We start from the raw sequence: 144,179 nt of genomic DNA on the forward strand, positions 1-144,179 counted from the left end.
TGCATGAGCTCTGCCTGCTGCTGAGGTCCATGGACATGTCTATGGGCCAAATTGTGGATCTCATGGGCCAGATCGTGGGTTTTCTGAGGGACAGTTGTGTGGCCCAAAGGAAAGCTCAACCCCCCCTCCAGTGGCCCGCAGAATGATACTCCCACCACCTCAGCAGCGGCCACAGAGAGGGGTGAGCTGCAACAGGATGACTCCACAGACACCGCTGAGCCCGCAGCAGTGGCCCACTCTGCAAAATGCAAAAGGGGCCATGCGAGAAACACCACAGGAGGATCACGTGGCAAAGCACCATCCAAACACCAGTCGCCAAGCCAGCCATGATAGCACCTCTGTTCCCCTTGACATTGACTTTGTTGACTATCCTTACCCACACCGCCATGTTGATGGCAGGTGTCTATTAGGCTGTGTCACTACATCAATGTGGTGACTACTCTATTGTCTCATTTCCCATCACTGACAACTCAATAATTCACTAAGCACCATTTTGTAAAACATCACTTTTCTGTCACAAATATTCATTGTAAATAAACACTCTATACACACCTCTATCTTTGTGTCAGCTCCATGTTTATCACAGTCTGTACAATGACAACTCAGATTTCAATGTACCACAAGCCATGATTGTGATGAGGCATTGAGAGGGTGAAGGGACCTAGAAAGACACAAGAGAATGACGTTTACTTGTCAGGTGATGCCATTACAGCTAAAACACACCACTAGTCATCAACGTACAAAACCCAGCACACATAACAATGAGCAACAACATCAACATAGACATTATGTAGCTGCTCATAAATACCCTGTGCCACACACAGCAGCCATTATAATAGAGCCAACAACAGCCAGCAGTCGAAAAGCTCTTCTAAACCTTGTCACTACCATCTAAGACAACAGACAATGTCACTGTTGTACAATGTCACTCACACTCAAGGGAAGTAGTTGTTTATGAGCTGTTGATGCAGGTCGACACCTTCCTCCTCTCCACTATCGTCGTCACTGGACATGTGTGGGATTGCAGGGGGGGCATCTGCTGAGCATCATCATCCATGGGCAGGGGGATCTCTTTACGCAAGACCAAGTTGTGGAGTATGCAGCATGCAACTACAATCCGACACACCTTTTGGGGAGAGTAGAGTAGTGCACTTCCACTCTTGTCCAGACACCGGAATCTAGACTTCAGAAGACCAAAAGTACGCTCCACCACACAACGTGTCCTCCCATATGCATCATTGTAGCGGACTTCACCCAGGGCCCTGGGATTCCTCAGTGGTCTCAGCAACCAACGCAGGTTGGGATATGCAGAGTCACTTAGGTGTGAGATACACAGACCAATTTTGTAATGTAACAGTAGCTGAGGACCACATGTCACACATACAGCATACTACGTGCTGACCCTGTGCCCCATGGTCATGTCTGAACTGGGGTGGCGGAGTGAGCTAAAGAATGATGATGGATTAAACCCAGATCAGTTGACTGGGGGTGAGTGCTTGCATCGTTCAACACTACGTCCATCATCCCCTTTGGTTTGTCTTTGTTCGCCCTAAGTTGGCAGGGTATGCCCAGATGTGGGTTCCTTGCTAACTTTGCCATTGGATTTAAGCTAGCCTGGATGATGACAGCTAATTAGCCAGAAACCGGTCCCAGGATGCTTGTTTCCGGTCCAGGGAAGACATGGCTTGGCAGTTCGGGCTGGACTGTTCCCATGAGGCACAGGGTCAGACTGATTTGCATATGGCCATGTCTGAATTGGGGTGGCGGAGTGAGCTAAAAAATGATGATGGATTAAACCCAGATCAGTTGACTGGGAGTGAGTGCTTGCATTGTTCAACACTCCGCCCATCATGCCCTTTGGTCTTTCTTTGTTTGCCCTAAGTTGGCAGGGTATGCCCAGACGTAGGTCCCTTGATCACTTTGCCACTGGATTCAAGCTAGCCTGGCTGATGACGGCTGATTAGCCAGAAACCGGTCCCAGGATGCTTATTTCCGATCCAGGGAAGACATGGCTTGGCAGTTCGGGCCGGACTGTTCCCATGAGGCACAGGGTCAGATTTATTTGCATATGTCCATGTCTGACCTGGGGTGGCGGAGTGAGCTAATGAATGATGATGGATTAAACCCAGATCAGTTGACTGGGGGTGAGTGCTTGCATTGTTCAACCCTCCTTCATCATCCCCTTTGGTTTTTCTTTGGCCCACACTTCACCTCAGTGTGAGTCCCACTGGCCTGCACGAAAAGTGCCCAATTTGACAAGGACCCATCAGTAAATGGACAGAGTGAAACATATGTGTTGTCTGCCACCCTATTTCTCAATGAACTATCTTAGGCCTGTGGATTGCACAAGACAGGACTACACCTTATGAAAAGAGTGTGAGAATGTAAGATCATGGCCCTAAAAGTGACCTCCATTACACAGGTAGCCATTCACTGGCCAAGGACATTGAGGGGTGTGTAGTGTTGGACGCAGTGAGTCGGCCCCAACACATCATTACAAATGTATTGTAGGTCTTGCTCACTCACATACTGCATCACAGATGAGGGTATTCTTCACATTGCTGTCTGTGCTGGCACTCTGCAAGTGCATGAGATGCCTATGTACTGTGTCTATCCTCATACATGTATACATTTCTATAAAAGTATTTGATGCAAATTATACTACGTGTCATGCTGTATGGCCTCTGCTCAACATTTATGTCTTGGTGTGCTCTGTTTTTTCATGCTCCTGTACTGACACACTGTGGTACACAAAACAGTGTCACTGAAACTTCCTCTTCTTGTTTCCCATGTCTGCAGCTTAAAGTCCACCAGCGTAAAGCCATATGGAGGGCCATTGCATGCAAGGTGCGGGTTCTGGGTGTCTTCAACCGACGGCACACACACTGTCACAAGAGGTGGGATTACATCTGCCGGCTGAGCAAAAACGTGGCAGAGATGATGCTGGGGGTTGTGAGAAGGTGGCCTGATATATGCTGTCCACTAGTTCTAGTGGGCACCTTGTATCGGTCCAAACAACCCCTTATGGTGAATTGGTTAAAGACAACCTCTATTGAAAGCTACCTCTATTGCACTACCTACACTAGTGTGGCCTACTAAACTCTCTTGAGTTGTAGAAAGGGTGTGCTATCCCTTAACACACAACTCTAAGTTCAGTAGAACGTACTGTAGCTAAACTTGATATTATATGTACCTTTGGTACCTTTAGTGGTTTTCAGTTGATCAATTCAATTGAGATCTTCTGGTAAAACAATAGCAAGCTGGAATCCCACACGCTGCACACCAATGTGAGAAGGTGGCCTGATATATGCTGTCCACTAGTTCTAGTGGGCACTTTGTATCAGTCTAAACAACCCCTTATGGTGAATTGGTTAAAGACAACCTTTATTGAAAGCTATCCTAGTGGTAGCTATGGAGAGCAGCCTTCGGACTAAATCTTGAAGGAATGTAAAGCAGCTTGTTTTACCAGTCTATAATCTCTGGAATGATCAAATGAAAAGACAACCACACCAGGTATATATTCAAAATACATGTATTTAAGATAAAACACACCCCTCTAGTCTCTTTATGAGACTGGTGTTTGAAGTACTTTGGTTACAAGTTAGCAATTATCAGTAATAGCACAAATACACGTTTGGGCTCTAGGGGCGTACCAAACCATATACCAAAAAAGGGGTATAAGAACCCCGACTGGAATAGACACAAGGCCTAGAGCAAGTAGAATTGCTGGGACCCCAAGGTAGTGACACAGGGGACCCATGGGGACTGTATGCAGTGTGTAAACACAACTGCGGGTTCCCTTTATCTTCTATGGGCAATGTCGCGGTTGGAAATGTAAAGATTAGGGACACTTAGAATCGAGTCAGGACCAAACCCTTTTGGACTTAAGAAGTTCTAGGGCTAGCACCCACGGAAGCACCAGAGTACTCGAGTTACCTCACCCCGGGAAGCCGGGTGCATAGGTGTCTTTTGGTGTCGGGTCGCGTCGTCGATTGCAATGGAAGCCTGCAAAGAACTGCTGCTGCTGTGAAGAGGAGAAGTGTCCGAAGAGATCCAAGCCTGAATTTAGGATGGAAGGAACCTGAAAGCAGAGGGGACAGAGTCTGGGTCACTAGCCAGTAACTGAGGGCAGGATGGACCAATGCCCACAGATGTCGGGTGCTTCAGGTGAGTTGATGGGTGTCTTGACTTTTCAGCCACGAGGTCCAGGAGGTGCCGACGAAGTTCACAAGCCGGATTCGAGCTGTCCCACAAAATCTGTCAAGTGCTGCGGTGTGCTGCGGTGTGGGCGACCAGAATGGACCCAACAAGCCTTGGCAACGGCAAGGCACAGGAATTCAGAGAAAGGACTGCGGTGCAGACCAGCAAGGTCTGATAGACTCACCCAGCAAGGGTAAGTCAGGGTACATCTGGAGCATCCAGAAAAGCCCAAGTAGAAGAGGAGTTGCCTTCGTTGGGACCTGCTACCCAACAGGCTAGTGATCGCAAAGGAGCCTCGAGCGGTCGCACTTGAAATGGGCCCACGGGTAACTCGTAGAGTGTAGGCCAGCAATCTTCGGTGCAGGAGGTGCTCAAGGCTGGGGCTACTCAGAGCCCAAATCACAACTTCGAGGAGGACCAGTGTGCATTAAACACGAGGAGGCCAGAGAAGGAGAGATAAGCTCAGGCAGTTTTATTAGGTAAACCAGATCCGGCATACAAAACAAATAGTCCTTTCATTCGCTCCTTTTACTTCAGGTGATAGGATTTTGCATCTCAGCTCTTTCCGCCTCCTTTCCTTAGCGTCAGGTAGGCGATGTCAGTCAGTCAAAAGCTCAAAATGAACAAAAAGAATAAAAAGAGAGAAAAAAAAAAAAGAATATTTTAGCACGGATCCTCTTCTCTAAACTGGTTCTTTAATGGGGAGGGGGTGAGGGATATGCACCCGTACCGTCACCACGTGTTCCCGAAAATAAAACAGCCCAGGAGTTAGCGGTATCCTCCCTCTCCACCAAGTCAAGCGTTTTTATTAGACCAGCCCCGTACCCTTGCACATATCGCAGGAAGCCACGCACCTCCAGGTACGTGGCTGGCATCTTCGCGGTATCGGAATGGGTCTGGCTCCCTCTCTTGTGGTTGGTCCGGTTTCTCCGGGTCCCTCTGAGGGTCTCTTTCGCGGCGGTGCCTCCGGTCCCTTGGAGATTCTTCGGAGTCTCCTTCTTCTGCCTCAGTTGGTCCATGGAATGAGCAGGTTGGCGCCGCCAAGTAAACGTCAGGTTCCTGCTCGCCTTCTTCTTCTTCTTCTCTGAGGCGTCTCCCCGGCACAGTAGCGCGTTCTTCAATTTCCTCCGTAGGCTCAAATACTGCCGCGATTGGGTAGACCTCCCTGGTGAAAGCATGTGACGAGGTCACATGGGATGTGATGTCATACGGAGTACAGTCGAACTTAAAGGGAACGTCTGGTTCTACGTTTCATGCTCCTCTAGTGGACTGAAAATAAAGAACAGGAGAGAGATAAGGGGGAAAATGTACATCGTCCTCTTCAGGTGTCTGACTGTGTAAAGACATTTCCTGACAACCAGGAAGATAGTGTTGCTGCAAAAGTTCACGCTGTCCAGGGGGTCACGGTTCCACGTCACCCACGATAGCCATGGGCCTCAGCTTTGCTGTGGACTGAGGGTAAACTCGGGGAAGTCTGGAAATCCACCTCTGGTGATGCAAAGACTTCGGCGTCCGGCGGGAGCTTCAGCGATGCAGACCAGTCAGTTGCTTCTTTGGTGCCTTCCAAGCAGGGGTGTCACTCCTTGACACCAAGGGAGATTTCTTCCATCTTCTAGTCGTGCTAGAAAGTCGAAGGTCCAGGATATATATTGCAGAGTTTCATCCAGGGTAATCTAAAGTCACAAGGACTGGGTTCCCATACTTATACTAAGTTTGGGGGTTGGACATACTCTAGGGACCCACCTATGGGAGGGATTGGAAAGAGGGGTGGTTACACCCATTTCCTTTGTCCAGTTTCGCACCAGAGCAGGGGCAGGTAGCCCCTGCAACCGGTTTGAACTGGACTATGCACAGTGACACCAAGTGTGCCCCCAGTGCAGGACTTCAAAGCACCAGAGAGTGCTCCCGCCCAGCCCCAATACACATCTGCCTCTCTGGGGAGCTGGTTACACCTCCCTTCGGCAGGAAACCTATTGTCCAGGCCTTCCCTACCGGAGTTTCGGTCAGCAGCAGGAGGCCAGACCCGTGTCTGTGGCAGAGGCATCCATTTTGTGATGCCAGGGCTCAGGAAAGTCCTACCGGGTTAGACCAGTGTGAACATGTCTCTCCCTCTAGAAGGGTGGAATGCTACCCCCGCCGCCAGAACTGGCAGGGGGGTAGTATTCCAAAGTGTTTGACACCAAACATGACATGTTTTGATGCAGCCATTCCAAAAGTTAGCATTTACCACGAGGTTATAATGCACTTAAGAGTATATGGTATGGCTGTATCACAGAATAGCCATAAGGAAGTATTTCCGAAAGCTGCAGAGGGGCTCAGCTCATGCTTGGGCACCCTCTCACACAAAACCAAGCACTCTGCCTTCCGGATTGTCAAGGCCTGCCATAGGAGTTGCTTATAGGTTTATATGTGTCTGTATATATGTGGATATAGGTAGCCTATACCACTGTAAGGGGTGCAAGCACACCCTTACAAAGGTTGCAGTAGCAGACCTGTGGTGCCATTTTGGAGTGCTTCCCAGGGGTGGCATAATACATGCTTCAGCCCCTGGTAGGCCTCTGAGGTACCTATGCCCTAGGTACATGGTATACCATATACTAGGGGCTTATAAGGCACTCCAGAATCCAATTAGAAATGTACCTAATGTACATGGAAACCATTTTACAGAGAAAGCAGATAGACTGGGGCCCTGAATAGCAGGATCCAAGTCCAACCAAGTCATAAACCAGCAAAACACCAGGAAAAAAAGTGGCGGCAACCATATAGTCAGATTCTAACTTTCTACATAACCCCCACCCCCCCCCCCCCAAATGAAAGGAGATAAGGCTAACCTTGGCCAGTTGAGCCTTTATTGACTAAGTGGCCACATAAGGAAGCACCTGCACTAGCATGGTTGCCCTCTGTTTTATGGTCCACTGAGCTATTCCTCACCCTAAGGGCATTAGAGGATCTCCACCATGGGGAATTACTACCTGTGGTGTGTTTTGGCAAAGTAGAAGGCTGGTGAGGTGTCTGAGTAGAGAAGTGAGGCCCTAATAAAGTTGGCCCCAGCTTCCTCAGGTCACTAGTCACCATATATGCCTCTCTTTACATGACTGAGTTGAACTTTGCTCTAAGGGTCAATCTTTGGCTGCCTACAGCTGGGAGTTGGATCCCTTTGGGTGGAACACTGGATGGACTGGGCAGGTTTGGAGCCTTTTGGTCCCATGTTTGCTCTTGCCCAACAGAGTTCTGTTGGGGGAGGTCCCTACATAATGGTAATGGGGATCCCTCAGTGGGTTGAGGAATTTTCACCTGGCTAGGGCTACTAGCCTGGGAGCACCTAATCTGCTGATGGGAGGGTTCCTCTGGACAGGGGCCCTTTGGGGGTCCACTGGCCTCCGTGACCTCTACAGCCCTGGGCTGACTGAGGCAGGGTAGAGAGGGGGCAGGTTACCTGCTCCAGACTGGGTACCACCTTGGAAGGTTCCACTGCCATCAGGGGTGTTGCCAGGCCAGGCCTGACTACCTCTGGGGCAGTTCCTTCACAAGGGGTAGGATCAGTTCCCTGAGGAGGCTGACCCTTACGTACTGTCTGGGGAGAAGAAGACTTATCTTCAACCCTCGTGCTCTCTTGTGGAGGAGAGTGGGCCATTATTTCAGGCTCCATCACTCCACACATTTTCTGGGTTTGGGCTGTGGCCATCACAGCCTCACTAACTCTTCCAGGGATAACCAGCATTCTTAGATGAGTTTGGTGTTCAACTCCAGCCCAGGCTGAAATTTCCAGATCATTGCCCATCAGGCAATCTACAGGCAAGTTTGGGGACACTGCCACTCTTTTTGGGCCTGTGACCCCTCCCCAGCTGAGATTGACTATGGCCATGGGGTGATCTGTTCTGACACCATCAATGTTGGTCACCTGGTATTTAAAGTCAGGCAAAAGCTGCTGAGGGGGGACTAGTTTCCCTGTCACCATGGTGACACTAGCCTCTGAAGGCCACAGCTTTCTGACCATTAATCAGTGGCTCCAATCTGTACCTGCCCAATGCATTAGGACCTATGGTAAAAGTGGCAAATCCCATGCCACCATCAGAGTCACAGGAATCAGGTGAGGAGGCCCTTCCTAAACTGGGGCCTACCTCTGTTCCACTTGCAAAAGCGCCTAACTTTTTGGGTGCACTAATCCCAACTGGGGGATTACTACTCGTAGTACCAGGAGGGGTGGTAGTGTTAGCTGGTGGAACATTTTCTTTATTGCCAATCCTGGGGCAACTGGGATCAGTTTTCCAGTGCCCAGGCTTTTTACAGACATGGCAATAGGGTTTCTTTTCAGGAGAGGAAGGAGTTTGGGTCCCACCCCCAGAGGAGGACTTTTGGGGCCCTGTTGTGGACTTATCCTTAGATTTATCCCCACCTTTCTCTTAGGGCTTGGTAGAATCTGTCTTCTGGTCACCCCCCTGATTCTTAGGCCTTACCCTGATTCTGACCCATTTGTCTGCCTTCTTTCCCAATTCTTGGGGAGAGGTCAGATCAGAGTCCGCCAGGTACTGGTGTAAAAGCTGGTTCTGACAATTTCTAAGGATCTGCTCCCTCATAATCAAATTGGACAATCCTGAAAAGCCATGCACTTTGCTGCCATGTACCCAACCTTCCAGAGCCTTAGTAGCACAATCAACAAAGTCTACCCAGTCTTGAGTCTGAGCTTTCTGGGTGTCTCTGAACTTCAACATATACTGTTCAGTGGTTAGGCCAAACCCATCAATCAGAGCACTCTTCAAGACCTTGTAATCATCAGCATCCTCTTCTCTTACAGCGAGGAGCTTGTCTCTACCTTTGTCTGCAAATGAGAGCCATAAGATTGCTGCCCACTGACCTTGAGGGACCTTCTGTACTTTACAGGCCCTCTCCAAGGCAGTTATCCATTTGTGGATGTCATCCCCATTCTGGTAGGGAGGGACAATCTTACTTAGGTTTCTATGGTCATAAGACCTCTCCCTATCTCTAGGGAAATTGCTGCCACCAAGGGACTCTAGTCCCTCCTTTTTACTAGCTCTGTGGAGCTCTAGGGCTTCCCTATCTGAGGACATCTGCTGCTTTCTGAGGTTGAACGTGTCTTGTTCATACTTCAGCAGTTTCTCTCTCCTCTCCTGGGAGGTTTCCCTCCTTCTGTGAGAAGAGACAGAGGTCCCTACAGAGGAGTTAGACTGGATAGATCCCCTTGACAGAGATCTATCCCTTCTAGCCCTATTTTCAGGTCTACCTGGAGGAATAAAGGAAGGAGTATTGTCGTCATCCTCCTCATCCTCATCCTGGAGATCTGTGTTCACCAGAGTCTGGTCATTGTTACCAGTCTGGTCAGCATTAGAGGTAGGGTCAGGGGAGTTTCCACCCCTAGGCCCACCCTCACCTGCTGCCCCACCCACACTGTCTACCTCATCAGGCCCACTAGGTCCTGTGATATCATCCAGCTTCAGTAATTTCATGAGATGCTGGGCGGTTGGGCTTTTGCCTGTCTTCAGCTTCCTAATGGAACATAAGGCCCTAAGATGAGCAAGGGAGAGATCCTCATATTTATAGGGAAGGAGCTCACTGGTTCCTGGTAGGGACCCACTGGTTCCTGGATGGTTAGACATTACTAATGTGGTGTGGTGTATTGCACTACCTACACTAGTGTGGCCTACTAAACTCTCTTGAGTTGTAGAAAGGGTGTGCTATCCCTTAACACACAACTCTAAGTTCAGTAGAACGTACTGTAGCTAAACTTGATATTATATGTACCTTTGGTACCTTTAGTGGTTTTCAGTTGATCAATTCAATTGAGATCTTCTGGTAAAACAATAGCAAGCTGGAATCCCACACGCTGCACACCAATGTGAGAAGGTGGCCTGATATATGCTGTCCACTAGTTCTAGTGGGCACTTTGTATCAGTCTAAACAACCCCTTATGGTGAATTGGTTAAAGACAACCTTTATTGAAAGCTATCCTAGTGGTAGCTATGGAGAGCAGCCTTCAGGCTAAGTCTTGAAGGAATGTAAAGCAGCTTGTTTTACCAGTCTATAATCTCTTGAATGATCAACTGAAAAGACAACCACACCAGGTATATATTCAATATATATGTATTTAATATAAAACTCACCCCTTTAGTCTAGACTGGACTTCGAAGTACTTTGGTTACAAGTTAGCAATTATCAGTAATAGCACAAATACACCTTTGGGCCCTAGGGGCGTACCAAACCATATGCCAAAAAAGTGGTATAAGAAACCCGACTGGAATAGACACAAGGCCTAGAGCCTGTAGAATCGCTGAGACCCCAAGGAACCACCCAAGGTAGTGACACAGAGGACCCATGGGGACTGTTTGCAATGTGTAAACACAACCACGGGTTCCCGTTATCTTCTATGGGCAATGTCGCGGTTGGAAATTTAAAGATTTGGGGCACTTAGAATCAAGTCAGGACCAAGCCCTTTTGGACTTAAGAAGTTCTAGGGCTAGCACCCACGGAAGCACCAGAGTACTCGAGTTACCTCACCCAGGGAAGCCAGGTGCAAAGGTGTCTTTTGGTGTCGGTTTGCGTCGTCGATTGCAATGGAAGCCTGCAAAGAACTGCTGCTGCTGTGAAGAGGAGAAGTGTCCGAAGAGATCCAAGCCTGAATTTAGGATGGAAGGAACCTGAAAGCAGAGGGGACAGAGTCTGGGTCACTAGCCAGTAACTGAGGGCAGGATGGACCAATGCCCACAGATGTCGGGTGCTTCAGGTGAGTTGATGGGTGTCTTGACTTTTCAGCCACGAGGTCCAGGAGGTGCCGACGAAGTCCACAAGCCGGATTCGAGCTGTCCCACAAAGTCTGTCATGTGCTGCGGTGTGGGCGACCAGAATGAACCCAACAATCCTTGGCAACGGCAAGGCACAGGAATTGAGAGAAAGGACTGCGGTGCAGACCAGCAAGGTCTGATAGACTCACCCAGCAAGGGTAAGTCAGGGTACATCTGGAGCATCCAGAAAAGCCCAAGTAGAAGAGGAGTTGCCTTCGTTGGGACCTGCTACCCAACAGGCTAGTGATCGCAAAGGAGCCTCGAGCGGTCGCACTTGAAACGGGCCCACGGGTCACTCGTGGAGTGGAGGCCAGCAATCTTCGGTGCAGGAGGTGCTCAAGGCTAGGGCTATTCGGAGCCCAAAGAACAACTTCGAGGAGGGCCAGGAATATAGTGTTGCTGCAAAGGTTCATGGTGTCCAGGGGTCATGGTTCCACGTCACCCACGATAGCCACGGGCCTCAGATTTGTTGTGGACTCAGGGTAGCCTCGGGGAAGTCTGGAAATCCACCTCTGGTGATGCAAAGACTTCAGCGTCTGGCGGGAGCTTCAGCGATACAGACGAGTCAGTTGCTTCTTTGGTGCCTGCCAAGCAGGGGAGTCACTCCTTGACACCAAGGGAGACTTCTTCCGTCTTCTAGTCGTGATAGAAAGTCGAAGGTCGAGGATATATATTGCAAAGTTTCGTCCAGGGTAATCTAAAGTCACAAGGACTGGGTTCCCATACTTATACTAAGTTTGGGGGTTGGACATACTCTAGGGACCCACCTATGGGAGGGTTTGGAAAGAGGGGTGGTTACACCCATTTCCTTTGTCCAGTTTCACGCCAGAGCAGGGGCAGGTAGCTCCTGCAACCGGTTTGAACTGGACTATGCACAGGGACACTAAGTATGCCCCCAGTGCAGGACTTCAAAGCACCAGAGAGTGCTCTCGCCCAGCCCCAATATACATCTGCCTGTCTGGGGAGGTGGTTACACCTCCCTTCGACAGGAAACCTATTGTCCAGGCCTCCCCTGACAGAGTTTCGGCCACCAGCAGGAGGCCAGACCCGTGTCTGTGGCAGAGGCTCAGAAAATTCCTACCGGGTTAGACCAGTGTGAACATGTCTCTCCCTCTAGAAGGGTGGAATGCTATGCCCGCCACAAGAACTGGCGGGGGGGGTGGGGGGGGGAGTAGTATTCCAAAGCATTTGACACCAAACACGACATGTTTTGATGCAGCCATTCCAAAGTTAGTATTTACTGCGAGGTTATAATGCACTTAAGAGTATATGGTATGGCTGTATCACAGAACTTATAGGTTTATATGTGTCTGTATATCTGTGGATATAGGTAGCCTATACCACTGTAAGGGGTGCAAGCACACCCTTACCCAGGCTGCAGTAGCAGACCTGTGGTGCCATTTTGGAGTGCTTCCCAGGGGTGGCATAATACATGCTTCAGCCCCTGGTAGGCCTCTGAGGTACCTATGCCCTAGGTACATAGTATACCATATACTAGGGGCTTATAAGGCACTCCAGAATCCAATTAGAAATGTACCTAATGTACATGGAAACAATTTTACAGAGAAAGCAGATAGACTGGGGCCCTGAATAGCAGGATCCCAGTCCAACTAAGTCATAAACCAGCAAAACACCAGGAAAAAAGTGGGGGCAACCAAATTGTCAGATTCCACCTTCCTACAGGGGTTCTCCCTCGGATTGGCAGGTTGGTGCGCAGGAGCATGACACCACTAATGGCCCGAATCTTGGCAGTGACACAGCCAGAGCTGGATGGACGTTGGAGGGTCCATCAGCAGCAAATTGGGGGTGAGTATTCTGTGAAGGGTGACTTTGGGGGTGAGTGACTGCATGTATCCCAACCCTGAGCCAGTACGGAGCTCTGTGATGTTTCTAGTGTGATGCAATGGCTTGTAAGTGGCCTCTGTGTTGAGTGCAGCTGTCATGCATTTTCGCTACATGTAGTTTTGCATGTGTTTAATACAATGACCCTTGACATTGCAAGATGAGATGTGGCCTTTTGACATCTGCTGCATTATGGGTGTCATAGATATCCCCTGGCAGTGAACAGCAGTGAGAATCATTTTAGTGTGCTTTTGGAGATATGTGCTGTGTACAACTTGAAAATTGCGAGAACTACACATTTGACACCAATGTGAAACTGTCGTTGTGTTTCAAAGCACAACATGGTGGATATCAGTAGCTTATGGCCATTGCAAAAGGACATTTGGGAGTCAGTATCTGTGTTGTTCCCTTAAAGTGACTTCATATGTGACAGAGACAACATGTTGAGATGTATATCTATCTTACCTACAGGCAAGTATGTATGCTTACAGAGATTAGTATGCTAGGTTACAAGGAGGCACGGGCGAGCTATTTGGCTGTGTCAACGTCACATGGGTCATTCATGTAAACTATGCATGTTTCCATGCATCTTCTGAGGATTGTATACATTTTGCACATGCAGACTGCACATGGTGGTGGGCAACACGGGGATATCATTTTCTAGTTTTGTGCTTTGCTTGCATATGAAGTTTGTGAGTATAGCACTATACTGAACCTATGTCTCTGTCTATTGCAGCATCTACAGAGAGCATGGAAGAACAGGGGACGAGCACCAGTGGTGAAGCTTCTGGCACAACTGCTACACATGAGCTCACTGACACTGATGTGACCAGCACCTCGGAGGGAGACAAGAATGCCCTGAATGAATCACGCCCGGAAACACCAACCTCAACATCATCTGACTCCAGCGATGACTCCTCGATGTTGGCGGGCATAGGGAGTTTAAAGTCTGCCTCATCTTCCACCACACATCGTCCAGTGACCACCCTCCTGCTGCTACCACTAGTACTGTCCATGCCCGCAGCCCTAGGAAGGGTAGAGTGTCCTTCCCCCCCAGGCACCCCTGTCTCCCCTGCGGCCCTCAGTGTGGAGGCGGTGGACCTTTTGTGTCAGCTGTGTGTGGGTCAGGCTGCTCTCCTGAATGCCATCCAGGATCATGACAAGGAGTTGGCACAGGTACTTGCCTTCATGGAGGGCAATAATTCTGACATAGGTGGGCTACACATTACTGTCCAGTCTTTGCCCTCCACAGTGACGGCAGCCCCAGCTGTCATAGGTGCCCAGTCCAGCTTTAGTCCCTTCAGCAACCACCTTGTCAGTGGCACCACCTGACAAGAGGGCCCACACGCCACAGCCCTCAGGCGCCAAGTCCTCCACACGCAGCACACAACAGCAGCACTCCAAGCGGCCCAGAGCAAAGACACCACCGCCAAAACACAAAACAGGCACACAAAAACACAAAGGCAAAAGCCCATCTCGTGACACTCAGGGGCATCAGGCCAAAAAGCAGGCCTCAACATCACATTCATCCAAATCCCCCATCCAAGGGCACTCACATCCCCACACCTGCTCCCACAGACAAACAAACAGTTGCCCTGTCTGCTGTGAACCTGGTGCCTGCAAAGACTCAGCACAAACACTTCTCTAAGGCACATTCACCCACAACCTCAACTCCCACCCACACCCCTGTGAAGCTGGGACAGGAGAGCAAAGTGGCTGGTTCACCTGGATAACAAGGGGTTGGAGGGGAAAAGGCAAGGCCACCCCAAGCGTACCACCAGATCCAGCAAATCCCCACCAGGAGAGCCACCTGCACCTGATACACCTTTGTTGGAGAGGGAGGCTGTTGTGCCCACCCCACTTCTGCCAAGACAATTGTTGGCAACCGAATCCCCAAGAAGTTGAGACCCAGCCCTCAACATTCACACTCACACACTGTGTCACACGGCAGCATGTCTCCGCCTCCTCTTGCCACCATCCCACCCGGTCCAAGCAGCCCTCCGGCTCCCACAGCCACTGATGCCTCTGGCTCAGCTGGTTCTCTCTCTCCCAGTTCCAGTCCTCCAACTGGCCCCGACAATCAGCCACCACCCAGTTCAACTGACAGCCAAATCTGAGGCAAAGTTCCCCTCCCAACATCATCCTCCTCTCCATCTGTATCTCCGGAGCTGTGGTGATTCCCATGGCAGTTGACGGTGTTACCCATTCCCTGTGCAGTTTCCCATGCACACATGTGCAGACCGGAACTATGGACTGGCCAATGGCCTTGCTGTTTTTCACCTTGGATGCCCATTCCCTGTGCAGTTTCTCATGCACACATGTGCACACCGGAACAATGGACTGGCCAATGGCCTTGATGTTTTTCACTTTGGATGCCCATTCTCTGTGCAGTTTCTTATGCATACATGTGCATACTTTGAATTTGTACTGGTCAATGGCCTTGCTGTTTTGTACTTTTGAGGCCTATCTGGGTATTATGGAATAAAGACAGTTACTCCTGTTGTCTGCTTTGTCAATGTCCTTGCTAAATAAAATGTTTTATGTGTGGGTATGGTTTAATGTGACACATCCTCTGTATGCCTCTTTAACATTGCCAATTGCTTGTTTTACTTTTTCAGAGTTTGCCAGAGGTGACAGGCACTTTTTTTCTTGTTGACTCTGAGGCTTGAGGGTGCAATGATGGTTGTTTGTGATGATCTACTCTTATCCTAATCATTCTATGCTTAGCTTTGCTAAATTGTACACATGTCATGTTAGGATGCAATACCACAACAGAGGTGAATTCTATCCACAGGATTACTTGCGGGGTGGCCAGGGTCCATCATATCTGTGTGATCTTTCTTCATGTGTGAACAGCATTGTTGATGTTTAGTCATCTTGTGTAGGCCTGTCTTCATAGTCACATGGGTACATTTGAATATGCGAACTTGAGTAGTCATACAGTGTGAATGAACTGTCATTGTCAGTAGTGTTGGTGTGTATGTACCCCTACAATGCCAACTACACGCATGTATGATCCAGGTAATGAGTGCCTGTTTGTTTAACTCCTTCGCTTCTAGGCCTTTCCCCCCCCCCTGTGCTAAGCCTTTTTTGGGCTATTTGGGGGAGTGCACGCTTATGCCCCTGTAACTTTTTGACCACATACGGTATCCATGCCAAATCTGCGTCCTTTTCTTCCAACATTATGGGGATTCTAAACGTACCCAGGGTTTGTGCATTCCCCTGTTGGGGTCCCAGAAATTAGCCAAAATACAGCAATTTTTTTTTGGGGGGGGGAATGGAAAAAACGGGCTGCAAATGAAAGCGTCTGGGTTTTTCTCTGCAAATGGTATCAAAAAAGGGTTTGTGAGGCTGAAATCACCGTTTCACCAGCTTTTAAGGAATGACAGACTTTTGTCCAACCAACATTTTTTACACAGTTTTGGCATTTTTCTGTGACATAGCCTTTTTTTGCTATTTTTTGTGCTTTCAACCTCCTTCCAGTTTATGGTAGAAATGGGTGTGAAAGCAATAATGGACCCTGGAAAGCTATACATTTTAGAAAAGTAGATAACATTTTGAATTCAGCAAGGGGTCATTTGTGTAGATCCATCAAGGTTTCTTTATAGAAACTAACAGTTAAATATAGGAAAAATTGAAAATTAGTTGAAAAAAACAGCCTTTCGTGTCAACGTTTTTACCTGTAACTTCTTCTAATTATGACAGCTCTTTGAAAGCAATATACCGTTACATCCGCTGGACCTTCCCGGTTGTGGGGATATATAGGACTTGTAGGTTCACCAAGAACCCGACGAACTCAGAGTCAAAAACTGATCAGCAATTTGCAATGTTTTTTTATTATGTTCCGGGTATATAGCAATTATTGTGGGAAAATGTATGCATGGAAAAATCGGTATGAAAGACACCTATGTATTTCTGAAATGGGAACAAATGATAGAGTTTAGAAAAAGTACATATTTGCACATTTTCAAATTTGGGAATACTCATACTAGCATGAGAATTATCGGTCATTTTTCAAAATTAATTTTTTTTTACACAAAGTCTTTCATTTGGAAGAGGGAAATGCATCAAAAATCAATAGGAAATAACAGTTGCTTTACAAATCTGAACTACCCTATGTCTCCCGATAAAAATGGTACCTCACTTGTGTGGGTAGGCATAGTGCCCACGACAGAAAATGGCTCAAAACACAACGTGAACACACCACATTTTCACAATGAAAATTTACCCTTTTTTTTGCGAATTGTCTAGCTGTAGTTTTTGAAAACTAGCTCTGCCGGCACCTAGGGAAACATAGCAAACCTATACATTTTTGAAAAATACACACCCAGGGGAATCCAGGATGGGGTGACTTGACTGCCTACCACCAGGTTCTGTTACCCAGAATCCCTTGCAAACCTAAACAATTGTCAAAAAAACACATTTTCCCCACATTTCTGTGGTGGAAAGTTCTTGAATCTGCGTGGATCCACAATTTTCCACCCACCCCGCGTTCCCCAAAGTCTTACGAGAAAAATGGTACCTCACTTGTGCGGGACGGACTAGTGCCCGCGACAGTAAACGGCGCAAAACGCAACGTGGTCACACCTTAATTTCGCAGTGAAAAATTACCCTCTTTTGGCAAAGTGCCTAGCTATAGTTTTTGAACCCTAGCTCTGCGGGCACCTTGGGAAAACTAGCAAACCTATACATTTTTGAAAACTAGACACCCAGGGGAATCAAGGATGGGGTGACTTGACTGCCTCCCACCAGGGTCTGTTACCCAGAATCCCTTGCAAACCTAAAAAAGTGTAAAAAAAAAACATTTTCCCCACATTTCTGTGGTGGAAAGTTCTGGAATCTGCGTGGATCCACAATTTCCCACCCAGCCCGCGTTCCCCAAAGTCTTACAAAAAAAATGGTACTTCACTTGTGCGGGTCGGCTTGGTGCCCGCGACAGGAAACGGGGCAAAACGCAACGTGGTCACACCTCAATTTCGCAGTGAAAAATGACCCTTTTTTGGTAAAGTGCCTAGCTGTAGTTTTTGAACCCTAGCTCTGCGGGCACCTTGGGAAACCTAGCAAACCTATACATTTTTGAAAACTAGACATGCAGGGGAATCCAGGATAGGGTGACTTGACTGCCTCTCAGCAGGGTCTGTTACCCAGAATCCCTTGCAAACCAAAAAAATTGTACAAAAAAACACATTTTCCACACATTTCTGTGGTAGAAAGTTCTGGAATCTGCGTGGATCCACAATTTTCCACCCACCTCGCGTTTCCCAAAGTCTTACGATAACAATGGTACCATGGGTTTTTGGCCCCGTGCTCGGTGGCCATCCAGGGAAAGCTACCAAACCCACACATTTGTGAAAGCTAGACACCCGGGGGCTTCCAGGGAGGTATGGCTTGCATGTATCCCCCAACGTTTCCTTACCCAGAATCCCTTGCAAACCTCAATTTTAGCTGAAAAAATCACTTTTTTCTCTCATTTTTGTGTGGGAAAGTTGTGGCATCACTGGGCTCACTCAAATTTTCCACCACCCAGCGTTCCCGCAGGTCTCCCGGTAAAAATGGTGTCTCACTTGTGTGGGAGGCCCAAGTACCCGCGACAGGCAAGTGCCCAAAACATTTTTTTAAATGCAATGTTGATGTCGCCTCACTACGTTTTGGGCCCTTGCCTGTCGCGGGTACTTGGGCCTCCCACACAAGTAAGGCACCATTTTTACCGGGAGACCTGGGGGAACGCTGGTTGGTGGGAAATTTGTGGGAGCTCAGTGATGCCACAACTTTCCCACACAAAAATGTGTGAAAAAAGTGATTTTTTCTGCTAAAATTAAGGTTTGCAGGGGATTCTGGGTAAGGAAACGCTGGGGGATCAACTAAGTCATAACTCCCTGAAATCCCCCGGGTATCTAGTTTTCAGAAATGTGTGGATTTGGTAGGTTTCCCTAGATGGCCGCTGAGCACAGGGCTAAAAACCCAGGTGACCCCCCTTGCAAAACCAGGTTGTTTGGTGATAGGCAATTTTGATGTCGCCTCAATACGTTATGGGTCTCTGCCTGTCGCAGGTACTTGGGCCTCCCACACGAGAGAGGCACCGTTTTTATCGGAAGGCTTTGGGGAACGTGGGGTGGGTGGAATTTTGTGGATCCACGCAGATTCCAGAACTTTCCACGATAGAAATGTGAGGAAATGTGTTTTATTGGACACATTTTTAGGTGTACAAGGATTCTGGGTAACAGAACCTGGTGAGAGCCAGTCAAGTCACCCCATCCTGGATTCCCCAGGGTGTCTAGTTTTTAAAAATGTACAGGTTTGCTAGGTTTCCCTATGTGCCGGCTGCGCTAGGGCCCAAAATCGACAGGTAGGCATATTGCTAAAAACAAATCTGTGCCTAGTCTGCTTTCTGCCGCCCTGGGGGCGGATATTGGTGGGTGAGGTTGCCCTGATATGCCCCCAAGGGGGGCAGAAACACTGTGGCTATTTGTGTAGGGGGTGGGAGCATGGGCATGCACGTTTTGGGAAACTCCACTCTAATTCAAATTTGCCCCCCTAAAAAGCCTGGCGTCTAGTGACCTTTTTGCCCCCCCAGGTGGGGCACATTGGGAGCTAATGCCCCCATCTGCCCCCCGGGGGGGCTGAAAGTTCACTAGTCGCCAGGGAGTTTTTGGGTCAAATTTTAATTAGGGTGGGGCTTCCCTAAACAGGCATGCCAATGCCCCCACCCTAATTAACATTTGCCCAAAAAATCCCTGGCGTCTACTGGGCTTTTTGCCCCCCCGGGGGGGGGGGGGGAAATTAGCGGCTAATACCCCCATATGCCCCTAGGGGGGCAGGAAGGCTGTACTTTTTGCAGGGGACGGGGTGGGGGCATGGGCATGCCTGTTTTGGGCAGCCCCCACCCTAATTTAAATTTGCTCCAAAAAATCCCTGGCGACTAGAGGGCTTTTTGGCCCCCCGACGGGGCAGATTGGGGGCTAGTGCCACCATCCGCCCCCAGTGGGGGCAGAAAGCCTAATAGATGCCAGGGATTTTTTTTGAGAAATTTTAATTAGAATAAAAATTCTCCCCAAAAAATCCCTGGCGTCTACTGGAGTTTTTGCCCCCCCCGTGGGGGCAGATTTGTGGCTACTGCCTCATCTGCTCCCCAGGGGGGGACAAGAAGGCTGCAATTTTTGCGGGGAGGGGGTGGGGGCATGGACATGCCTGTTTTGGGCAGCCCCCACCCTAAATCTAATTTGCCCCCAAAAATTCCCAGTTGAGTAGTGGGCTTTTTGCACCCCCTGGGGGTGCAGATTGGGGAAAATGCCCCCATCTGGGGGGGGGGGGAGCAGAAAGCCTACTGGGCACTAGGGATTTTTTTGAGCAAATTTTACTTAGGGGGGTTGCCAAAAATGGGCATGCCAATGCCTCCACCCTAATAAAAATGTGCCCAACAAATCCCTGCTGTCTAGAGGGCTTTTTACCCCTGCAGGGGGGCAGATTGGAGGCTACTGCCCCATCTGCCCCCCGGGGGGTAGGAAGGCTGTAATTTTTGTGGGGGAGGGGTGGGGACATAGGCATGCCTGTTATGGGCAGCCCCCATCCTAATACAAATTTGCCTAAATAAAATCCCCGACTAATGGGCTTTTAGCCCCCCCGGGGGTGCAGATTGGGGGCTAATGCCCCCATCTGCCCCCCAGGGGTAGCAGAAAGCCTACTAGATGCCAGGGATTTTTTGGGGCAAATGTTAATTAGGGTTGGGGTTGGCAAAAACGGGCATGCCAATGCCCCCACCCTAATGAAAATTTGCCAAAAAAAATCCCTGGCGTCTAGAGGGCTTTTTGCCCTCCCCGGCAGGGCAGATTGGGGGCTAATGCCCCCATCTGCCCACCAGGGGGGGCTAAAAGTCCACTAGACGCCAGAGAGTTTTTTGGGCAAATTTTTATTAGGGTGGGGGCTGCCCAAAAAGGGCATGCCATTTCCCCCACCCTAATTAAAATTTACCCAAAAAATCCCTGGCGTCCACTGGGCTTTTTGCCCCCACGGGGGGCATATTGGGGGCTATTGCCCCCATCTGCCCCCCAGGGGGGGCATGAAGGCTGTCATTTTTGTGGGGGAAGGGGGTGGGGGCATGGGCATGCCTGTTTTGGGCAGCCCCCACCCTAATACAAATTTGCCTAAATAAAATCCCCGACTAATGGGCTTTTAGCGCCCCCGGGAGTGCAGATTGGGGGCTAATGCCCCCATCTGCCCTCCAGGGGGAGCAGACAGCCTACTAGATTCCAGTGATTTTTTTGGGCAAATGTTAATTAGGGTGGGGGTTGCCAAAACCGGGCATGCCAATGCCCTCACCCTGATGAAAATTTGCCCAAAAAAATCCCTGGCGTCTAGTGGGCTTTTTGCCCCCCCGGGGGGCAGATTGGGGGCCACTGCCCCACCTGCCCCCCAGGGGGGGGGCAGAAAGGCTGTAATTTTGGCGGGGCATGGGCATGCCCATTTTGGGCTGCCCCACTCTAATTCAAATTTGCCCCAAAAAAAACCCTGGCATCTAGAGGGCGTTATGCCCCCCTGGCAGGGCAGATGGGGGCTAATGCCCCCATCTGCTCCCCAGGGGGGGCAGATAGGCAATAATGGTGGTGGGGAGTGGGGGCATTGGCGTGCCCATTTCAGGCAGCCCCACCCTAAAAAAACAATTGCCCTGGGGGGCAGATTGGGGGCTATTGCCCCATCTGCTCCCCAGGGGAGGCAGAAAGGCTGTATCGGTGGTGGGGGGTGGGGCCATTGGCATGCCTGTTTCGGGCAGCCCCCACCCTAATAAAAAATGGTGCAAAAACAAAATCCCTGGCGCTCAGTGGACTTTCTGCCCCCCACCCGGGGGGCAGATTGGGGGCTACTGCCCCATCTGCCTCCCAGGGGGGGCAGAAAGACTCATTTTGTGGCCGGCGGTGGGGGCATCGGCATGCCCGTTTTGGGCAGCCCCCACTCCTAATTAATACCCCATAAGAAAACCCCTGGTGTCTAGTGGGCTTTCTACCCCCCCGGGGGGGCAGATTGGGGGCTACTTCCCCCATCTACCCCCCGGGGGGGGCAGAAAGGCTGTAATTGTGGGCGGGGTGGGGGCATTGGCATGCCCGTTTCGGGCAGCCCCCATCCCCCCCAAAAATGGGGCAAAAACAAAATCCCTGGCGTTTAGTGGGCTTTCTGCCCAAAGACTAATCCTGTGACTGGGGGGGGGGTGGGGGCATCGGCATGCCCGTTTTGGGCAGCCCCACCCCTAATAAAGTACTTATTAGATAATCCCTGTGGGTGGATCCCCAAGCAGGGATCAACTAGGGAGGGGGCTTCTGTGGATGTTGTTTGTGAGATATGTGTTTGTCTGTTGGTTTTGTGTCAGCATTGGTTCAGGCATCCCTGAGTATGAGTCTGATATTTTTGGATGCACCACAGGGTGTGTGATTGGTTGTCAGTGAACTCACAGGACATCATTTGCACCATTATTTGTGTTTCTCACAGGTGTTGAGTGTTGCAGGTGTGAGTTGGGTAGAGGAGGGGTATGTGTGAAGGTCCTACTTGTGTTTGACCGTCAGGGAGTGTGACAATGAGCCATGTGTGTTGTGCTGATGACATACACATGTCAAGTAAGTTGAGACAGATATGTAGCTGGCCACTGAATGAATTCTGACACTTCCTATCATTCCTGTGCCTTTGCATGGCTTGCCTTGATGTATCCCTGAGTTTTTGCACAGAGGTCACTGTGGTTTAATATCACTCACTGTGCCAACCATGTCTGATTTGAGCTCCTAAGGGTGGTGTGATACATTCCTCCTCTTGCATGTGATGTGAACATGCTATGCAGATGGCTCCATGGCTTTCCAGCACTTTTGGCTTAATCCATTTATTGTCCTCCATTGGTGCTGATCAATGGTATGAGTATGAGGCAGAGTGTCAGTGTGGGGTCTTTCTGAGGGACTTGACTGGCAGTGTGAACAGTTTAGTGGATGTTCATATGCAGTGTGAGTCTTCATTTTTTAATTATACTCAGTTTGATTCACATGAGTGGAAGGTAGGTGTGAGGAGGAGGGTTGTCCAGCCCCTGATCTTCTGTGCAGGGTGTTCCTCTTCACCCCCACCTTCCCAGTCAATGTACCTTGTCCTTTGATGTGTGAGGTGGGAGGTCTGGCTACGCCTGGCTGAATAATTGTCCAGGGGGGCACAGGTGGGGAACACAGCATGTGCCCAAATGGGTGTGTGATGCGTACTGTGGGAAGGGTGAGGGTGGAGCCCTGTGAATCTGGGCGGACTGCCCATGCCTGGCGCCGGTCCTGCCTATTACATTGTGTGCAGGTTTTCCCGTGTCTTCACCGCTGCTGTGACTTTCCCGGGACATTGCAGTGATTTCGCGGTTGATGGGTGACCTGGATGAGGAGGTGTGGGTTTCTATTATGTAGGACATGTGGGAGTACACTGGGGGATATGTTCCTGTCCACATCAGACACTCTGGTGGAACCATATGTCAGCACAAGAGTTGTGTGTTGTGGTTGTATGCGGAGTTGTGTTTTTGTGTAACTGCGGTGTTGTCTGCGGCGATGTCTTATTTGTTGGTAGTGGATGAGGTACAGCAGTGGAAGGGCTTGAAGAGCTGGATCCATGACGGTCGGGACCGCGTGGAGGTGACCTGGATTCTAGTTTCGCTCTCCGCAGTAGTGCTTCCGCCGTCTCCGGGTGGCTGGATTCTCCACTGCGGTGTGATGGGCTGTATGGGGCATCGTGATTTGTACGGCAGATGGGACATCATTCCGCATGGCGGTGTTTCTCTATTGGCTCCCTCTGTGGCCGTTGCAGTCGGAAATTTCTGGCGGTTCACGTAACTCCGCAGCGGACGGAAAATGGACTATGTTGGCCATCGTAATATAGTGGACGCGAGGACCGCCAATGGAGTGCGGAAAAGGACATTTTCCTCCACCGCCAGACCCGCTGATGTGCCTCTGTCCGCCATCGTAATAAGCCCCTCAGTGCGGCGCAGCCAAATGGCTTGTGACACGCACTGAGTCACTTTCCTTGAAAATCTGCCGCGCAGTGATTAATAACGAGGCTGAGCCTTGAACACTGTTGCTCTGGCAGGTGCCATCTTTGTTTCCTCTGTGTTGTGCAAAGGTGCTGCTTATTCTGTGGACCTTGCTATTGCTAGTCAGCACTTTCTAACTCACATAAATTTAGTGAGTCGCCACATACTTCAGCTTTAATTAAGGAATGTCTAGGCCAGCTTGGAAAATGGTTGTGAGGAAATTCTAAAAACAAATCAAATAATCCATGTGTCTTCCCTTGTCTAAGTAATATGACTGTGCAGTTCCCTTTGAGGGATGCAATTGTTTTATGCTTCTGAAGTGCAGAATCCCTCATAGTAGAATTTCTATGTGCAATATCCTGTGACTATCACAACCATACAAAAATTGTCACCATAGAAACACCTCTCTACGTATGTGGGTTTAGTTTTTTGTTTCATTTCAATTTTTGCAAGACAATTAGAAACATTCTTTTGAATACAGTGTGTGGAATCCATTCTCAAGCACAGCATTGAGGGCTGCAGACTCTGAAACGTGTCCTCTCCTTTCGCTAAACAAAGATGGCCACCAAGAGAGTTGCTGATCCATCTGTTTGTGAATACAGCAAATGCTTACGGGTAGCACTGTTTTGTATGTGCTGAACTTTTTTTTAAATATGCCATTAGGCTTGGGTCCAGTTGTGATTAACGAGCCCGTTGTTTTTATGTTTTTATGGTACATTGCACTTTATATACGGCCCTGTCAATTTGTTTGACTGCTATAGTCTGTATGAGTTGTGATTGATTGTGCTAATTTTGTGCGATTATCTTATTTGGTGTTGTTTCTGTGTTAATGGGGTCTTTGTATCATTGGATTTTTAATAGTTCAGTCATTGTCTAATTCGGTTTGCCCTCATGAGGGCTGTTATTTTTATATTGTATTATTTTATTTTAACATGTGCTTTCATGCTGTGTTTAATGCTTGAATACAGCATGTATTTAGGATGCCTTGAAGAAGGTGCCAGTAAGTGAGGTTAGTACTTAGACTGGGAGATGTAAAGGGAGGGGGTGTTCTTCACGTGGTGAGTGCAAGCCAGGGCTCATTCTCAAGGACCTTTCAGAATACTTAATGATTGGCAGAGGGGGTAATTTCAAAAACTGGAGTAAGAACAATTGTCCTTGGAATGCTGGTGGCTTGGTGGTGCAAGGTGTAGTGGGTGAGCGGTATAGTAGCTGGTGTGGGCGGAGCTAGGATGGCGAGGGAAGAGGAGGAGCGGTCACAGGAAGGGGGCAGATAGAGTAGGGACACGGACGGGGTAAGAAGCACGTTAATAAAGAGAGTGTCCACTAAGAAACTGCGTCTGTCGTTAATGTGCCTAGACGCTACAGCTGGCGACGAGGGTGGGATGCTGCAGCCCAGCGCCCCTCTAATCTGAAGAAGACGTGCCCCTGTCCCTTGGTGCGGCCGATAAAAGAAAAAAAAAAGTGCCCATCGTCGAGCGCTGAGTCGCGCCAGTTCCAGTGCCACCAGTGAACGAGAGAGAGAAGGAGCGGGAGCTCACCCCTACAGATGCTGACAGCTCCCAAGGTGACCGGCGGATGTCCTGGAGCGGTAAATCATGTGGCTGGATGAGCGCTGCTACGCGCTAAATGATAATCTCACGCCCGATCCGTGAGAAACGGCACGCGCGCGGAAAAAGAACGTCGGGTGCTCACCCCGAGCTCGTTGTGCCAGGTGACGAATCCAGAAGTGCATGTGAGGCACTAGAAAGGTTCTGTGACTGCAGGAGCACTGGCAAATTGGCTGGCGAGCTGGCTGAGAGTGGCAGGCAAGACCTCGTGGGAGTGAGAAACCCTGTGTGGCGGCCATCTTGGAGTCAGGCAGTCATTAGTGGGACATCCCCATAGAATCAAAGGGGCGGCCATCTTTAAGTCAGGCCAGAATCCAAACAAGCACTTGACAAGCCAAGAGAAAGAATATTCTGTCAGGAGGGCGGTCAGGAATCTGTCACAGCGAACAAGAAGTATAAACACATCTGCCAAAAACGGACATAGAAGGACTGGACGAGTTTGACACGTGCTGCCAGGATGTCACGTCACAACTCACCGCAAAGAGTCGAGGCCACGCCGATCATGACGAGTGTGTCGCACCTTCGCTCACCAGAGCCGCTACCGCTAACGGTCGGGGAGAGTATGGGCCCCAGATGGCAAGAGTGGCTGGAAGACTTTGAGGATTACATCAAAGGGTCGAAGGTGACCGAGGATGAGGACAAAATGATTGCACTGCGCAATCTGGCTGGCAAAGAAATTAGCAAGATCATCAAAGAACTGCCTCGCGCGGACACCGGAACTTACGATAAAGTGCGCGAGGCGCTAAACAGGAAGTTTCTGCCAAAAAGAAATGTGGACTACGAAAGGTATGCCTTTCATCAAGCTCGTCAAGGGAAAGATGAAGTGATGAGTTCGTTCATAACCCGACTGCGTCGATTATCCAGATATTGCGAGTTTGATGCGTTTTCAACAGATGATGCCATCAGGTCGCAGATAATTGATGGGTGTCAGTCTGAGACACTGAGGAGGAGGCTGTTGAGGAAAAGTCACAACCTAGAGGAAATAGAAGAGATGACTCAAGTGTACGACCAAGCGGAGGAGCAAGCCAAAAGCATGGAGGCCGGGCGCCCCGAAAGACGTGAACAGGTATGCCGGGTGCAAGACAGTCACAGACGCAGGCACTCGAAGGAGCGGCGGTACACTGCTAGGCCATCCTCTCGCCAGAGGTACACCGAGCGCAGGTGACACGGATCAAGGAGAAAAGACAAGAAACAAGATGGGGGAAGGAAATGTTACAGGTGTGGGTATGATTTCCCGCACAGAGAGGCGTGTCCGGCTATGGGACAGCAATGTAGGAAGTGTGGACGGACCAATCACTTTGAGGCGACCTGTGGCGAATATCGCAGGGAGAGAAAGAATGAAACGATGAGGACAACTCGCTCGGACACCAGGCGACACCATGCGCAAGCCGTGCAAGATCGGCCGAAATCGTCCTCCAGTTCATCACATTCCAGCCGGCAGTCAAGGAGATCTCACTGGGCGGGAAGGTCACCATCCCCGGACTCTCGTTTAGGGTCGTGTGAATCTGATTACACGGTTGAATATGCCAGCATGGTCGCCGATCCGGATCAATTGAAGACATACCCGAGACTGAACATTAGTGTGGGCAACCATGACACCCAGTTTGTCCTGGACAGTGGGGCATCACTGAATTACATCCCGGTAACGGAGTACAAAAAGATGAAGCCACCACCGCCATTGTGCCCGGCGTACGTCCGGGTCTTCACCTGGATGTCAAAGAAACCACTCCCATGTCTAGGGAAGTTTCCAACCACTCTTCGACATCAGAACAAGTCGGTGTCTGCCGTAATACATGTGATCGATGGCCCGGAAGCTGACTGCCTTCTCAGCTTACCAACGGCAGAGAGACTTCGGCTGGTTGAGATTTTATACCGGGTCAGTGGTGATCAAGACATACTGCACAAATTCCCCAAGTTATTCACTGGGTTGGGAAGAATGAATACATGTCAGATTCGGCTCCACATCAACGAGCAGATTCGACCTGTCGCCCAACATCCGCGGCGGGTGCCATACCACCTTCAGCAGGCTGTGGAGGATGAGCTGCAAGAACTGCTCGCTTCAGATATCATCGAACGGACCGACGGCCCCACTCCATGGGTGTCACACGTAGTTATAGTGCCCAAGAAAGGCACTTCTGGAAAAGTGCGACTGTGTGTAGACATGCGGCTTCCCGACACCGTGATTGAACGGGAGCGACATCCTGGGCCTCATTTAAGTGATATGATTGCTGCCTTAAATGGGGCCAGAGTGTTCTCGAAACTGGACTTAAATAAGGGCTACCACCAGCTGGAATTGCATGAATGATCAAGGTATATAACGACGTTCGCGACACACCTGGGCTTGTTTCGTTATAAACGGTTAAGCTTTGGCATCTCTTCTGCTGCAGAGATCTTTCAGGAGGCAATACGCCAAACTATATGTCATATACCCAATACGCTGAACTATAGCGATGATATCCTTGTGTATGGGTCCAACGTCCAAGAACATGACAAGGCCCTTGATCGAGTATGCCACGCTCTCTTGGATGCTAACTTGACATTGAACAAAGAGAAGTGCGAGTTTCACCGATCCACACTCAAGTTTTTTGGACATGTATTTTCCGGAGCAGGGATGAAGCCTGACCCTGACAAGGTAATGGCCCTAAATGACACCAAGAGCCCTCAAGACGTCAGTGATGTCCGTTCATTTCTGGGTATGGCCAACTATTGTGCCAGATACATCAAAGACTATGCCACAATCAGCCATCCACTTCGCACTCTCACAAAACAGGGGCAACCATTTGACTGGACTCATCAATGCGAGCAGGCCTTCCGGGACATCAAACAGGCCGTTGAGGCAGCTGACAACCTGGCGTACTTTGACCCCAAATGGAAGACGGAGATAACCGTGGATGGTAGCCCAGTGGGTTTAGGAGCAATCCTGGCTCAGTATGACCAAGAGGAGGATCAGCGCCACATCGTAGCGTATGCTAGTCGCAGTTTGTCAGACACTGAAAAAGCGTACTCTCAACCTGAGAAAGAGAGTCTGGCGGTTGTCTGGGCCTGCGAACACTGCCATGTGTTCATTTATGGCAAGCACTTTACAATGGTGACGGATCATCAGGCGCTTGTCACCATATTTGGAAGATGCCACCTAGGATCGAGCGATGGGGCCTGCGCTTGCAAGAGTACACCTACACCATACTGCACAAGCCGGGAAAGTCAGCAAACCCGGCCGACTGCATGTCTCGCCACCCTAGAACCGAGTCGGCGCCAGGGGCATCAATAGCAGAGGAATATATTCACTTTGTCGTGGGCCACGCTCAACCGCCTGCTGTTCCCCTGGAGGCCATTGTGGAAGCGACGAGGCAAGACGTCATTCTTCAGAAGGTATTTCGGCGTCTGCAGACCAATCGGTGGAGGCCTGAAGGTGATGAGGAACAGGACGATCCAGCAAGCCGCCAAGAGCTGCAAGCATTCATACATGTGAGTGAGGAGTTGTCTGCCACCTCGGAAGGGCTTCTGCTAAGGGACCACCGGATCGTCATCCTGACTCAACTACGGCAAGGGATTGTCAATCTAGCTCACGAAGGTCATCGTGGGGTAGTAGCAACGAAGCGGGCTCTGAGAGAGCGAGTGTGGTTCCCGTTATTAGACCAGATGGTAGAGCGCACTCTCAAAGACTGTCTGCAGTGCCAACTTGTCAGTCAAGGAAGTCCCCCGGCTCCTCTGCGAATGACCGAATTGCCCAGCGGTGTGTGGCAGGAACTGGCCATGGACTTCTATGGACCTCTTCAGTCAGGAAAGTATGCTCTTGCAATTATGGACGAGTATTCGCGGTTCCCCATAGCCCAGTTTGTATCATCCACTGGGGCGGCCAGCACTGTCGCGGTGCTGGACGAAGTATTTGCGGCATGGGGTATTCCAAAAGTGCTCAAAACGGACAATGGCCCTCCATTTAACGGACGTGAATTCAGTGAGTTTGCACGACACATGAACTTCACGCATCGAAAAGTCACGCCCTTATGGCCACAGGCCAATGGCACCATTGAACGATTCATGACCACCTAGAAAAGAAAACATTCAAACAAGCGACCAGCGAGAGAAGGAACCTTCAGGTGGCTCTCAATGAGGTCCTCCGGGCCTACAGGACCACTCCACATGCTACCACGGGCAAATGTCCTGCCACTCTAATGTTGGGAAGACCGATCAGGAACAGGATACCCACCTGGGAAGGTGCTCTGCGAGCAGTCTCGCCTGCTCGCATTCATCAAGAGGTTGTGGCCGCAGATCGTCACGGGAAAGAGAGAATGAAATCGTATGCGGACGCCAGAAGAAGAGCAAGATCGCCTTCCATCCGTGAAGGGGATTGTGTTCTTGTCAAGCAGGAGCAGCACCGGAAAACAGACTGCAAGTTCAGAGCTGAGCCATTGACAATCACTCAGAAGAAAGGTACCATGGTGACGGCTGAGTCGGACCACCGAAGAATTACTCGAAATGTGTCTCAATTTCAGAAGTGCACTCCTGGCATGAAGGAATCACTTCAAAGAATGCGGGGGCAGCCGGAAAGTGAAGTCCGAGAGCAGCCGGCTGGCACTGCCGAGAGTCCACAGTCTGGGCTGGACGGAGAACCAGAGGTGGTGAGACCAAGGCAGGACATTCGCAGGCCGAGACGCCTTATTGAAGAACTGTAAACAAGTCCGTCATTTCATTTCATTTTGTTAAAACGGGGAAGATGTAGTGGGTGAGCGGTATAGTAGCTGGTGTGGGCGGAGCTAGGATGGCGAGGGAAGAGGAGGAGCGGTCACAGGAAGGGGGCAGATAGAGTAGGGACACGGACGGGGTAAGAAGCACGTTAATAAAGAGAGTGTCCACTAAGAAACTGCGTCTGTCGTTAATGTGCCTAGACGCTACACAAGGCAGGGACATATCAGCGTACAGAGTTCAGTATAACATAGTATCCTCTTCAGCTTTAGGGCGCTGGCCAGGCATCTGTAAAATTCACCCTCAAAATGTGTTGAATTTGGCAGTCAGAAGAGCCGTCGCCTCTTTCCTTACTCTATCGTGAAATATTTCAACACATGTATCCCTAAAAACAAGCATTTCTTCCCTCTGGATCACTATATCTACAGGTTTCCTCAAAGAATTCATGTGTTTCCCCCAAAAGTCTCAATGTCTTTAGCGACATCATCAGGTGCTTGGTGAAGTAAGTATTGAAACACCATTAGTAAAACTATGCACAGAACTCATATAGGCATCTCCATGTCTTCTTTGCTGACAAGCAACTCAGTTCTCTGCCGCTGGGTGGAGCCCTCCACCACTGAAACATGCGAGTTGTTTCAGGCGGCACTAATTTTGGGGCCAGGCACTTACTGTTCACTTGAACCGAAAGCAAGAGAGAAAAGGACAGAAAGGGGAGAAAGAATGAAGAAGAGAAAGATAGGAAAAATGGGAGAAAACTGGGAATAAAAATAGCCTCCAGGAATGTAATAAAGACAGATAATAGAGTGTGGTGAAGGAAAGATGTTTGACATGGAATCAAAATTAGGCAGTTTTGGTACTCAGGCATACAGCTGTGCAGGCGGCAGACTCCTAAGAAAAACGGGGCTGAATGTATTTATTTTTTTTAAAAGGAAAGAAAAGTCTGCATGGAAGAAAATGGAAGCAACTGTGTCTTACTTAATCTTTATTGGGAACTTGAAATTGCAGCATGTGAATAAACAGTAATTGATAAAATATAAACAACAGGAAAAAGACAAGGCAATTTTTAAAAGATGAATGATTAAGGGGTGCATAAGAAAAGTTTGCAATATTTGCCTTTCACAAAGGTTGCAAAGGTTCCTAGTTTTCCTTCACCAGCTTTAAAAAGTTTCCTCAGCAGAACAAGATACTTCCACACTAACTGAAGGCATCTCAGCCAAAAAAGGTCCTTGGGGTGCAAGTCATGTTATTTGCGCATTTGTGACTTACTGACATTTAGGGAAATGTATGCAATATTTGTCTTTGCACATTTACATTTTACTGGGCCTATCTATGCAGTGGGGCATTTTGGCCGCGAAGAACATGTAACCCCTACTTATGAGTGACATGAAGAGATTGACGTTAATTATTGCCCCTGATTAAATCTGATACCCCAGGGTTCAGTATTTTTTGGGTTTGTTAAATATTACACTTTGGCACCTCGTCCAAGGGTAAGAAGCACTACACAATTGCAAGTCAAATTAACGCCCAAAATGAGTTCGGTCATTCAAAATGGATTATAAGAAGCACATTTTTGTGCTTTCTTTATCACAATTTGCATGTTATATGTTTTACAAGCCCCTTTTCAACATTAAACAAAAAGTGCATACAAAATGAAATTTTTTATAGAAATGAAATTGATAATCAAAGAAAATAAAACTAGGTTAAAACAAGCTTTCAGGCACGCATAGTGATGCTTTTTACATATGGCACTTGAACTGCATTTTAAAGCCTTTCAGCCCCCATTGTAACATATTTACCAAACATAGGGCCTCATTACGATGGCTGTCTGATCACCGTTCCTGCCCACGGTCTGACCACCGTGGGCAGGAACTGTCCGACAATGAGTCGGCGGTCCCGTCCACCCTATTATGATACGACCGCTGTGTAGGCAGCCACAAAATGCTTTTTTATAGTACGGCTTGTGTTGCAGCACAGGAAAAGAATGTGGGCACATCAATGCACTGTGTGTCAGATGTGTAGGGGGCATTACATGTGCCACCCAGGCCACTAAGCAGTGGCCCACGGGGGACGGCCCTGCTTCGGTCCCACAAAGACTCTTTCCGTCTGCCTACAGGCAGCCGTAAAGAGATATTCTAATCCCTATGGTGGTGCCTGCGCAGGCACCATCTCCATTGTAGGGATTAGAGTCTGACCACCACCCGAGGCCTGTCCCCCCGACATAATTGCTCCGACCACAGGTATTGTCATCTGGCAGTTGGACCGATGACCTGGATGCCAGGTGGACCTCCACCAATGGCCTTTCAATGGCGGTCCGCCCAGCATCATAATGAGGGCCTTAAATTCTACATATTTATTGTTCTGTTCCCGACAGGTGTTTGCTGCCAGTAAAGCTTTGTGCAAATGACAGAGAAGTTTTGAAGTAATTTTGGCAGTTAATGACTGCAGTAAAACTGTAACATTGGCCCTTATTACGATGGCAGGAGGTCGGACCGTCGGCTGCCATCACAGTGCCCGACAATGAGTCAGTGGTCCCATCCGCCCAATTAGGAGGAGACCGCTGTGCTGGTGGTCATAAAGTACTTTATTCTACTGTGACTCGTGCTAAAGTCCAGGAAAGGGTCACAGCACATGCAGCTGTAGAAAAAAGTACTTTGTGTACATCCATGAACCGTGTGCCAGGTACCATGTGGTGCCTGTCACATGATGCACAGGTGTGTGGGGGCACTACATGTGCCCCCAGGGACACTTAGTAGTGGCCGACGGGGGACTGTGGCCCTGCTAGGGGCCCCCAAAGTCTGTTTCCCACTGCTTTTTCATGCCGGTCGGACCACCGTGAAAAGGCAGTCAGAAAGAGACATCCTAATCCCTACGGCAATGCCTGCACAGGGACTGCCTCCAATGAAGGGATAGGATTCCGACCGCCGCCCGACGCGATCTTGGATCGTGTCCACGGTGGCTGTTTTTTCCCCTTGTCAGTGGTGGTCCCACCTACATCGTAATTAGGCCCATTGTATGGAAAGCGGGTTCTGGTTCATTCTAAAGAAGGCCTTAGGTCTTCCTTTTCTTTACACTAAGTAATGGTCTCTTTTGCCTCACACTGTCCCTTATGGGGGCGACAACTCGCTGCACTTGGAGCCCCCTAAACCTGGATAACACTCTATCTTGTATTCATAGCGAATGTGCCCACCTTTTGTGACGTAGCATATTCGTGAGATAAATCTAGTAGATGCACTGCCTAGTTTTATTGTACATGATCCAGTGTTACGGGACCAGAACCAGTCCTGGTCATACACCACCAGCGTCATATCCAGATCACTAAAGAGGCTAACCGTACCAAAGTGCATTCTGAAATGCCATCGGGGGTAGTTATTGTCATTAATTGTTGGGGTACGTTTGGAGCCAGATTTACCCTTTACCGATACAACAACATAGGCATCAGAATTACCCGTCGAAAACCAAGTACTGTCTCCACGGAGACCATTCCCCTCTATGACATTCACGGTTAGCTCTCCCACGCCTTTTTTCGATGGACAGCACTCGCTGTTCATGAAGCTGCTGCTTGGACAGCTGCAGGTGCACTGGCTGCCTCGTCGTGTGACACTTCCTCGAGGACAACTGGGGCATTTATCCCTAGTTTGTTTTTCTAGAATGTACTCTGAGATGGCTGCTTTGAGGTTTTCCCTGACTGGACCTTGGGAGCACATCACCAGGTGTAGGGGTGTGAGGGTGTATTCTACCACATCTGGGTTCCTTTTCAAACTGCTGATCCAGCTCTGAATACTTTGCTTCCGGTTGCCGCCATTTTGATTTGGAAACAAGAGGTCCGCGTCCTTATACCCATCACCACCAATCACTTCAGAATACCTCTCCTGGAACTTCAACGAAAATGTGTTCCTGTGAAGCCGACTCCTGGCCAGATACCGGCAGCGTGAAACACTGCTGCTTGTACCAAATTTAATCTTGCCAGCCCTGCTCCCACTGGCCTCAGCATTCAGGCAGTCTTTAACGTCACTTTTTGTGACTCCACTTAAGGCCGCCTCACAAGTCTTGATTGCAGTCACATCCTTGATTCTTCCTCCCAAGGTCACCTGCTTGATGTAATGAGTCCCGTAGAGGTTTATTAGCTGACGGAAGGCAGCCTTTGTGTAAGAGTTGTACCTGCTCGGCAGAGATTTCAGCGTTTTGTTAAATTCATCTGTGACCTCAGGGCAACTTTTTATCCGGTATCTAGAACAAACAAAGAATGGTTTTAATCAGTGCTTAATTTGTAAAAAATGAAGTGCAGGTGCTCAAATGTTTTTCGGAGACCACACCCACTTTCCTGACTCCACCCACTTGTTCTCTTGGCTCCACCCACAAACTCAACTGGCATTGCTGAAAGCCAGATGTAATACTGGATCTGAATTTCAGCAAGAGAGCCTTGCTCAAGTAAGGGTTTGATAGGAGTTTCCCCCGCCCTGCGAAAAAAAAAATCATGTAGTACACTTGAATGAGCCATTTATCACTTCCAGTGGCCAAAGGGGGTTGGATCATAAATAGTTTAGTGTTCTGTGAAATCAAATAATTTACCAATTGTGCTTGCTACTGTTACTCACTCCCGGAGCAATATATGTGCATTTATTAAAATTCAAAATAGTAAAAAACATAGACCTTAACTGGCGTTTCCAAATGTAGTTCTGTATCACAGACAACAGAGATTACAAAAGAGGCACATATTTTCTATATGCACTGTGGTTCTTAAAATTCACTTGGTCATCAAAATACTGGAGGAAACATTTTTGAACCTCGATGTTCCCAATGTTAGACGTCTGGGGGTTTCATTTCTAGATTATGCAGCTCGTCTTTGAATATTTTCCTTAAATGAATGGTAATTCGAATCCGGAATCTGAAATTAAGATGCATTCCAGAATTCATAACCTCAGTTTAAGGGTCCTCGCAACAAAGCACCATCAGCACCAATTATCCAACTGCTTTTTTGCTTATTTCTCACACATGGAATTTAAACCTGCACACATACTACCACTCTAGGACACATTTGAAATGTTCCAACATGCCACAGAGCATGCAAAATGCCTTCCCAACTGGACATTTCGGATCATGCCATATTAGATAAAGCAAATATCTTCACAGCCTTTTCTCTCTGGTAATGTATGCTCTTTGAAAGAGCAAATATTTCCTGGAGTGGCAGATTCATGCATGCTAACAAACAATATGATATAATTATATACTACATAATACATCAATCCCACCCTTTGTATGTTGCATAGCAACATTTTCAAACACACAGACAGTGGTAAGCTTTCTAAGCACCAAACACTGCCACATACAAATCTATAGCCTCAGCCAACCGTTGGTCCCTCTAAAATAACTGAGAGTCAGGTAGGCACACAAATCAAAATATCGTTCTCTGGCCAAATTCCGCTGCCCTAATAGTCATGAATTCTATCACAGCATCATCCAGTGATGAATGTTTACAAACATCCTGTTTCACCACATCTAGGCGAAAGGCATGCTTACTTCCCTTGAGGGATTATATTTTGCACATTGTCACCTATGTTACCCAAAGGTGTCCCACAGCGCAGTGTACTCGGTACTTATAACTGGGCCTGGTCGGTAAAATTGAGTGCCTGAGTCCACCACCACCACCTACTATCATATGAGCAGATTCAGCACTGATCGTACCACAAGTTACCTCCAGCTCGCACAGAAATGTGTTGCTTTAACACTATAGTTAATGCTTGTTACTACAGCAACTCCTGCAAACACCCACCAGAGTTTCTGAAAACACACAGAGCTACTACAGACACCCAACCCAACGGAGCCCCAGCAGACACACAATTGAGCTACTGCAGGCACATGGACTCCTGAAGCAACCCAAAGGAGGTACAGCTGCTTCAGGCATCCGACGGAGCTCCTTTTGACACCGACAGAAGCCACTGGAGGTATCCAACGGAGATCCTGCAGACACTCATTTGACCTACTGCAGACACCTGAACTCCTGCAGAAACACAACAAAGCAACTACATGCACTCAGCAGAGAAGCAACTGCAGATTATCCAATGGAGCTCCTGCAGGCAACGAGCAGGGCCAATGCAGATCTGTACGCACCCCACTTAGCTCTTACAAACACCCAAAGTAGCTCCAGCAGACAGCCATGGAGTTCCTGTGGACATCCAACAGAGCTGGTGAAGTGCCTGAACACCTGCAGTCCCCCAACAGAGCTCCTGCAGACATCCAGTGGCGATACAGCAGACATCCAGTGGCAATCATACAGACACCCAATGGAGCTACTGCAGCCAACTGAGCTCCTGCCGAATTACAGCAGAACTACAGACACATAGTGGACTTTCTACAGACACCAAAGCACAGATACTGTAGACCCCAACAGAGCTACTGCAGACACCTAACCGATACAGAGATTCTGCAGACACCTAACAGATACTGGAGACACCCATCAGATACTGAAAACACCCAACAGAGATACTGTAGACCCCAACAGAGGTACTGGAGACACCCAGCAGAGGTACTGGAGACACCCAGCAGAGGTACTGGAGACACCCAGCAGAGGTACTGGAGACACCCAGCAGAGGTACTGGTACTGGAGACACCCAGCAGAGGTACTGGAGAGACCCAGCAGAGGTACTGGAGACACCCAGCAGAGGTACTGGAGACACCCAGCAGAGGTACTGGAGACACCCAGCAGAGGTACTGGAGACACCCAACAAAGGCACTGGAGACACCCCACAGAGATACTGCCGAACACAACAGAGGTACTGCAGACATCCAGCAGAAACACTGCAAATGATATCGGGAATGCTTTGGAGGAGCCCTGCAGGCTTTGGTCAACCATTTTAGGGTCCACTCATTAACAGGGAATAAAAACAGTTTGTGGGCTGCCGCTGTCACACCACATTCACTCCCAGCATATGCTACTGCACATACATGTGCAATCACACCTGAGCCATGCATGTCCGCATGGACGGAAAGTAGGACCCAACTGAAGGGGCCTGAGCCACCTGACAGACTAATTTAAAACAGGAGCGCACTCCTGGGGAGCACAAATGAAAAGGCCTTACCTGCTACTATAATCTGTGGCTGCGACCACTGCTGGTCCCCCCGGCTCCGTGAGCTGAAGTAGTCACATTCAGTAAGGATTCACGTGGTGTTTCCTTCCAGGTCACAGAGTCCACCTCCGAGTCACATCCCATGGCGCATCGGGCACTGAGCATTCACGCATGATTGTTGCGTCAATGCCAAAAATCAAAAATCTCCACCTGAAGAACGGGGGCAGGTCACGATGCAGGGTCTCCCGACCCATGCAGGGGGGCAATTTCCATCCCTGTAGCACTGCAACATTACCACTACAGAACCCTGAACACATTGCAGTGCTGGCCTGATCCCTAAAGCACTGATTGTCATCTGTTGGCAGCAGTGGTTGAAGTGGGGGAAAAAAAGTAGGGGAACTGTGGGTGGAGAATCAGAGGGTGGGAATAACCCAAGGATTGGATCAGTGGGCGGAGCCAGAGGTGTGGCCAGAATGCGCAAACATCTCAATTTGTAATATCTGTTTGGCATTTCACTGCGCAATTTAATCAACCAATGGATACATATGATTATTTACGGTTATAATGAGTTATTGATATTAAATATCAATAAATCCACAAAGTGGGATATGCTTCTAATCCCAGACTGTCCCAAATACGATATAAAATGTGGAAGCACAAGCCATTTGTCTCCGAGCCATGGAGTTTCTGTCATCAGCACTTCTCCCTTTTTGCACAACAGCAGTTCAAACATGAATGGCAAAATATCCTAGTTAGCAAATGTTTTCTATATAATTATGGCTTTGCCATATTTGCCTTATAATGCAAGATCTGCTGCATGATCTGACCATTTAAACTAATAAATTGTTTGTAGCTCAAACGTACCAAAAGTTAATAAAAAATGTGACTTGTATTGCTGCGGATTAGATGGCCTATTGCAAAGGTTGACTGATCACCTTTCTCACTGCTTCATTTGTATGTTACACTGGTACTAATAAGGCAAAATCTTTCCAGAGACTGTTAGCATGTGTACACATGTCAAAATAATAAAATATCAGAAAATATACTGCATTACGCTGCAGCCTTTTTTTTAATGCATAATTTAGTCAACACTGCTGCATAATTATGTCCTCCTTTGCTGCATAATTAATTCTTGTGACCCACAGCAGGCAGCACATGTTAAAAGTGCTTGAGAATGAAGCAGAGAGACCGTGAAGTTTGCGTACTTAGTTTGTTGTGCGTGCAAATCCTGCATTGCCAGTCCCTGGTGAGTTGCAGCTACTACTGCTGAAACAAGGCCAAGGTACCTATAGGTGAGGCAGACTGGCCTCAGGGGCAGGGCCGGCCTTAGCACTGGTGGCGCCCTGTGCATTAATGTTTGTTAGTGCCCCCCAATGACCTCCTCTGTCATGGTTTCCCTCACTACTACCCTTTAACAGTGCCTCTCAAGTCTCCATAACCGCACTCTCTCTCAGATGCATTTACTTTGATTTACAGCGCCACTCATACCATTGTAGGGTGTCAAAGCACTTTACATCACACACATTACACAGAGACAATCAATATGTGTGTAAATCACTGTATAGAAAATTTTACATAAGACTAAGGACTACAAGGTGTAGGAGTCACATGACAACCATACTAGTAGGCCGCATAGTTTAATAGTGATTGGTCTAGAGAAACACAAACTCAGAATTTAAAACGTAATACCATGGTTTGGGGTTCTCTTTAATAATCAGAATTGATTTCTGTCCAAAAGAACACTTTTTGCAACACTAGGATAATCAAAGACTGGGGAAAGAAACATAACCCTCTAATTTATACCTTGCAGTTTGTATGTGGCTCTTAAATGACAAAAGAATCTCTCTGACAAAAGCAGTAGCCCACTAACCTATTTACATTATGTGCACTTTGTGATCTGCATGGTACATGTTCTTTGCAGCAGGCACATTAACCCTCTGAGCTACCTTTCCATGAGTCAAAACTTCCACTAGACAAAATTCCGATCTCTCTCTCGGAAAAACATTAATCACCAGAGTCATCATGACATTTTTTTTGTTGCCGAAAATTGCTGGAGGCCAGGAAGAAGGCAGCAAACACTTTTAAAACCATAATATACTTGTGAACAGAATGCCTCCACCCAATGTCAGTACCCAGTGCGGTCACACCGGTTGCACCGCCCTAAAGCTGTCCCTTCTCAAGGGTCCTGTGACCTCAGTGACAGAGTCACTGCTGCTCTAGGGTGTGCTGCTTCATAGGCCTGCCCGCAAGACGAGGTGAACTTCAGTATGGATTGTGGTGGACAAACCTTGATGGTTAACCCACCCTTTCCACTGCTAGAGCCTACCTGTTGGTGCTAAGACACCAGGGCTTCTACGGTCTTGCGAAGCATTCTAAGGCCTAGCATGGGAATGTGCTCCCTCATGAGAGTGGTCTGGTGGACTGGTTATTAAGGCTGAACCTGGTTCCCCAGTTCCAAATTCAGCAGCTCTGGCCATAGGGCCACATCCTCTCCCCCAATGAACACCATACTGCCCCACTGAGAGAAACTCGCATTGCCTTCAGCTACAACCCAATTGTTGCCGGCTATAAACACCTGGATGCGGCTCAATTTAAATGACGCACCAGACAAGAGAAATAAGCGGCCTACAAAAAAAAGTAAAAAGATCCTGGAAAAAACAAACACGCATAGGGAATGCAAAATTTAGCAAACCATGTGAAATGCAAGCTGGAACAACATGGTTACCTTATCGCTTTTACACTCACTATTCAGAAATCAGTGAGTGCTTTTGCCTGAAAGGTTAAGGACATGACTACAGGGCCCGAATGGACCATTTTAATGTCCATTGCTTACATCCTTACAAAATGTAAGCAGCATGGTAAAAAGACCACATCCCTGGACGCAGAGCAGCAGTACACATTTTGTTTTCCAATTCACACATTGCAGTACCTCCAGGATTGGTGCACTAGTTGCAAGCCCAGGGAAAACAAAGACAAGAAAACAAAAATAGCGCTTCACTGACGAACTCTGTAAATGCGGCGCTAATATGTTTGGGTGTGAATAAAATCAATCTAGCCAGTTTACTACCACTCTGTCTTACTTTATTTAGTTATTTTTTCATATTTTTAACCTGTTATTACAGATGCTGCACTTTGGAATTAAAATGTCAGAAATATACGACCCTTCCTGCAAAAGTGTTTTCTTTTTTGGATCCATTTCACGGGGAGCAAATAAAAGAAAGGAGAGGAAAGAGAGTGAGAACCCCCGTCTTGAAGTCACAGTTTTATTTAAGAGAACTGCAAGACAGAAAGGGAAGAAGGAAAGAGTGGGGGGCAGCTGAAGCGGCAGAGCAGAAGTGGACACTGTCTTTGTCTTCTCTGGGCAAGAAGGAAAAGAGAGTCCTGCTACTTTTCTGCTGCCCCGCCCGTCACGAACACCGAGTTTTATTTATAGGTGATGGCGGTTTCTTGCGTCCTGGGACGCATTTTCAAAATAAAAAAATAGGGGAACGGAATGCTTGGAATTAAAGAAGTAGGGGCACTCTGTGCCCTGCCGATCCCGCCCACTTCGACCACTGGTTGGCAGAGCCCCGAGTGCTCACCTGTCCAAGTGCCCACTTCTTTTTATTATCGGATTTAAAATGTTACACTGATCACGGAGTATCGTCACTTAACCTTCCCCCTCCTTGCAATGTCGTTGAATGGAAACAAAATAAACACACTTCTTAGAGCTCCGAGTGATACCTACCGAGACCTGGTGCTGCACAATTTCCAACACGATCCTGCAGTTGCCCGTGCATGTGTGCTTCCTGATGATAAGGCGGGCTGGCGGCGTGGAATTTAAAAAAGGTTACGCACTCACGCTGCCGCCCGCCTGTCGCAGGCACACGTGACCAAATCCAGGCCAATCAGAGCCCCCCACCCCAGCAACACAAAATGAATAGGCTTGGATTTATAAGTGGAGTGAGACAGAGTGAGAGACGAGTGCGGATCTTATGAACACTGAACATTTTAATTTATTCATTTTTCGATGCACGCTGTTGTGAGTTGGCAGTGGCAAGCTGGTCTAGACCCGGCCCCGAAAAATAAGTGCCGGTGCTAAGCACCGGAAAGCACCGGCACAAATTAAGCACTGGTTTTAACCTCTTCTGTGCCCATGACGAGATAGTCTCGTCATGGAGCACAGTCGCGCTGTGCCCATGACGAGACTATCTCGTCATGAAACCCACCCGCTAAGGAAACGACAGGCACAGGAGGGGGAAAAGGCCTGGCACCCAAGGGGTTAATATATGTAGAGTTTTTTGGTTTGCAAAACGATGGAAGTTCTTTCGAAACAAAACATGAGTTGGGGCTAGCAATAAGGTATATGAACTCATATTCCAAGACATGGGAAGAATGTTTTGTTTTAATTAAATGCAACCATAAAATACTATAGTATCACAATGCCACGTACACTGCGATTCGAATGTTAGCAACTGGGCTAGAGTGTAGATGGTGCTTAATGTGTGCTGTTGGTGGTGCACACCAGTGCTCATTTTTGGGGACTGGGGCATATTTTATGTCATCATATGCACACGAGAACGAAAGGTAGAAAAGTGAGGAAGAAGAGAAAGAAAGGAAAGCTGACAAAGAGAGAAAGTAAGGTATAGTGAGGTATTGGAAAAAAGATTCTTGAGGTGGAATCAAGACTCGGCATCGCTCTTTTTCAGTAACCCTGGCATCCGCTGGCGGGCTCCTAAGAAGAAAGGTAGGCTTCTGCGCTTACTTATTAGTTTATTTATTTATTTATTCATTCATTCATTCCTTCATTCATATAAATTAAGCACGAGGGCGACATAAAACCAAAATTAGTAATGTCCATAACAATAGTGTGGGGTGATGTGCTGAAAAAGTCATTATTATTTCAAAAGTTGTAATGCACATCTCAACTGCCATTAAAATCATGCGAAATTAATACAGTTAACCTGGACTCAGCTTTTTGTTCTGTCGTTCAGGTAGTTGGACAAAATATTGAGTTGTAAATATCCAGAAACAGAAATATCAGAAAAAATATTATATTATAAAAATATCATGATGCAGAAATATTGTTGTCAGGAATATCATTGTTTTTCAGGTAAGTAATATAGTTGATGATAACATTTTCAAAAATAAAGTTGTACAAAATATAGACTTTTAAAATTATTTTACTGTGTTTTAGTTTGTATATTAATTTGATGTGTTACTATTGTCTGTATAATTATTTTTTGTAAATATAATTTGTAATTTTAAGTGATCTTTAATTTTTAATTTAATTGCTAATAGTTATTGTGTCGCAGCAGGTTGTTAGGTATATGGGGGAATAGGGTGGGAAGATAATGAAGTACAAATTATTTATTAATTAATTAATACTTTTTAAATAAGTATGTGATTGATATTAATTATGTACATTATATAATACTGATTTATTTTACTTATATTTTAGGTGTGGGTTACTATGTTTGTAGGGGTATAGAGTGGGAAGTTAATTAGGTAATAATGTATTACAATTAATTATTTGTTGTCAATTATTTAATTGATTATTAATTATAAAAATTGAGGAATAATCATATAATGCAGTTATAATTTTGGTACGAGCTGCAGGCTTTGTAGGGGTATAGGGTGGGAATTAAGTAAATAATTAATTATTACCTTATTACTAATTATTGAATTAAGTATTAATTATGTACATTTAGGGCCTAATTACGATAAGGTAGGAATGGTCAGATTTCTTTCCAACCCACCCATTTTAATGGAGTCGGTCGGAAAGGAATGCAAACGGTCATTCTGACTGGCTTCCGACGGGCTCGGAGTGCATGCTCCCATTGTCAAGTATACAAGTGCGAACAAACAGTGTTTGTTGCATCCTAATTAGTTGGTCGGGACCGCCGACTGGGTGTCAATCGGTCTCTTGACCGAGACGATGTCAGGCAGAGGAAACTCCACCTGACATCGTAATGAGGCCCTAAGTAAAACTAATTTGTTTTAGCTATATTATATGAAGCTAAACTCAGAGAAGACCGAGGTCCTCATCCTCGGTCCCCGCACCTCTGCCTGGGACAACACCTGGTGGCCCTCCGTCCTTGGGAGTCCACCCACCCCTACAGACCACGCTCGGAACCTCATCATCATCCTTGACTCCTCACTCTCCATGAACTGCCAGATCAACGCCGTCACCTCCACTAGTTTCAACTGTTTTCGCATTCTCTGTGAGACTTTAAAGTGGATCCCCCCGATTGCAGAATGACCGTCACCCACGCACTCATTACCAGCAGACTAGACTACAGCAACGCCCTCTATGCCGGAATCAACAAAACTCTTCGGCACAGACTCCAGACCATTCAGAACGCCGCAGCCAGACTCGTTCTCGGCACACTGCACCATGAGCACATGACCCAACACCTACGAGGCCTCCACTGGCTCTCCGTCGAGAAGAGGGTCACCTTCAAACTCCTCACTCACGTCAACAAATCTTCCACAACATCGGACCCAAATACCTCAACGAGAGAGTATCCTTCCACATACCCAACAGGAACCTCCGCCTCACCGACCTCGCCCTGGCAGAGGTCCCCCTCATGCGCAGAAACAGAACCGGAGGGAGAGCTTTCTCCTACATTGCAGCCAAAACCTGGAACGAGCTCCCGATGAACATCAGACGCTCCCCAACCCTGCACACATTCAGGAAGGACCTTAAGACCTGGCTCTTTGACTGAACTGGAGCCGCCCCCCACCCCCAGCTCCTTGAGACCCTCAAGGGTGAGTAGCACGCTATACAAACCCCTGATTGATTGATTGATTGATTGATTGATTGATTGATTGATTGATTGATTGATTGATTGATATAGTTGAAGCAAAGTTGAAGTAGTACACTACTCCGAAGAAGTGATCTCAATAAGTCATAGAGGCTTGTTTTGTTGTATCAATACATTTTTTATTTTCAAAGTTATCCGACAGTAAAAAGTTCTAGCCAATGCGTTTCGTTCATTGGAAAATTAACTTCTTCAGGGCTGTAAGTTACAAAACAAATAACAATACACTCAGGGGCTGACTGTGGTCTTGTGCGGGGATCCTACCCCTTGAAAAGATAAAGGGAAAGGGGAAGTGATTCAGGTGATGTATATCCTTTGTCGTTTGGGGAGATCCCTCCCTGGTGGAAAAGCCAAACGGGGCACATGGCAATGGTATGCAAAGTACAAAGAGGCAAGCAAAGTGAGTTTGGTCTTTACATAGCAATGAGTGGTGTGTGATCGTTGGGGGGAGATAGTCCTCAGATCCCCAATGGTAGTCTCATGAATGAGGAGCGAGCTTGATCCGGTGTGCTCGTGACGTACCTTGCAAGGAAAGGTTAGGAATAAGCAAACTAATGCGACAGTGAGGGCCTCCCTGATAGGAGCAGCACTGGGTGGTTCTGAGGAAAAGAACGGAATAAAAATGAAAATGAATGAACAAGCAGTGGGAGCGGAACAACAATCAGAAAAGAAGTCAAGGAGAAAAAAGGGGAGAAAGATGGTGTAGGCAAGGAGTAGGTTGAGCAGAAGGTCGCAAAAGGGCAAACAAGGGTGAAAGATGGTGGAAGCAAGGAGAAGGGTGAGCAGAAGGTTGCAAAAGGAAAGAAAACTGACAGGTGGTTCCCAGTGACTGTGCCTGCATGTGTACAGTCATCAGCGTGGAGATGAAAGCGGGCAAGAATCATGAAACCCTAATAAAGGTAAGCAAAGGGTAGTGCTTGAAAACTGTCATAAGCTAAAGGTTACAGTGCGCTCACAAGTAAAGGCATAAAAGTTGACAATGACGGACGGGCCACGGCTGAAAATCCTATGGGGCACAAAAGTAAGATGTGTAAGGGGTCCCAGGTGTGAGCATGGCCCGAAAAGGCAGAAATGGGGCAAGAGCTGCTACATGTGTGTGTGTACACGGTCATGTATGATACACACATCGGTCCACGTGGCAAATAACCACATGTAGAAAATGCGTCTGGCAAGATAATAGTAGCGCCAGACTGGGCTGTGCACCTATGAGGCCAAGTGGCAGGTGACTAAAAAAGAATGCAGCTGGTGGTGAAATAGGAGGCAGGACAGCCAGGGGGTGCCTATGTATGGGCTGCCGAGTAAATGGAAGTGGTAGAGGTACAGTGGCAGGGCTGGATGCCTGTGCCGGCTGCCGGGAAACTACTGGGCAAGAAAAAAGGAGTGGACGCATAGAAATACGGCTGGCAAAATGTTAGTAGTGCCAAACTGGGCTGGGCACCTGTGGGGCCAAGTGACGAGTGACTGAGACAGAATACGGCTGGTGGTAACGTAAAGTAAAGTAGGAGGCAGGAAAGCCAGGGGGCGCCTATGTATGGGCTACCGAGGAAATTAAAGTGGTAGAAATACACTTGCGGGGTCGGAGAGCCTGTGCCGGCCACCGGGGAACTACCGGGCAAGAGAAAATAAGTGGGCACATAGAAAAGAGCCCCACTACGCCCACTACGCCCACCCTTAGTATTGTTATTTTTTTTTACTCAAGCCCTGGTAACGTGCTACAAACACACACCAAGGAGACTGTTTTAGTAACCTTATGTTTGCATGTCCTTTACAGGTACGGCTATATATGTTTTTGACTATGTGCGTTTAGGTCTTGCCACATGCCCTTTGTTTCTATATTGTCATTGTGTCTTATGCCCTTTGCTATTTTGTGCCCTTTTGCATATATTTTTTTATTATTATTTTTTTGTTTAGTCCTGTGTCAAGTGAAATTATATGTTTGTATATATATTTATGTCTTTTTATATTGTAAATACAGCCCTGTAGAAGTTCATTTTCCAATGAACGAAACGCGTTGGCTGGAACTTTTTACTGTCGGATGACTTTAAAAATAAAGAATTTATTGATACAACAAAACAAGCCTACATGACTTATTGAGATCACTTCTTCGGATGTGATTCACGACCGAGCCAGTACGATGCACGCATCGGTCAGACTGTGCGAGCTGGAGTGTCCGGCTCGCAAATCGTCCGGGTTGTTGCCTTTGGGGGTCCGCGTCGGACCCCCTGTCACCCGCAGCCCTATGACTCGGACACAAGGGGAGACCCATGGGTCTCCCCAAAACAGGCATGTACGGTGTGGATGGCACTGACGTGTACTCACTGTAGGGGGCGCACTTGTCCGCAACTTACCCATTCAGTCAATGGGAGCCCATGTACGCCTCGTACGACCGGCTCCCATTGACTTCTATGGGAGTCCGACCGAACCGAGTCCGACAGCATACGGCCGCATCGTACTTGGGAATAGTAAATGTGATCCCTTTCAAAGTGCAACACTGTATGACTGTTGTCCTGGTTACAGTGGGAATAGTAAATCTAATCCCTGTGAAACCCAACACTTTCCTTACTGTTGCACTGTTTGGAGTGGGAATAATATATTTAAACCCTCCGAAGTCCTACACTTTATCTACTGTTGCATAAACTTAAGTTGAAATAGTATATCTATTAATCCCAGACTCCAATTCTTTTTCCTAATATTGGATAAATATATTTATTATTAATATTTCTTTACAATTGAAATGTTATATATTTTTATTTGTTAAAAAAAATTACAATATTTTTTGTTAATGTCTTTTTTTGTTTATGTAATTTGCTTGGCAATTATTCATTTATTTCATGTTTTAAAATTAAATTGTTAATATATTTTAGGTTTGGGCTGCTAGGTTTGTAAGGTTATAGGGTGGGAAGTTTATTAGGTAATAATTCATTCACAAATAAATATTAATTGTTAACTAATTAGGTAAATTATTATCGATTCTGTAATTTGTGTTGTGCTTATCTATTTTAGTTTTATTTTAAGTGTAGGTTACTAGGTTTGTAGGGATATAGGGTAGCAAGTTAACTAAGTAATAATTAAATAACCATTATTTACAAATTGAAAATTAATTAATACATTGTTTATGAAATTTGTAAATTGGTTAATTGCTTTAAAATTTTTTATTTATAAATACATATATATTATATGTTAAGTAATAATGTTTATATTAGGAGTTTTATATTTTTTCTAAATTAATAGGGTTATTCAAATATGTAATGTATTTAAAGGGAAATAGTTTACCTATTGCTGCTTAGACTTGAGTGGGAATACTAAACGTTATCCCTCCGAAGTCCAACGTTTTCCCTACTGTTGCACAGACTGGAGTGGGAATAGTAAATCTTACCCCACCGAAGTTCAACACTTTTCCTAATATTGCGTTGTTTGGAGTGGGAATAGTAAATCTAACCACTGTGTAGTCTAACACTTTCCCTACTGTTGTGCAGTTTGGAGTGGGAATAGTTAATCAAACCCCTCTGAAATCTAATACTTTCCCTACAATTGCACTAAATGGAGTGACAATAGTCAATGTAACTGCTCCAAAATCTAATGCTTTCTCTACTGTTGCTTGCATTTGACTGGAAATAATAAATGTAACCCCTCAGAAGTCCAAAATGTTCCTTACTGTTGCATAGACTGGAATGGGAATAGTAAATCTTATCCCTCCGAAGTCCAGTGCTTACCTTATGTTGCACAGACTGGAGTGGAAATAGTAAATCTTTTCCCTCTAAAGTCCAATGTTTTCCCTACTTCTGAAAATACTGAAATGGAAATAGTAACTATTACCTCTCCGAATCCAACACTTTCCCTACCCTTGCGCTGTTGGAGTGGGAATAGTAAATCTAAAACCTCCAAAGCTCACCCCTTCCCCTACCCTTGCGCTGTTTGGAGTGGGAATAGTAAATCTAAAACGTCCAAAGTTCACCTTTTCCACTACCCTTGCGCTGTTTGGTGTGGGAATGGTAAATCTAAAACCTCGAAAATTCACCCCTTCCCCAACCGTTGTGCTGTTTGGATTGGAAATAATAAATTGAACCCCTTGAAGTCCAACACTTTCACTAATGTTGCCCCGGTTGCAGTGGGAATAGCAAATCCAGTCCCTCCGAAACCCAACACTTTCCCCACTGATGCGCAGTTTGAAGTGGGAATAATGGGCCTGATTTTCAAAGGTAAACTTACACATTTGTGTAAGTGTACGATTGTTTGCTACTCACAAAGGGATTTCTGAATAATATCTTTGCTAGTGCGAAGTCTTTGCACATAAAAAGACCTATTGTTTGATGTGCGGAGACTCCGCACTCGCAAGGATACTACTTGTAAATCCCTTTGTGAATAGCAAACAATCGTAAGCTCCCACAAAAGTGTAAGTATACCTTTGTTAATCAGTCCCAATATATTTAACCCCTTCGAAGTCCTACACTTTCTCTACTGTTGCATAAAGTGGAGTGGGAATAGTAAATCTATTATTCCCAGACTCCAATACTTTTCCTAATATTGGTTAAATGTATTCATTATTAATATTTGTTTATAGTTATAGTTAGCCTCCCACTTCACTCGTACAAAGCCAGAGAAACTTAGCAGTTAGAGCTAGCTGAGCTAACTATAACTCACACCCCTGCAATGCACTGCTTATGACCTCACATATTACATCACTCATGATATGGTTAGTGACATAACTCATGACATCACTGATGACATCTCAAATGGCATCATGTATACAGTTACTGAGACAAGCACTTACAGTATGTGCTTGTCTCAGTAACTGTATACATGAGTGAGTTCATGTGTTACTATATCTATGAGTCAGTGAGTGGATGTGTGAGTAACTGTGTGAGTGACAGTATGGGTAAGTGAGTATCTGTATAGGTGACAGATTCAGCATGAGAATGTCTGTATGGGTGTATGAATGGGTGTGTAAGTGTCTGCATGTGGATGTGTGAATAGCTGTGTTGGTCAGTGAGCAGCTGCATGAGTGGCTATATATGTGAGTTAGTGGTTGTATTTGTGGCTGTATAGGTGAGTTGATGTCCTAGTGGCTCTATGGCTCAGTGAGTAAGTGTATAACTGTTTATATGGGTCTGGGAATGGGAACATCAGGGGTTGTGTGGGAGTGGGTGTATGAGATGTTGTATGGGGTGTAGCTGGGTGTGCGGCAGGTTCTGTGGATGTCATCATTAATGTAATTTGAGATGTCATCAGTGATATCATGAGTGATGGAATATGTGAGGTCATAAGCAGTGCATTGCGGGGGGATGAGTTATAGTTAGCTCAGCTAACTCTAACTGCTGAATTTCTCTGGTTTTGTTCAAGTGAAACGTGAGCCTAACTTTACCGTCCCTGTGACCTTTGTTTTTTTCAGTGAATTTCTAAGGTTTTTTAAACTCTATTTCATAACTATAACGTCCCTGTAACCTTTGTTGTTTTCAGTTCATTTCTATGTTTTTTTAAATTCTATTTCCAATCTAGTGGTGAAAAGGGGACGAGCTTTCCATGACCTCTCTACAATTCCAGTGGGTGGGGCTTACTGGAGGTATCAGGAGGGGTTCTTGGCCCCCAAGGACGGTCAGCATCCAAGGAGGCTTCTTCCCCCAATTAGTAGTGCACCTAGAGGAGCTTTTCAGAGTAGTGGAGAAAAGGGGCAAGGCCTCTGATGAATTCTCAGCAATCCTACTGTGTGGGACTTCCTGGAGGTAACAGAAGGGGCAGTTGGCCTCCAAGGATCCTCAGAAATCAAGGGAACTTCACCCCCCAACCAGTAGTGCGCCGGTAGGCACGTTAGAGTGAAAGGGGCGGGCCTTTTGCAAATTGCTGGGCCAGCTTTAAACATTTTTATTATTTTTATATTAGGGTAGGGGGCCATGTGACCCCCCTTCCCTGGTGTGATTCAAGGCCTTTTTGGAATGGAGAGAGGGCCCGCACGACTCCCCTCCCAAGGCCGATTTCAACTCTGGAGACCCCATTGCCTGGCCTTTTTGTTTTTTCTTTCTTACAGTAGGGGAGGGGGGGCCGCTCTGCCCCGTGGGCCGATTTTAGCCCTGGGGACTCCATCTCCCGTGGCCTGGCTTTTTATTTATCTATTTGTTTACAGTAGGGGAGGGGGGACATGCAGCCCACCTCCCAAGCCGATATTGGACCCGGGGCCCAGCCTCCTGCCCTGGTGTCCATCGAGGGAGCCATGGTCCCATGCAGGGCGGCTTCAGCTTAATGGGCATGGAGCATCCGTAAATCCATCCAACAAGCAAAGAAATGCTGAAGCCAAGTTCAAAGTTCCTAATGTTTTACTTTCAAGAATAAAAGTGGCAGCGTGCAAATCATTCATAATCCTGATGCATTTCAGCTCTAACACGAGCCTTGGTCAGCAGGTCTCTGAATTAGCTATCCACATGCTTTTAAATGCAGGCTGTGGTATGCCTGTAGTCCTGAAATACTACATCAACCAGCATGCACTAGTTCAATACTGAAGGTCATAGCATCAGGATTACGAACAATTTGCATGCTGCCAAAAAACAGTAGGGGACTTTGAAATTGGCTTCAGCATTTCTTTGGTTGATATATGTATGTATGTATATATGTATATGCGTTCATATAAGTATATATATATATCTCTAAAATTAAATATTATTGATATTTATTGAATTAACCCTCTATTAAAGGTATATATTTAAATATTTACGATTTACTACTATAAATTAAGAAACAATATTTTGCATGTTTTTAACAATATTAGCATGAAGCAATATTTGTTCTCTTTATTTTTGTACTTACCATTATACCATTATAAGGATAGAGACACAATATTTTTATAAATGATATTTGTTACACAATATTTGTGTTACACACCATTGTTGATTTTAATATTGTGGCAGTGATTCATCTTTCAAAAACACAGCATGCCCACCTTTACTTCCTTCCCTCAGCCATAACAATTGCACACCACAATATGGATGAACTCTCATCTCACCTGTAATGTGTGCAGGACACTTCCTGGCTGATAAAGCTGTACCTGGCAGAGGTTGATTTCTTCCCTGCAAATTTTGACAAGCGGGAATCAGAACCTGCCATTGTAGTGTAGTACACCGAGAGGCCAATCTTCCAATTATTGTTAATGGTTTCAGTTTGCGATTGTTTTAGGGAGGTGCTGGAATCATGAAGTTTGGATATAGTTTTGATGCTGTGCTTGCTGATGATGCGCCAGTCAACAACTTGCTTGGGTATCTTCTGGTATCTCTTGCCTTGCAGTGGGTTACTGCACAGTTTACAGCCTGCGCTTCTGTTTCCTGTGTCCTCCATTTTGATAACATAGGATCGCTTCCTTTCCAGTTTGGTGACGTCAAACCCTTCTCCACCTAGGTTGTGCCCAGGCACAAAGGGAGCTGCTTCACATTCCTTAGTATTGCCATGACGGCAGCCGGCCTCCACGCCAGACAACTTTGGAGATGTCAGGCAGAGCATCCAGCAACACAACAGCAATCCAAAATGGCTTTTCATGGTGAAAACAGTGCAGAGCGCTGCCTCTCTGGGAGGAGCTTCAAGCTTCAGCAGAGTGCTCTGTATGTCTCCTGTTGGTGTACATAGAAATGTACCATTAGAAATCATGGCTACATTCAAAAAGATATCTATATATTTATAGGCAGCCAAAGACATGTATAATATTCACTACAAGTATCACAAGAATCGGCAAAGTGAGTAGGTCTTGCTTGCATTTTGAGTCCTGACTACAACAAGAAAGAAATATTGCTGCAATGGAAAATGAAGCAACATGTATTGCTTTCTGTGTATGATGCATCTTTAAAATATCATATTCCAAGACAGAAGAAGTGAGAACTGATACAGAGTTCACTCACCTTCACAAACATCTAACCACTCAAAAAATAACAGGAGGGAACCCCTATCGTGCTTAGCCTATCTCTCAGTGCATGCACATGGGCATGACCCTGTGGTGTTAAAAGGACTCTCACCCACTAGGATTCCAAGTGACATGCTTCATCATAGAGTCCTCATCCAGATACTTAGTGCATCTGGACAGGCTCAACTTTGGCATCCAGGGGAGCTCTTTGGTTATTGGATGGGATCCTAGATTTCAAATACTCAAGGGTGTCCTGAGGGTTAATTTTCTCATTAATTATCTCTGTCTCTCTCATACCGACAGAGAGGTGCGCACATAGAGACCAAATATATCGGTATGTAAGGCATGTGTGAGTATAGTGAATGTAAGTTTGACAAATGAATGCACACAAATTAAATACTAATGGGATCCTTGTGAGGTCCTGATGAAAGCCAACTAACCGGGTGTGGCACTGGTCTGATGGCTGAAACATTTTGACCCAGGGATACAGAGGAGACTGATTACCTTAGTGCATACCCACCTGTTTGTAATTCCGTAAGGGTGCCCCTTGAAATAACAATTAACCCTCAGGACACCCTAGACCATTTTTAATCTAGGATCCCTCCCAATGACCATTGAGCTCCCTTGGCAAACAAGGATGAGTCCATCAAGATACACTAAGTATCTGGACAAGGACTCTATGTTGAAGCATGCCACTTGAAATCTAAGTGGGTGAGGGTCCTTTTAACACCATAGGGTGAGACCCTTGGGCGACACAGAGAGATAGGCTAAGCACAAAATAGGGTTCCCGTCTGTTGTTTTTGCATCTTTAAGATAAACATTTTACCATACTTTTGATATGTGCAGTTATCTGTTGTGTATTTTATTGGCAGAACTCCTTGAGATGGAAATTACAGCAAACAGTCAATACAGTGAAATACAAAGGACAAATTCCTCTGGGAGGAAACAATGCTTAGTTTGTAAAAGAATAAGTGCTGGGGCACAAAGTTTTGCACTGAAGCATGTGGCTGGCAGTTCACATTGTAAGGGGTAACAAATACCAAGGCAGAGTAGTACAGGTTCCACCTCATACCTCTTTCATCCACCACTAGACACTGACTCCTCCTTTATCTGACTCTTGCAGGTTCTTTTGCATCGCTGCTGTCTCCCTTTGTAAATGTTTTTCAGTTTTCTTCCTTCTTTTCACCCTTTGTGTTTTTCTTTCTCTTGCTCTCGGTTAAAGTTTGATGTGGAACGATTGGTGGCATTCCCTAGCAATGAGTGCCAGAGGCCCCCACTTGCAACCAATGTCTCAAATTAAGCACTGGAAGCAGAAAAAGCCAACACTATCTATATTCCAGAGTCAGTAATAATAGGTTCTGATGACAGTTGTGCTGTGAAAGCCGCCCTAGAAACAAATTGGTTTTGAATGATCTATGTCTTTGTTTAGTCAAGTCTAGTCTTCACAAAGATGCATAATGGACAACTGAAAACTAGGTAGAGTGGCCAAAGTCAGGATCATTTACAGGGCAATCTGGCTGTGCCAAAAGGGCTGGTCTGATAGGTCAATGTGGACTGCTTATTTTGATTGTTTGTGGGACTGTTTTATGAACTGGTGAATTGATTTGTCCTATTGATTTCCCTGATATTACCACAAACATTGCTTGTAGCAAGCACCAATGATTGCAGCCTACCATACCTTGCAAAACACGTATACAGTGTGTCTTTACAAATTCACAACTATCCTGATTTGTAAATGTGCACCACTTTTTGAGCTATTTGATTTGCTAATGGGGGCCACTTTTATTTTAGTGCTCCGGGCCAATTTTCTGCCCTAGTCTGACCCTGGGACTGGCTACATGAAGAGAGAATACTGGGCTAAGAGTTCCACTGAGATCAATCCGGCATTACCACGTTGTAGCCCTCCTTCCCACACACTAACTGCGACAACCAGTCACAGTCACAGTCACAGTCACAGTCACAGTACCAGTAACGCAGAAGACTTCCCATTAACATGTTGTGTAGCCCAAATCCCACTTGACCCAAATGGAATGAAAAATAAGCTTTTGCAAGAAGCCAACCGAAATTTCCATTAGGGTTATGCAGTCTGCGTGAGGTAGCATGGCAGTTTCTGCAACAAAAAACAATTACATTTGTCATAAACAGTAAAGCATGAGGTGTCTCAGTAACAGCAGAGGGCAATTGTGAGACACTAGAAGTTACTCACCATGTGGAGTTTGGACGATTCTTCGCTAGTCAATGAGGAGAGGACTGCCTGACTATTTTGCTACACTCTCACTGCCAAGCATGACAGTAGAAGTGCAGCGGAGTGTGTGCAGACAGGACAGACTGGCACTGCCAAACGTAGCAGTTTTTCCAAGGCTGCGGGAGATATATTGATTCTCTATGAGCTCAAAAGAGAAATGAGCTCCGGCCCCAGCATCCTGCCCCCTTCTCTCTTTGACCACTCAGTGAGCTAGCCAACGAAAGCAGAAAGCCCTCCAGGGGAAGAGATGCTATGTGTTTTCAAACCTCAATGTTGCCTTCCATCTCCACTTGCGTATCCACTCAGCCTTCCCCTGCAGCCTCCAATCTGTTTGCTTTCAGACCTAGACCTGATCAGCGGCGGTTACTCCTTTAGGGCGGAGGGGCATCTCCCCCCTCCCACTGAAAGTGTAGAAAGCACAAAATATAAAATGATAATGAAGAGATTTTATTTTTCAGCTCAGCCAAGCAGAGTGGCAGTGCTGGGTGGGCCATAGCTGTTGATTGGCAACAGGGAGTAGTTTTGCTGCTTCAGTTTGAACTGTGCATGTCACTTTGTCCGGCTATCTTGTGACGGCCAGCCTGACATGCCCATTTTAAACCTCTCCACTCAGCTTTCTTAGACTACTCGGTGGAGAGCAGGCACAGGCAGCCAGTGCCTGAGGGAGCGTCAAGGCATCCAGCTCCAGCCAATGCTGGTGCTTCCATCATGATGCTAAACATTATCAGCAGCATGACAGCAGCACCAGGATTAGTTAGGAGAGTGGCTCAGAGACTCCTTGCTGCCTTGGAGCTTTGGACTGCAGCAGGACCGAAGAGGAACAAGAGGACAAGCTAGTGGTAAGTCCTCTATTTTATTTTTTAATAAAAGTGCTTTCATTTCCACTTGCAGGTAGTCTGAGAAACTCAGACTGCCTTGGTTCAGACTCAACACCATAGCTCTCAATCATGGTCCATTGTAAACACTGTTCATAACAGAGCACAATTGAGAGATGTGCTGGTTTCTCACAGTGCCTCTAAGTGAGTCAAAAAAGTTTGTCTCACCATTTTATAATGTAAGCAGCCGCTACTGGGCCTGATCATGGCTCAAGAGGTGGAGCTTAGCGATGCACTGGATGTCTCTATATGGAACTCTGCAGTGAACAGTTCTCTATCTCCAGAGCCCCGTGGAGGCCTAAAACCATGTGGCTAAGTGCTGAAGCAAGCAGCTTCCCCTCATCCTGCCACCAGCTGCTGCCTGAGAGGATGATGCCATTGGGAGGAAATGTTAATAGAGCTACCAAGGTTGAATCACTGTCACTGCTCAGGTGGCAAACAGTGGCGATAGAGCAGGGGTCAAAAGGCGAATGCCTTTGTGTGTGTGTGTTTATGTGTGTGTTTAAGGTTAGAAGAGAGCAGGGTTGGCCTTGGGCCTATGCGTGAATTAGCTCAAGACCAATCTGTTTCCAGTCCACAGAGATAGGGTTGAACCTCCCAATGTGGGGGAGATGAGATAGAAACCGCTAGTAGTGTGATATCTGGAGATATTTATCGCTAGCTCCCTGAACTTGAGAAGAGTAAAATAGGGATGGCGGTGACAGCCTTCCGATCGAGTGTTGGAGTCTGGATGACCCAGCCCCTATCGGTGGTAGGCCCCATAGCAGTGGCCAAAATGGTGGCTTTGCCTCACTTCCTCTATTTTGTGGTTCTTCCACTAATGATACCGCAAGTTACATTTCGGGAACTGGACTCAATACTAATTGAACAAGTTCGGGCGATGGGTGGCATTGGCCAAACTGCAACGAGCGTCCTCGGGTGGTGGGCTGAATGTTCCTGACTTCAATTCCTATTACCTAGCGGTGCAGCTACAATTGTGCATGGGCTGGTTTCCAGGGCAGGAGACGCCCGGCATGTTGAGGCTCCCGGATCCCCCTGATGAGACACAGTTGTGGTCCCTTCTACTTCGGCCACAGAGAGCCCCCACGAGGCGCGACATGACCTCTCGTTTCTCAAAATTTGCTGGTAGAGGGTACTCAGACAGGCACGAACATGGGCTCTGTATTTTCTGGATATCCTGATTTGGGTAATTGTTGCTCAGTCAGTGGGAGTGGACGTAGGCTGCCTACAAGACTGGGAGACAGTGGGACTGAACACCGGGGGCACCCTATATACAGATGGTATGTTGCCGCTGTTTAAAGATCTGCGTACAGACTTTGACCTTCTGGCTGGGCAGTTTCTACTCTATGTACCCTGACTGCAGGGGAGAAGAGGGACAAAGTCGCATTTACTCCAGAGCAGTCAATTAATCTGTGCTGCCACAGACAAGCACCAACTGGTTTGAGGGCTATACAGTGCTCTGCATGGGGACCTATGCTCTTTCCTTTCTGTGCTGCTTGAACGCTGGGAAATCGATCTGGGCTCCCCCCTGATGGACGGAGACTGGGCTCAGATGTGGGAGGTTGCGTCTAAGATCTCTAAAAATGCCGGACTTTGACTCATACACTTTTATGTCCTGCATTGAGCCTACTACCTAACACCCGTACAATTCAGCATTTATTTCCTGCTGGTGCTGCCATACTGATCGTGGGGATATACTCCACATGCTTTGCGGCTGCCCTCGCCTGGTCCCATATTGGACAAGGTGGTGTGCCTGTTGGTGGAGGTTTCAGTATGTTCTTTGACCCCATCGCCTATGCTCTGCCTGTTGGGTCTATATCCCTGCCAGGCCAAACATAAAGTTACGAATTGATTTATTGACCTGGCTCTGCTGCTTGATAAACGCTGGATTATGAAGCACTCAAAACATTTCGAGGAGTGGTGGGCAGAGGTACTGTGCTGGGTTGCTTGGGAGGGTGCAGCGCAACTGCAATAGATGCACCAGGGCAGTAGACCCATAGAGTTTGTGAGGATGAGAACGAAGGAGTACTCGCCAACTAAGACACCTGCTGGAAATGGACCCTTTGGAGGCGGGCCTTGTGGCCGAGGATAGGCCCTGCTTTTCACCCCCACTGTCCGCACTGCCTTGATGAGCACCTGGAGGACATTGAGCTGCCTCCCTGCTTGTTACAATTACAGTGCTAGGAAGCACTTGAAAATCTCCAGCAGGCTCCCACAGTGCAGGTCCCGCCATCAACTGCCTTTCTGCCTCCCTGCTTGTTCGTCTTGCGGCTGGAGCTGCACAGCTAATTACAGCGCTAGGAAGTGCTTGAAAATCTCCAGCTGGCTCCCGCAGTGCGGGTCCTGCTGTCAACTGCCTTCCTGCCTCCCTGCTTGTTCGTCTTGCGGCCGGAGCCGCACAGCCCATTACAGCGCTGGGAAGCGCTTGAAAATCTCCAGCGGGCTCCCACAGCGCGGGTCCCGCCGTCAACTGTCTTCCTGCTTGTTCGTCTTGCGGCAGGAGCCGCACAGCCAATTACAGTGCTAGGAAGCGCTTGAAAATCTCCAGCGGGCTCCCGCAGCGCCGGGTCCCGCCGTCAACTGCCTTCCTGCCTCCCTGCTTGTTCGGCTTGTGGCCGGAGCCGCACAACCAATTACAGCGCTAGGAAGCGATTGAAAGTTTCCAGCGGGATCCCGCAGCGCGGGACTCCCGCGGGCGTGCCCGGGCCAAGCCCAGGCCAAGGGCGGGCTTCAGCGGCCGAAAGAGGCTGGGCTGGGCCACTTCCCTGAAATTTGCTGTGCAAATACAGATAGTTGGGGTAAAAAAATACCGATTCGGTAAGTGTCGGTATTTTAGAATCGGTATTTACCGATTCGGTAATGGTAACCTGTATCTCATTGATTCCTATGGGCCAGGAGGCCCATAGGAATCAATGGGAAGCCAGTTACCATTACCGAATCGGTAAATACCGAATCGGTAATGGGGGGAGCTCAATCAAGGGTGGCAGGGTGTCACATTGACACCCTGTTGCACCCCTGATTCCTGCATGTGTGCACATGTGGCACACATACATGCCCTGAGGGCATGTGTGTCTGCCACATTGCACACATCTAAGGGCCAAAAAATGCATTTACTGAGTCATTCGTCATTTACCACCAACTTTCAGTTGGTGGTAAATAACGAATCCCCACACCCACCACACACTCCCCCTACATCTCATTTCTGTATTCAGTATTTACCGAATCGGTAAAATTACCGATTCGGTAAATTACCGAATACAGAAATGATCCCCCTACATATCAAAAGCCTAAATACCGGTCGGTAACGGTATAATTATCGAAAATCGGCCGTTACCGACCGGTATTGGGCTACCTACATATGGCCCCAAGACTTTAAACACTTTTTTTGTACAAATACCCCAATTAATGTAGTGGAAAGGTGGTGCCATTTTGAAAACTTAAGGACACATCACAAGACATGAGGAAACGTAAACTCGTGGGTGCTGCCGCCAGTAGCAAGAACAAAACGGCTAGATTGAGTGCTCCTATAACCAACTACCTTAATAATGCAATGAGTTTAATCTATAGTGAAATTGAAATTGTTGAAGAATGCTTAGCCGCCACGAAGAATGCATTAACCACTGTGATAGATGAGACTTAGGAATGCATTAGAAGCAACTCCGACCCACAATGCCAAAATGAAAATAGTAACAGCCCTTGTGCATAACACCTGTGGGGCACCTTGTGTATCATCTGACCCATTGGGAATACTGACTTTCCCAGAGGACATAAGTAATTCTATCCCATCAGTAGCCAAAAATAAAGAGGAAGTGAAAGGAAAAGATGATGATGCAACTAAAAAATTGCATCCAATGCTCCTTAAACATAATGGAGGGATAAAGGCCAGTACTAAGAATGAGTTTACAACTAAACTGTATCTAGCCTCAAACAATTATTAGGAAAGAACGACACGGTCGAAAAAAATCTCCTAAAGGAAATTGGGAAAACTAAGGATTATGTAGCGCAGATCCTGAAAATCATTACAGATTTGTCATCTCACAGGAAAGTACTATCGGACAAAAATCCATCAGAAACAGTGGGAAAGGATAAAATGAAAGATATTGTTAGTAATAAGACTGTATGTGGCCCTGTGAAACCTGTATTAAGGTATAATGAGAAAAATAGGGGAGAATTTGTAGAGAATTTAGTTAAGGAAACTACAGAAAGAGATTTGTATGTACCATCAGTATCCCGAAAATGTGATAAAAACAACAAGTCCTACATGCCCTATAATTAGAAGTTATGATGAAACAATGGAAAGATCTGAACTTAGATATAACTACAGAGGTTCACTTCATCTACCACCCGAGGCTACACCTTACACTATTATCCTTAGAGATGTCCTAGTACTGGAGGATGGTGTCAATGAGGGTTGAGTAGATTTGAAGAATACAGTCCTGCACTGGTTTACGAAACACTCTCTCCATAACCCAAATAATTTGGCAAGGAACATTATTATGGTGAGAAGAGTACCCTGGGTAGGGAGATCTCAGAAAAATAGAGAGGGAGACTTTGTGGTTGTTTCTTTTCGATACCCGGCAATGGTTGAAGTTTTGCTTGAAGAAATATCTAATGATGGAGAAATGTCAGCTAATAATGGGAAAAGCGATATTACCAGGGTTCTTTATATTTCTCTAGACCAATTGCAAGAAACCCAAAAGAGTATGACAGTGGTCCATTGACAGCTGATAGGTATAGACCTCTGAACCAGTCTAATAGATTTTCAGCTCTTAGACGACGCAGTGATATAGATTGACTGCACCAGGGTGCTTATTAATGTTTTACACAAACCTCTCGTCTTGTTGAAAAAGGTTTATTGTTAACACTTGATATGCAGGCCTATAATCTGATTATAGTTTCATGGAACATTGCAGGAATCAATTCAAAATTGGATACTAAGGTATGGCCTGAATTTCTGGAAAAGTGTCAAATAATTTGTGTACAAGAGACCTGGCACACAGAACCCTTCTTTGTTGATGGCTACTCAACAATTAGTACACAAGCAACCCCCTCACGAAGTGGAAGGGCAAAGGGAGGCTTAGCTGTTTTACTTTTGGTTACATTCCGCTGACATTGAAACATGATTATATTGATTCACCTTATTTCCAGTTTTTGTGGTTAAATACTATTGATCATCAGTGTTTTGTGATAATTAACTCTTATAATAATGTCTTCGACAGTAATAGAAATCAAGTAATTTTATCCCTTGAGAAGGAGCTTGATCTGTTTTTAAAACAGATCAAGGGTGACTACTTTTTGATTTGGGTTGAAGATTTTAATAGTAGGAAATGTGACATTCTCAAAGGGAAAGTACTGTGGATATGAGAATGAGTCCGGAGAAAGCTACACTCATTTCCCAAATAACACGTATTTGGAATCAATTAACTGGGTTTTGTGCAAATATAATTTGGAAGTAGTGGATAAGATGCTACAGGAGGGAAAAGTGGAGTTACCAACTTTTGAAGGGCATGGCCAGTGTTCAACAATCGATCAGATATTAATCTCGGTACATGGGCAAAATCAGATAGTAAAAATGGAGGTGGAAAAAAGCTGTTTAAGCGACCACAACCCAGTCAGATTAAATGATATCCCTTGTGATTGGCACAAAGTATAAAAACCCAGGGAGAAAATGGCATTTCGATCAAATTGTCCGGGATAAATCAGATAGATTTTGTAGAAAGATTATTGGGTGATTGTAAAAATGAAATCGAGTTATGTAAAAGCGGGGATTCAACAAGTAAAAATATTATTGGGGCTTTTAGTAAAATAACCGCAGCAATTTCTCAGGGCTTAAAAGTTAAGAATAAGATCAAAAAGAAAAAGATAGTCAGCTGGTTTGACTCAGAATGTACGGAAAATTAGACCAAAAGACAACGAACAGATAAATAATCAGAGGACGATATATACATTGAAAGGGGCAAAAAGAAAGAGGGAAATTCAAAGTGAAGCATGGTAGAAGCTTACACAGGCAGCTGATACTAGGGATTCTTCTCTTTTTAGGAAAACGATAAATCACCCCTATTTTAAAGACAATGGTGCTGTAAAAATTGAAAGCTTAGTAGTGGATTAACCACTTTACGAAGGTTTTTAACTCAGATAATGAAATGCCTGTTTCAACAGTTCGTAGTGACCCAATATATATTTCTGAATCAGACGATAATATCATCTTCATAAATTTTGATACCTTCTATTTAGACCCCATTACTGTAAATGAAGTCACATCGGTCTTAGAACAATGTGCTAATGGAAAGGCACCTGGCGTTGATGGTGTCCCTATAGACATCTTCAAACAGAATGTGGGCTTATGGGGTCAGTTGTTACAAAATGTGTTTGACACTATTGCTCAAGGTTTGATTCCAAGAACATGGACAGAAAGTATATTGTCCCAATCTTCAAAAAGGGAAATAGGAACGACCCCAAATGTTACCGCCCAATCTCCCTTCTCAACACAACATCTAAAGTAATGGGCAGGATATTGCTGGAGAGACTGGAATTGTGGGCAGGGCAGAACAAAATCCTTACTGAAACACAATATGGCTTCAGAAGGGAGATTGGGACAATAGAACGGTGCATACATTTGCACCTTTTTATTTCTAAATATACAATTGTGAAAAAGGGCCACTTACACCTTTGTTTTATTGACCCCACAAGTGCCTTTGACTGAGTAAATCATTCAAAATTATGGCAAATGTTGATTAACATGGGGGCACCAAATGACATTGTGAATTATCTTTCACAATTGTATAGTCGTCTGAGTACTAGAGTGCGTTATGGGGTTGGAGGAGAGTGTACATCAAGTTTTAGGGTAAACCCGGGGAATTGGACAGGTCTGTGTCCTTGCCCCCCTTTTATTTTCCTTATATGTAAATGAAGTGGATGCAGAGTTACAAAATTTAAATGCTGACACCCCTAGAGTAGGCAAACGCTCCGTTCCAATTCTACTCTATGCAGACGACGCAGTTCTTTTATCAAGAACTGCGAATGGATTACAGTCCCTGATTGAGAAATCTGCTGAATTTATGCAGGATAGGGACCTTGTATTAAATTTGAATAAAACTTTTTCGATGGTGTGTGGACAAGGGAAACCAAAAACAAAGATTCACCATGTAAATAGTGATCCTATTAAAGCAACAAATTCATTTATATATCCGGGATTAGTTTACAATGCACAGGGACACTGGAGAACCCAGATTGAACAATGTAAATTAAAACTTGTCAGGTCGACAGAGGCAGTCGTTAGGTGTTCAAAAAATATTGGTAATAAACCTATTACGGAAATCATGACTTTATATAGTAGTAAATGCTTAAATGGAACTTGTTATGGAGCAGCACTTTGGGGGGGGCGGCACATTGTTCATCCCTCCAAACCCAAGAAAATAATTTCTTACGAAGATTACTTGCTGCACCAAACTCCACCCCTACATATAGTGTACATAAAGAACTTGGGGCACCGTATAGTAGTGATTTTATAAGTACCATAATTTTAAATTCTTGGTATGGGATATGGAGCACAGAGGGTGCAAGGTTTACACAAGAGGTAATCAGAGATTGTATTGCCCTTGACCATGGGAGTAAAATCCCGTGGCCGATATATATGAGAAATCTTTTAAAGGAATGTGTTGAGGATGTTGATCTAGAAAATCCCTCTCAAATACTTGAATACGACAAAAATGAATTAAAAAAAAGTTTGGTGGACTCACGTAACTGGTTGAGGGAAGTAGATGCCAATACGAAACCCTTGACAAAGGATTATTGTGAGAGAACTTTTGGGACTGGGACACAAAACTATTTATTGCAGGTCACAAACTCAACGCACAGATTTTACCTAATAAGACTGCGGATGGGTTTGGCTAATTTTTTAATAGCCGTTCCAAAAATGGGCATGTGGAGCCAAAATTTGCCAAAGTGTCCCTGTGACGGTAAATCAAATCAGACAACGTTACATTTTATTTTGTTCTTTAACTTTTATAGGGAACTTAGGAAGTGTTTTTTACGGCCTTTGTTCTAAAAAGAGAGGTTATTTTTATACAGACCTGCTTTTGAATATATCTGTAGCCTAGGTAATATTAAAGTCTGTAACGCTGTGGCGATCTTCATCCAGAAGGCAATTATACCCTCGTTGGTGAAAGTGCTCTTTACAAATACACATAACATCAGGGAGTACTAAGATATTTTATTTTCTTGAACAGAGTTAGTGCATGGGTCATGGCATTCCACCATCCCAGGGTAAGGTGAGGGGGTAAAACAATTCTGTAAGAACCAGGATAGGTGACACTTAGCCTGGAACCCAGTTTAATATTGAAAACAGGGTGGTAGTTTTTCCAACAACTTTCACATCCCTCTTCCATCCTCATTCCATGGTCACACAATGGTGTGAGCCATGGAAACAAAGCTATTAGAAACAGGGTGCAGAGGCAGCTGTCTGGAGATCCAGGGCTCCTTCAAACCTATTGTTTCATTATGTCAAAGACACCTGGAACAGGTGACAGCTGACCTGGTGCCCTGCTTGCAATAATGAATGGGGCACAGGTAGCTGCCCCAGTTATCCATGACCCAGAGCATTTTTAGGCCAAATGCCCAGTGTAACTGATAGCTCTCCCAGTGGTATCATGGCAATTGAAGAGAGAGCTATGTACCTACCCTGGTGCCATCTTTGCAAATGCAAATATGAGGTTAGGGTACCTGTCAAAAGCCATGGTGTTTTAAAAAACAAGTTTTTAATTATTGCCAGTCCTTGGCCACAGCAGGGGGTGCAAGCAACCTCTCCTCTCCTTTAGGCAAGGCAAAGGGTCCAATACACAACCTTCTCTTGGGGAATATTTCAGGTGAAGGACAATAAGTGCGCCATGCCATTAGGCAAGGCAGGGAGAGGATAACAAATAGCCCACAACCGCGCCCCCCCCCCCTTCCCAACATTCAAACTGTTTTTTCAGTCTCTCTCAACGTTTCTCAAACACTGGTAGCCTTTAAAAAGAATCTGCCTTGGTACAATATATTGCAAAATATAACAAGTTATGTTAAAAACGTTTACTCCTTCACCCTATGTTGTGCCACACACCATGCACAAGGGTGGGGGTATTTCCAGATCCCGCCCCACTGCAAGTAATTGTCATAGAGGTTATTTCATGCATCTCATCTTGCCCAGGAGGGGTGGTCCTTGGTGATCTAATTCTTCCACCATAAACTAAACAGCCCCTGATCCTTCTCACACAGGAGCTATACATATATGTTTCTCAAAAGGCAACCCCTGTCATTTTTTTGAGTGTTGGGGGGGGTCCTACTCTAACATATATTTAGAGACAAACCCAGTGTGATACTTGCCAGGCCCAGTGACAAAGAACTTCCACGACCGTACAGTTTCTAAAGGTAACGAATAAAAATATATAGGAAGTGCCTCACGTAAGCGACCACCAAGAGCCTGTTGGCAGTTACTCACCAGCTGGCTTGCTTTCTCATCATTGGCAAATTTCCTATTAAAATCGGAGGAACCAACACCAAGAGTGAATCAAATAGTGCTGTTTGTGTGCACCCCTATCTAGTCAACTACACACATCAGCCTCCCTAGGTTCTCATTGAGGAAGAGATTACTTGTTTTATTCCATGCCCATACTCATAATTAAAACCAAGTCACATGTTTTGACTATTATGGTAGAAACGGCCACACATTAACTTACGGGCAAATTAATCAGGGCATGAGGACCAATAGCCACCCAACGCCCTGGACCAATAGCCACCCAATGCCCTGGACCTGTAATAACAAGAAGTGGACAGACAACAGAAAAATTAGCTATATGCAGATTATCCCCCTCACATTTTCTGAAAAGTGAAATGAAAACCAATTCTGCTGTGAAATTATGACACTTAAAATAATTACCACTTGGCCTTGGGTGAATGTCTACCAGTGGGCAATAGGCAGAGCATATCTGGAATGGTGTTCCACTTAAAAAAAAAAACATCTGTGATCAGGTACTCACCTTTACCCAACAGTAGGATGGCATGAAAAATAATAAAGTGCACACAATTACATTGTGGATCAACAGAAATCATGCATTCAAGAGTAGGCCTGTAATCCTCAATTGGGGTCAACCCCGAAGTTTGTGCCACTCAACCAACTCATTTCAGGTCGGTATTGTCTGTCTGTTCGGAAAAAGTCCAGTGCACCTCCTTTCTAAATAAAGCCTCTTCTGCTCCCGCATAACTCTGATCCATTTTTTCAAGGATAGTCCATTTAAAGTCCTCTGGATCATACTCCTGTTCCTGAAATGTTTCTCTAAGCAAGTTGTGAGTTTTCCTCATCTAAGGATACTGATGTGCTCTTGTATCCTAACTCTAACTTTTCAGGTGATGAGACCGATAAAAGCGCTGGTGGCACCCGGTGCGACAATCTTTTCTGGCGCCCCCAGACCCCATGACTGCCTCCTCTGATTCTCTCACTACCACCTGTATAAGTGACCCTAATCTCTCCAAGTTATTGATAAACACAGCCCCCTCCTACCCCCCGCTAAGATCGGGGCTCCCTCCACAGGTCAGCACCCAGTGCTGCTGCACCAGTCGCACTGTCCTAAAGCCGGCCCAGTTTCAGGTCAGTCTGTATATAAAAAAACTGGAGTTAAAGTTACTAAACTTGTTGTGGTAGCACGCATTGCTCAACACAATACTGTGAATTTACAAATGTTGCATCCCCCACATGGGAAGTGCCCAGATGGTAGATTCGAGGAATTTCCTTTTTGATCTTTGGGGCGGGAATGTACAAGTCTATCCCTTAATTTGGGTGCCCGAATGAACTCAAACCATGGTTTCAGGATTTCCATATTGCCCACAATTAGTAGGTGCCAATTTGTTTCGAATTTGGTGAATGCGAGTTGACAGTAGGTCCAATGTGGAGACCACTGGTGTGCAAGCATTGTTGTTTTTTATGTTTTTCCCTATGAGGGCCGAGCAAGGAGTAGTCAATTCTCTTTTGTGGGCCTGGTTGACAACCTTGTTTGGGTAGGCCTGTTGAATTCTCAAACTTGCCACGCCTTTTTCTCCAGCAGCCCCAGACACCAATGTGACCTTATGTTTCAAGCATGTGGACAATGTCGTAGATTGATTGACGAAGGTTTTCACCTCTATGGAATTCCTTCGGTATCTAAAAAATAGGCCCACGGGCATTCCTCCACAACAGAAGTAAGGTTGTGCAGAAAATAATGCCCCAGCTTTATTTTTTCAGTTGCAAATATAACAATGGAGCAACTGTCAGATTTCACAGTTCTCTATATGCCAAAAATGTTTAGTATTGCAAAGAAGGAGCAGCGGCTGTCTAGGGCCTACCTTAGGGCTGACTAATATGCATTAAAACGGAAGTTTTGGAACTGACCAGATGTGTATTTGGTCAGGTCGAACTGGCAGTTTATAACTGCCCACCCGCGGTGCAATGTCAGGCCTGAGACATGTAAAAACAACTACTTAAATGTGTGGCACCATAAGTGCTGCAGGTCCACTTGTAGCATTTAGTTTACAGGCCATGGGTACATGTAGTACCACTTCACTGTGGACTTATAGGTAAATTAAATATGTCAATTGGGGCTAAGCCAAAGTTAACGTTTTAAGGAGTGAGCTCATGCACTTAGCATTGGCTAGCAGTGGCAAAGAGTCCTAAGGCCAGCAAAAACCATATCAGCAGAAATGGGGGAGGAAAGCAAAAGGTTTTGGGGGAACACCACCCTAATGCTGACAGGTCTAACACGCAGTTTTCCAGGGCAATTGAAGGAAGGAATGTGATGATTTTATGTCTGGGTAAAGGAGGCAGTGCCAACTTGGGCACAATAAAAAAGGATAGTGGGGATGAGGCACTAAAATGTGCATCTAGTGAAAAAGAACATATTAAGTGACCTAAAATGGGAACTTAATGGAATGGTTTTAGTGAGGTACAAAGGGAGACCAACCAGGGTGGCCACAAAGGGACCAATTGGTGATGGAGAGCATGTAAGGCACAGAGGGCAGCCAAAGTAGCCAGTTTGTGATGGGGCAGATCACCCTGATGGAAGCTATAGGGAGATCTTTGCATGGGGAACATGTTATAGGGGGTTGTATGTCGCAACAACGACTTCCTCTACCCCGCCTACCTTTACAACGCAGCGTCTACAAGTACTGAGTCTTAACCACAAATTTCTTTACCACGTATTCTTTTACCACAACTTTTTGTGGTAAAGGCATGCATGGTAAACAGCTATCCGTGGCTAAGGTTACCACCCCCCTCCCTATCCCCCTGAGCCCTAAATGCACCCCGGACCTCCTAAAAACTACCGTGTACCCGAACCACCACCTAAAAACTACCCTAATCCCCTCCAAACCCCTAAAACTACTTCGAACCCCCACCCCCTAAAAACTACTCTGAGCCCCTACCCCCTAAAAACTACTGTGAACACCCCGCCCCCTAAAAACTACCTGAACCCCCACCCACTAAAAATTACCCTTAACCCTCCCACCCCCTAAAAACGACCTGACCCCCTAAAAACTACCCCAGACCCCCCACCCTTTAAAATCTACCCCGAACCACTCCACCCCCTAATAAATACCCCAAACCCCCCAGTAAAACTACCCCAGACACCCCCACAAAAACTACTCCGAACCCCATCACCCCCTGAAAATTACACTGAAACCCCTCTAACCTGTTTTGTTCGCTTTCCGATGCACCTCTTTCCCCGCCCATCTCAAACACCAGACCGACTTTGCCTTAACCACGTACTTCCGTGGTTAATTTAACGTCGTTGCTCGGGCAAGTCGTTGTTCGGCTTGCGGGCTTCCGGAACTCGTGGCTCTGGCCTCGTTGTTCCGGATGTTTCCCAGTATAGGGTTATCAGATGACACTTATTGAGGGCATTTGTTGGTGAATGCCTTCAAGGACTCAAAGAGAGGGTGCATCTGGGGCATTTGGAGATTATATGGGGCTATCAGGGGCCCAATGAGGAACACAGTGAGGCAGAAACATGTGGGACACAGATAAGGGGTGCATATGGGACTGTAGACAGGGCTATTGTGAATGTGGGCACAGTGACTGTGCTCTGGTGGACAAATTGAATGGCACCTGACGAAATTAGGAAAACAGAGTTGATGATCGAGGCGAGAAGAATTCACATTTGGGAAAAAGAAGGCATGAGAGACTACAGCACTTAGAATGTACATTTGGGCAGGGTGAATGGAGAAAAGGGCTCTATAGCACAGACTGAGGAGTTGGGATGCCTGAGGTGCATGAAAGAGGCATGGGGAACCCTTGTCTGGGTCTCTGAAATAGGGTCACATAGCGAGGCAGTTGGTGTTGAAGCATGAGGATGAGAATGTGAGAAGCACCCTGGGGCATTCTGCAAGAGCAGCTGGTGGCAAGAATTGAAAAGATGGCATATGAAGCACAGATGAAGAGGGGAACCAGGGGAAACTGGTTGAGGCTTCTGGGTTGCAACAAGCGAAAGGAAAATGCTACTTATCAGTATGCATCTGTTCTTGGCATGTAGAGCTGCAGAGTCGTACACTGTGCATAGATCGCCATCTCGTGTTGGGCTCGAATGCTTGCACCTTGTTGTTGTCTTGGAAGAGTCTTTTGTAGTCACGAGATAGGTGACTCCTCTCTTGGGCGATAGTGCGCATGGGCTTCGACTCCATCCTCAGATTGTTTTTCGCCATGATGGGAAATGATGGAGTTAGTAAGAAATAAAAGAGATGTCCATGTGAATGTATCTAATTAAGATAACACTGGAACAGATACAGGTTCCGGGGAGGCGGGTGGTCGTGTTCGACTCTGCAGCTCTACATGCCAAGAACAGATGTATACTGGTAAGTAGCATTTTCCGTTCGAGGCATATGAGCTGCAGATCGTACACTGTGCATAGACTGTACAGCAGTGTCTTCCCTAGTGGTGGTCACCTGTATCTGTTGCAGTGGTTTGAAAAAGTGTCTCAAGAACAGCCTGGCCTACAGAAGCTTGTTGCTTAGCCTGCACGTCAACACAATAGTGTTTGGTGAAGGTGTGTGGTGTAGACCATGTTTCTGTTTTACAGATGTCATCTAAGGGAATGTTCCCTAAGAATGCCATGGAAGCCTCTAGTTTGCGTGTTGAGTGCGCCCTAGGGGTAATTGTTAATGTGCGTTTAGCCTTTTGGTAGCATATTTGAATGCATTTGACTATCCACCTAGCAATCCCAGCTTTGGAGATGGGGTTACCTTTATGAGGTGGTGAGAAGGCTACAAAGAGTTGTTTTGTCTTTCTAAATGGCTTAGTCCTGTCAATGTAGTAAAGTAGGGCTCTTTTGACGTCCAGTGTGTGAAGAGCTCTCTTTGCTACTGAGTCCGGGTTTTGTAAAAACACTGGTAACTCAACTGATTGATTAAGATAAAAAGCAGAGACTACTTTGGGAAGGAATTTTGGATTTGTTCTAAGAACCACCTTGTTACGATGTATTTGTAAGAATGGTTCTTGTATGGTTAGAGCCTGGATCTCACTTACCCTCCTGAGAGAGGTAATTGCGACAAGGAAAGCTACTTTCAAGTGAGGAACTGCAGCTCACATTTGTGTAGAGGTTCAAATGGGGGACCCATGAGCCTGATAAGAATGATGTTTAAATTCCATACCGGAGAAGGTGGCAGTCTGGGGGGAATTATACTTTTAAGGCCCTCCATAAAGGCTTTAACCCGTTCTGTGCCCATGACGAGCTGAACTCGTCATGGAGCACAGTCGCGATGTGCCCATGACGAGTCCAGCTCGTCATGACACCCACCCACGGGGGAAGCGCTGGCGCTCCCCCCATGAGTGGTCGATCCTTCTTTTTTTACTGGGAAGGCAGGGGAAGACCTTCCCCTGCCTCCCCCCGCCCCCCACCCCGCGTCATCAATGACGTCAGCGCTCGAGCCGCGCTGACGTCATGGAGGTTTCCCCTTTGTTCTCCGTCGTGCAGGAAGCCATTTGCTTCCTGCGCAACGGAGAAGAAAGGTGAGTTTTGGGGCTGGGGAGGGGGGATTTCCTTTTCTTTTTTGTGCTGACAGCTGTCCCCCCCTCTCTTCCTATTATCCTCTTTCGGTCTTGCTCCTCATTCACTGAAAATCGTAACTTGAAACGGTTAACAACCTATTTCATTTAGTTGCTTCCCTGTGAAATGGATCCAAAAAAGACTTGTGGGAAATGCCCTTTTTCTGACATTTTTCTATTCCAAAGTGCAGCAGGATGGAGAGAAATAGAAGGTTTTAAATATGAAATATAAATACATAACTAAATAAAGCAAGACAGAGGGGTTGCAAAGTGGCCAGATTGGTTTTATTTACATCCACATACATCAGCCTCACTTTACAGACTTTGCCAGTGAAGCGCTACTTTCGTTTTCTCGTCTTTCTTTGAACAGCATTGTTGTTCCCAGGTGGGAAAGTGTACCATTCCTGGAGGTACTGCAATACCTGGTTGATGGGTGGATTGGAAAACACAATGTGTACCATGGCTCTGTGTTTATGGATGTGGTCTATTTATAACATACTGCTTACGTTTTGTAAGGATATAAGCAATGGACACTGAAACGGTTCCCTTCAGGGCCCTCTAGTCATGTTCATAACTTTTCAGGTAAAACCACTCGCTGATTTCTGAATAGTGAGTGAGAGATCGTTAAGGTAACCATGTTGTTTCTGCTTACATTTCACATGAATTGCATTCCCTATGAGTGGTTGCTTTTGCTTTTTTTTTCAGGCAGCATATTACTCTTATCAAGTGCATAATTTGAATTGAGCCACATCCAAGTGTTTATAGCGGGCACAATTAGGTTATAGCTGAAGGCAGTGCAAGTTTCTCTCAGTGGGCAACTATGGTGTTCAGTGGGGGAGAGGATGTGGCACTATGGCCAGAGCTGTCGAATTTGGAACTGGGGAACTGGGTTCAGCCTTCATGACCAGTCCACCAGACCACTGTACTGAGGGAGCACATTCCCATGCTGGACCTTATAAGGCCCCACTAGACCTTAGAAGGCTTGATGACTTAGCACAAGCAGGTGTACCCTAGTGGTGTCAATTGTGGGTTAACCTTAAAGGCCTGTCCACCACAATCCATACTGAAGTTCATCTCCAGTCTTGCAGGCAGGCCTACGAAGCAGCACACCCTAGAGCAAAAGTGATCCAGTCGCTGTGACTCTGTCACTGAGGTCACATGAACCTTGAGCAGGTTAGAGCGATGCGAACGGTGTGACCTCACTGGGTACCTATTTCGGGTGGGTGCCTAGTGTTTGCAAGTATATTATGGTTTGAAAAAAACTTGCTGCCTCCTTCCTGGCCTCCAGCAATTTTCAGAAACAATAAAAATGTCATGATAACTTTGGTGATTAATGTTCTTCCTAGAGAGAGATGGAGTTTTGTCTAGTGGAAGGGTTGACTCCTGGAAAGGTAGCACAGAGGGTTAATGTGCCTGCTGCAAAGAACATGTACCATGCAGATCACAAAGTGCACTGCTTTAATGGGGGGACCATGATGAATGGTCATTTAATGTCAGCTGTAGATGATGGATCCCTGAACAGTGTCATGTATGTGCATGTTTGCATTGTGCGGAGGGGATTACCAGGTAATTATTCACGCAGCTATCTGATGGATGTCACATGCGGTTTTTCTGAGTCCCCAGATAGATCATGCAGTCTGTGTGTTCTCTTTTGCACTGCCAGTCACCGGTGTATTCAACTGTGTAGCCTTGGACCGTGTCATGTATGTTTGTGGGAGCGGCCCCATAGGCAAGGGTCGCACCCCTTATGGCCACATTATTTTTTAAATATTTTAAAGTGCAAACAAAATCAAAGAGGTAGCAGATGATACGTTACAAGAGGAAAAAGTGATGTGTGCATGTTACAAAAGAGTACAAAATACAAGTAGAGGTAAAATACTGCAATAAATGGCAGACACTCAGAAAACAAGAGCAAACGTCACGTTACATGAGGCAATGGTGGTAATTGTGCATGTATCAAAAGCAAACAAAATACAAGAGGTAGCAAACAATACGTTACAAGAGGAAAAGTGACATGTGTGCAAGTTACAAAAGAGTACAAAGTACAAGTAGAGGTATAAAAGTGCAATAAATGGCAGACACTCAAAACACAGGAACACACTGGGAAGGTACTTCTATAGGCATGGAGAACAGAATTTCCTATAATGTAAAGACTTCCTTCAGACAATAGAGAGGGTGTGAATTAAGTTTGGAAGTGTCTTTGCAGGAGGAGAACTTTGAGGTCAGTTTTGAAGGACTGGGAAGAGGGGGTGGTCCGGAGCTGAGGCTGAGTTCCAGATTCTCGCCGCGTTGCCTGTAAAGGATTGGGCCATCAATCTTTCCTTCTTGAAAGTGGGAGGTTCAAGCAATACATTTTGCGCAGTACGTGATGGTCTAGAGCATTATATGCATATGTGACATTAATGTTTTTTTCTCCTTTTTATTCTAGTCTAAAGCTTTTGATTCCTGTTTCCGGTTTCGACAGTGGTTGTTCTGCAGTTTTGTGTAGTTGCATTTTTTTGGTAAGAATTTTTTTTTTTTGTATTTACTCCAAATGAGTAATATTGTAAGGTTTGAATGAATATTTTTGTAAGTGATGTCATATTTAGTTAGTGGTTTGAGCATGAAATTCTTTGCGATGTGTTTTGCATAGTCTTATGTGTAATTTCTTTTCTCTTTCTTTTTTAGTGGGATATTGTTGATCCATACTGTGTCTGTGCAGAGTAGGTGGTGGTGAGTAGTTTAGCTGCCTCTGGCAAGTGAGTGGTATTGTTTTGGAGTATATATGTGTTTTTGAAAAAGGTACTTTTTGTTTATTACTTATTTTACAAAGTGTTTGTTGTTGTTGACTTGTTTGACAAGTTACCTTTATTAATAAGCATTATGGCTAGCCATAGAATGACTGATCAAAAGGTGGTTGGTATGCTTCTTGAATCTTCCTCTGAGCATGATTATGAGACTGACAGTGCGTCTGAGGGAGAGGAGGGAGGGGAAGATTCTGGCAGTGAGTTTTCTCTACACATGGAATCATCGGATGATGAAGGTACTCTCAGTGCAGATGAAGGTACTCTTGGTGTGGATGAAGCAACTCTCAGTGCGGATGAAGTGCCTGTCTTAGAGGAGGAAACTGCTGTACCGATGGTGCAAGAGGCATCTGGATTGCAGTCTGAGGCTGCTAGGCTTCCTACTGGAAGTGCTGGACTTTGAGGGTTGATCCAAACATGGTGCAGCCGGTGTTGCCTGCCTTTAGCGGTGATGCAGGGTGTAGAGTGGATTGTGAACACTTTTTGCCTATACAGTTTTTTCAGTTGTTTATGGATGATGTATTTTTGGGTGAGATTGTTGAGCAGACGAATTTGTATGCTGAACAGTTTTTGAGGGACAACAGTGACAAACTTAGGCCCCAGTCTAGAGCTACCCGGTGGTCTCCCACATATCTGGAAGAGATTAAGAAGTTTTTGGGTTTGACTTTATTGATGGCTGTGGTAAGGAAGCTAACCTTGGCTTCATATTGGTCTACTAGCCCCTTGTTGGCAACTGCCATATTTCCTGCAGTTCTGACTCGTAATTGGTATTTACTTTTGCTACGTATGCTGCATTTTGTTGATAATTCTATGGCGTTGCCACGAGATCACCCTGACTGTGACCGTCTTTTTAAGATTCAGCCCGTTCTTGATCACTTTGTAGATCGATTTTCTGAGATCTATACTCCAGGGAAAGAAGTATCTATTGATGAGTCTTTGGTCTTGTTCAAGGGTCGTTTGTTTTTTAGGCAGTACATCGCTAGCAAGAGGGCACGCTATGGAATTAAGCTGTATATGTTGTCTCAGAGTAGGATAGGATATGTTTTTAATTTTCGTGTGTACACTGGTAGAGATTCTACTATTGACCCCCCAGGTTTTTCCGTCCACTTTTGGAGTTTCAGAGAAAATTGTGTGGGATCTTGCTAGAAGACTGTTGAACAGAGGCCACCATTTGTACCTTGATAACTTCTATACTGCTGTGCAATTATTTAAGGAATTGTATAAAGTGGACACTTTTGCATGTGGCACAATCCGCTCTAACCGTAAAGGTAATCCGAAAGAGCTTGTTTGCAAAAAACTTCAGAGGGGGCAGTGCAGTTCCTTGCGTAGTGATGAACTACTAGCTGTAAAATGTTTGTACAGGAGGGATGTGTACATGCTGACTACCATCCATGATGAGAGTACTTCACCTGTGGCTGTTTGGGGTCAGGTTGCTGAAGTGCGCAAACCTGTGTGCATTCTAGACTACAATAAGCACATGGGTGGTGTTGACAGAGTAGATCAGAGGTTGGTACCTTACTCTGCTATTCGGAAGGCTTATGTTTGGTATAAGAAGTTGGCCATCCATTTCTTCGAATTAGCAAATTTCAATGCTTTTATTGTGTTCAAGGAGTGTTCTCCTAGTTTAGTTTAGTTTGCCATTTGTAGAGCGCATGGTTACACCACCGGTGTGTCCCCGCACTAAACGGTTCTTAGTAGGTCTTTAGTAATTTGCGAAATCTGGATTTGCATTGTTCTGTTCTTACATCCATTGGTAGTGAGTTCCAGGCTTTTGCCGCAAGGTATCTAAAAGACCGTGCACCCATTTTGGCCTTAAAAATTCTGGGCACTGTCACTAGTGCCCTACCCTGTGATCTTGGAACTCGGCCTGGCGTATATTGTCCTAACAGTGGTTGCATGTACCGTGGGCCTTTCTTTAATAAAATGCGGTGGCTATGACACATTGCCTTGAAAACAACTCTTTTTCTTACTGTTAGCCAGTGTAATTTATCCAGAGCTTTCTTGCCAGAGGCTCTTCTAGGGAGGCTTAATACCAGGCGAGCTGCCGCATTCTGAACCGTTTGTAGTTTGGACAGACCTTTTTTGGAAGCTCCTAAGTATAGCACATTGCCATAGTCCATTTGCGAGGTCACCACTGCGTGCACTATGGTTTTCCTTGCATTAGATGGCAAGAGGTCAAGAATCTTTCTTAGTATTTTCATAATCCCATAACATTTGCCTGCTATCTTACGAATTTGGTTGTCGAAAGTCAAATTGGAGTCAAACCAAACTCCAAGGTTTTTGACTTCTGCTTTAGGAGTTGGTATGTGTCCCAGTGTCGCCGGCCACCAGGCTGATGACCATATAGTGGGAGCTTTTCCCACAATCATCACCTCCATTTTGTCACCATTCAATTTAAGACAGTGGTTTGACATCCATATAGCGACATCTTCAAGACACTTAGAGAAACGGGATGCTGCCTGTTCCTTATCCTGCGATAGCAGCACAATTAGCTGTGTGTCATCGGCATATGACACAATAGATACCTTATGTTCATCCACTCGCTCAGCCAGTGGTCCCACATATAAATTAAAAAGGGTCGGACTCAAAATTGACCCTTGTGGTACACCTTGGGGCAGGGGGATGCTCATGGATTGATATGATTCTTGAGCAACTTGAAAGCTACGATCGGATAGGAAAGATCTCATCCATTTCAATGCGTTTCCCCTAATACTACAGTCCTCTATTCTTTGGAGATGTATCTTATGGGAGACGGTGTCAAACGCCGCGCTGAGGTCTAGCATGATCAGCGCGACCGTTTGCCCCTCGTCAACATATTGTCTCATAGTTTCAGTAGACATGAGAAGTGCTGTCTCAGTCGAGTGTGCTGTTCTAAAGCATGACTGAGAGGGATGTAAAAAATCATTCTTATCAATATGGTCTACTAATTGTTTATTTACTATCTTCTCCGCGATCTTTGCCACGAATGGTAGTAATGAGATAGGGCGCAGATTTTCTAGTACAACCTGATCGATTAGCTGCTTTTTTTTTAATGGTTGGACGATTGCTTGCTTCCATTTAATTGGAACCTCTCCTGATTGGAAGGAGAGTTTAATAAGCTCTGAAATTTGTGGCATAATGAGATTCTCTCCCTGCATTAGTCTCTCCGGACGAGCTGGATCTAGTGGGGAGCCTGACATGATCCCTTTAGCTGTCAGTATGAGATCTTCTAGCTCCTTGATTTTAAATTCATCCAGAGTCTCCACTCCACATATGGTGACCTGCCTGTTGATTGTGTACAGCCCTGACCGTACTTCCATAGGGAAGGTGTCATAAATTTTGGATACTTTATCCGCAAAGAAATTGACCATATTATTGCAGCTTTCAGTGGAGGCCGCTGTATCATGATTGGTGTTATCGTGGGTTTTAAGAGACTTTAATATGGCGGACATTTCTTTTGAAGAATTACTTGCCCTTTCAATTTTTTTCTGTGTAAAAGTTGCCTCGTATTTTCTTTATTTACGTATGGTATTTTTTAAATTCCTTTTTGTAGTTTTCTTTAGCCTTATTACAATAATCTTTACGTCATACTCGTTCATATTGTTTGCATTCCTTTTTTGCTTTCCGCAATGTCTCATTAAACCAAGGAGCTGATGCTTTCTGCCTCTTAGGGGCTTGTGTGCACCATGGAGCTACTTCGTCTAAGGCCGTTGTTATCCATCTCTCGAGTTGACTATTGGCTACATTAACCTCATTCTCCAGTAAATATTATTCTTCATTAATGCTTGTAGCAGAGCGCTGGAGTTGAAATTATTCCATTTCATGTTGATAACTTTCTGTGCCATTTTCTTCATCCTCTGTCTATTAGATGGCAGAGTAAAAGGCACTAGGAAATGGTCTGACCAAGGGATAGGCCATGGTGTCTCTACCTCCATCTCACTCACATTCGAGAAGATAGCATCTAAGATGTGTCCCCCTTGGTGTGTTGGTGTTTCAACTTTGAGCTCTAGATTCAGAGTTCCTAAGTCCATACATAGAGATTGTGCTTCTCGGTTCTGTTTGTTGTCAAAGTGGATATTCATATCGCCTAGGATAAGAAACTTATTATGCCTAATAGCTGGATGAGCAACTTTCTCCTCCAAGCTTATCATGAAATTGGCTACTGGTCCTGGTGGACGGTATATTAAGAAGCCTGCTATAGTGTTGTCTTCCACCACTGACAGCGTAAATAAAAACACCTCAGAGCTATCTAAATTAGCCTCCTTGATGTTACATTTAACTGTAATTTTATGAATTATTGCTATTCCGCCTCTTATTTGACCCTCTCGGTCCTGTCTAACTATCGAGTAATCATCGGGAAGTGCATGTAGAACGTCTGGGGTAGAACTCTCATTCAGCCAAGTCTCAGTTAGGAACAGGGCGTCGAGAGATCTTTCCCTCAGTAGATCATGGATCTCATGTCTATGTTTAGTTAATGATCTACAGTTTAGTAGAGCCATTTGCAATTTGCCCCCAGTTTTTTCAGTGTTTGTATTATATATTATGTTCTTACAGCAATGCTCGCAGTTCGATAGCTTACGCTCTATATTGAACCTATGTTTACATGGCTCATCAATAGGCTGTGCTAGTTTTAATAGCTCTTCTGTTGTGTAGGTGATTCTCCTTTGGGACCTTGATCTAACAGGGGTTCTGGCCCCTGGGCCTGGTCGGGTGTGGACGGGCGCAGACGTGCTTGCCTTTGGCGCGCCTTCAGCGTGTCGGGGTGCGCGCGCTGCGCGCGTCCGCTGCGCGTCCACGACCGGGTTTTCATTTTAAATCGTCCCTCCACCAACAACTAGCCCGCCAACCTCCCCCAAAATGGCGGCCGTGTGGCGTCCGAACGGCAAAGTTGACATTTCTTCAGTTTCAGCACTCTGTGATAGCTAGCCTTGTTGTTGTGGAACAGGCAAGTGTTCCTAGATTTGGAGTGGCGGAGGATGTGGCTCGATTGAAAGATTGCCACTTTCCTGATTACATCCCTCCCACACCTTCAAAAGATTTTCCCACTAGGAGATGTAGAGTCTGTTGGCGAAGAGATAAGTGGAAGGAGTCTCGTTATTTCTGTCCCGGGTGTCCTTCTAACCCTGGGCTGTGTATGCCTGCTTGTTTTAGAGCGTACCACACGCTAAAGAAATTTTGGGAGCTTCCATGAGTGGTAAAGTGACCTGCCTGGTCTGTATTGTTTAAAAAAATTATTCTGTTTCAAGGTTGGCATTAGTGCAATGTATTTAGTTTCAGATTTTGTGTTGGAATATTTGTATCTATTTGCAATTTGTTTGTGTTTTTTTGTATATAAAATCCTAAATGTGATGGTGGTGTGTGTAGGTTGGTGCTTGGCTGGAGGTGTGCGTGGACTGGCGCTTGGCTGGCGGTGTGTGTGTTCTGGCGCTTGGCTGGCGGTGTGTGTGTTCTGGCGCTTGGCTGGCGGTGTGCATGGACTGGCGCTTGGCTGGTGGTGTGCATGGAGTGGCGCTTGGCTGGCGGTGTGCGTGGAGTGGCGCTTGGCTGGAAGTGGGCATGGACTGGTGCTTGGCTGGCGGTGTGTGTGGACTGACGCTCGGCTGGCGGTGTGTGAGTAGTTACTTGGTGCTGGTCACTACACACACTGCTAGCTGAGCGCCACTCCATGCAATCCATCAGTTTGTGAAGTTGCTGTGTCAGGAATGTGGGCGTGTGGAAGTGATGGGCCCTTGAATGGCGCTGTCTGCTGGTGTGAGTGTTGTAATGTGATGGACCCGCGGCTGGCGGCGTGAATGTTTTGTATGTGTCACGTGTATGAAAGGTGTATGAATGGCCTGTAAAGAGGTTGGTGCCTTGTCGTGGCTTTACAGCTCACGAGCTGTGAGTCAATGGTTCAGTTTCTCGTCCTTTCAATTATTAATAGTGCATTTCATTTTTGTGAAATCACTTGCTAATACAATTGTATATAGGGAACCATTAGTCACCCTCGTGCCAAATCCAACCAGTATGTGTGTGCTTTCGGATTAGATTGCTGTGCAGTAATATTTGTCTTTTTTGTCTTCCTGAAGCAGGGTGTACCTTGTCCCTTTTTGTGAATGTTGTGATGTGTTGGTTTTGTGCCTGGTGGTGTGAATGGTATTGTGTGTATCACGTATGAAAGGTGTGTGAATGGCCTGTAAAGTGGTTGGTGTCTTGCCATGGCTTTACAGCTCACGAGCTGCGAGTCATTGGTTCAGTTTTTTGTCCATTTAAATATTGACAGTGCATTTCATTTTTGTGAAATCTCTTGTTAATAAAATTTATTATACTGAACCATCACTCGCCCTCGTGCCAAATCCAACCAGGTGTATGTTCTATGTAAGAATAACCCACCAACTGAAGATATTGTCGTAAACCCATGGGAGTTCATGGTGATGTCTCTCTTGTGAATTCCAAAAAGTTATTTTATCCACAATGTCCTGAAAACCTCAAAATGTCTGTCACATTTTCCTTGCAATATTGTGCTGAAATTTTCACGCTGTAGAAACAAACGACTAATTATGTCAAAACGATCTGGTTTTGCATGGGGTCAACTGTCTTTTTGGCCCGTGCTTGGCGGCCATCTAGGGAAACCTACCAAACCCATACATTTCTGAAAAGTAGACACCGGGGGCTTCCAGGGAGGTATGGCTTGCATGGATCCCCCAAAGTTTCCTTACCCAGAATCCCCTGCAAACCTCAATTTTAGCTGAAAAAAATCACTTTTTCACACATTTTTGTGTGGGAAAGTTGTGGCATCACTGGGCTCACTCAAATTTCCCACCACCCAGTGTTCCCCCGGGTCTCCCGGTAAAAATGGTGCCTCACTTGTGTGGGAGGCCCAAGTACCCGCGACAGGCAAGGGCCCAAAATGTAGTGAGGCGATATCAAAATTGCCTATCTCAAAACTACCTGGTTTTGCAAGGGCGGTCATCTGGGTTTTTGGCCCGGTGCTCGGCGGCCATCTAGGGAAACCTACCAAACCCATACATTTATGAAAACTAGACACCTGGGGGCTTCCAGGGAGGTATGGCTTGCATGGATCCCCCAACGTTTCCTTACCCAGAATCCCCTGCAAACCTCAATTTTAGCTGAAAAAATCACTTTTTTTCACACATTTTTGTGTGGGAAAGTTGTGGCATCACCGGGCTCACTCAAATTTCCCACCACCCAGCGTTCCCCCGGGTCTCCCGGTAAAAATGGTGCCTCGCTTGTGTGGGAGGCCCAAGTACCCGCGACAGGCAAGGGCCCAAAACGTAGTGAGGCGACATCAAAATTGCCTATCTCAAAACCACCTGGTTTTGCAAGGGGGGTCACTTGGGTTTTTGGCCCGGTGCTCGGCGGCCATCTAGGGAAACCTACCAAACCCATACATTTCTGAAAAATAGACACCCGGGGGCTTCCAGGGAGGTATGGCTTGCATGGATCCCTCAACGTTTCCTTACCCAGAATCCCCTGCAAAGCTCAATTTTAGCTGAAAAAATCACTTTTTTCACATATTTTTGTGTGGGAAAGTTGTGGCATCACTGGGCTCACTCAAATTTCCCACCACCCAGCGTTCCCCCGGGTCTCCCGGTAAAAATGGTACCTCACTTGTGTGGGAGGCCCAAGTACACGCGACAGGCAAGGGACCAAAACGTAGTGAGGCGACATCAAAATTGCCTATCTCAAAACCACCTGGTTTTGCAAGGGGGGTCACCTGGGTTTTTGGCCCGGTGCTCGGCGGCCATCTATGGAAACCTACCAAACCCATACATTTCTGAAAAATAGACACCCGGGGGCTTCCAGGGAGGTATGGCTTGCATGGATCCCCCAACGTTTCCTTACCCAGAATCCCCTGCAAACCTCAATTTTAGCTGAAGAAATCACTTTTTTCACACATTTTTGTGTGGGAAAGTTGTGGCATCACCGGGCTCACTCAAATTTCCCACCACCCAGCGTTCCCCCGGGTCTCCCGGTAAAAATGGTGCCTCACTTGTGTGGGAGGCCCAAGTACCCGCGACAGGCAAGGGCCCAAAACATAGTGAGGCGCCATCAAAATTGCCTATCTCAAAACCACCTGGTTTTGCATGGGGGGTCACTTGGGTTTTTCGCCCGGTGCTCGGCGGCCATCTAGGGAAACCTACCAAACCCATACATTTCTGAAAAATAGACACCCGGGGGCTTCCAGGGAGGTATGGCTTGCATGGATCCCCCAACGTTTCCTTACCCAGAATCCCCTGCAAACCTCAATTTTAGCTGAAAAAAACACTTTTTTCACATATTTTTGTGTGGGAAAGTTGTGGCATCACTGGGCTCACTCAAATTTCCCACCACCCAGCGTTCCCCCGGGTCTCCCGGTAAAAATGGTACCTCACTTGTGTGGGAGGCCCAAGTACCCGCGACAGGCAAGGGACCAAAACGTAGTGAGGCGACATCAAAATTGTCTATCTCAAAACCACCTGGTTTTGCAAGGGGGGTCACCTGGGTTTTTGGCCCGGTGCTCGGCGGCCATCTATGGAAACCTACCAAACCCATACATTTCTGAAAACTAGACACCCGGGGGCTTCCAGGGAGGTATGTCTTGCATGGATCCCCCAACGTTTCCTTACCCAGAATCCCCTGCAAACCTCAATTGTAGCTGAAAAAATCACTTTTTTCACATATTTTTGTGTGGGAAAGTTGTGGCATCACTGGGCTCACTCAAATTTCCCACCACCCAGAGTTCCCCCGGGTCTCCCGGTAAAAATGGTACCTCACTTGTGTGGGAGGCCCAAGTACCCGCGACAGGCAAGGGACCAAAACGTAGTGAGGCGACATCAAAATTGCCTATCTCAAAACCACCTGGTTTTGCAAGGGGGGTCACCTGGGTTTTTGGCCCGGTGCTCGGCGGCCATCTATGGAAACCTACCAAACCTATACATTTCTGAAAACTAGACACCCGGGGGCTTCCAGGGAGGTATGGCTTCCATGGATCCCCCAACGTTTCCTTACCCAGAATCCCCTGCAAACCTCAATTTTAGCTGAAAAAATCACTTTTTTCACACATTTTTGTGTGGGAAAGTTGTGGCATCACTGGGCTCACTCAAATTTCCCACCACCCAGCATTCCCCCGGGTCCAGGGGAATCCAAAAACCCTGAGTACCTTTAGAATCCCCATGATGTTGGAAGAAAAGGACGCAAATTTGGCGTGGATACCTTTTGTGGTCAAAAAGTTACAGGGGCCTCATCGCGCACTACCCCAAATAGCCAAAAAAAGGCTTGGCACAGGAGGGGGAAAAGGCCTGGCAGCGAAGGGGTTAATTGCAGGTACTCTAAATAGTGAAAAGTGTTGTCTGTTTTGTAAATAAGCAGCAAGCGCCCCTAGATGTAATCTTATGGATCAGTATGTTAGATTACACCTTTGTAAGTGTAGAAAATAGCAAATGATGTCCTTGATTGAAGCATCCAGCGGTTCGATTTTATTGTTATTGCAGTAGATGACAAATCTTTTCCATTTTGCTGCGTAGCAAGCTCTAGTAGTAGGGTGTCTGGCTTCTCTAAATATGTTCATACAGTCTGGTGGAAGGTTAAGGTAACCAAACTCTAGGACTTCAGGAGCCAGATCGCTTAATTCAGTTGTCCTGGATCGGGGTGCCTTATCTCTCCATGGTTCTGCGCTAGCAACGTTGGGGAGAGACATTGTTTTTAGTGTGGAACTACTGAAAGTTCCAGGTGTGTTGTGAACCATGGTTGCCGTGCCCATGTGGGTGCTACCAGGATCATCTTGAGAGAATGTTGTCTGAGCTTGCGTACTACTAGGGGAATCAGTGGGAATGGCGGAAAGGCGTAGGCAAATCTGCCTGACCAGTTCATCCATATCGCATTGCCTTTGGACAACGGGTGTGGAAACCTGGCAGCGAAGGTTGGGCATTTTGCATTTGTGTGTTTGGTGAACAGATCTATATCTGGGTGACCCCACATTTGGAAAAAAGGTTGAAGAACTTGAGGACGAGGTTCCCATTTGTGTATCTGCTGTGTCTGTCGACTCCTGGAAGGATTTCTGCCAGAAGGTACATGTTTTGTGGACTGGCCCATCTCTAAATGCTTTGCGCAAGTTGGCACAGCTGCAAAGAATGTGTGCCTCCTTGTTTTTGTATGTAATACATGGCTGTCATATTGTCCATCCGGACTAGGACAGTCTTGTGGTGTAGATGCACTTGGAACGATTTTAATGCTAGAAATATTGCCAGAAATTCTAGGTGATTGATGGGGAGCACTTTTAGTTGAGTGGGTCACTTGCCTTGAATTGTGTGGCTTAGGAGATGGGCTCCCCAGCCGGTGAGTGATGCGTCTGCTGTTAGCACTATCTGTGGAACCGGCTCTGGGAACAGCCGCCCTTTGGAAAGGTTTTGTGTGTTCCACCACTGCAGTGAGCGATGTGTGCGGTTATCCACCAACACCAGATCTGTAAGTTGACCTTGAGCCTGGCTCCACTGACGTGCTAGACATTCTTGTAAGGGGCGCATCTGGAGTCTTGCGTGAGGTACGATGAAAATGCAAGAGGCCATCATTCCTGTGAGTTGCATGAATACTCTCGCTGGGAGGAAATGCTGTGGCTGAAATTTGATGATGAGGGTTTGTATACTGGCTGTCCTGGCTGGATTGAGAAATGCCAGAGCTTTGGAGGTGTCTAATGTGGCCCCTAGATACTGATGTATATGGGAGGGCTGAAGATGTGACTTGGTGTAGTTTACTGTGAATCCCAAGTTGTGTAGTAGCTGGATGGTTTGATGAGTGTGATGAACACACTGGTTGGTTGACTTGACTTTTATCAGCCAGTCGTCGAGGTTAACCTTGGGCGTAGTTTGCGTAGTAGCGCTACGCGTAGCTACGTGAAGTGCACTTCGCACTACGCATGCTACGCATAGCTATGCGAACTACGTAGTGCGGTAGGGAAATGCTGTTTGCTCTGATTGCACAGGGCCGGATGCTTGTCCGCACTGTACAATCATTGCAAATGGCATCTTGCACACTGCAAGCGGTCGTTTTCTGCCGCTCGAGTAGATTTGTACTCGAGCAGCAGCTTTCTCAACGCGGACTGGTAGTTTCTCATCGCGAGCGGACGCGAGCATACGTGGCCACTCGCAATGAGAAACCTGACCTCCCCGCGTTGAGAATCTCGCCGGGAGGTTTATTTTCCACGCTCGCGATCAGCAACTTGATGTTGCTGATCGCGAACGAGGAAAAAGTCTCTCCGGGATGTTGATTTTGCTCGATCGCTTTCGCCAACTTGACATTGAGGACTGCGAGCAAAGAAAAAATCCCCGCTACGCTACGCATTTTTGCACAGTGCCACGTGCAATTTGAGTAGTAGCGCAAACTACACACGCTCCGCGAGTGTAGCGTAGTACTACGCCCAGGGTTAGTCGAGGTATGGAAAGACATGGATTTGTTGTCTTCTCAGGTGTGCTGCTACTACTGCAAGGCACTTTATGAACACCCTGGGTGCGGTGGTCACCCCAAATGAAGGACTTTGAACTGATAGTGTTGTCCGTCCTTCATGAATCTTAGGTATTTCCTGTGAGCAGGGTGTATGGGAATGTGGAAATAGGCATCTTTGAAATCTAGTGTGGCAAGAAAGTTGCCTTGTTGAAGTAGTGGGAGGACCTGTTGAAGAGTGATCATGTGAAAATGATCTTACTGTATGTAGAGATTTAGAGGTCTGAGGTAGAGTATTGGCCTTAGGGTGCCGTCCTTTTTGGGGATTAGGAAATACAGCGAGTAAACCCCTGTTCCTTGATGCTGTAAGGGAACTAGTTCTATTGCCAGCTTTTGGAGCAGTGAGAGAACTTCCTGTTTTAAGAGTGTGAGATGTTCCCTGGACATTGAACGCTGTTTGGGTGGTATGGTGGGTGGGGTTGCTGTAAGTTCCAGGCAGTAACCATACTGGATAATTTGTCTTACCCACTTGCCTGTGGAGATGGAAGTCCAGACAGGTAGGCACTGTGATAGTCTCCCTCTGACCGTGGTGGAATGGTCTGTAGGGAGTAGAGGGAAGTCACTGCTTATTAGTGGGGGAGATACGAGTGTTGTTGTTACCTCGGCCTCTCCCTTTGTTGGTATTTCCCCTGTATCCGCATGTAAAATATCCCCTGTTGGGGGATGTTTGTGTGGTGTCCTTGTAGGAAGAAGAGGCAGTGCCTGCCCGATGTTTTTGGATGCTCCCCTATAGAAGGAGCGACAAAAGGAACCACGTGTGGATGGAGACTGTAATGCCCCCATGGATTTAGCAGTCTCCGTGTCCTTTTTCATTTTTTCTAGAGTGGTATCTACAGCCGGTCCATAAAGTTGTTCTTGATTGAACGGCTGATTGAGGATAGTTGTTTGTACCTCGTGTTTGAAGCCAGAGATGCAAAACCAGGCATGTCGTCTGTGTAACACGCTAGTGTTAATAGACCTAGAGGCGTTGTCAGCTGCATCAAGGGCACACTTGATTGATGCATTAGATATTAATTTGCCCTCTTGAATTAAATCATTGGCCTTGGTCTTCTGTTGATCAGGTACATTTTGCAATACGGTTTCCAGTTGGTCATAGTGAGCCCTATCATACCTAGCAAGTAATGCCTGTGTGTTGGCTATCTGCCAGTGATTAGCTGCTTGGGCAGCAACTCTCTTGCCTGAAGCATCGAACAATTTAGACTCTTTATCCGGAGGTGATGCATCACCGGAGGTCTGAGAGTTAGCACGTTTCCTAGCATTAGTCACCACTAGTGAATCTAAAGGAAGTTGACCCTTGATGTAGGTGGGATCATTGGGAGCGGGTTTATATTTTTTGTCAATCCTGGGATTGATAATACTAGGCCTAACAGGGTCCTTGAATATGTCGGGGGCATGTTTAATGACACCTTTTAACATTGGCAGGGTTTGTACAGTGTTTTGTGACTGTTCAAAGGTGTCTAGTAGAAAGTCCTTGTCTGCGGGATCAGAATGCATCTGAACACCATGGTACACAGCAGCTATATTTACAAGTTGGCCAAAGCCAATATTGTCATCTGGGGGAGGTGGCTTTGTTGGATATGCGTGGGGATCAGGGAGGTCTGGAGGATCTACTGGATCATCATAATCATCCCAATTGTTCTATGGTACATCTGTGTCCTCATCAGGGTCAGTGAAAGGGTCATTGTTGCCTCCCCCATCCCCTATATCATCCTCAATCTGTGGTAGTGGTGAGTTTGGTGGAAGTATAGGAGAATGTGGAGGAGAGACAGGCTTAGGAGGAAGAACAGGAGAAGAGGGTCGTATAGGTGAAGTGGCACAGTCTTTTCTCTTCACAGGCACTACAGGAATGCCTGGGGTGTCCAATTTCCTCTTCTTGTGTGGAACAGTAGCCACATGTCCTGTTTTGGGGTCTATGTGGAGAGTTATTTGTTTCAGATCGATGAAATCCGGTCGAAAAAGTTCTTCCTCTTCGGTAACCGCTTTCGGCGCTGATTTCTTTGGGTCCGAGCGAGGTTTGGATTTCTGCTCCAGGGCCTTCGGAGGTGGTTTGGGGTCCTTCGGGTTGGATGTGGAGGCGGAATTTTTTTTCGGTTCCGAATGCTTTGGTTTCAGATCCGATGCCTTTTCTTTTGGCGCCGAGGTATTCGGTGCCGACGTCTTTTTGGGAGTAGGCTGCATGCCCGGCTTCGGTGCCTATGGTGCCTGCAGAACACTGACATGCGGCTTGCTCGGTCCCGAGCTGCCGGAAGGCTTGTCCCTTAACTTCGGAATCGGGCCCGGGGGCGGGGCTTCTGAAGCTTGTTTTCAGTCGCGACTGGGGCCAGCAGGCGAAGTCTTGACCAGGGCCTTCTTTTTTTCGGGTGGGGTAGGGGTAGGAGCAATTGTACTTACTCGTTGACCAGGAGTGATGTGATCGTCTGAGTTTGAGTCTAAGTCGTCTGCTTCGGATATGATTTCCAGGTCCTCATAATCTTCCTCCGGGACATCGGGCCTTCATCGAAGATGTCCGCTGGTACCAGAGCTGCTTGCTGGGCCATGATGTGTCGTCAGGCCCGGCGATCACGGATGGTCTTTTTGGATCGAAAAGAGGCGCCAGGCCTGGCAATTATTCTTGGCGTGCCCGGGCGAGAGACACAGGTTGCAGACCTTGTGGTGGTCACTGTGTGGGAATTTAGCTCCACACTGGGGGCATTTTTTAAATGGAGTCCTTTCCATGAGCCGTAGGCCCGAACGGCATCGATAGGCCCAGCGGCCTGTGTGGACGACCGGAATCAAGTAGTTGAGGTGCGTGTCGAAGATCACGTGATCAAAAACAATACCGTCGAGTTTAAGATAGTTTGCGCATCGAAAAGGTTTGAAGAATATGGTGCCGAACCGGAGGGCAGAAGTTACATCCTAACACGATGGCGGAAAAAAACAATCGGAGGATGGAGTCGATACCCATGCGCACTATTGCCCAAGGGAAGAGTCACCTACCTCGTGACTACAAAAGACTCTTCCAAGACAACAACAAGGTGCAAGCATCCAAGCCCAACACCAGATGGCGATCTATGCACACTGTACGATCTGCAGCTCATCTGCCTCGAATGCTGACTTTTTCGGGACACAGTTGAAGGGATCCACAGATGTTGACATAAAGAGAGGCCACAGAATCTAACAAGAGTAAAAGAAGTCGCTTCTGGGGAAGAACGTTGTAGGGTTGCCTGGGATCACGTAGGAGGGGTGATGATTCTGGGGGCATAACAATACTTGTGGGGAGTGCCTAACAGGCCATACCACTTTCTTGTATTTGATGGGTGAATTAGGACACAGGCACAGTGTCTGATAGTACTTGCAGTTTGTGGTCGCGGCTGGGACTCAATGGGAGTGTCGCATTGAAGGTCACATTGGTGTGTGGGGCTACTGGAGAAAAAAAGTGGCAGGTTGGAGAATTCAACTGGTGTGGGCCTCTGGGGCCACTAAAATGAGACAACTGGGTCTGGCTGCTCCATACCAAAGGAACTTAGAGAGGGCTGTTTGGGCTGGAGGCACATGGGGTTAAACAAATTCATGTGATTAAAAATTGTGTATTTCACCACACAAGCAGGGGATGTCTATCACATTGAGGGGCTACACGAGGATTATGGAGAGGTGGCATTCAGGGCTCAACGGAAGGAGGGGTATTCCAAGGTGAATTAAGAGTTAATCATTTATTTCGGGGGCAACACCTGCGGATATTTTGAGGCATATTGATATTGGAGGTTGGTGGAAAACAATTTTGAGTGAAAGCATTAATGGGGACAGTTGGTGTTGGCAGGAAGTAAAGAGAATTGTAATGGATTTTCACTAGAAAGTAAAGAGAGAGAGGAGGTGTCCTGTCCGGCTGTGGAGCTGAGGCATGGAGAGGAGCAATTAGTGGCAGATGTCTGGGAGCTCTTAGAGTGGACAGTTGATATTGTTCACAGCATCCTGTGGTACTTGGATAAGGCCATGCAAACACAGCAGCTAGAGACACTTGAAGGGGCAATGGGCAGGGTGTGACAAAGGGAGAGGCACATTGGAAGGCATTTAGTAGTGTTAATTGGTGGTGGGAAGTTTGCAGGTGTGGTTGTTGTCAATTTAAGACAATTGTGGCTGGTAGTGCAGGTAAGTTTGAGATGTGCATGTTTACAGAAGTTGGCTACTTGTTATTAATTTCTTTTTGTGTTTCGATTGATTTGGGTTACATTTTTTCCACCCTGTTTTGCCTGTGGTGATGCCTATGAAAATATAAACATAAAATATTGGCATATTAAGGGTACTTTTGGGACAAAGAAAGGGAAGATCAGTGGGCACTGAGAGGCGCCACTGGGTGATATCCCATTGTTGCTGGCAATCCTGAACATGTAAAAGAATGAGTGCTGGTTCACAATGCTCTGCTCAGCGGCCGGCACTATAAAATGTTAGCACGCTGAATACCTTGGCTTCACAGCCTTAAATCCACCCCGTGGCTTCATTAATCAGGCCCAGACACCTCCTTTCCCTATATCTCAATCTTACCGGATCCTGCTCCCTTCCCTTGTGGTGGTTTTAAAGTTTTTCTCTTCCTCAATTTTTCCCCTTTGCGAGTTTTTCTCTTTCTTGCCCTTGGGAAATGTCTGAAGAGAAAAAATAAGCGCTGGTCCCACAAATGAATGCCGGTGACCCCCACCGTCAACCGCCGGCTCAAATTAAGCACTGGACTATAAGGTTCCACAGTGTGGAAATGTACTTGGTACAGCTCCTGGGGCACATTGAGATGCCAATTGGAGCCGGTATTCTAAGGGAGTAGTGCTTTGGGAGGTCACAGGCAGGAAGTGGGGGCAGTCTGGAAGCACTTAGCAGTAGTAATAGGAAAGAAGGTGTACGTCATGCAAAGCTGGTCATTAGTGGTATGGAGCATCTGAGGCAGATAGGGAAGGGGCTCCTAGAGACAGTTGGAGATTGGGGATTTGAGAGGAGCCATTGGGGACACTGATACAAAGCACAACTTAGGGTCCCAAGAGGGGAAATCAGGATTGAAGGCTCAGTACCCGATGGTTGCTGTATGGGGTATCAGAACATTGATCATGGATAACAATAGAGTGTGCAATATGAGAGGAAAGTGAACATGGGGTAACCAGGAGAACTTACAGTGGTATATTGGCCATGTGGGGGTATTACTAGAGAGGAAGCCATGGAGAGATGGCATCTGTGGTGCAAAGGGAAGGGGTTCAATGGAGGCAATCAATGGTAGAGCTACAGAGATATACCCTAAGGTACAGAAATAGAAGAGTCAATCAGCAATGGCCATTTGGGGCAGGAGTATGTGACATAGAGGGAGATGTGATGGGGCAGTTGCTGATGAGATATGGAGAGAGTATACCTGTTGCACTCAATGAAGTAATACTTGGAAGTAGTTAGGGGAATTTTTAGGGCGGAGTACCTAAGTGGAGTGTCTGCGGCATAGAAAGTAATAGCCTAGGGAACTTTGACTTGCATTGGGGAAAAGCGCACATAATCTCAGGGGCACTGAGAGATGCAAGAGGGGAACAAAGAGGTTTTGTGTAAATTGAGGAAGCTAGAGCTAATTGAAAGGGCAATTGGGGGCTGGGTTAATTGGGGTTGAGCCACACAAGAAGAGTGGCACCCTGGGTCAATCAGACGTTTAAGATAGGGGTTATCAATGGTGAGAGAGCAGAGGCACATAGGTCTCATAAGAGAATGAGTAGGGGTGAGGTCAGAGAGAGAGAAAGAAAGAGAGACAGAGAGCATAACATTTGGGGTTACCTAAAGGGATGGATTAAGAGGCATGGGGCACGGAGGTGTATAGAATGGGCATAGAAGTTGGGCATTTCTTGGGGTCGCTGTTGTGATTGAATGGAGATGGAATATAGAGTTAGCACCACACTGGTGAATCTGGAATACTTAAAAGTTTAGACGGGGAACATTTGAGGTGCAATGGGAGAGAGTGCCTGAGGCAAATGGTTGTTGGGTACACAGAATCTGGGTTTTATTGTGGATGGGGCAGAAAATAGTGGGTACAGCAAGACACTGGGGGCGGGAGAGTCCACAGAGAGTGTGTCAGTGAGACTGCATTATGTGGTACAGCAGTGTAAATATGGGAGTGCAGTTAGGGCCAGAACTGGTCTCTTTCTTGAGAATACTGTGTCCTCACTTACTCCAAGAGGCCTTGGGGTCCCTTAACAGTATTTTTACATTGGCATGTTAGCAAGAGATCTTAAAGATATTTGTAAGGGTTTCAGTGCACCTTTGAGGTGATGGGTTTTTGGGTGAGGTGTTTAAAACAAATTTATTTGGCAGAATCTCTTCTGCCAACACTGAGCTTGTAGTACCATTTCAATTGATCACAGGGTTATCGAGATAACTTGGGTAAGGGCCATTCCATTCATTGATTGGCAATAGTACTCAGAACCGTAGTGCATCAAGCCCACCAGGAAGACAGAAGACCATTATGGATCCTGCCTTCATGAGATTTCCATTGTCCGTAAAAGATTTGTAGGTATCTCATGGGCCAAGGTTCAAGGAAGAAAATGCCCCTAGCAAACTGTTTGAACTTTGAAATACAGTGGTAATCAGGATTCAGTAGGCTCCAGTGTTACTCCACCTGCTGCACCAATGAAAGCTTCTTTCCTGGTCCACAAGACAATTGTCTAGCAACATAAATTCTAGAAAACATTTTCAACTCATACTTTGGGCCTGAAAGTTGCAGACAGCTGTCCAATCTGTGATATGTTAGGGAGGACCAGGGGGGTAAAATCCTATGCTCTTGTATTTATGGGTGCTGGAGGCAGTATGGGAGTAGGGGGTGTATGAAATCTGTGTAATTTGTATCTGTGTAGTTATGTGAAATTTCAGAAAAATTACGCAAAACTAGAATTTAGCTCTGTATTTTAGTGGTTATGCCTACTCATTTCCATTTGGGTTGCAAGGGCAAAAAGCATAAAACATCCCAAGCTCAAAGAACAACAACCACTCACATTCTGTCGTTCATGTTGTTTCTGTGTGCTTTTGGTAAATGTTTTCGACGAACGACGCATATTTATGCAACGTGGTGCAACAGTGTTTTTCAGGAATTTCTTGAAACAAGAGCAACATGAAATATTGAGAGATTATGCCTGTGAATTGTAAATTTTGCCAGGGCCTTTGTAGGAGGAATGTAGAGCTGCATATTCTCTTAGAATGCAATTTTACATTGCTGTCTACCAGCTGTCATTCTCATGCAATCTTTGATTTCAACCGAAGATAGAACACCGCTAATATTGCTACATCTGCAGCAATCATTCATAAAGGATACAAAATGTTAATTAACAGTCCGCCAAACTAGATCTAAATTCCCAGTACTTACTGCTTGAATATGATGTGCTGTCACTGTTAGGTGCACACTAACTGCATGGCATCTTCAAACACCTATGCTTGCATGAAAATAAAAGTCATGAAATACTACTAGATGGTTGTAGTCCGAACTATTGAGTAGGAAATATTATTATACCTACATCACTTCAGTGAGGCCGTCAGTAAAAGTGAAAGTAAGACGAGCAGATGGGCTCTTTTTGCTTTCAAAGAATCAGTGCTCGGAGGTATGTCAGCCCAGAGCACTAATTCTCTTGGGAGGGGTTTTGTTGGATACAGGAGAATTTCCCCTTTCCAATGGTACCTCTGCCAAGTGGATCCCTGCTTGGGGGTTGCCACAGAAGAGCGATCTCTGCCCACTAGCCACCAAGAATAGGGGAGCGGCCCCTTAGGCAAAGGCTTGTGCTCCCACGTGGCAATTTTTATATTTCAGTCTTTTTGCATCCCTGGTGGTGGCAGATGGGGGCAATTGACCCCGAGGTGGGGGCAGATTTGGGCTATTACCCCCGATCTGCCCCTGGGGAGGAGCAGAAAGCCCACTAGACACCAGGGACTTTTTAAAATAAAAATATAGGGGTAGGGCTGCCCACCATGGCCATGCTCCTACCGCACGTAAATGGGGCAACAATCTTTCTGTCCTGCTGGGAAGGGGTATGGGAGTATTTACCCCCAATCTGCCCTCAAGGGGCTGAAAACACAGGGGACACCAAGGAAATATATATTTTTTAAAAATATAGGGGTGTGGTCTGTCCCAGCATGGATGTGGCCATGCCTCTAACCCAAGTAAATGGGGCAGCAGTCTTTCTACCTCCTCCAGGAGGCAGATGGGGTAATTACCAGAAAGCCCACTAGACACAAGGGAACATTTCTATGGACATGAATGGAACACACCGAGGTCAATGGAACTCCCCTTGCAAGGGTTCACATTGACCATGGTTTGATCTGTTCCTGTCATGGTCATTAGATGCTGGGTGGTAGAATTTTTGTGGATTTCTGTGGCTTCTGGAAGTTTTCATCACAGAAATGTAAAGAAAGTGCGTGGTTTTAGGCAAACCTTAAGATTTTCAGGGTCTTGTGGGTAAGAGAATCTCATGGATCCCACGCAAGGCACACCACCTTGGACTCCCCTAGTTGTCTAGTTTTAAAAAATGTGCAGGTTTGCTTGGTTTCTTTAGGTGCCATTGAGCTATGGTCAAAAATCCACAGCCAACAATCTTGGCAGAAAAGGGTAAGTTTTCAGTGGAAAAATGTGATGTATCCATGTTGCGCTTTGGGCCATTTCCACAGAAATGAGGTACCATCTTTATAAAGTTGACTTAGGGGAATGCAGGATGGAAGGAAATGTGTTACTCCCTCTGGATTTCAGAACTTTTCATCACAGAAATATTAGGAAAATGTCTTTTTTTAGTCAAAGTTAGAGGTTTGCAAGGGACTCTAGGTAAAATAACATGGTGAGAGCCACACAAGTCACCCTTCCTGGATACCCCCATGTATTTAGTTTAAAAAAATGGGCAGGCTTACTAGGTTTCCCTGGGTGCGGGCTGAGCTAGGGCCCAAAATCCACAGCCACCAACATTGGAAGAAAAGGGTCCTTTTTCAGTGGAGAAATGTGATATATCCATATTGCGTTTTGGGCCATTTCCTGCTGCGGGCACTAGGCCTCTCACACAAGTGAGGTACCACTTTTATCAGAAGACTTAAGGGAATTCTGGTTGGAAATAAGTTTGTGGCTCTCTGCAGATTCCAGAACTTTCCATCTCAGAAATGTGAGGAAAATATTTTTTTAGCCAATGTTTGAGGTTTGCAAGGGATTCTGGGTAACACAATTTCATACGAGCCACACAAGTCACCCTACCTTGGATTCTCCCAGGTTTCTAGTTTATAAAAATATTCAGGTTCGCTTGGTTCCCCCATGTGCCACCTGAGTTAACCCCAAAATTCACAGTTACCCACTTTGCAAAAAACAGGTCAGTTTTGAGTGGAAAAATGTGAAGTATCCATGTTGCGTTTTGGGCCTTTTCCTGTCACAGGCACTATGCCTACCCATACGAGTGAGGTACCATTTTTATCGGAAGACTTAGGGAAATGCTGGGTTGAAGGAAATGTGTGGTTTCCCACATATTCTAGAACTTTCTGTCACAGAAATTTGTTTTTTTAGTCAAAGTTTGATGTTTGCAAGAGATTATGGGTAAACCAACCTGGTAACAGCCACAATAGTCACCCTATCCTGAATTGCCTTAGGTGTTTAGTTTTCAAAAATGTACAGTTTTGCTAGGTTTTCCTAGGTTCTGGCTGGGCCAAAAATCCACAGCTACCCTCTTTACAAATAAATGGTAATATTTCAGAGGAAAAAGGTTATTTATTTATGTTGCGCAGTTTGGCCCGTTTCTTGATGCTGGCATTAGGTCTACCAACAAAAATGAGGCACCATTTTTATCTAAAGACATGTGGAAGCATAGAGTATTAGAATGTATCTCTAAATCATATGCTCGTACGGGTACCCACAAATTTAGAAATGGACAAACTCCATATCTTGTACCCATTTCGAATTACATAGGTTTCCTTGATTCCCAATTTTCACTGTACATATTTCACCATATGAATTGGTCTATACTCTATACACAATGAAAAAGCATTACATGGTTCCGCTCAGTTGTTGGCTCTGGGTACTTCAGGTCCTTGGAGAACTTAAAAATCCTATATATCCCTGCAACCAAGAGGGTCCAGCAAATGTAATTGTACATTGCTTTTGTAAATCAGTCATTGTGACAAGAAGTTACAGATGAAAACATTGTCACTAATGACTTTTTACCGTACTCCTTTTCAATATTTCTTTATTTCAATAGGTAGTTTATTTGGGAAAGCCTTGAGGGATCTATACTTATGACCCCTTGCTGAATTTGTTTACTTTTCAGAAATATGTAGCTTTCCTGGCTCACGCATGGGTGTCACACTGGTTTCCACCACAAACTGGAAGTGTGGTGGAAAGCACAAAAAAATAGGAAAAATTGACTATTGCTTGGAAAAATGCTAAAACTGTGGTAAAAAACTTAGGTTTTTTGATTCCGCCGGGAAGATGGTGACTTTAGCCCAGCAAACTGTTGATGCCATTATTAGGAAAGAAATAGATACTTTTATCCAGAGCACTTTTTTACAATTTTCTCAAAAATGCTCAAAACCTACCTATATTTTGGCTATTATCTCAGTTTCCTCCAGGGGAATACACAAACCTTGGGTACCTTTAGAATCTCCAGGTTGCAGGAAAAAATGACACACGTTTGGCATGGATACCTTATGTGGACAAAACGTTATGGAGGCCTAAACTTAACTACACCCAAACAGCCAAAAAGTGCTCAGCACTAAGGGGGGAAGCCCAACAGTCAATAGGTTAATATCATAGCCAAAATATTGAAGACAAAATATCAAAAAGTGAGTGGATATAAAGAAGTACATATTCACTATTCTTAACTCCAAATCCATGTACCTTGCTACACATATATCATTAAGGTACATGTAGGTGGAGTTGGGTATAAAAAATCCATACATACTTACCTGTTGATATTTTTTACCTCTATATTTTGTCTATAATATTAAGGTATAACAATATCCTTACTTGATATTCAACACCCTACTAGACCAAGGGGCAAGTGTACCACAGGCATTATAGAGTTTGAATGGGAAATCTTTGTTAGTCTGACCTTTATCTATATCATCGGAAGTGATTGCTACTCACCCGTAATTCCTCCACCCTGGAGCCCCCACAAAGGTGGAATAAGCTCCTCTCATTGATACTTGGAGGCTATCAGTGCAGCTTCTGGCACTTCTTTTGAGGAAGTAGGAGAAAAGGAAGGTCTCGACAGCACCCAGTGTTTGGACAAGGGTTATGCTTGACATCATTGTGCACCACTAGAAAGAGGGACAGTGACTTGGAATAAAATATAATATTACCAGTGTGCTGCCAGACCCTGAATGCTGCCATCACCTTCAAAGGGAGAACATACTTAGTTGCTCAACGTAGCAGTGGTTTACCCACAAGAATTCTTTTTTAAACATTTTCTTCAGAAACATTGCAGAGGAGAAACTTTACCTTTCACCTCTGGGCAACATTTTCCATCACTGGCTTATTTCTGTGTCACTTCTACCATTTCATTCTACTCTTGTAATGCACAATTCCCCAAATTACTCCAATACGCCACATTGAATAGTTTTGAGTATGTTTGGGTAAAATCTGTCATGGGAGCATGGGAACAACATAAATAAAAAAAATGTGAGTGGCTATTGTTCACAACAACTGTGTTTTATGAGCTTCTTTTAGTGAGAAATGCATCCTCAAATCCAAAATGGACGCAATCACGTATTTCATGCTAAAATATAGTGAAAAATGCCTAATTTTCATTTTTGCTTAATTTCACATTAATTTCACATTTCACATATTTCTGATTTTTTTTCATAATTATGCAAAAGGAACTTACATGAGCTTCACACACCCTTTGTTTTACCTTATAGCAGCTTAAATAACCACCACCATTAATCTTACCGTTCTTGTGTCTCTCTCGCTGGTGCTTCTCTCCGTTTGTCTTGGACTCTCCAGATCTTCAAGCCAAGCTGTGGTCTGCTCTTTGTGAGGTGCTGTGAGTGAACTAAGCAGCTGTTGATGACCATTCGTCATAAGCCTGAAAATCAAGTGTCACGTGTCGGGTGTATTTCGTCCTAAAAGTACTTCCTCGAATAGAACCCAACACATCAACCACTCATTAATAGTGAGCAGATAAGGCCATCGGACTCACATTTCCTTATCTGCTGCTACACCCTGCCCTCAGCTGACGTCTCTCTTAAAATGTATGTAGACATTTTGAGAGCACCTACACCGAAGTACAAATAACAGTTGTTCTATTACTTGGGTTATAGTTGAGCCACATTTACACATGAGCGCAAATAAATTGCGAAAAGGGTGCACCTATTTGCACAATTACTACCTATGATGAGCTGTTTTACTTGAGTAATTACCGAATGATAGAACCTAGTTGAAGTGTCAGCACAAACGCAGGAGTAGATGCTCTCGGTAAACATCTTCTATGAGACGCAAGTACTAATACGGACTCAAAGAGAATTTCCTTCTAATATTTATCATCACTTGCGCCTCAGTTTATGGTCTTTCATACTGCGCTACAAATATTTTACGATTTCTTTCTGTCTTTTGTTAGGTCCACTATATTTCTTCATGTGCTCCAAATGTTGTCTAATGTGATCACATTCGAGGAGCAACACATAATTAAAACTGCCATGTTTAATTGCGGTCTACCCTAATTTTGAAAGTCACCCACAGTAGACCTTAAGCGGGCAGGGACCATAGCAATATTCCCGATTCACAAAGGTAAAGTTAGACCAAAAATCTAACTTAGACCAAAAGTCTAACTTTACTACTTTTAGGTATTCACAAAGGTAAGTTACTACTAGTAACTTTACTACTAGTAAAATTATTAGTGGTAAAATTACTAGTGGTAACTTACCTTTGTGAATACCAAAAAGTAGTAAAGTTAGACTTTTGGTCTAAGACCTTTGATCTAACTTTACCTATGTGAATAAGGCCCTAAGTTCACTACATTTTGGCTTTCACAAAGGTAAGTTACTACTAGTCACTTTCCTATTAGTAATTGTACTAGTAGTAAAAGTATTACGAGTAACTTTACTACTAGTATGTTTACTAGCAGTAAGGTTACTAGTAGTAATGTAACTTTGTGAATACCGAAAAGTAGTAAAGTTAGACTTGTGGTCTAAGTTAAACTTTTGATCTGACTTTATCTTTGTGTATCGGGCCCAGTATCTGTTTCAAGTGTTTGGTAAATTCAACATTGGAAGGATTATGATGAAATGGATGGCATTGTTATATGCAGGGTACACACAGGCAGAGCTATCTCTGCCTCATATACGATAAATAGAGGTGGCACAGCTGCCTGATGCACTCTATTGTTTGCCCTGGCAATGGAGCCCTTTGCTGTCAGGTTGACGGTAGAAGGGATGTATTGGGGGATCCTGCTGAAGTGGTTAGGTGGTAACACTCAGTGTTATCCTTTGCGTATTACATGGTTTTTTTCATTAGAGATGTGAGGGTAAATCTGAAACAGATAGCTAAGTACTCGAAGGAATTTTGAAACTGTGCTCGGTTTAGGCATCAACTGGATCAGGACCTGTCTAAATCCCATCTGCCCGGCCTGTCCCAGTGCTGTGTGCTTCTGGGGGGGTGAGGGGGGTTGTGTGATTACATGGGGATCCAGAACCTTCTGATACTTAGGGGTGAACGTAATGCCATTAGGACTTTGATATGCTAGATGGAAATGCAAGGAAAGGTATAAGAGCATTAAGAGCTGCCACTGTCGTTAAAAGGGTCAATTGGGTTGGCTAAGATGGTAATGCTTCCCCATATCCTTTACTGTTTAACTAACTTTCGACTAATACTTCCAAAAGTAATCTTCCAAAAGTTAGATGTTCTCTAGTAGGCATAATTTATTATTCAGGCAGGCAGAGGGTGATACTGGTGACTTTGATGACTCAAGGTGAGTTAGGAATGCCATATCTTGGATTCCTATTACCTGGCAGCCCAGCTGTAATGTGCAGTGAGATGGCTGTGTGGTAGTGTAGTGTTTGGGAATGATGCCATGAGTACTTGAAGTGATCAATTAATTCACTGGGAAATTCTGACATCCCAGCACCAACAAACTGGGTACCATTGTCCAAAATAATGTTCCAGGAAAACCCTGTCTTGTACAACATTTTCACAAAAATCTGCAGTTTTTGAAGTTGCTTCACTGCCAAACATGAGCAAAGGCCATTGACTATAAAAATCTACCTTCACCAGTGAAAACCATGAGTCCTTATAAGTAGATTGAACTGTCCAACCAGATCAATCCCCACTTTTTCCCACAGCGAGGATTGGAGCATTATGGGATGAGGAGGTTGAGAAGGTATTATTCAAAGTATAGTCACGATTACCGCACATAAAACACTCTTTGATTGCCAGATCAAGTTCTCTATCCATACCGTTTGGTCATTGTACAACCTAAATCTTCCTCATGTGACTTGGATAATATGGCTGCTCTCAAATTGATTGGAGGTACAAACTCATCATTTCTCATTACAGGACCATCTTCTAGAGTTCATTCCTCAGCAGTTTCAACAAATGATTGAAATCTTAGATCAACATTTCTCTCTTTTGGTCACCCAGACTGGGTGAACCAAATTACGCTTTTTAAGAATCAGATCTTCACCCAATGCCATACACCAGTCTTTTTCGGAGAATGCACTCACTTGCACAATATCCTTATCTGTCACAATGCACCCTCTAAATTTTCTTCTTTACTACACTCTATAGGTTCTGAAGAAACCTCCTTGAGTGGAAATCTTGACAAATTATCAGCACAAATGTTCCTACCTCTAGGAGTATATTCTGGTATGAATTCAAACTGTAAGAGTTTAGTGGATAACCTAGCAATGTTGAGAGTAAACCCTTTCACATGTTGACAACTTAGAATACAAATTAAAGGTTTATGGTCTGTCTGAATCACGATTTCATTCTCCAGAGATAGTTGTGAAACTTGGTAATGACCCACCAATATGCCAGCAATTCTTTTTCCATTACTGAGTAATACACTTCTGTATATTTCATCACTCAAGATTAATATCCCGTCGTCAACATCTCCCCCTTCCCACCTAGAAAGAGCCCAGCTTCTAGTCCTACATCACTTTCAACCACTGTTAAAATGAAATGCACAGTAACACAAGGTCATGATGCCTCAATGCCTTAGGACTAAGTAACTGATTTGTAATCCACCTAAAGATGCACTGACATTCAGAATTGCAGCTGAAGGGCATACATATTTGACAGCAGTCATAATTTAGATGCATATTCTGGGATAAAGCACACATAAGATTTGCTAAGCCTAAGGAAATATTTTAGACAAGCCTTGTCCTGGGGAGGTACAGCTTTTACAATACTCTTTAGAAAAAAAGATCTTTATTAATTTTACACAAGTGAACTTTCACAGTGCACACAAGTTATCATTGTTTACAGTGTCCTTTACAAACACTAATGCAGGTAACTTGAAAACATTTCCAAAATTGCATATATTAATTCAAAGCGTGATGTACATCCTGGGAAGGGGCACCAAGGGACCGCCATCCATCCAGCAGACCTTCAGGCCACATTCAGCACTCCCCACTTCCGGGTGGGAGCAGATGAGTCTTGTCTGCCAGCACAACCATTAGTACATCCCAACCCGTGATCTGTCAGTGAACTAATGTTTCAAATATTGGAAGGAGTCGTGGAACACAATACAAAATGAATGTGCTGACCAAAAATCCTAAAGGATCACAGATTTGAGTGTTTCTAACTGTGGCAGTCATGTTTCAGACCAAAAAAAAGCCACCAATGTTTCAACGGTTTGGGCATTTATTTATAAGCAGCAGCTGAATGCAAGAACCAACCAGACAGCAAGGCTCAAACACTTTGGCTTTAAATGAATCTTAACAATAGAATGAGGCAACAATGGCACAAAGCAAGGCTCTTACTAGGATGTTCCAAATGGTAGAAATTGCTTATAGCTCCGAAGTTGAATTCTAAGCAAAGCATGCTCAGCTTGATGGTCTTCTACCTAAGTATACTTCACATGAATCCCCTGTAACTATATCCAGACATGAAAGCAAGGCTTCATACTATGTGCATATTTCTTACATATGAACCCAGGCCTGCCTTTTAATGTCTCACTGGAAGGTTTGAAGAAGTGGTAGAACACAGAGATTACTGTACTTTGGGACAATATGCCTTAGATTGGCTCAACAAATCATACTTTGAGATGGACTATCAACTTTGGCCCCATTGAGGAATTGTGATTTTAATTATACTAAATGTTTCTTTTCTTTGACAATACATTCCTCTTTATCCTGAGAAGGGTAGTACATCCTGATATTAGATCTACTATGCTTGGTTGTATGCTGGAAACGGCAGCTATGACTTTTAAGAAAATGTTTGCTCTTCTGTGGATGAATCTGAATGGGTTTCAAAAAGCATTAGCCTTCGAAAAAAACATTATGGGGCCTATTTACGAGAAAATAAAGCAGTGCGGTGTCGCAAGACAATTTGCTGTGATGCATTGGTTTCGAAGCACAGGGATGCAACATATTTACAACAGTATGTAGCATCTCTGTACTTTTCCTTGCGCTGGCACATAAACTGCTGCCATGCGTCGGCACAGGCACCCTGCCACCATGGTGCAAGGATGCCTGCATCGTAGGGAGATTGTTTTTGTGCAGGAAGGGGCACCTTCCTGCACAAAAACAATCAATTGAGGTGATTTCTTCTTCCGATGTATGCTGTAGAACCCAGCACACATTGAAAGAGGAAAAAAACGAGGAGAAATTAAAACATGTCTCCTTGTTGCACATCACTACGACACCCCTATGGTGGCGTAGCATTCTGGCGCATTTCCAGGTTTACGAATGCTCATTAATCTGAAAATGCATCAGTGGACATGAGTATTGTGGGGGAGCACCCACAGCAACACCTATGTAATTCCCTAACAAACAAATTGTTGCGTGAAAAGGGGTGATATTTAAGCACACGTAATTCACACAGGGTGGTTTTAAGTGTGCTTGTATATATCACGCAGAAGGTTGCGCCGCCGGTGCGTCACGCAACTTGATGCACCGGTGGCGCAAAGGGCTTGTAAATAAGCCCCTATATACTTAAAGCATAGAGCTTTTAAATGAATATTATAATTATAATAAGATTTAGGTTACATTGAAAATATGATTGCAAACCAAATGCTTTCTAGTGCACGTTGGCAAAGTACCATGCGTGGTCTCACATACTGAGAACACTTTTGTAGCTGATTTTCGTAATGCATATTGACTAAGATATTTGATCAGGGCCGGACTGACTACCAGGCATTTTGGAATGCTGCTGAGCTGGGGGCTGATTTCGTTGATGGGGACCTGCGTGTACTGAACAAAATTAGTTTTGCTTTAATTATTTCGAAGTACACGCAGGTCTCCATGAACGAAATCAGCCCCCACCGCAGTGAAATCAGCCCCCTGCTCGGCAGAATTTCAAAACGCCCAGTAGTCAGTCCGGCCCTGTATTTAATTATCGTGTCTCAGAATTTAAAATATCATGAGAAAACAATTCCTTGGATTACACCTTCTTCTGAGCACGGAGTATAGGCACCTGAGACGGGAACATGGCGTTTTGACAAGAAACCCCCGGCTGATCTGGTCACAGAACTCCTGTTTCCATGTACTTGGCCATGATTTTAAATACTTATTAGTAATTGTTTTTTGGGGACGCACGTTTTGGCAGCAGCAGGGGGAAAGACACATTTCGCCGCCGTGAGGGCAACGGCCAGCTTTCCAACTTCCCCCAGACGCCCTAGCTGGACGCCCGCAGCGACGCGGCCAAGCGCGCCCGGAGGCGCTTAATACACCCTGTTGCCTCCCGCAGCGCGGGACGCACGTTTTTGCAGCAGCAGGGGGGAAAGATGCATTTCACCGCCGTGAGGGCAACGGCCAGCTTTCCTACATCCTCCAGACGCCCTAGCTGGATGCCCGTAGCGACGCTGCCAAGCGCGCCCGGAGGCGCTTAAAACACCCTGTTGCCTCCCGCAGCGCAGGACGCGCACGGGCAGCACCCGGGCGAAGCCCGGGCCAAGGGCGGTCCTGTCCTTGCCCGTCATCACCAGGAGGAGCCAGGGCAGGGCCCCCCCCCCCCAACATTTGGCACTCTTTTCTGGAACCCAAACACGTCTACTCCAAGGGAAGGTACAGTACTGAAACAGACCTGTGTACACCCCGATTTATGAGGGAACAGTTTGCCATCTATGGTACCCATTTAATATTACTTGGAACTGGTACCTTTTATCCAGATATTCTTCTTTTCGCTGCTCCCATTTGCTGCTACGCTTCTGGATTATTTTCGGTTGAGACAGTGGGGTTTGAAACGATTGGAAACCTTTTAATCATTTACGTGATATTTTTGTATCCTAGTACTGTATTCTTTGTTAGCACGTGTCACTTTACCTTGGGCCTATTTTTTCTGCATTTGCACTTTATATTCAAGAGGCTGCCTAATGTTTAATACCCCAAGTTTATGCACACTGATTTCAGAGTGGTAGACTATTTTCTTTTATCTTGTATTTGTATTGTGTAATTTGGACTGTATTCTGGCATTTGTATAGTTTCCCCTGCAGTAAGATTATGGCTAGGAGGAAAATAGTGAAGCCCCCTATCGATCGATCATGTACAACGATCGATTCGTTTTTGGTTAAAGCAGTTAACATTCTCTCAGAAGAAATTAACCGAACTGAGAGACGTCTTTCTATGAGTCCAAGCTCTATGGGGGTCGATCAGGGTAACGAGGTTAGTACTCCCCCTAGCCCACCTGGTGAGACCGAGATTGAGATCAATGTGTCGACTAATAACTCACCGGTTACAGGGGAGCTGGCCCCGGATACCATTGGTATAAGAGGGAGTAGAGGGCACTGTTCTCGAATTTTACTGACCCCTAATTTGATTCCCCCCGAGAGCCCCCTGCCATTGGGAAAAACTAGGGGAGGTAGAAAGAACATTTCGGAACGGGGGAATTTAAATTCTAACCCCAAGCCAAAAAAGGTTAATAAGAATACTCGTGCTGCGAAACTAGGTTTGCTAGTTGATCAGCCGAACAGAACAGATCCTATACCCCAGCATTTAACATTGGCTATTATATCCGATAAAATGATAGAGCTATTAAGGCCACTATACGATAAATTGGATACTTTGGCCAGGGAAATTCATAAAATTACTGGAGCGTTGGATAAAGTTAATGACAAACTTACAAAGGAGCCAAGTAGAACCCAACAGAAAGATGCTACTATAGGCCCAATTAACTAGATCTCCCCACAGGATAGAGAATCTCTTGATAGTTTAAAGGAGCAGATTCTTGACTTAGATGTGAGGAACAAGGGTAACGAAAGAATCTTAGTATCAGGCAATTCAGTTAATAATTATGGACTTAAACCACCCCAGAAGGACAGAATAGTGACCAAGCCGGATAAACTTATTTTACCTAATTCTGTAAAACCGGTTGACCTAAGAGTGCCAGTCCACGAGGAAAGGAAGATGACCCTGGTTACAAATCTGCCCCCCGAATGCAGCGCATATGTTGCTATCCTGGCCAACGTACCTAAACTTGAATTCGGCCAAGCAGAATATCATGAGTCTCTTACAAATAAAGTAGTGTTCTGGTTAACTAACAATTGTAATTATCCAATGGAAGGGATAAACCAGATCCTGACAACACGCAGAGTAGGTTGGATTGGACCTTTAAGAAAATGTTTTGGTGGCGATTGTATAATTATTAATTTTAGGTCCCCGAGGTGGGCGTTTAACACACTTAATAATGCGCCATTACCCTCTACTCGGGAATTTAACACTACTCTCCTTCCTCTTGGATATTTTTATAGACATTTAACGGGAACATTCGGTGACGGGAATTCAGGTCGACCCAGAAATGGACCCCCGTCGACCTCTCTTCTGTACCCTTCCGTTTCTAACTTTGCTGTCCCAGGAACTAACAAATACCAGGTGTTGGGTAATTTGGACAGCAACGATTGACGTAAGGGACCCTTACGGATTAGCCAGGCAACAAGGGTAAGAACCGTATCCAAAGGCCCCAAAACAGGGAATTTAAATGCTAAGAATATAATCAGAAAGGCCAATCTATGTCTACCGGAACAGGGCGGGATTTTATCTAATAATGCAATATATCCATCCATTGCTTCTGGTGAATGTATCTCTCCAGAAGCAATTACTACTAGGAAAGAGGTGGGATATGATAAATCTCTTCAGCAATCTGATGTAACGAATATGGCCATAGGGTACCAGGTCACTACTTGGAATATTGCTGGTTTCAGTAGGAAAAAAGGTACACCATCACAGGTAGATTTTCTATCAGCCCAACACGATATTATTTGTCTTCAGGAGACGTGGTGTATCGATCCAATTTATGTAGAGGGCTTTACCTCCCATTGGCTCCCGGCCCAGGCTTCCTCTTCCGGTAGGGCCAAGGGAGGTCTTTTGATCCTGATCTCTACTAGCCTAAACAAAAGTAAAATTAATAGATGTATTAATGTGGGTATTCATGCTCAGATTATGTGGTTGGTCTCCCTTATAGGTAAAGATGTTATCCTGATCAATTTTTATAATAATGTGTTTAGCTCCTCACGTGGTCTTATTATGAATGATCTGGAAAGAGAACTTTAGAAGCTGACCAGTATTATCAGGAAGCCAAATGCTATTGTTTGGGTGGGTGATTTTAATGTTCAAATATGTCCATTATCCTTAACTAAAGTTGGTGGCCCTAGGAGGGGGGAATATGAACTTGACGATGATTGCTATATGCATTTCCCTCACTGTGAATATGGTCTGGCCCTAAATGGTGCTATGGCCAAATGGGACCTAGAATTGTTATATTGTGCTACTGATAAACATAACGAGAAATGCCCTACATTCACAGGCAGAAATGCAATGTCTATTATTGATCACATCATCATTTCCTGTAACAGTGCACATTTATTTTCCCTACCGTGGATGACGGTTCAACCCACTAGTGATCATAATAGCATCTCTGTGTATTTACTTTGTTGGGGACCAAAACATATTTTTAATGTACCTCAAAGTTCATGCATCGTCCCCATTAGACCAAATGGTGTCCGGATAAAATGGGCCGGTGTGGACCCATCTGGAATTTTGCATGATGTTGTTACTCAATGCCAGAATGAAATTGAAGTTTGTCTAGGGGATGAGGTTGATTCCGCATTGATGTTAGAGAATTTTAATAAGATAATTAACACAGTGGAGAAGCTGTTGACAAAACCAGTCTGCAAAAATAAAAAACCCATGGTGGGCTGGTTCGATACTAGATGCACGAAGGCCCTGAGTAATCTCAAACAAGTTTTGAGATGTAATCCCAGAAATTCGGATATAATCAAGGCCTCGCGTGCTGAATATGCTATAGCTTTAAAAAATAGAAAAACGGAACTTCAAGAAATAGCTTGGGAAGATTTAAGTCTGGCAGCCGATACTAAAAACAGCAAATTGTTCTGGGATACTGTAAATAGTGCCTTTTTGAAGGACGACCCTATCCCCGAAATTAATTCCCATATCAACTGTAATGATTGGGTAACCCATTTTTCTAATATTTTTAATCCTATTAATACAGCTGTACTACCTACCCAATCTAACCAGTACTCTGTTGAATGGCCTATTATTCCTTTATCAATCAGCCTAGAAGAGGTTATCGATGGTATAATCAGTAGTAAGGGGGGCAAGTCACAAGGACCCGATGGGGTCCACACAGATTTTTATAAGAATGAACTTGTTCTATGGTCCCCTTTTTTAACAAGAGTTTTTAATGCTGCCGTTTAGACCCAACTCTCTTTGTCATGGGTCAATCCATCATAATACCCATACATAAGAAAGGAGTTAAAACTGAAGTTTGTAATTACCGCCCAATATCTCTACTTGACTCGTCTATTAAGATCATGAGTAGGGTCATGTTATCGAGATTAGAAGCTTGGGTCCAGGAGAAGGAAGTACTTACTCCAGTACAATATGGATTTAGAAAGGGAGTTGGCACACTAGAGCAGTGTGTCAATTTGGACCTCTTGATTGGAAAGTATACCCTAGCCAGGGAAGGAAATTTATATTTATGTTTTGCCGACCTTAGCAGCGCCTTTGATTTGGTAGACCATTCAATTTTATGGCCATTATTGCTAGATATGGGCGCGCCTAAGGAGATAATTTATCTCCTAGTGACATTATATAGTAACCTGTCAAGCAAGGTGCGGTATGGACTTTTAGGTGAATATACTCCCTCCTTCAAAGTTAAAAGAGGCATCCGACAGGGCTGCGTGCTGGCTCCACTGCTTTTTTCCTTGTTTATTAATGAAGCAGACGCAGCCATGAAACTGACTGAGTCGGATGCCCCTAGGGTCGACGGTTTGCCCGTCCCAATTCTTTTATATGCGGACGACGCGGTTTTACTCTCCCGCACTCCCATTGGTTTACAACGTCTTATGGATAATTTTACTGTTTTTATTGCTAAAAGGAAACTTTTAATCAACAAATCGAAAGCTTTTGTAATGGCCTGTGGCAGGAACCCTATAACATCTAGTACTTATTACATCGAAGGCTCTAAGGTCCAGACAGTTAAAACCTTCAGTTACCTAGGCATTACGTTCGCAGGAAATCGGTCATGGGTTCAGGAACAGGATAATGCCTGCTCCAAGATGCTGAGAAACATTAATGGCATTTTTAGATTTGCTGCCAAACTAGGTAACCGACGCATCAGAGACATGTTGACCATTTATGAGATACGATGCGTTACTGCAGCCCTCTATGGGGCAGGTGTCTGGGGCCACTGTCAAGGCAATAAATTACAACAAGTTGAAAATTCTTTTTTAAAACGCCTACTGTGTGCCCCTTTATCCGCCTCTACTGAATTGATCCATAGGGAGGTGGGCATAAAATATATTTCAGACTTGGCTCTAATACGCCCCCTCCTGTTATGGAAATCTATATGGTCAAAAGAGGAGACACTGTTCACGCAATCCATAATACGGGACTGCCTTAGTTTGGAAAACTATCTAAAAATACCCTGGCTTAATTATAATATCCATTGGTTTAAACTCTTATTTAACTGTGATATCCGATTGGATCCAGAGTGTTCAGTTTCTATCAATAGAACTGAGATAAAAAACAGTTATGATGGCTAACAAATTAGAGGCAAGATCCCACGCCATCAAGACTCAACCAACTTTCGTATTTTATTTACAAATGGATCTTAAAAAGGGTTTCCAAAGCTATTTGTCATTTGTGACCAGAGCATCTCATCGTTTCGTGCTGACACGATTAAGACTAGGTACCATACACCATCTTGTTAATTTTCCAGTCACGAAACAGAATTCCACTTACCCATGCCCATGTGATGGAGTATCCCACCAAAGCTGTCGCCACATGCTACTTTTTTGTCATTTTTATACTCATCTTAGGAAATGTTATTTAAAACCTTTCTTTTTATATTATAATACTAGATCTTCTAAAAATGCCATGGAGTTGCTTTTTAGATTAAATGATCCGCAATTGTGTTTTTATTTAGCTACAGTTCTTATGAAAGCTATTAGCACTAGGAAATCTTTGATTATCTATAATTGATTGTACGGTTCTTTTGGTATATTTTGCACCTGCACTTTGAATTAGGCTTGCTTATGTTCAAGTAATATGTTAGGGGATCTTTGCGATCTATGCACTTGCACTTTTGTATTTTTGCACTTTGTACTTGACATATCATCTTTATGAATTTTGATACTCTTACTTTTCATCCCCACTGTTTTTAGATTTTATTGTTTTCTTTTAACCAGATTGTTTTATGGATGTATTGCTTATATGGTTGATTTATTTGACCGAATAAAAGCTTATAAAATTGAAAATTGAATTGTGTATGTACTCCATTTTGTAAGTAGCTGTAAGATCGCAAAAAATACACCAGTGTGCTTTTCATTTTTAGTATGTAAAGGATGTGAGTTGTGTTAACTCTCTCAACTCCTCCGAAAAACACCAGTCTTCTATATTAGAACAGATTGTGCACACAGCCTAAAATATTCTCCGTAAAGTCTACTTTTTGAGAAAAATTGATGTGCTTTAGTTTCTAAATCTGTTCTGGTCCCCTCGTTTGAGCTGAGAGGATGACTGTGTCACTTTTATTTGTGAGGTCGGTTTTAACACTACAGTTTATACACATCACCATCACATATCAGCTTCATGGAGGAAGTTGTGAGTTCATGTGCAAAGCAGAAACAGAGAAACCTAGCACTAAGCTATTTGCGTAGGTGTTTAGACACAACATCGAGTTAAAAATGTTGGTGAACATAAATATTGGAAGTAAAATATCTTGACACATAAATAGGGGGATGCACAAATATAATTGGCAGGAATATCGTTGTTGAGGTAAGTAATATTCTTTTGAAGAATGTTGATGTTTTTAATATTGTTTTCAGTAATACAGTTGCTAAAACATTGTTTATTTATTTAACATATTTTAGTTGAGATATACATTTTATGCGTTACTATTGTTTATTTAAATGTTAAATAAGTAAAAAAAAAATAGTAATTTATTGGGTTGTTGGGTTTGCAGGGGTGTAGGGTGGAAATATAATTAGGCAATGCAATCATGAATTATTGAATACATTTTATTTAAATTTATGATTGATATTTATTATTTAAAATGAATATAACTGATTTATTTTCTTTATATGTTGTCTGCGAGCTGTTGTTTTGTACGACTATAGGGTGGGAAGTTAACTAAGTAATAATTAATTACTAATTCATCAATTATTTTATTGATTTGTAATTATAGAGTTTATGGAATACTTATTTATTTTACTCACATTTTTGTTGCATGCTACTAGTTTTGCCGTGGTCAAGGGTGGGAAGTTAATTAAGTAATAATCAGTTAACAATGTGTTATTAATTGTTAATTCATTATTTCATTGATTTTGAATTATATAAAATATGGAATACTGATTGATTTTACTTATATTTTAGTTGTGGGACACTAGGTTTGTACGGGTTTAGGGTGGGAAGTTAAATACGTGACAACCAATTAACAATTAGTGCCATTAGCATCTTGACCTGCGCCATCAGTTGTCTGTACTGCATACAGAGCCACCTCAGATAACCAGGGTCGAAGTGCGATGTTTCTAAAAGTGCAAATAGGTATCCCTACCCCAGGGTGGATGCGTGTATGTTAAGAGGGGACAAATCTGGCAATTATGTTTGGTATGGGGAGCGCAACAATAGATATAGACTATGGAGAGACAGACAGGCTCGTTTACCCTCCCGTATGGTCCTTTCAATGATGTAACACGTGTGCATGCATCGAAAGAGGCACTTCCTAACCTTCTGGCACAGTTTGTTATTGAAAGGGCATGCCGAGGGATATGAGAAATACGATCTGTTCGTAAACATCCAGTACGGCGCATGCACGCGTTGATCAGTGTTTTGGTGTTCGTGTATGCGGCTGTACTAATGCACTTCGAGGGCAAGGACCAATAGGTATCCCTGATCTTGCACTGTCCGATTTGAGCAGCTCTCGAATATCGGACTGCGCATGCACATTAAGAATAGCGACTCTGCTTCCGCGCATGCGTTTGTTTAACTGCACATCCGGGGCGAGTGCAAATAGCAACACCTGATACTTCGGCGCCCGTTCTGACTAATCAGAGCGGCTATTTAAAGACTCCCTGCCTTGCTGTCGATACCTCCCAGACTGCTCGGAGTCAAGCTCGAGGTCTCGACGGACAGGTAAGCGGAGAGATACTTAGCATTTCTGCCTTGATTGAGGTATCTGCTTTGACTGAACGGTTGAAATATATGACCAGATACAGTTATGAGTTTAACTGTGGGTTAACTAAAGAGTTTTAGATCCCTAGATTTATGTTAGATGGATGATTACTTGGTCTGAATGGAGGGTGGTAACATCACTTTAACATCATTTGAACATCCCGGTTAGGGAACGAAGGGACATATTCCATACTGATGTGACTGCATGGGGCGGCTCAATCTACAACCTCTGCTTTGACCATGCTGCATGAGGTTTTATAGTAGAGCTGGCTAAGAAACAAACCGTTTGCCTGGCACATTTTATCTGCCACTTATTTGGTGCATGTTTGTTAGAGTCAAGGGTTGATTGGTTGATTATGTTGAATTTTATGTAGGGACCTTTTGAGTACTAGTATCCACACACAACGCGGTGCCTCCTACACCGAGCAATCTGCCGGGTGAGGTGAGGCTTTTCTCCCACAGAACGTTGGGTGAGTTACAATCAATTTTTTCAAAGAGAATGTTCTTGAATTATGGACCACTGGTTGGCCATTTTCTAAATAATATAGTGCACGAGAAGGGCACTATTGAACATTAGTCGCTGATGCTGTTTATGTCTGTGCTAACCCTACGAAATTGTTTTGATTCTCATTATCTTCTCTTTTAGGAAAGAAGATAAGGTGATAATACCAAAGCAAAGCAGAAACAATGCTAGTTTGGTAGGGTGGCGATGGCCACATACTCATATCGATAATATCATGATTTTGAGATTCACTGTTTGTATACACTATTTTACCAAATCTATCCTGCAGTAGCCTTTAATACCATCATTATTAGGTCCTGAAGAAAGCCGGGTGAGACAACCAGATCGGCTGAAACATGTCGACCTTAAGAGACCAAGTCAGGAATTAGTCATATTTTTTCAGACTAATTTTGTTTTTTAGACATGACACCTGGTCAATTCACAATAAACATATTTTTTGACCACGTAGTCATTTTTAGAGCACTATCACGTTATAGCACTGCAATTTTTTGAATCCTCTGAAATATTATTGCACACTTTGGCAGGAGATTTTCTCTTTGGGGATCATTGGGACGGGTACCCAGTAGAGCCGGGTGGCTCGAGTGTGTGGGCCCTGACTTTGACCCCCTAGGGTCTCATATGACGAAGCTCCGCCAATAAGGGTGGGCTGATGGACTCTTAATCTCCCTACTTAGTGATGTACTAATTCTTTGAAGAGGTGTACACAGTATATACAGCATCATGCGGCGTTTTGTTTATCTTTGGACTTAAGACCTTCTGTTAGTGTATTTCGGTTGACCAAGACAGTACATGTGTGTAACTCCAGCAACATGTTAACCAATTAAAGAACCCCTAATTCCCACCCACCCTGTCTATGCACAGAGTGATGTCGAGCCATCGTAAAAACATCATAAACACTGCAAACAGATATGAATCAAAGTACTAGTTCTAGTCCAATTTGGTAGACTTGGGGGGGGCAGGAAGCACTATCCTACAGCTCCTGAGCCAGAGGGTCCTCTATACGACCATCAAAGTGATCATCCACCACCCGTCTCCCTCAGCTCCCCCTGATACACTGTCCAAAGCATAGTATGCTCAGTCTTCCCAAACCGCCCTGGGCTTTACCAGACCAATGAGGCAGCGTCCCTAACAGCAGGTCAGCCACAAGAAAAGGTGCAAATCTGATCCAAGCTGCCCCACCCTGTAGTGTCAATCATGTCTGTACTGGTCATGGAAGCGTGTTCCAACTGTAGCACCCCAAATGGCGTCTGCTCCTTGGAAGACTGGTCAGTGGAAGGTTGAATTTGAGACCTTTTGGAGCAACAACGGTTTGCTCTGAGTTAGTCAAACATCAGGCTGTGGGGATTTGGTCGGTGCAGTAGCCAATCCTGTAGCATGTAAGCATGTCCAGGCATTCTCAGAAGATGAGAAGAAGCAGGTATGCTCCCTCTCAATAGACTTGCTGGGAGGAGGAGGAGGAGTGTAAACTGCAGTCCAAGCTTTCGCAGTTGTCGCTTGACCGCTGAGTAGGTGTTGTGATGCCATTGCACCTCAGTGGTGAAGTCCGAGTAGGCGTTGATGGTGGCACCTCTCAAATTTCCAAGGGCCCGGTCTCTAAAGTTCAGGAGTGGCGCTATCACTGGATACGGCAGAGCCCCAGGTGGTGGAGGATGGGCAAAGCAGGTAAAGAACATAGGTACCCTGCCAGGCATCACCCTGGACACCAACCCCTGTTCGAAGAAAAGTTCCACACTCGGACCCTATGCACAGTCCAGTAAGCCCAGAAAGCAAACATTGCTCCTCCGTGAGCAGCCCTCAGCATCCTCTGTCTTACGTTGCAGGGCAGTAATATCCTCATGCATTCCCTCTATTTCAGACTGTAGTTCCTGCACCATGGGGCATATCAAGAACAGAGAGGACCCCGTATCATCCACCCCCCACCAGCTTCCACTGGCCTGCTCTGAGCAAGCCCACGTCCAGGGACACAGCATCAATCTTCAACTCCAGGGTACTTTTTCTGCCTAGGATGGCTTGCAATATCTTTGCAGTCAGGGGTCCCATGGCTCCAGTAAAGATCCACACAACACTGTGTTTTGTCACAGGTCCTCCTGGCGCCTACGACACACAGCGCCTGCTGTCACTGGTCAACAAAGTACCACCCCTGGTGTCTTCAGCCTACACTCTTCGAGCCTGTGCATTCAGAGCCTCTTTGTTGATCATAGGGGGGAAGAGGCAAGGCCCCCATTGTAGAGGTGGTTAGGCCACCAGGGCCACCCAGTGTCACTGTGACACTTCCGGCATATCCAGGGGGTTACCCAATGACTGCCCCCCTGCTCACACAACAACGTCTTTGATGTTTCCCCTTGTTTTTCCCCACACAATCAGCCCAGAAAACAGCACTCCATGGCCTCCATGGGCTGCTCACCTCATTAATACTCTCAAGGGCCTTCTGAGCCAGTTCTGGATCCTGGGTCTTGATCCCCGTGTCAGGAGGGCACCGCTGGGAACATGGGGACTCCCCAAGCACCAACCTTAGAGCCAGGTGTCCCACCTGGGCCCTACAGCGGCTGCTATTTTGACACCTTTGCAGCCTGATTCAAATATGCATCGCTGGCTGCCCGATGTGAGGCATCCTGGTCTGCCTGGAAGCTCTGCAGCCATAGAAGTCATGAGGGGGGCCGTTACAGCCTCGCTACGGGCCACAGGAGGCCAAATGATCCACGATGAGGTAGGATATCTTGTGGGCCTGGCAGGAGCTCACGATCAAGTGACTACTCTGGTTGCAATCTTGGCCATGCCCTATGTGTAAAGCAGTCTTGACCCTGCTCCTTATGGTAACAGTCCAACCCAAACTGCCAAGGCAGGCCCTCCCTAAACCAGAACACAAGCATCCCAGATCCAGTTTCACTCTAGTTATGGGCTCATTAGCTCGGTACAGCTTGGTTCCTGTGACAGAGTGAGCATGGGACCTACATCTGGACATACCCATTTTACCTTGGGTGGTACATGAAACACATAAAAGATGAAGGGAGGATGCTTGCAATAAGTCTAACCACTGGAAATAGCTCTGGTAGTACTCCAAACCATCGTTCTCTTGCTCACTATGCCACCTCAGTTTGAACCCAATGATATGCAAAAAATGATGGATTAATTCAAGCATTCCATCCATCGCCTTGTTGTTTTTGCATCTGCCTCCTTAAGTATGCCTGGTATGCACATACGTGGTTTCCAGGCTCACTGTGGCACTGGAACCAAGCTATAACTGCTATAAGCGACCTAGGTTGCTTGTGTTCCAGTTCAGGGAGGACCTAGCCTGGCATTTCGGGCTGGACTGTTCCCATTGGGAGTAGGGTGAAGGCTGAATTGCATATGGCCGGGTCAAAGGGAGATGGCATGGTGGGCAAAAAATGACGGATTGGGATGCAGCCCGAATGATCACCAGCGGCTGAAATTAATTCAAGCATACTATTCATCCCCTTGTTGTGCTTGCAATAGTTAATTCAACTTCTCATTTTAGTAAATGTGTTTTTTGGGGGTTTACATTTGTAATATTTTATATTGCCTAAATTAATTAATATTTTTTTTGCTATTGAATTGTTTATATTTTTTATGGTTTCATTGTGTATGCATTATATATATTTATTTTTTTTCACTGAAAAAACATAGGTTTCAGGGATGTTATAGTTAGTTGGACATTTCACTCATACAAAACCATAGAATTTCCGCCGTTATATTTAGTTCAGCTAACTCGCACCCCGCAATGCACGTCTGATGACGTCACATATTACATAATTCATGACATGGTCAGTGACATCACTGATGACATCACTGATGAAATCATCCAGTGACTGTGTGTTTCTTTAAAGTTTAAATATGTATTATATATATGTCAAGGTGTATTGAAGAATGAGTGGGTGTATAAGTGTCTGGATGGAGGATTTAGTAGGTGCGTAACTGACTGTTTAAGTGAGTGATTACATGTCTCTCACTGAATGCATGGGTTAGTGGCTATATCTGTATCATTCTGTCTGTTGTTGTATAAGTTGCAGCATGGGTTGGTCAGTAGCTACATGAGTGTCTATATGGGTTATCGATTTGTTTGTATGGGAGCCTGAGTGTGTGTGTGTGTAGGTGTGTGACTCTGTGCATAGATATTTGAGTGGGTGTTTCACTGGTTGTATGGGTTCAAGAGTGCATATGGAAACAGCTGCATGTGTGGGTGAGTATGTGTATGGGTGTGTTGGTGAATGAATGGATTCCTGAGTGGTATATGTGTGAGTAACTACAAGTGTAAAAGGCAGTGTATGTGAGAGTTAGAGTTTTTAAATGACTACACGTGAGAGTCAGTGATTGTGAGAGTGGCTGTATAGATGAGTGTGTACTTGTATCAGTGATTGTATAAGAGAGTAATATGTGTTTGTTTCTGTTTGAATACGTGATGTGGTGTGTGTATAAATGTGTAGGTCAGTAAATGAAAGTGTGATTGATTCTTTGCATGACTGACTAGGTGTGTGAGTAACTCTGGATGAGTGGTGGTGTGTGAGTGTCTGTATAGGTGTATGAGTGCATATGATAGTGTTGTATTGATGAGTGACTGCATGTATGTGTGATTGTATGGGTGAATGAGTGGATGTGTGTGTAGACCTAGGAATCAGTGAGTACGCATGTAGTAGCTGGTGTGTCAATGGTTAAAAAAATGGCAGTCTGTATTTTACAGTGGGTGTATCAAAGGATATATTAGAGTGTGAGGAAGTGCATCAGTTTTTTACGTGGATGATGTCATCAGTGATGTCATCAGTGATGTCACTGACCATGTAATGAATGATATAATATGTGACATCATCAGCAGTGCATTGCATGGGCGCGAGTTATAGTTAGCTGAACTAACTATAACGGTGAAATTTCTATGGTTTTGTACGAGTGAAATGTCCAACTAACTATGACGTTCCTGAAACCTATGGTTTTTTCAGTGAATTTCTAATGTTTTTTAAAGGCTAATTTCTAACTATAACGTGCCTAAAACCTATGGTTTTTTCAGTGAATTTCAATTGTTTTTTAAATGCTAATTTCTAACTATAACGTCCCTGAAATCTATGTTTTTTCCAGTGAATTTCAAAGGTTTTTTAAATGCTAATTTCTAACTATAACATAGCAGTCGCGTTTGCAGAGTGGTGGAGAAAGGTGAGCGTGGCCTTCAAACACCTCTTAGCAATCCCACTGTGTGGGATTTACTAGAGGTAACAGAAGGAGTAGTTAGCCCCCAACCTCAACCTTGATGGCCAACTACCCCTTTTAGTACCACCAGTATGTCCCACACAGCAGGATTGCTAACTTCTTCTATCAGTCCCCGCCCCCTCCCTGCACCACTGTGCAAACGCGCCCCCAAGCACGTTGTAAGTTGGGGGATTAGGTCCACTTGAATCCTGAGGGTCCCTGTGGGCCCACCAGGTACCTCCATTAAGCGCCACAGAGCTGCTTTGCAGAGAGGTGGTCCAAGGCCACGCCCCTTTTTACACCTCTCTGCAATGCAGCTCTATGGTGCTTACTGGAGGTACCTGGTGGGCTAGTTGGACCCCCAGTGAAATGGAACTCAATCCCAGCTAAACAGCTGGGCGGGACTCCTCTTTTTTTTTCTCCCGTGTGCTGCAATTTGCTTTCTTTTGTACAGCCGCGTGTGGGGGTGGGATGCTGGGAGGTGTGTAAGGGCCGTCTGCCCTTCCTTCCCTGCTTGGGTTCTCTTACGGTTTCAGCCCAGAAGCACTTTGGCTGTTGGCGTCCTGGTGTCCAGTTTCTGCCTGTTCTGCTGCACTTCTGATTGTCTGGATTTGTTGCCTTGACCTCGGATGAGGCAGTGCTTTCGTGGCAGGATTTCTGTCTGTTTTCCGGTTGGAGCAGACTTGCATCATGTTTTTCCTGTATTCCGTGTCATTTTTCGGAGACATCAGAAAATAAGCAATGGAACAAAAAGGATTCTAGGAGTCAGTTGCTCCATCCAGGATTGTGGCTTTTTGTCTTCAGTGCACTGGGGATTCTTTCGGAACGTCTTTATGGTAACATCCCTTTTCTTGTTACCCCTTTAAGTATACCCTTCTTTCATAGAGACAAGTGGGTTTTTGTCACGCTACGCTTCTGTTGTCTTTTCTGTTTTTCTGCAGCATGTTCCTGTTATGGAGTGATGGTATAGCTGCAGCCCAGAGGGCCCAGAGGGTAGCCGTTTGAAATTCCGTACACCTTCCTATCTGTTACTTCTTCCGGTTTCCCCTTGGTGCGTTGTCCGCTCGTGTGATATTTTCTGTCTCGCACGAGGGGCCAAGGCATTGGGAGAAGGGGTGGATCAGGCTATCTTTGCTCCTGTAGTACCTGTGGTTCAGGTGAGTGGAGCTGGAACACTCCAACTGCTCCCGCACTGACTCCAGCTGACACTGGCATGCACTCTATGACCCTGGTCAACCCCAATCCCCCACAACATGACGCTACTCACCGATTAAGTGAATCAGACTTTAGACAGCCTCATCCAGCACAACACAAAGTGATCTACCGCACTCCTTCCTCACAAAAGCAAATGCTCTTGTCCAAGCTAAATGATGACTAATGTACATAGATAACCAACTAGAAAAACTACTACAGGGTCTCAACAATATCACAAAGAACCTAAACACAGGTTCAAATCCTACCCATCACCCTCACTCGCCCCCTACATGCAACAGCACACAACCCCTAAGACAAACGAAAACACGACCATTCAGCCGGGCTACAACACATCTCAACAAAAAAGCTCAGAGCCTAAAAGAACAACCCCCATGATGTCTCTGAGTGAGACGGCAGAGCTAGGCTAATCCTAAAGCCTGGCATATAATAGGCACATCCCCTCTTCAAAAATCTAGGTTATCACCGGGCTAGGGAGAAACCCCACTCCATTGTCAACAACCAGACCATCAGCTCACCTCATCAATATTCCCCTGACCTTATCCCTCTAAAATACTATTAACTTTAGAGAGACTAAATGCATGCTCATAAAATGTAGATCGGCAATAAAGCATGCAACAGAACAAGCAGAAGTAATCTTGAATCATGACATTGATATCCTATTCATTACAGAGACTTGGCTAAGTGATTCCTTCTACCCGATCTTGGACACAATAGTCCCACCAGGGTTCTCAATCTTTAGGAAAGACAGGAAGGACCACGGCGGTGGAGGCATCACCATTATCCATAAGAGCAACATCAACGTGGGTGAAACAGACTCCTTCTCCTACAATACATTTGAACATATCAGCACAACCTTAAAGATGAGAGGCAACATAAGGATGAACTGTTATCTTTTCTACCACCCACCGGATAACGCACTATCCTTTGGCGAACACCTAACAAATATTATAGCATACTGCTCACTCTCACACACTAACAACATCATCCTAGGTGACCTCAACCTTCAATAGAACGATAAAAGCAACACCCTAATCCAATCCTTAAACGACCTATTACTTAACAACCACCTCTCTTAGCATTGAATAGGTCAAACTCACATTAAAGACTGAACCTTGGATGCCATTATAGCTCAGGAAGAAACATTAACCATTGACACATCCTCCCCGTCGACTGGTCTGACCACCACATCATCCTATTTCACCTCCACAAAGTATCTCTCCTCCCAAATTGTACGCAAAAAACCCACCAATGGAAGTGATAGTTTAGACACGTTCCTCTACAAGACCTTGAAGAATGGCGTCCCTACTACCACCCTCATCAGAGAATTTCTAAACAACTGAACTCATCACCCAATACAACTCAACAATGTCATCCATCCTGGACCAAGCAGCCCCTCTGAAACTGAAAAGGGTGAGAAACACTCCCTTCAAATCCTGGTTCGATAAAGACCTCAATAAAGAACGCAGATCAGAGCAGATGAAAGACTTCAGTGAACAAAACCATCCACAGCCCACATGGACCAGCACAGGAGGGAATGCAGAAAATGTAAAAAGCACATCATGAATGAAAAAGCCTCCTTCCACAATTCTTTAGATAAGGCCAAAAAATGCCCAAAAGAGCTCTTCAACATAATCAATCAACAAACCTCCAAGCTAGCCCTAAAAGACCCTCAGATATTCAAAGAACAATGTGAAATATGTGCCACCTTCTTCAATGATAAAATCACAAAGATCGAGCTCTTCCTTGATCACAACCAGCTGTCAGAACCCCACGAGGCTTACATGGTATGCTCGTGAGGCTATCTCACAGAGACGACACGAACAACCTCCACCGTCCCCCTCCTTACCTTGGCAGCATAGATATACTGACCGAGGCGAGGATGGGACCAGGGGAAGGAGTCAAAAAGGTGGTGGGAAGGGACGCCGTCCTTGAGGATATGTACTAAACTGAGGACTTTTGTTGTGGGATCGCCAGCTATAGAAGGAACCCATAGATTAATGCATTTGCTCACCCTTCTAGCATGCTTGCACATACACATCACTCATACCAATACAAGGGTCAATGAGTATAGTCACCTGGGAAGGCAAGCCGGTCTGGTTCTTGAAGCACCAGTAGAGAGTGGCCCCAGAGAGTCCAACGTCAGCGACAGAAGAAGGGCCACCACGCTCACCTGCGTGGTAGCTGGAGAAGGATGACGAGAAAACAAGGAGCGTTCCGGTGCAGTGAAGGTAAACAAGGAAGCCGCGATCACGCGTTTCCTGTGCGTGTCGCGGGAAGCATAAAGAATAAGGTGCTCCTGCGCGGTGAAAACAAACAAGTAACCATGAGCACGCTTTCCCTGTGCAAGTCACAGTGAGTAAACGAAAACAAGGCACTCCTGCACGTTGAAAATAAACCAGTAACCGTGAGCACGTGTTCCCTGTGCGTGTCACAGTATAAGCATTGACCAGGCGCTCCTGCGCCGTGAAGCAACAAGTAGCCGTGAGCACGCTTTCCCAGTGCGTGTCACAGCGAGTATAAGAACACAAGGCGCTCCTGCGCAGGGAAGCAACAAGTAGCCGTGAGCACGCTTTCCCTGTGCATGTCACAGCGAGTACAAGAACACAAGGCGCTCCTGCGCCGGGAAGCAACAAGTAGCCGTGAGCACGCTTTCCCTGTGCGTGTCACAGCGAGTACAAGAACACAAGGCGCTCCTGCGCCGGGAAGCAAGAAGTAGCCGTGAGCATTCTTTCCTTGTGCGTGTCACAGCGAGTACAAGAAAAAAAGGTGCTCCTGCGCTGGGGGGCAAAGGGGGGGAGCAGCAAGCATGTCGCGGGGTCAAGGAACAAGCGCTCCTGCGCTGTGGGGGGCAAAGAACAAGAAGAAGCGATCAACGCGTACCAGCGTATCGAAGGTCCAGGCACTAAGGAGGGTTAGACAAGGATGGCGCAACCACGCGCCTATGGCGGCAGAGGTCTCGGGCTGGACGGGTGCAGCAAGGCATCTGTGAAAGGGTCGCAAGCGGCAGGCTTGCACTCCGGAACAGTACTGGAAGTGCTGTTGGGTTGAACACCGCGGCTTTATGCGGTCTCACCCGGTAGCGCATCCCAGCTGACTGATCCACTTCTGGGTAGGCCAGCTAGACCGCTGACCTGCCCTGCAGCGCAGTGCACAAACCATGGACCGGAACCCATCAAACAACCACCACACATTGCCTAGCCCTCCCTAACTGGAACCATGACACCAGCCCTCCAACAGAGCCCCCACCTCCAGATATTAAGATAACCCCCTTCTCATTCCATATCCTCCTTAGCAAGGATCACTCCACAGGACAATATTGAGAATATTCAAACCCTAGGGTCCCACATAAGCCAGAGAAGCTGGAAGGTTTTCAACCCACTCACGAAGGCAAACATATCGTCTCTGCTGGCTATGTCCAAACCCTCCTCCCACCTTGAGAACCCCCTCCCAGCCTCCCTGGCAAAAAACAAAATCACCCTCTAACACCCCTATGGACAAAGATAATGAACAGCTTCCTGAAAACTGGAGTGATGCCAGACTGACAAACTCAGTCAAGTCACTTCAATGATAAAAAAAAACAGGAGCAAACCCGAACAACCTCAATAACTTCAGACCATTTCCAAGCCCTCCTTCCAATCCATAACTCTGGAGAGATGTGTTCTTGCGCAACTTTATCAATGCATCAAAAAGAACAATCTCCTGGACCCTCACCAATTGGGCTTCAGAAAATGATGCAGCACAGAAACAGCCATTCTGAACATAACAGATGGCTTTCAGTAGTCCCTGGATACAGACCAAAGCTGCCTACTCATACTTCTAGAGCTATTGGCTGCCTTTGACACGGTGGACCACAAGCTTCTCTTGTATTCCCTCCAAAAAAGAATTGGTTTCCACGGGGTGGTCCTACACTCATTTAAATCCTTTATACATAACCGCCCTTAAATAATAAAAATAGACAATGAGACCTCTGACACAACAACGATAGCTTGGGGGGGGGGGTCTCTCAAATCCATCGTCTTGCCCACACTATTCAGTATCTACATAGATCCTCTCACTGACCATGCCATGAATGGTGTAATATGTGACATCATCAGCAGTGCATTGCAGGGGCGCGAGTTATAGTTAGCTCAACTAACTATAACAGTGGAATTTCTATGGTTTTGTATGAGTGAAATGTCCAACTAACCATAACGTCCCTGAAACCTATGCTTTTTTCAGTGAATTTCAAAGGTTTTTTAAATGCTAATTTGGAACTATAACGTCCCTGAAACCTGTGGGTTTTTCAGTGACTTTCAAAGGTTTTTAAAATGCTAATTTCTAACTATATCCTCACTGAAAGCTACTATTAATAATAATAGCGGATACTTGTGTAAGTAACTAGTCCATTCCATCAGTGCATGACTAGTAACTGGAATAATTACAGTGCTGCAAACAGAGTGCATAGTGAATTTATAAGTGCTTACGTATTGCCTGGATGGGTGATTGGAGAAGTGCATCGGACTCACAGGAGGATTCCTACACTGCATCGGTAATAACTTTGTATTTAGAGGAGTTTAATAATAGTATATAGGTGGTTACAGATCTGCATGGATAGTGTACAGAATATTGAAGCTGTACTTGTATTAGTAATTAGGCCGTTCCTTAAGTACGTGACTAGTAACTAGATGATTACAGTGCTGTAAAGAGAGTGGATAGTGTATTTATAAGTGCTTGGGTATTAGTGGGCAGATTGCATTAGTATATAGTACTGGCTTGGTGACTGGAGATGGGCATGGGGAATGACAGTGTCTTTGATAGACTGCAAGGGTAATACCTGGGTGAATTAATCTTACCTGTTTTGAAGTAGATATCAAATTAATAGTAAATTATATTCACTTCTTTTTTTAATGCAAATTTAAAATATTTTAAACTGTAGCAATAAGGTCTGTAAAAGAGAAGAAAAAAGTTCTGTAATTACATATAATATTATAGTTTTTGCAACACAACATAAGTATACAATTGCATCACATATTCAGTTGGCCTTTTTTTGCTGTCTTCAGATTGTATTGAATTTCACCATAAACAGTGATTTCAATGTTAATCATCAGATGACAGCGGGCAAAAAAATGCAATCAATAAGATTGTTAAAAAGTTATATTTCTCTTCAAAATATCTACAACAAACGCAGCTTGGTAGTTACATTTTCACAAATGAACATCCTTAATAACATAGTATATAATACAAAGATCAAATATATGACCACCTTCTTTCGAACACAATTTTCCAAATGCAATATGAAAGAATAGAATCAATAATTGAATCCGAAATTACCAACATCTTCCCAACTGGCCGACTGATGTTTCTGAAAAATTTTCCATTAAGTATATCGAAAATATCCCAGGGCGATAGGCCTAGAGCTATACTGGTTTACATGGGGAATTACCTCCTCAGACAAGAAATTATGGCCAAGGCAAAACCTGAGGCTAGGCGTATGTTTGAGGGTACAACATTTTTTGCCCGTCCAGACTTTTGTCACGCTACGGTGGAGAGAAGATGGCGGTTGAGACAGCTGATTCCCATTTTCCAGAACCTGGGCTGTGAGGCTTTCTTACTATTTCCATCTCGCCTTAAAGTATTAGACAATGGACAAGTCAAGATGTTTTTTTCTGAAATAAAGGCCCAAACATATTTGACAGAGCTAAGGGAGAGAAAGGGAACACAGGATCATAGGGGTGCCAGGGTTGTATCAGGATAGCACAAGGTAGTGTGTAGATCTAAGATAGCTTCCTAAACTGAGGTATTATCGGGTTTTGGGCTGTTATGAAGGGGGGCACAGGGTATCGGACTAAAATAGCATTAAAAAACACAGTAGGTAGAGATATAATTGGGGGGAGGGGAAGCGACTTCCTGCGGGCACACAGCTGTCACATATAGGTCATGCTTGACCTATTTGCCTGTAAGGGGGGTGGGAGACCCCAGAGGGAGGGGGACTGGGAGGGGGTGGGGGTGGACATGGGTACGGGCACAGGGCACACTATAGTTAGGTATTTGATGAATTACAGAGATGCTACATATTGGTTTGTACAAAATATAAAAATGGACGAGATGGACATTGAAGGACTAGAAGATAAAAATATTACCTTGATATTTGTGATGCTGGATAATTGGATAGGGCTGGCACCAGATGTGTTTTAATGTATACACGAATAGTTACACTCAATGTGTGTGGTTTGAATGATCATCTCAAGAGGCAACGAGTAGCAGCACTATTGAGAGCAACAAGGGCAGATTTTATCTGTTTACAGGAGACACACATTGAAGGAACCAAAAGTTTTCTATTGGAACAGTTGGGGTTTTATTTGCTTGCCCACTCAAAACAGGTGGGTAAGACTAGAGGGGTGGCTATACTGACTAGATTGAAGGATGTGATAGTTAGGAAAAAACTGGAGGATCAGTGGGGGAGATGGGCTTTAATAGAGTGCTCTATAGCTGGAGACTGGGTCACTATGGGATCAATATATGGATCTACTGAAGACGACCAAGAGATATTCACTTTTTTAGATCTGGAATTGGCTACATGGGTTCCACATGTTATTCTTTGTGGGGATTTTAATATCAATGGAGTAGGAGGTTTGGGTCTGGATCTTGTTGGGAGATATCAGGGTCGAAAGAAGCGAGTGTGCCGTGCAATTTCAAGCTTAGCAAGGAATAATGCGTTAGTAGATGCTTGGGCAAGGTTGAAGCCCAGTGACTCTGGGTTTACTTATTATTCTGCCCCTCATAAGGTTAGTGTTAGGTTGGACTATTTCTTAGTCCCTATACGTCTGTTGATAAATGCCCAGATTGAAAAATTACCTCGCGTTATCTCCGATCATAACCCCTTGGTTTTTTCTTTAGATACTACAAAACAAATTAAGAATGAACGGATATGGACTTTTGAGCGGGGGTTATTAAAGAATGAGAACTATGTATATCACATGAAAGGCTGGATCAAACAGTACTGGGAAATTAATAGAGGTAGTACATCTTCGGGAATCTCTTGGGATGCCTTTAAGGCAGGCATTCGAGGTGAAACTCTAAGTTTCAGTTTGTTTAGACAGAGACAGGAGCAGTTAAGAGCTACAGAATTAAGCAAGGCTCTGGTGGAAGCCGAAGATAATCTGGCTTCACTCTCTGTACTTGGTGCTCCTTTGGATCAGGCACTTATAGAAGTTGCTAGGGCAAAAGCTAGGGCAGAAGAAAGTATATCCAGTAAGGTGGCTGCTACATATTTAGTAAAAAGGGAACAATCTTATGAGTTTGGTGAACGGGTGGGCCACATTTTAGCAGTGCGTGCTAGGCAAAAAACAGCTTTAAGTGAAGTCAAAGGGGTTTCTGATGGTTTTGGGCAATTATGTACGGATCCGGAGGGAATTCGGGAGGCTTTTAGACAGTTCTATGTCTCACTATATGATGAGGAATAACCAAAAGATCCTTTAGAAATTCAACCTTATCTCACTGATATTCCTGCTCCATTTCTATCTCAAGAAAATGTAGAAGTTTTAGATGCACCCCTGGGGGCAGAGGAGATATCTACTGCTTTAGCGAGTTTAGCGTCAGGTAAGGCAGCTGGGCCTGATCAAATTCCGATGGAATTCTACAAAACTTTTCGGGATGAATTTTTTTTGGACTTGTCCATTACTTTACAACAGGCTCAGTTAGGGGTATCTGTTCCTAGTACTTGGGCAGGAGCAGATATTGTAGTTATTTTAAAGAAGGGAAAGCCACCCACAGAACCAGGGTCTTATAGGCCGATTACGTTGATGAACGCTGATGCCAAAATATTTTCTAAAATCCTGGCCACCAGGCTATCAAAGGTCATAGACACCTTGGTTAGTACAACCCAGCATGGATTTATTCCAGGAAGAGGCACGACACAGCATATCCGCCGAGTTATTACTCTATTTGATGCTACAGAGGTTACAGGAGATCCGATGGCAGCTATGTTATTGGATGCCGAAAAAGCATTCGATCGGGTCTCCTGGGAGTATCTCTGGTCAACACTGAGATGGTCGGATGTGGAGAGGGATTTATAAAAGCTATTCAGGCTTTATACTTAGCTCCTACAGCCCGAATTCGTGTGAATGCTGGGCATACAAGGCCCCTGCAGATTAAACGGGGTATGAGACAGGGTTGTCCATGTTCACCACTTCTATTTGCGTTATATATAGATCCTTATTTACGTAAATTGGAGGCGAACAATAGGATTCCCCCTATAAAAAATCAAGGTATAGACTGTATAATCCTGGCATACGCCGATGATGTTGCAATTCTTACTTCGGCACCCACTGAGGCTATAAGGGAGGTCGAGAGGGAAGCCCTATGTTTTGGTCAAGTTTCTGGATATGCTTTGAATGGGCCCAAGACACAGATAATTAAAAATGACAACACAGATTGCTCGGACTCTCGAGTAGTGGTTTTTGGAGTTTATCTTTGGGTTAATATTTCGGCGGATTTGGATAGGGTGGTAGAAAGGAATATAGACCCAATAATAAAGAAAGCAAAAAATGATTTGGATAGATTGCATAATCTTCACCTTTCTATAGTCGGTCGTACAAATATCATTAAAATGATATTTTTGCCAAAATTTCTCTACCTTTTTAGATCAATCCCACTTATATTTGAGGTAAAATGGTTCATTATACTAGAACAGATGATAAATAGATTTCTATGGGCACAAGATAAGACAAGAAGGACTCTATGATACATGGCACTTCCTAGGGATAGGGGAGGATGGGCTGTGCCTGATTTGAAAATGTATTATTGGGCAGCAGCTTTACAGTATATGTCTGGACTTTTGGGTGGTGGCAGCACCGAGTCAGTGGATATTTTTGGCTCTATATCTATTTATTCGTTATTACTAGGAGAAGAAGCAGAGAATGCCTTTTTGAAATACACTGATCCAAGTTATTTTAAGAGAACAAAGTTTAAGACACTGATAGCTGTACATAAGATATGGATATCCTTCAAGAAAAGATACGGATTAGGGAGGTTTAATGCATATACCCAACTGTATAGGAATCATACCCTTCCAGGGGAAATATTTGCAGATTCGTTTTTTGTGGGGGTCGAGGTGTAATGAAGGTAGGGGACTTAATGGGTATAAATGGAATATGCCAGTTTTCCGATATCCAGTTGGCTTATGGGGTGGAGCCTAGAAGCTTTTTCAAATACCTGCAAGTCAGGAGCTTCTTAAAGACTAAGAAGGGTGGGCCTGCTGGGTTTGGTAAAAATGCAATTATGGAAATTATTGAGGGCAGGGCTAGCTGTACGATTAAAAGACTTTATGCTGAACTTATGGCGGGTAAAGAAGATGACCTTGTGAAATACCAAAGCAAGTGGGCCGAGAAACTTAGAGTGGGACAGGAGTACTTCCTACTCTCATTAGAACTAGCGCAGAAAGTTTTGCTCGGCTGCACTTCAGGCTCAGCATTATAAAACAATGTATTCATTATACTACACACCTGCCAGGATTGCGCAGTGGGGAGGATCGACCAGCATCACCTGTTTCAGGTGTGATAGTTTGGATGCTGACTTAGTACATGTCTTTGCTACCTGCCCACACCTATATTCGCTCCATAGAGCTATAGAAGTATTTTTAGGGAGAATACTGGGAAGCAAGGTTACCCTCACCCCATCGAAAATTCTGCTGGGGGTAGATAGTGATGGCACAGAGGACCCAGCATGTTTCTTTATGTTTCTGGCTATGGCTGTTTTGCGAATCTGTATTGCCTCGGCCTGGCTGGAACGAATTCCACCTACGTTTTATCAATAGCTGGCTAGATTGCTTTCGGTTTATAACCTCGAGAAGGAGATATATACGCAAGGAAGGGCAAAAGGGGAAGAAAGCTAGGATTACAAATATGGGACCCCATTATTAAGTGGAAGGAAAATTAGAAACAGCTGGCAAGGTAATGTCTGACTTTTTCTTTTTGTTGTTTTGTTTTTTTCTTTTTTTTTCTCTCTTTCTTTCTCTTTTTTAATGATGTGTATACTAAATTGCTAGGAATAATTGTCTATTCAGTCAAAGTTTTCATTGTATAATTGGTTTTGGCTCTAAATCAAATTTATGTAGTACTCTGTATATATTCTCTTGATTCTTTTGTATCGAAAATAAATTTTTGAATTCATATACACACCTTCCCAATAGACCGAATGATGTTTCTGAAAACATTTGCAATGAGGATATCAAAGATAGACTTCTAAAATCATATTCACATGCTTCCAATAGGGTGAATGATATATCTAAAATCATTTGTAGTGGAAATATCCAAAATATAGTCAGTAATTCATGTTGATATCTTCTCAGAATTTTGGCATCAAAAATATTCAATATGAATTTGGTAATTCATTAGACAATCGAAATTTATACTCTAAATGTGCATCGTTACATAGTGTCCATCCTTTATTGCATTTTAAATATACAGCATAGTGTCCAGATGTTGAAGTAGTTCCATTGTGGAAAACAATAGCCACTGTTTTCAAAGTTCTTCCTGAAATTTGAAACTTGACCTGCCACAAAAAAAAAAAATTTTGGTTTCGAATTTTGTTCCATCTGCTCTACAACGTTGCAGCATTAAAATAATATGTTGTCCACATCTTTGTATAAATAATGTTTCTAAAACATTTTTTCCTTCCATTGTTAAGACACCAATTCTAATATTTTGAAGAATATTTCCATAATCTTCATCATTTGCTTGTCGCATTTTCTTGATAAGTTCCTTATATTCAAAATAACTCCAAATGTTCACATTTCCAATTCTTCCCAAAGAATTTTTAGTGTCTTCATGAAGAAGGGTTTTAAAAACTGGTTGGCCTTTCACAGGTGTGAGTTATAGTAGATCACCAAATACAATTACATGTTTTCCTCCAAATAAAACATCATAATTTGTTTTTAAAATCTGCTGCATCCTCAAATGTACAAACGCAAGCATTAAGTTTGAGACCATGCTTACTTCATCAATTACCAGAAGTTTCATTTTCTTCAGTACTCTTGAAACTTCGAAAAAAGCTTCTCCAGATAGCATGTGGTATTCCAACTTATTGTCATGTTCTACTGCTAACATAAGTAAACGATGAAATGTAATCCCTTTAATGTTGTGTGCTGCTAACCCAGTTGGAGCAGTTACAACACAAGATAAACGTGAATCTGTTGTTTTCTGTAGATAACTTGACAAACATTTAATCAAGAAACTTTTCCCCGTTCCAACTTGTCTACATAAGAATAGGTCTAAATGATGTACATTGGCAATCATTCTTTTCATGCAGTAATCCATGTTGTATCTGTTGTGTAACTTGGTGATATATTTCTTTCTGTTGAGTATTCAAACGTTCCTCCAAATTTTCCAAATCAATATTCTCCTGTTGTGCTTGCTACATCACCGTTTCCACTTTACTCATTGCGATTGCCGCTTCATTTCTAAGTATGGCTTCTCCTAGTGGATCTTGACTTTGTGGAGCAGAACTCTGGCTAACTTGAAAACTATCTCTAGCTATTTCAGCTGCAAGAGTTCTTTCTTGATTAAACTCTTCGTTCAACATTTGGAGATAATTTGGAAAAATTGTACATGCTATCTTTACATGCATTGAAAGAATCTTCATAGCAGTCAAAATCTCAAAGTAATTCCATTTCAGTCCGCCAAGGTTTAAAGAGTTGTAGAAGAGCTAAATAGAAAAACTCTCTTTTATCTGGAGTATCACAACTTAATTTCCTGTGATTAATCAAATTTCCTTTGTCATGCTTTACCAAACATCCTTCAGATCCAATGACAGTGTATTTTCCTTCATTTATTTTTTCTGTAAATTTTTTGTAAAACTATAATGTTGTAGTATTTCATATAGACATATGTTTTCCAGGTATGGAGTTCTATTTGGATAGTATGTATCCAACATATTTGATTTCAGAATATCTGTACTTTCTGGTTCGTTCAGTGCCAAGTATTCAATTTCTTGTACAGATTTCAAAACTCAATTTCGTGCTGCAGCAAGGCCTAGACTTATCCAGATGATTCCTCTTGACTTTGAATATAAACTTGCAGATGTCAATCGATCCGAACATTCGTAGGATCCAATTTCTCGATGTGAAAGCATCTTCAAGCTGAAGCTGTACAATTTTTAGCAAGTGTCTTCTCCTGTGAAATTTCCTCCCACATTTCTTTCAATTCTGTCTTCTCAGACTTGGTAATATATGACGTGACATAGCGAGCAACAGCAATTGAGTTATCTGCAACATATTGTATGTCCATATTTGCATTCCACATCTTCAAAATCACTGGATTGTAATCATTAATGTACTTCGATTCTTCTGTTCTTTTTATATTATATGTATTTTTGGGTGATTTTCGAGTGATAGTATGCCTCACTGCTGACATAAAACTGTTTACTCTTCCTTTGGAAATTACTGGATGTGGAAAGCCAAATCGACATCTTGTGTAAAATGTATCCTTTGACTTATATTTCCGTCTGCAATATTTTCCACATCGATGACTCTGAAACCGTAAAACTTGCTGTCTTAAGATATTTTCTCCTCCTGTTTTCGGAATTGCACAGGTAACATACTCTTCAATAAACAATTAAACAGTCTCATCCGAATTCATTCCAAATTTGGGTGCATTTTTGATCCATAAAAGCATAAGTATATGAGGAGCACCTCTAGCTTGGTATTCTTTTCTCCCACAAAAATCAATAACTTCGCCAATAGGTGGATTTTTTTATTATAGATTAAAGACATCGTAGCTTCAAATCTATGATTAAAATATCTACAGACATTTACAGGATCTAGAGAACACAGTTCTCCAGGTGTCTTTAATTCAATATGTTCTATATTTGAATTTGCTTCTCATAGAAAATCCAGTAAATCATCCTATGCCTACTCAGCACAGCTAAGTGTAACAAACCATGTAGGGGTTTCTAAGTTTCTTAACATACATTTTAATTCCCCATGACATTGATACCAATATTCATTATTCCCATATTGACATGCCATCAAATTAATTAACTGTGATTCTAAATGCTCGTCTCTTTCTTCAACTTTGTCCAAAAATTCCTTTGCAGAAACATGTGAAAGATGCGTTCCAGTTTTTAATATATGGTTGACTGCATATGAAAGTGCATACAGATCACTCTCAAATAAAAGATGAAACAAATATGGAATATACTGATGAAATCTTGGTTCTTCTGAGTACGATATTCTGAAGCTGGAATCTGAACTGGTCGTTCATCATATCATCCACCTTTTCCAGTAGGGAACAGCTGTGGAAAACAACGAGCTTCCAAAGTATTTTCCCACACACTCATGGGAGTTCCTTTTGCTTTTTCATCTGGAACAATTCAATAGTATCTCCTATCAGTTCTTTTGAATGTAGAGGGCGCATAGCATAATTTTCATAAACTTCTTCTTTTCTGGAATTCTCCACTTTTTCTATTTGTCTACTTGAAATATGTGTTTCATCTTCTAATGTCATTTCGTCATCTTTTACATTTACACTTTTATAGTAAATATTGTTTTGCACCAGATATAATTTAGCCTTTTAGACTTTTGTGACATCTACTAACTCTTGCCATATTTTCCGACTCGTTGTGGGTACACCATTAACAAGAATGACTACAGGTTCAGTATCCTCTCTTTCTACACCAACAGTTTCAAAATTTTTCTTAAAATCTAAGGTAAATACACAACTCTTCCTTTTAAACCTCTTTGTAGATCTGTTGGAGGCAGCTTACCTGTTGTAGGCTCCACACGAATTATAGCCTGAAAAGGGTGCACAGATTGTATAAGAATGGCATCATATGTATTTAAATCTTTAAGTTCAGGAGGTATAGCTACTAATTCTAAGTCGTTATGGACAGCTCTAACTGGTATTTTGTTTTCTTCTAATTTATTGTAACAATATTTACAAATAAATTGTAGAGTACCTAACTCAAAACAACCTTCCACAAACAGATAAGCAGCAAATTCTTTCCAATTATCATTGTTTTCGTTTTCACTTTTTAAAAACTCATTCCTAGTTTGAATTTTATAATGAGTACATCGACAACAAATACAAACATAGTTGGGATTTTCACCAGAAACTACTTTAAACTTTATTTCTTTTTCAAACTTCACATCAGTACTATCTTCCATCTCTTGTTCAACACCTACACTTATCAAACTCTCACTTTCTTTACACTCCTCTTGACCAGCAAAGTAATGTAACTCTATATCATCAATTTTTTTTTTTACATCCAACACTGAAGCATGCAAAAGAGCTGTATTAATTTAATTTAGACATAATGCAGGACTTTTCACGTAGTATAATCTTCTAACTAACTTTCGCATTTCGGAATGATGTACTGCTAACATTCTTAAATGATGAAAACGACTTTGACACACTTTCCTAGAAAGACAAGCCAAAGAATGACCTTGCAACCATGTATTTTTTCTCACTTTGCAAGGATCCAGTCCTTGTAATATCTTAATCTTCTCTTTCACAGTTTTTCTTCCATAGTCTCTTAAGAAATGTAGTAAAATATCAATAGATTGCTGACGTATACTACAAATACTGCTGCAATCCCATGTAAACACTGGAGCCTGGGTACATCACCCTTGAACTTCCTCAGCTATTACTTCTTCTACATTTCTAGGAACCATCTTTTCTTTTTCAATTGGATAACCATGTTTCACTTCATAACAACGACCACAGGTATCAACTGCATGCAGTAATCTATTTTGTTGAAAATAACTTTCTTCATCAAGTAAAGGTTCTGTACTAGCAGTATGCTTCCATTCCCCGGAAAATATTTTACAAAAATTAGTTCTATTTACAATTCTTTTTCTTTTACATTTGTCGTTCATACGCAGCATTATTATATTTAAAGTATTCAATCTTTTTAAAATTAAGATAAACAATTTTCTTTTCAATTCAAACGCTTTTTCAATTACACTTAGAATCTCCTTTTTTGTCTGTAAAATGCTGATCTCCTTTTATATATTTTACATTTTTTAGTACATTTTGGAGTACTCTACTTTTATCGACTCTCTTTCGAATTTCTGAAAATGGTTTCTTCCTGCTTCCAACATAATTCTTTTTCCGATAATTCAATTTTCCACTTTTTTGGTACATTTTTCTTTTCCTTTTGTTTCACTGCCCTTGTTGTATCTGTCTGTTCTTTATTTCTCTTACCAGAACACCTTTTCTCTAAAGATCCATGTTGTAGTTAATCTAATTCCTCTTTTCCTTTTTTTTTTTAAATAAACCTCTTTTCTTTGTTCTCTTTTTCTTTGCTCTTTTCTTGTCATTTTTACTCTTTCTTAATAATTATGCAAAATATCTGTAAAATAAGAAAAGTTTTGTAAACAATTTGATATAATTAAAATAACTATATATAAATATTCACATGTATATCTATAAAAATACATACAAAGAAACTAGATCAATAATTTCAGCAATGGAACAGTGCTACCTGCATAATTGTAGCAGCAGTGTATGAGTAGTGTGAAAGATACTAGAGCACAGCATTATTAGTACACATCTAATTGTAGAAGTGCATGGTTACAACCTGTATCATTCCATGAATACATGGCTAATGACTAAAAGATTACAATACTACAAGGAGAGTGCCTGAGTGCATTTATAAGTGAATAGGTATTGGCGAAGTGATAGGATAAGAAGATAGTGCTGGATGGGCGATTGGAGAAGTGCATAGGACTGACAGGAGGATTCCTACACTGCATAGGTACTAACTGGATATTTAGAGAAGTGTATCAATGCTATGTAGCTGGTTAAAGGTCTGCATGGATAGTGCACAGAATATTGTAGTTCTACTTGTGTTAGTGGCTAGGCCATTCCATAAGTGCATAACTAGTAACTGGAATGTTTAAAGTGCTGCAAACAGAGTGCATGGTGAATTTATAAGTGCTTAGGTATTGGCAGTGTAATAGGGTAAGTAGATAGTGCTGGATGGATGATTGGAGAAGTGCATGACACTGACAGAAGGATTGCTAAACTACATGGCACGCAGAGGGACACCTGCGGGTCGGCTAGCAGAGGAACAGCTGCGGGCCAAATGCTATAGTAAAAAGTACGGGCCGTCGCCTTGCAAAGAGATAGCTACGACTGGTAATGTCGGAAGAGGGAGCATGAAGGGGATTTCTCGCAGAGAGACCTGCGGTATATTTCCAGTGTTGGCTTGCAGAGGTACAACTGAGGGCCCGACGGCTCGCAGACGAAGAGCTGCGAGCCGAAAGATGGTTTGCTGAGGGAGAGCTGCGAGCTGGCAGGCTGGCTCATAGAGGAAGACCTGCAAGCCGCCTGACTGTCTCGTAAAGGGAGAGCTGCAGCCTGTGAACTCGCAGAAAGATAGCTGCGGGCCGGATCACACAGGAAGAGCTGCGGGCCAACAGCTATAGGGAAAGTTGCAGGCCGTCAGCTTGCAAATCATAGGTGCGGGACAGTGATGTGGGGGGAGGAAGCGTGAAGGGGGTATCTCGTAGACAGAGACCTGCGGTATATTTCCAGTGTTGGCTCGTAAAGGTACAACTGCGGGTTGGCTCGCAAAGGAAGAGCTGCGAGCCGAACAATGGTTTGCAGAGGGAGAGCTGCAGGCTGGCGGGCTGGCTAGCAGAGGAAGAGCTTCGAGCCGACTAGCTGCCTAGTAGAAGAACAGCTGCGGCCCGTAGGCTTGAAGTGGAAGAGCTGAGGCGGGCTTACACAGGAACAGCTGCGGGTCGACTGATATAAGGAAAGATGCGGGCCATCAGCTTGCAAAGTCATACATGCAGGACACTAATGTGGAGAGGGGGGAACGTGAAGGGGCTATCTCGTAGAGTGACAGCTGAGGTATATTTCCAGTGTTGTCTTGCAGATGTACAACTGCAGACTGCCTCGCAGAGAAAGAGCTGCTAGCCCACCAGTGGTTTGCAGAGGGAGACCTACGGGCCAACAGGCTGGCTCATAGAAGAAGACCTGCGAGCCGACTGACTGGCTCGCAGAGGAACAGCTGCGGCCTGTCAGCTCGAAGAGGGAGAGCTGCGGGCCGGCTCGCACAGTAACAGCTCTGGGCCGACTGCAATAGAGAAAAGTGCAGGCCGTCGGCTTGCAAAGGCATAGGTGTGGGACGGTGATGTGGGGAAAGGGAACGTGAAGGGGGTATCTCGTAGAGAGAGAACCGTGGTATATTTCCAGTTTGGCTTGTAGAAGTACAACTGCGAGCTAGCAAGCAGAGGAAGAGCTACGAGCCCAACGATAGTTTGCAGAGGGAGAGGTGCGGGCCGGCGGGCTGGCTCGTAGAGGAACAGTTGCGGCCCGTGGGCTCATAGAAGGAGAGCTGCAGGCCGGCTCGCACGGGAGCAGCAGCGGGCCAACTCCTATCGCGAACGGTGGGGGCCGTCGGCTTGCAACTCATAGTCGCGGGATCTCCAACTGAATTCTCAGGTTCAGAAAACGGTTGGCACTTGCTTCTCGCTAATCCGAGTGCTGAGAAAGATCCTCCCTTTCTTGCCTAACTCTGCTAGAAAGCAGGTTGTGAGATGCGTAATTCATCAGACTTGATTATTGCAACTCTCTATATCTGGGTGCGCCTAGCACCCTTATCGGGAAGCTGTACAGAATACAGGCCATTGCAGCGAAACTTGCTTTAAATAGGCAGCGAGGGACCTCAACCACATTAGCCTTGCGAGATTTGCATTGGCTGCTGATCCACCAGCGAATTCAATTCAAAGCTCTATGCACTGTCTTTAGGGCAGCTCATGGAATGGGCCCTAAGAACCTGCAAAGAAAATTCAGCTGGTACTCTCCAACTAGAAACCTTCGTTCTGCTTCTGCATTTCTGTTGAATGTAGTCAGGTTCAGGCGGTCCAGAATAGGTGGCAGATCCTTCTCTGCCGTTGCTTCTCGGCTATGGAACACTCTCCCTTTGTATCTACGTCAGGTCCAAAGTCTTATGGATTTCAGGAAAAAGTTGAAAACGTTTTTTTCCCTAGGATGCAGTAATTTTTCATTCTGATATTATCTCTCTTTTCCTCCCTTCCTGTGTCACACCTCGGATGCCCCTATTAACTTCTGGTGGGGACTCTCCTTTTTTCAAGCACCAGGATACCCGTCGGGTGATAGAGCGCTATATAAGCACTTCATTACATTACATTACATTACAATGATGTGAAGAGAGTGAGCCTGACAACTGTGGTATATTTCCAGTGTTGCTTTGCAGTGATACAACTACGAGCTGGCTCGCAGACAAAGAGCTGTGAGCCCACCAGTGGTTTGCAGAGAGAGAGAGCTGCGAGCCAGCGGGCTGGCTCGTAGAGGAAGACCTTTGAGCTGACTGGCTGTTTCATAGAGAGAGAGCTACGGGCCGCCTCACAGAGGAATAGTTTCGGGCCAGCGGGCTGGCTTGTAGAGGAAGACCTGCCAGCCGACTGGCTCGTATAGGGAGAGCTGCGGCCTGGCTCACAGAGGAACAGCTGTGGGCTGAGTAGTATAGGGAGAGCTGCGGGACGTCGACTTGCAAAGGGATAACTGCGGGATGGTAATGTAGGGAGAAGGAGCGTGAAGAGGGTATCTCGCAGAGAGAGAGCTGCAGTATATTTCTAGTGTTGGCTTGCAGAGGTACAACTGCGGGCCTTAAAACTCGCAGAGCGAGAGCTTATTCCTAGACCATGTAATCTTTCAAACATATGTCACGTCCGTTTTCTACCATTGAAACTGATAACCACCTTCTCTATACACTACAAATCCCAAGAACATGCCAAAAAAAGTTTAAGTGCTATATTTATACTAGATAAAGCTCTATTACTTAATTTTTATAAACACTACTAAAGGGTGCACAAAATAAAGAATAAGGGATGAGGAGAGTAAACGGAGGTGTAATTCCTAAACTTTAATTATACCATTCCTTTAATATACGTATATTCAAGGGTTTCAGCGCAATAAAAAAATGACGGTTGTGTAAAAGCAGTTGCAGTGTTCAGCACCGGTAAGATCCGGCCCACTTAAAGGCCTGCGTATATTCAGCACAGAGACACAACCTAACTATTTTCCTCACTTATAATAACAGTTAATTTACTAGTATGAAAAAATGGTACAGAAAATTTACTAAAACATTTTTTATTTTATTTTTTATCTCTCACACATGGATAAAATATCTCTTGGAAAGAAACGCCCCTCTCCACCTTTATTTCGTAAGAACAAGCAATAAATAATCCCTTTAGCAGCATCTAGTCACTAACTACTAACACGATGCAGTTTACCCAATTGTAAAGCACAAACACTATTTAGATTATATCTTAAAACATCATCAAATGATTCTAACCATGCTTACATACAGAAAGCAACATGTACGTTTACTTTTTCCATTTACTCTCCATTTAATCTGTGCATATTTTCAACAGGTTTGCAGTATAACACCTGTCTTCACTTATATATACCTCACAGTGTAAAATATAACATCACAACCAATGCATATGTAATATTTCCATCATAACACAGTGCAGTTTTATACCAATGAACCTGATTGCACCATTCTCTATATAGTACCTACCCTACCAATATGGCAATACGGGAAACAGCCATTACAATGCGGCTGTTACTACGCATGCCATTACGTCGCATGTGTTACAACGCATGCGGCGTAACCAAGCGTACACATTACGACGCAGGGCATTACATCGCATGCGCTTTTAAAACGCATGCGATGTAATGGCGTCGGAGCGCAGACAGCAACGCGGGAACTGGGAACGGGACTGGAACACAGGAAACCAGAGCAGAGACGACCCTGAGGAAGGAGAGAAGTAAGGGGGATTAGGGTTTAGGGTAGTCTCATTTGGTAGTAGTGTAGGCTTTATGGCTTAGGGTAGTCAAAAGGGGGTTGTAGTGTATGCTAGTGTTTTAGTATTTAGGGCTTAGGGTAGTCTCAGGGGGTTGTAGTCTATGCAAGTATTTTATGCTTTAGGGATTAGTGTAGTGTCAGGGGGTTGTAGTGTATGCTAGTGTTTTATGATGTAGGGCTTAGGGTAGTCTCAGGGGGTTGTAGTGTATGCAAGTATTTTAGGATTTAGGGCTTAGGGTAGTGTAAGGGGGTTGAAGTGTATGCTAGTGTTCTTTACTTTAGGGCTTAGGGTAGTAGTGTATGCTAGAGTTTTAGGATTTCTAGTGTATTAAGCTTTAGGGCTTAGGGTAGTGTAAGGGGGTTGAAGTGTATGCTAGTGTTCTTTACTTTAGGGCTTAGGGTAGTGTTAGGGGGTTGTAGTGTATGCTAGAGTTTTAGGATTTCTAGTGTATTAAGCTTTAGGGCTTAGGGTAGTGTCAGAGGGTTGTAGTGTATGGTATTGGTTTAGGCTTTAGGTTTGTGTAAGCAGGTCCGGTATGGTAGTGTTATATTTTTATTTTAGTGTTAATATTTTGCGATTTAAAGGCATGCGGGAAACTTGGATGCGTTGTAAAGGCATATAGTATGCATTTCAAAGGGGGAGACGCAGCGCTACAGTTTTGGGGCCAAAGCCAAAGCCACGACTGGGAACCATAAGCCCCAGGAGCCAGAGGGGCAGCGCCAGAAACGGAGGTCCCGCCCCCTGACACCGGGGACCGTACTTAAAGACCTCGGGCCTCCCGCTCTGCGGGAGACGCAGCGCTACAGTTTTGGGGCCAAAGCCACGACTGGGAACCACAAGCCCCAGGAGCCAGAGGGGCAGCGCCAGAAATGGAGGTCCCGCCCCCTGACACCGGGGACCATACTTAAAGACCTCGCGCCTCCCGCTCCGCAGGAGACGCAGTGCTACAGTTTTGGGGCCAAAGCCAAAGCCACGACTAGGAACCACAAGCCCCAGGAGCCAGAGGGGCAGCGCCAGAAACTGAGGTCCCGCCCCCTGACACCAGGGACCGTACTTAAAGACCTCACGCCTCCCGCTCCGTTGGAGACGCAGCGCTACAGTTTTGGGGCCAAAGCCAAAGCCACGACTGGGAACCACAATCCCCAGGAGCCAGAGGGGCAGCGCCAGAAATGGAGGTCCCGCCCCCTGACACTGGGGACCGTACTGAAAGACCTTGCGCCTCCCGCTCCGCGGGAGATGCAGCGCTACAGTTTTGGGGCCAAAGCCACGACTGGGAACCACAAGCCCCAGGAGCCAGAGGGGCAGCGCGAGAAACGGAGGTCCCGCCCCCTGACACCAGGGACTGTACTTAAAGACCTCGCGCCTCCCGCTCCGCGGGAGACGCAGCGCTACAGTTTTGGGGCCAAAGCCACGACTGGGAACCACAAGCCCCAGTAGCCAGAGGGGCAGCGCCAGAAACGGAGGTCCTGCCCCCTGACACCGGGGACCGTACTTAAAGACCTCGCGCCTCCCGCTCCACGGGAGACGCAGTGCTACAGTTTTGGGGCCAAAGCCACGACTGGGAACCACAAGCCCCAGGAGCCAGAGGGGCAGCGCCAGAAATGGAGGTCCCTCCCCCTGACACCAGGGACCATACTTAAAGACCTCGCGCCTCCCGCTCCGCAGGAGATGCAGCGCTACAGTTTTGGGGCCAAAGCCAAAGCCACGACTGGGAACCACAAGTCCCAGGAGCCAGAGGGGCAGCGCCAGAAACTGAGGTCCCGCCCCCTGACACCGGGGACCGTACTTAAAGACCTCACGCCTCCCACTCCGTGGGAGACGTAGTGCTACAGTTTTGGGGCCAAAGCCAAAGCCACGACTGGGAACCACAAGCCCCAGGAGCCAGAGGGGCAGCGCCAGAAATGGAGGTCCCGCCCCCTGACACCGGGGACCGTACTTAAAGACCTCGCGCCTCCCGCTCCGCGAGAGACGCAGAGCTACAGTTTTGGGGCCAAAGCCACGACTGGGAACCACAAGCCCCAGGAGCCAGAGGGGCAGCGCCAGAAACGGTGGTCCTGCCCACCTGATGTCACAGACAATTAATTCCAGCGGTACCCCCGCAACGCGGGACGCGCGCGGGCGAACGCCGGGCTAAGCCCGGGCAAAGGGCGGGCCGTTTGTGGCCGTTAGGGGCCGGAAGAGGCCGGGCAGGGCTATCCCCTTGGAGGTTGGAATACAGATCTCATGCTACTGAGGAAAGTGACAAGGTACTGTGACCCGCTATAAGCCCATAACAACCGTTTGGGGTTTCCCAAGCTGTGTTCAGTGAGACTTCTGTTATCCCTTCTTTGTTGGGTGTTCCTTCTAGCACTGGTACTTGCATTCTTCCATCTGTGTTGTTATCTGTGTCTTTTAACATTGGCAAGAGGAAATGCACTGAGGGAGGGTTGGCGGCTAGTAGCAAAAGAGACAAAAAAGCTAAAAAAAACAACTCATGCCGCCATGAACTGTGTACTGTCTCGAATAGAGGATATTGTTAATGAATGCGAGGAGTCGCTTGGGAGCGGGATTACTGACGTGACAACCCTGGGGGGGTGCAAAGCGGTTAAGCCCACCCTAAAAAATGCAAGAAAACGATTCCCACGATGTTCTCTATCCAACATCAAAGAAATAATATGCACGGCCTAGCCTCAGCCTTACCAATGGCCGCTGTTGACCCCTTAGATATTGAACCTCAGACCATGGCAGCTGAGCACGTAACTGCACCAGACTTATATACTTCTGAGCCTCCTCCTATCCCCGTTCTATGTTCCAACAGGTTCTCTTCACTAGACCCAAATCCCAACATATCCAGTCCTTCATCTGATAGGGCGTCCTCAACTTCCGCCAGCCCTGCCAGGTTTTCAGCTGGTTCCCTAGAAGAACTGCAGGATAGGATTAAAAGGTTGGAAGGGCTGGTTGCAGTACTTACCAGCAGGGTGGAGACCCTTGCTTTAGGTCAAAGCGTGCCTCAGGCACTCCCCGCTTCAGCATCATCCTCTGGGTTTATATCTACCCGGAAGTCGATCAACCCGGTCCTTCCCACCCCCCTTCTGCCAAAAGGCCCTGTAGTCCTAGTCCAAGGCAGAGCTTTAGGGGAGGGTAATAACAAATTAGCTGCCAATTCTAGGTCCTTCGCCGATGTCACGCGAAATTTGGCTCCCAGCAGGATGCTAAATATACATCCCCAAACCAGGCCTAGTATCCATGCTACCCCTCCCCCTAGAAGGGGTGAGCATGGCCCCTCTCCTTCTTCCGTGGTTGGTGGTCCCACGCTTTATCATTTCCCTCCAAAGCCTCTTGTCTTTATGACTCATTTCCCGAAAACGACTAATCGGGGGGGGGGGGGGTCCGAAAGAAGTGAGCCACTGCACAATAAAGTTATTCACTGGCTGAGGCATACCAGAGGTTGTAGATCAATTATCAGAGACGATATATTGAGAGTGCGACGGCTGTCTAGAGTGGACTCACCACTGGATTGTGTGGAGATTGAGCTTAGCGATCTAGCTCTAGCGGAAAATCTAATATTGCTAGAAAATAGGACATCACCACCTGCACACTCCCTCATCCAAATCCGTAGCTCCCCGGTCTGGTCTCTACATAGCGAGCTGGAGGACTCTGGGCTTAGACAGGTGGATTGACTAATCAATCCCCATGCAAACATCTCTTTGTCAACCCCTGAATGCCCCTCTTTTGCGGGAATAGGCTTGGCTCCTACCCTCCCCTTAGACCTCTTAAGGGCGGGACCGGTTGATTCTGTGATGACCGGTGTAGCTCCTGGGGGGGTTTAGACGGGGGTTGTCTTGAAAGCAAGGAAGTAGTTGTAGTTCCCCCTTCCATCCTGAACTCCTCGAGAGTTATTCAGTTTTTATCATGGAGCATCGCCGGCTTAAAAAGGAACCTTGTCGATCCTGTGTGGAATGATTTTATTAATAAATTCGATATCATCCTTCTCCAGGAAACCTGGAGTTTGGTCCCCCTCCATAGATCTGGGTTCACTACCTACTTCGTTCCGGCAATTAGCTCAGCCAGAGGACGCCCATCGGGGGGCCTTCTAATCTGGGTAAACATCGATTTAAACTGGTTAGTCAAGCACAATGCAAGTGTGTCTCAAGATATTCTTCATTTATCTATTGGTGGGTCAGAACGTCATCCTTGCTTAGAAATCTTTAACATTTATGCCAGAGGGTCGTCAGGCGCACAAGTAAGTCCTACGATACTAACCCTTGATTCCGAACTTTCAGCCATCCCCTCCGCGTCGGGTGTTGTAGTCGCTGGTGATTTTAACTGCACCTCTTAGTGACGACGACATCCTAGGCACGGATGGGATTGAGTCTAAGCGAGGCATTCCCCCACTCAGTCTCCCTCCAGTAAAAAAGTGGTCAAAAAGGGCTGTGCAAATTGTTGCCTTGACCCTAGAGTTCAACCTAAGGGCAACAAACGGCAGAACCAGCTCGGACCCTAGTGGAGCACCCACATTTACCAGAACCAGGGCCCCTTCGCGCTTAGACTATATCTTGCTGGATGTTGAGCTCTGGCCGGATCTCTTTGATATGGAAGTCATCTCTAGACACGAGAGCGACCACAACCCGCTAACCATGCAATTTAGGCGCGAGTTGCTTACTACATCCATTGAGCCTTTTAGTGCCCAGTTACTCTGGTCTAGAGAGGTTGTCCCTTCCAACTGTAACAGGCGGCTCAAATGGTCTAGAGTCGCTAAGCGTGAGCTGGATCTGGATAGGATCAAAAATATTGTTAAAGAAAGCATAAGCTTAATGGAGGTTGTTCTGGCCACTGCCCCCAATGCTACACCAATTAAGGGTTCTCATGAGATTTACCTTGAGACCGTGGAAAAGGTGGGGAAGTATTTTGAATCAAATGATAAAGGGGATCGTAAGCCACTTCAAATGAATACGGAAAACCTTTGGTTTTCGAGTGACTGCAGGGAAAGGAGACAGGAACTTGCTAGGGCTTTAAAACTAAGGGATCAGCCTTCTATCGCCTATGCTCGGAAATCCTACTATAGCTCCATAAAGAAAGCGAAGCGCCTTTGGGAAGAAAACCACTGGCAGGACCTGAAGTGTGCAGCACGACTGAAAGACTCAACTCCGTTTTGGGACCTTATAAACATCAGTACACTGGGGGGCAGACTCAATCCCAAACCACATAACTGGGCGCCAGTGGTTCGATCATTTCTCTGGTCTATATTCTTCCGTAGAAGAATTTTCCCCAGTGGAACTGGGACTAGCCCCCGAACCTTTAGTTTCTCTAGGGAGGGGGGGGGGCAGTTTAGTCTCAGTGAGATCCAATCAGCAATAAAAATGATAGCGCCGGGTAAGGCAGCCGGACCAGACGGTCTCCCTGGAGACCTTCTTCTCTATGATAGAGAACTCTGGGCTGAGTTTATTTTACAAACCCTGAATAATATAGTAATAGGACACCCAGTATCAGATTCCTGGAAAGGGGCAGAGGTGGTGGCCATCTTCAAAAAAGGTGATAGAGGACCCTGCCAACTACAGACCAATTAGTCTAATAGATGTGATTCAAAAAGTGGTAGGCAGGGTCCTCTTAACCAGGAGAAAGGCCTGGATCGATGAAGATGGCATCTTGTCACATTTCCAGGCTGGTTTCAGGGAAGGGATTGGAACCACTGACCAGGTTTTCAGATTCTGTATAATCTACTGGAAATCTGTCATCATTGAAAAGGGTAGCCTTTATTTGGCATTCATTTACCTCAAAACAGCTTTCGATCTGGTGCCCCGGCTAAAGCTGTGGCAAGTCCTGGCCGACTTGGGCATTCCCCCCCCCAATTTTGGACCTTCTTAAACGACTTCATGAAGGAAACTTTGCAAGAGTCAGGTGGGGGCATCAGGGCCAGTTGACTGAGAGAATAGCAGGAAGGAGAGGGGTTCGCCAGGGCTGCGTTCTAGCGCCGACCCTGTTCTCTCTCTTTATAAATGGGGTGGCAGACTTTTTGAGGGTTGGCAGGGTCGACGCTCCAGTCCTGAGCGGGGAAAAATCGCCCTCTCTGCTTTTTGCAGATGATACGCTACTGATCTCAAAGAGTCCCATGGGCCTCCAAAAACTTTTGTCCCGCTTCACTGAGTTTTGCAATAATAGGGGCCTGATGATCAATACATCTAAGACCAAGCTAATGGCCATGTCCCCCTCTAAAAGATTCAGGAACAACATCAGGGTGGACAACTGTAACCTGGAGCTCGTGGCAGCCTTCGATTACCTTGGGGTGAGGGTTAATAACAAGTTGAAATGGGCACCTCACTTATCCAAAATGCTCCTGAACCACAAATGAGCTGCAGGAGCTATAGCTAGACACCAGAGGCTATCATACAGCCGCCCTATAGCTGCAGCAACCAAGGTTTATCAGGGGAAGGCCCTATCAGCATCTCTCTACGGAGCGGAACTATGGGGATTTGAAAATCTAACAGAGCTGACTAAATCTGAAAACAAGTTTTTTAGAGACATAGCCTCGCTTCCTCTGTCTACCCCATTAGTCCCTCTTCGTTGTGACCTTGGTAGACATTCCATCAATGATGTGGCCAGGTTGCGCCCCCTACTGTACTGGGTTAGGCTTAGAAGGTCCCCGAATCTAAGCCAGTATGCCGCTGCTCTGAATGACATACTACACCTTGGAGCATGCCATAAGATACCATGGGTATCCAATCTACAAAAATTGGTGTCAGAGCTTGGCTTGGGCGAGTCCTGGGAGAACCAGCAACCACCTCCTAAACCCATTGTGAATTTTTTTTATTGGGACTGGGTTAACGCTGCTACTTTGAGGTCTCAGAGAAGCATCCTTACTGAAATTTTTTTAGATGTTAAACCTGCTCCCAGTCTGGAGCCGTTTCTGGACCTCATTGAATCTCCCAGTGACAGGTCACTCTACCTTAAATTTAGGTATGGCACACTACCATTACACGAGTTTCAAACAGGGTGGAGAGGTAGGAAGGAGGATGACAAAGGTTGTCCAGGTTGTGCCTCCCCCACGGAATCTATCGGCCACTTCTTGTTTGCCTGTCGGGCCTATAATCAAGTGAGAACCAGATGGCTGAAACCTGTATGCGCTAACCTGGGCTGCAGATCGCATAGGGTGGCCCTGCGCATCTTAACTTACGAGACGTCAGTCCCTAGTGTCATCTTTGGGACTGCTAAGTTTCTGGGGGGGGGCCTGGAGGATAGGCTCCTTAAGAAGCTCCAACCTTTGAGTAAAATATCACCTCCTTCACCTCTGCCTTAGTCCCTAGTCCCTGGCCTTCAAGTAATAACATCTATTCTCCCCCCCCTCTCCCCTCTTATGACACCCTATCACA

The 144,179-nt window shown here is 45.2% G+C and overlaps 1 protein-coding gene across 1 annotated transcript; it reads right to left on the reverse strand.

The window, feature by feature from the left end:
* Positions 1-31,123: 31,123 nt before the first annotated feature.
* On the reverse strand, positions 31,124-96,293 carry LOC146811731 (perforin-1-like). Its single transcript, XM_085614530.1, has 3 exons — positions 96,189-96,293; positions 51,017-51,614; positions 31,124-34,385 (listed from the first exon to the last, which is right to left on the reverse strand). The coding sequence occupies exons 2-3, from the start codon at positions 51,541-51,543 to the stop codon at positions 33,263-33,265; spliced, it is 1,650 nt and encodes a 549-aa protein (XP_085470656.1). The 5' UTR covers positions 51,544-51,614; positions 96,189-96,293; the 3' UTR covers positions 31,124-33,262.
* Between the last annotated feature and the right edge of the window lie 47,886 nt (positions 96,294-144,179).

Source organism: Triturus cristatus, chromosome 7, assembly GCF_964204655.1.
Source record: "Triturus cristatus chromosome 7, aTriCri1.1, whole genome shotgun sequence".
In the NCBI taxonomy this organism is placed as follows: domain Eukaryota; kingdom Metazoa; phylum Chordata; class Amphibia; order Caudata; family Salamandridae; genus Triturus; species Triturus cristatus.

Coding starts and splice junctions, on each gene's coding strand:
- LOC146811731 (XM_085614530.1), bottom strand. CDS start 51,543: ATGAAAAGCCATTTTGGATTGCTGTTGTGTTGCTGGATGCTCTGCCTG. Junction 34,386..51,016: donor GTGTCCTGCACACATTACAG/GTGAGATGAGAG, acceptor TGTTTGTTCTAG/ATACCGGATAAAAAGTTGCC.